The following is a 139,192-nucleotide window of genomic DNA, read 5'->3' on the forward strand; positions in this document are numbered from 1 at the left end:
CAGTGTGGCTATAGTTGCTTTTTGTTTTTTGTGTTTTTTGATGTATTTGAAAGAGGAGAACGTGCATGCATGTGGGAGGAGGGTCAGGGGGAGAGAATCTCCAACAGACTCCCCGCTGCACGTGGGGCCCAACACGGGGCTCAGTCCCACAACCCATGAGATCATGACCGAGCAGAAACCAAGAATCAGACGCTTAACCAACTGAGCCCCCCAAGGGCCCCCGGTGTGACTGTAGTTTTAACTTCCACATGGCCACACCCACCGGGGCCAATGGAAAGAGAGCTTGATGTTGGGGACTTGTCCCCCTGACTCGCTGAGCCCTGAGGCAGGAGCCCCTTGCTCCCAAGGCTGACATCTGGAAAGTAGTCTCTTTGGTCAGGTGAGTGGGTAAGAGTCCGAGGCAGCTGGACCTGGAGAAGCCAGAAGGCTGTTTACAAGCACTCCAGTGAATGAGTCATGTGTGTGGACGTTTGTCACCACACCCCAGAGTCCAAGGCAAAGGAGAAAGACAAGCAACCATTACTAGCCTCTTTCTGCTCCTCCCTTGGGACAGCACATTAGCTCATTCAGAGCACCCAGGGGTGGTTTGGTTTTTTTGTGGCAGGGGGAGGAGCAGAGGGAGAGGGACAAGCAGGCTCGCACTGAGCGTGGAGCCTGATGCAGGGGCTGAATCTCACACCCCTGAGATCATGACCTGAGCTGAAACCAAAAGTCAGAAGCTTAACTGACTGAGCCCCCCAAGTGCCCCCCCCAGAGGTGGTTTTTGAGTTAGTTCTCTTGCAGTTGGGGAGCTGGGGACAGGAGTGATTGGCAGCGGCAGGGTGGTCAACGTCTCTCCCTCCGCTGGCCCTTCCTCCCCACCCCTAGCATGGCTCTACACAATGTCTTATCCTGGGGGATTGTTCTGGTTGCTCCCAAAAGCAAACCCGCGCTGGTCCTCTAACTGCACAGCTGGGGTCTGGGAGTCCTGGCACGCTCTACTCTGCTGCTTTGGGAGGAGGACAGGTGGCTAACCTGTCCAGTCCAACCTGCCAGGCGCCTTGTCCACGTGCTCAGGGCCAACAGAAACTCCTCTTCTCTCTCAGTCAGGGCTAGAGGCGGGCCGGTGAGAGGAACGAGAAGTCAACTCGCCGCACCCTGGCTGTGGGAGGTGTTTATAAGCACTCCTGGAATGCAGTGAACCTGCGAGGGGTCAGCCACCCCAAGACTGTCTGGCCTGTGGGAGAGGGTGGAGGGATGCCCAGGTGGATTCCTCTGAGGGCAGGTAGGGAACAGGGCCGGGTGGAGCGCCAGCCCTGTCGTGGTCCTTGTCGTTGCACCTGCACCCCGCCAGCCTGGACTGTGGGGCTATAAAATTGGGAGAAGACAGACTCACTCAGGGGTGGTCAGCAAGTGAGGCTTGAGGGACAACGTGCTCTGGCTGGAGGAAGGGAGAAAACCGCCACCCGGGCATTCTAGCACCAAGTACATCCGGTGCTCTAGCTCCTGGCTTCTCTCTCCCCTGACGTATTTCCAGTTCCTGCCTCTAGTGAGCCCCCACTCCTCTGAGTTAACCCCTGCCAGCGTCCAGTGTCTGGAAGGATCTCGATCTTGATGTCCTGGTGGTGGTGGGACAGCCTTACCCTCCCCCAAACCGCCACCTCTGCTTTAACCACAGAGCCTATGTGTGTCTGACAGAAACGCAAACACATGCGGTCACAAGGTACTCATCATTTTCCCTTCCCTCTCGCCCCCCCCCCCCCCGTTGTCCTCTAATCCTTTCCATGAATGGAAGGGACGCTTGGCGTCCTACTCAGCCTGTGAGGCTGTCTGGCTAGGGTTCATTCCTTGCTATCTTTATTGTGGGGCAGCACTAACAATGTGAGTGTGGGGGCGGATGGGAGAGGAGAGCTGAAAAACTTTACTCCCAGTATCAGCGGGGACCCCAGATCTCTGACTTTGTCCAGCTGGGATGTAGTGGAGCAGTGCACAGGTAGGAAAACCCGGAGGGAAGTCAACGCCTTGTTGAATACAGGACCAACTTGGAATAGACATCAAGGTTGGGTCAGGGGCGGGGTAGAGTAGGGCCAGAGGCAGACAGGCCCCGGGTGGGCATGCAGGCATCTGGCTGTGACCCGCCATGATATTGGCTGCCGGGTGAATCCCGCTCATACCTGCCTTACAACGTGAAGCAAGCCTCATCCCACCACTGCTCAAAATCCTCTGAAGCTGGCTCGCCCTGGTCTGACGCTGTGGGATCAACTCCTAAGCCTGGCAATCATGATCTACGTGATCGGGCCCACCTGCCGTGGCGGTCTTCTCTCTACCCTCCGCCCCCAGTGCCCTCCTAAAATGTCCCACATTCCAGCCCCAATGGGGCGCTCATAACCCCTAAACATGCCATGAACTCTCCGGCCCCCATACTTGCTTAAGCTGTTCTGTTCTCTCTTCCTGAAATGCTCTTCCCCCACGTCCTCCTCTCGGCCTGTCAAATCTGGTATACGCTTTAGGGCCCAGCTCAAGGTCACTTCCTTCATAAAAAATCTACCTGCTTAGAGAAATCACTCCAACCTCAAAACCCCCAAAGCATTTTATTAGTGTAGGACTTGCTTTATAGCATTTGCCATGGTGTGCCTTGGAACGGGATCTTGTTCAGGGGGCTTTGTGCTCTCCGTAGCTCCTAGCATGGGCACCAATGAAGTTCTCAGTAAATCTTTATGGTAACGAATGGAGCCATGGGTTTGAATGACACCAACAGATGGCCAAGAAGCGGAAATGGCACCCAAACAGCAGAGTTCTATTAGGGCTTTCCCATCACTTACCTGTCTGGTCCCTCCTTTCTTTCCCTTTCTTTCACCATTACATATTTACAACATACCGAACAGGTCTTTCCCACACGGGAGGCACCCTCAGTCGCAAACCCAAGGCATCATGCATCTTCTAATTTTCTCCGTGGGAAAAAGAAACTCTACGTACTCATGGTTGGCTAGTATAACCCGCACACTCTTCAATTCCATAGCACTTCCTGAGGACCTACTGTGTACCCAGGTTTCTGCCAGGGGCTATGGAAGGGACAAGTTAAATAAGTCACCACCTGGTCCCTGCCCTGACAGGGACTACTGGGAACTTACCCATGGGGAAATACGAACAAAGTCTTACAGTCAGCAGGACTTGGGAATGAAGGGAGTCTGCCAATCGAACGGACATCTGGAACAAGGAAGTGATGATTGGAAGCCCAGAGATAAGAAGCAGGGAGAGACTGATGAGGATCCAGCCGGGGAGAGCTGGGGAACGGGGGGGGGGGGGGGGGGCGGGAGGGCACTCTGTTCTCCCGATGTCTGGTTTGGCAATCCTATTTTCAGTTCCTCCTTTATTCCCCTTCCCTAATTGAGCCTCTTAGCCTCACCTTATTTGGCGAGGGCAGGGCAAAATAGGACACTCCCACACCACCCCATGACCGCCCCCCACCCCCTTACCTTCCCCTTTTCAGGCCCTCAAATGATCCTCCTTCTTCCGCACCCACCTAGCGCCATCCCAGACGCACCGTCCTCCAGAGTAAACCACCGGCTGGTCAAAATCAAGAGCCCTGAATTTGGGATCGCGTTCATTATCACTCTCATAGCTACTCTTGATTGAGGACTCACCGTGTGCGAGGCTACATTATCTTTTTTACAGCAATACTACGAGGAGATTGTTATCTCATTTTATGGGTGAAGAAACTGAGACCAAAAGATGTTAAGTAATCTGTGCCAGCTCACACACCTGCCAGTTGGCGGTGCAAGATTGGAAATGAGGTCTGACTCTCAAGGCCGTGCCCCGGTCAGTTCCGGTAGGGCCGTGCGACCTTTGGCGGTTGGGGACCCAGAGCCTTAACCAACACCCCTCGCACCGGAATTCTCCAAGCCCCCGCCCCCGCCCCAGCCGCTCCAGCCTCCGGCGCCGGGTGCTCGCCAGCCTGAGCCGCAGGGGCGCGCGCGGCGCGGGCAGGTGGGGCGGGAGGGGCGGTGCAGGCGGGGAGAGGCGGGCCCTGGCGGGGGCGTGGCCGGAAGCCTTAAAGAGGCTGTGGCGGGGGGGGCGGGCCGCACAGCCCGCGGACCGCGGCGATCTTCTCCTCGCTTCCCAGCCGATCGCGGTGCCGTCACCATGTCCCTGGCGGCCTCGGCGGGCCGGGGCCCGGGGGCCGTGTGGTCCCCAACGCACGTGCAGGTGACGGTGCTGCAGGCGCGGGGCCTGCGGGCCAAGGGCCCCGGGGGCACGAGCGACGCGTACGCGGTGATCCAGGTGGGCAAGGAGAAGTACGCCACCTCGGTGTCGGAGCGCAGCCTGGGCGCGCCAGTGTGGCGGGAGGAGGCCACCTTCGAGCTGCCGCCGCTGCTGTCCGCCGAGGCCGCGCCTGCGGCCGCCGCCACCCTGCAGCTCACCGTGCTGCACCGCGCGCTGCTCGGCCTCGACAAATTCCTGGGCCGCGCCGAGGTGGACCTGCGGGAGCTACACCGGGACCAGGGCCGCAGGAAGACCCAGTGAGTGCGGCCGGGGAGCGGGGCAGTGCGGGTGGGGAAAATGCGGCTGGGTGCTGAGATCCTTCTAAAGCGAGAGCGGCGGTCCCCGCGCCGCTGTGTCCCAAGGGGACGGACGGAGAGAGGCCTTTGGACAGGGCTCCCCCTGGCCGATAATCATATTCTCACCTAGCTTCAACTTCTCCTTCGGCGGTCCCGCCCCAGCCCTCCCAGGGTGTGGGCTCTTTGAAGCCGGCGCTGGGGTGGGGGTGGGGGAGTACCTGGGGTGTTTTTGAATCTGCGGGACGTCTCTCAGCGCCCGGAACTTAGTAAGCACTTAATGGATTTTCAATGAATTGAAAATACATGTGGGCTGACGAATTCTTCTTCCTAGTGTGGGTAGTGTGGGTGTTTGATACGCTCATTAGCTTCTGTGGAACGCCTCCTGGGTATTTCACTGTCCTAGACTCTGAGCTGGGAAGGGCTGGGCCCGGAAGGCGGAGGGTCAAGTGGAGGGTGAACCCCACTGACACTGTCTGGCCTTAGAGGCTCACCCAGGGACAGAGCTGGGGCATTACAGTGCGGGGTGGAGGCTGCCCAGAGATGGCTATCCCTCACCCCCACCTCAGCTACTGCCTATGGGGTTGGTGAAGAGAATCCGCTTCTCCCTCTTCTCCTTTTCCTCCCCCACCCCCGCCCCCCAGCATGCTAGAACAGTTTGGTCTTCACTTTCAGACTGAGAATTATTAACCCTGTTTGCCCTGAACCCCAGGTTAGTAAGGATTTCCCAATGCTGGTTGGAGCCAGCGCCTGCCCTTGGCCCAGCTGAAGTGGGAGGTAGGCATTGTTTCTTTTTGGCACTTTGTCGGGTTCTCTCTGGTCCTACTCGGAATGGATGGCCGCTCACCTGTAACTTCTCAGTCTAGAGTTGTGTGCTAGGGTATCTCACTCCCACAGGGAAAGCTGGGCACCACCCAGGTCACTTCAAGCTGTCACCCATTTATTTATTCTCTTTCGCAGGTGTTTGTCATGGAGCGTTTGATTATGGAACATTTGATTATGCTCGAGTACTGTCCCAAAAGCTGGCCTCCTTAGCTTAATTGGTTACTTTGCTGAACTTTAAATATGCAGTCAGTCATATTACCCCAACTCCCACGGTTTGTGAAGCACATGGATTCACGTGGGGTGTTTTAGATATAAATGGTATTTTAACTTTCCCTTGTGAGGGGGACAGGAAAAACCAGAGGGTTTGAAGTTACCAGACTCCCTTTTCTGCATCGTGGGTCCAATTTCAGCTTGCATGCTTGCAAATGCAATACCTGATTCACTTATCTGGCCAAAGATGAATAGGTGTTTCTGAATTCAAATCAGATAAAAATAGAGAGCCTTGAGGTGAGGATGGGTAGGGTATCTCTTGGCATTAGCTTACAAGCCATAAGGTGAGCAGTGCCTTTGCTAAGGAGGCGCTGAAGCAATGCTAATTTTCCATTTGATTAAATGACATTTGGGGCCTTGGGTTGGCCTCCTTTCCAGCTTCAACTGGGTGCCATTTGGCCATCCCTTGTCTTGTTCCGTCCCAAGATGCTCGGGTATTATCATCTGTCTCTGCCGTCTGTTTCTTATGTGAACATTTTATTCCCTTGAAAGATCGCATGTCCCCGCCAGAGATGAGGCTTCCAGATTCCTGGGTCTGGTGCCCACTGTGGTCCTGACTCATTGTTAGGCTTTGGGCTGCTTGGTCTCTAAACACCCACATTTCCCTATTTATACATGGAGCTTCTTGCCGGGCTTAATTGATATTTGGAGGATGTTTCTGGGTTCCTGGATTACTGGGGCCTGTGTATAGACTCAAAACGTTCTGTTACTGCTTTGTGAGAAATGAAAACCTTAAGTTCCCTATTTCAGGAAGGATTCAGAAGTCTGCATCTTCATTTCTGTGCTCCTCTCCAGTGTAATCCTAAACCGAGACGGTTACTCCTGTCTCTATTGTATGAGCTGATTACCACTTAGTCACAGTATCAACCTGTAGGAAAGTGATGCTTAGTTGATGTGTTGGGTTTTTTCCCCCCCCATAATTGCAAACGAAGTCTTTTTTGCCCCCTCAGCAGTAGGTGAAATTGCAAGCTTTCCATCTCCCGCTTCCTGGGACTTTCCAAGGTGCCGGGGAACCTAGTTAAACCAAGGCTGTCTGCTGCCCTGGTACACCACTTGGGTGCTCAAGATAGCCGAGATTTGGAGGGTGAGATATATACCGAGAGGCGGAAGTTTACCAGAAAGAAACTGGTTGGGCTAGGAAAGTCATTTGAACTAGTTATTAATGGTTTGACTCCACCTTAGGTATTAAAAACCAGCAACAAAACAAAAGCTTAAATTTTGGTCTCTAGGTTTGTGTGTGTGTGTGTGTCTGTGTGTGTGTGCGCGCCCATGCATGTGTGTTAATCTTGAGCAAAGAAGAGTTGCTGTAGAGTATGACTCTTGTCGTGGGTCCAGAAACTCAAGACATCAAGAGCTAACTGTGCTAGAATTTCCTTTTGTCCTCTTGATAAGCCCTCATCTGTCATATATTTGGAGGCAAGAGAATATGCTTTTCGGGACTCACATTTTGCGGACCTTAAATTTAGCGTGATGACGCACATCTTTAAAACACCACACGGAGGCTGACCTAGAGGTAGGATAATTTGAATAGGGAGGAGTGCATGACCCCGTCGTTAAGAGGAAACTGAAATGCATTGATTTTGCTCTTATCCTTACCTGTTAAAGACCCCGGGTCATAGTGGGGCCTTGGTTAAATGGGAACCAGTTAAGTCTCATGATCATAAAACAGACATGAATCTGCGAGGCAAAAACAGGTGCAACACGTGGGATTCTCTGCTCAGCTCTCTAGTCTCATGTAGTTTGGGATCCTAGATTGGTCTAAGGAAAAAAAAACCTTTTTGGGATACTACGAGCAACAAGATGTGGGGAAGTAATCTGTTTAGGACAGATTAAAATAAACCTCCGTTCAGGTTGGCGGCCGGAAGGCCACTGAGTAACTAATATCATGAAACTTAATACTGTAATAGTCTTCCCGCCATGAAGAGAGAGTGAGTGATGGAGAGTCATTTTCTTACATCTCTTGAAGATGCAAGAGGGAATTTGGTTGCATATGGAAGGAATTGGATATTAATAAAGGTTAGAGACTTTGAAGAACTGTAGTAAGATACCGTAGTAAGTTGTCAAAGGAAATGCGGGTTATTAAAAAGAAATAAGGGCTCAATAGTTGTTTTCCTTAAGCGTCGGATGCAGACAAATGATTTAAATGAGCAGAGAGATAGGTACTAAGCAGCCGGTGCTTGTGCTTGTACTGTCAAGTCTCCTAAGTTCATTTAGGTTTTTTTGTAACAAATTGAAAAATTGGAGCAATGTTACTGATTAAGTTTTTCCTTTCTTGGGACTCCCCTTAAAGATAACATTGGGCCTTACTGGAAACGGTCCCGCCTCTCACGGGGCCACAGTTCCCTCCCACTCCTGTGAAGTAAACTGGTTGCTGGGTGCTGGAGATGCCAGGGACTGAGACTCTCAGCTCTGGAAGAAGTAACCCTAGCCTGCTTACAGCCGTGGAATGAAGTGACTAAGAAGAGGGAGGGTACTTTAGAGTCATTGTTCCACGGATGAGAGAGAAACACCCTCATGGTATTATTTGACTATGATTTCATCTGTAAGACATTCAGTTAGCTTGGGGAAAGTTTCAACTGCTTTTTTTTTTTTTTGTCTTTAAAGTCTGTACATATATGTTTTTTAAAGATTTTATTTGTTTATTTGACAGAGAGAGGCACAGTGAGGGAAGAAACACAAGCAGGGGGAGTGAGAGGGAGAAACAGGCTTCCTGCTGAGCAAGGAGCCCAATGCGGGGCTTCATCGACACCTGAGCTGAAGGCAGATGCTTAATGACTGAGCCACCCAGGTGCCCCTAAAACCTATATTTTTAGTAATTTTTTTAATTGAAGTATAGTTGACATTCAGTATTACACTAAGTTTCAGGTGAACAACATAGTGATTTTATGCTACGCCCACTGCAAGTGTCGCTACCGTGTGTCACATACAAGACTATTACAGTCCCACTGACTGCTCCCTGTGCTGTGCCTTTCATCCCCGTGACTTACTCATTCCATGCCTGGAAGCCCGTACCTCCCACTGCCTTTGACCCATTTTTGCCCATCCCCCACTTCCTCCTCCCCTGGTGATCACCCACTTTGTTCTCTGTATTGATGAGTCTGTTTCTGCTATTTGTTTTGGTTTTTTGACTCCAGATATGAGTGAAATCATATGGTATTTGTCTTTCTCTCTCTTATTACACTTGGCATAATACCCTCTAGGCCCATCCACGTTGTTGCAGATGGCAAGATCTCATTCTTATATTTTTAGTAAATATTTTTTAATACCTACTGTGTGCCAAGCACTGGGGTGTAAACAACAGTGACCAAAACAGACACGATCCTTACTTTCAGGAAGCTCAGAGCCCTGTGGGGAAGATAGACATTAAACAAATGAACACGTAAATAAATAAGCATGTATTGTGATAAGTACTGTGGAGGAAGAGAACAGGTATCATAAAGAGGATGGAGGGGGAAAGACATGACTTAAAGAAGGAGATGGCAAATAGCTTCTCTGAGGCAGAAACCTGAAGGACGAAGAGATTTTTCTGGTGAAAAGTAGAGGAACGGGACCTGAGGGAGCGGGAGCCGCCTGTGCAAAGGCCCTGAGGTGGGACTGCCTGGGAAGCTGGAAAGATTGTGTAGATTGAGGCTGAAGAGGAAGGCAGGGCTTTATTTAAGAGCAGTGGGAAGTCCCCGAGTATTAAAAGCAGAGGGGTGTTGTGATCCCCGTTTAAAAAAATCACTGTGGCTCTTGGGTGGAGAATGGATCTGAGGCAGGCCTAGCCTGGAATCAGACAGACAAAACGGGAGGCCTCCTAATCTAGGCCACCGATGGTGGTGGCTTGCTCCAGGGTGACGGCCCTGGAGGTAGACAGAGGTGGTGGATTTCAGAAATATCTTGGAGGTTCAGTTGGCCTGGTTTGTGATGGGTCGCATGTGGGTGGGGGTGAGAGAGAGGAAGTGATAAAAATGAGTTAATAAAGTAGGGAGAGCTTGCTGTTGAAAATGAACCAGGAAGTGGTGGCGCTTTCTTTCCCCAGCAGCCACCGTGATACTGGAGTGAGGTCACCATTACAAAGACAGCTTTGGGCAGTGACACCTTTGAGTCCAGAGAAACGCCACTGAAACCAGGGTGTCTGTGTGTGTGTGTCCAAGTATTTATAGTTTTAATACAGGCCGAGTCTTTGTTTTGTAATAGTGTATGTAGCTAATGAAATCTCACTGGTATGCTCAGACACAGTGGATGAAGTCACTGCTCAAGGAATACAGGACCCAGAAAAGGAGAAAATAATATATAACACTAGGAAAAATAAACCCGTAAATGAAAAATAAAACTGTGGAGGCAAGTAAGTCACCCATTTACATGCTTTTCACATTAGGGAAGGTAGGTGTACAAAGGAGTCTTGTGCCTTTCTCACTTTGCTTAAACTTCCCTTTGGTTACAAAGACCTCTATTGTATTTCTGTAACTACCGTCAGAGGGAGGTTTTTAGAAGTAGTATCTGATATGTCCTTTTAATTGTAGTGATAAATCAAAAAATGTTCTCATTACATTAAAAGCAATACATGTGCTTATTAAAATGTTGCCCACCCCAGCACGCATTTGCTGACCTTACTCTTTTCCCCCTTAACAGTAATCTCAGATATCTATTAAAATACGACAATTTTAGTTGCCATACATCCTAGAAAACTGTGCTCCGGGCTCTGTACTCTTGGAGACCTAGCTCTGGCTTAGCTCCAGAGGGATTAAGAAGCCCTAGCCTAATGGAGAAAGTGATAAGAGGTCATTTCAGGCCTTATCTTCTCCCCAGAGCAGTGCCCTGGGTGGCCTTTGATTCTGGGTCTTGTGCAGATCTCTAAGCCTCCGGGCCTTTGAATTCCAACAAAATCAACACCCAGACCCTTGTATTGGTCTTTGAAGAAAATCAGTCCCCCGCCAAGATCATTTGTTTTGGAAAAGCCTTGGCAGTGAGAACTGCTCCTCTGAAGGTGTCCTGAGTCCGATCCGGTGCCCCAGTGGGCTCAGGAGACCACGCCTGGCTTCGCCTGCTTTTCCCTTGGCCGGGACCACTTTGGTCTTGTTCTTTGCCATGTGACCCAGGGCAGGCGCTCAGAACGACTGCGTGAGTGAGTGAGTGATGATGGTGATTGGCTGAGGTCCCTGTCGGCACGGGGTGGATGTGGAGAAGGGCTTAATCTGACGGTCAGCCCAGTGGATTAAAGACCAGGGGCGTCTGAGGCGTGAAGGCAGAGCTCTGCTTCTGTCTCTCGGTTTTGGCTGTGGCTCGCTGGCCACTGCTTTTCTTAGCACTGCAGAAGCAGGTTGCCTCCTGCTAACCATGCCTTTGGCAAAGGAGCTGCTTTTAGCTCCTAATGAGATGAGAAATTCCTTTCCTGCAGGGAGAAGTCTGTGGAGAATCTGTTAGAGAAAAATCAAGGATTTTAGTCTCCAGGGTGGCCCCGAGGGACACATTTAGGAATGTGGCTGTGGAGAGAAAAAAGGCGGTGGTGATGAAGTGTCCTTTCAATGCTGGCCTTTGAATGGAGTAGAGGGGAGGCATTTATAAGAAATCCCAGAAAAATGTTTCTAGAGGTGTGGCTGCTGTGCACTTCAATTTTTAAAAACTCTGATGAGAAAGGACGCAGCTAAGCTAGGTAGACCAGTTAAGGCTTCCAGAAAGCCTGGTCTGAAAAGGCCTCTTGTGATCATGAAGAATGGGTGTCCTGTGCGAAGGGCCCCAGCGCAGGCTGCACCCCAGGATAGTTCTTCGGGGGTGTTGCCTCCTCTAGCAGCGGTCTTGTGGGGTTTTCCTTGTATGCCAGTGGCACTTCTCATTTTTACTAATCATTGGTTGTTAAAACAAGATTTAAAAATGTGGGGGTTTTTCCCCTCTCCTTCCTGAGTCTCAGCTTGATTGCAAGATAAATCATCGATACTCTGCTTCCTTGCCAGGAGCTCTCGCTGAAAGAGTGCGAATCTGTCTGTGGGGTGGGGAGTGGACTGGTAGGTCCCTTATGCTAGGGTGTGTTTGTTTTCTTTTATCCCATTCAAGAGATGGGGAACAAGGCCACTGCATTTTTGTCCCATTCGTCAAGTCTCTGCATGAGTGATAAAGGACCCCGTGATTGCTAGGAGATTGTGCTTTGACAGACCCATTGGGCAAGAGGTGAGATGCTGGATCAGATGGTAGAGTATTAGCATTTGTGGCTTTTTGAGATATGATCAAGTAAAAAAAAGGAATTGACAAGTAAATGATTATAGGAGGGGTAGACTTCCATGTTTAAAAACATGTTGATTTTTCTAATTTTTATTTATGTATTTATTTATTTTTAGAGATTCTATTTATTTGAGAGAGAGCGAGCACGCGTGTGTGCACACACAAGGGGGGGAGGGGTAGAGCGAGAGGGAGAAGCAGGCTCCCCACTGAGCAGGGAGCCTGATGATGACTTGGGGGGGCTCAATCTCAAGACCCTGGGATCATGACCTGAGCGGAAGGCAGGCACCCAACCAACCAAGCCACCCAGGCGCCCTGATTTTTCGAATTTTTAGAGAATCTTGAAATACTGATGCTTGCTCTCTCTATAGTCCTCACCTACAAGGAATTTGGCACTGAGTGATTACTTTCCACTTAAAACACAGGTCTTGGGCACCTGGGTGGCTCAGTTGGTTAAGTGTCTGCCTTTAGCTCAGGTCATGATCCCAGGGTCCTGGGATTGAGTCCCACATCGGGGAATCCTTGCTCAGGGGGGGAGTCTGCTTCTCCCTCAACCGCCCCCCCTCATGCCTGCGCTCTCTCGCAAAAATAAATTTAAAAATTTTTTTTAATTCTTAAAAAATAAAGTTTGTGAAATAAAATAAAACACAGGTCTTGATGCTGATACTTCAGTCAGTTATGCCATCCTGCCGTATCTCCACAAGGGTTTGGAAGCCCTCTGTTTCTTGTCCCTGCTATGTAGAAACACTAAAGAGTTATATCTGGGGGTCGGTAAACCTCTCAGTAAGTGACAGAAAATATACACCGATCATGGTATTTTTAAAACTCTTATATACTTCTTAATTTTAGAAATTGTGTAATACAAACTGATTTTGTAACTGAGTTTTTTCCTCCTCCCTTCACACGCAAACCATTGTTCGGATTTGATGGATAAGGTCAGGTAACTAGAAGTATAGCCCGTCAGAAATGTTAATGCCTTGAATTCCCTTCCGAGAGCTATCTGAATAGCTCACGTATAGACCGTGGTATACGTGCACTCTGCAGAGGGTCGTGCAGCCATTAGAAATGGCAGGTACGAAGACCGGAGGGCAGTAATGTGTACAACACTATAAATAAAATGGCATGTCTGCTCCGGTTACAGCTGAGTAAGGATTATAGCTGATACTTACCGAATGCTTCCTAAGTGCCAGGCACTGTTCTGAGCGCTTGACATATATCGGGTCGTTTTATCTTCATAACATCCTGATGAGGTAGGTGCTTTTAGCTCTGTTTCAGAGGAGGCTGAGCCACAGAGAGGTTAAGTAACTTGCCTAAAATCTCTCAGCTAGTGATTGTTAAAATGTACCGGAAAAAGACTTTAAGAAGATACATGAAAAGGTAATAATGGTCAGATTAGCATGCAAGTGAGTTCATTTAAAAAAAGTAAAAAAAAAGTTTTTCTTTTCTCTTTTCTTTTTTTCTTCCTTCTTTCCTCCCTTCCTTCCCTTTCTTCCTTTTTCTCTCCTCTCTTCTCCTCTTTTCTCCTCTCCTCTCCTCTCTCCTCTCCTCTCTTCTTTCTCTTTACATGGGACTGGATCTCCCAACCCTGAGATCAAAACCTGAGCTGAGATCAAGAGTCAGATACTTAATCAACTGAGCCACCCAGGTGCCCTAACAAAAAATTTCTGTAACCTGTTGTGCTGACTTTCTAAGAGAATTTCCGTAGAGCAAATAATATGGAAAGGACCCAAAGCATTTTCAACCCGATTTTTCTGTTCTCTCTCCTGTAGCATGGCACTTACCAGCTTTTAGGGTTGAGTTTGGTGTCTACAGATAGCTTTTCAGTGCTGCCAGGATGGCTGTCTTAGGGATTGGGGTTAAAAACAAAACAAAACAAAACAAAAAAAAACGAGCCATTTACTTCTCTCATGATTGACTACAAATTCTTCCAAATTGTTGACAGTGGGCAGAGAGGGCCACCTAAGGAGGCAAGTTCGGCCGATCCATCATTCTGTGTTCCGAGTTAGGTAACGATGACCAGCTACCAAGGGCAATGACAAAACTTGTTAAACTACTTCGCCTCTGCAGGGTACACACCACAACTGTTTTATAGGTCGTAAACGTTTCTGTCCCTGTTTGCTATACACTGCTTCTAGGCTACCAAGTGAAGAGTCCAGACATTTCACCCATATGGACTCACCCCTCTTCAGAACCCCTTTTAGACATTCTCAACTGCTAACCCCATGTGATTTTCAGCCTTATTTTTATTTCCTGGCGAAGCCAACTAAGGAATCGCTTTGAAAGAAAAATCCTTCGTCTGAGAAAGATTGGGAGTGTCCTCTCTGTCAAATACCATAGCAGGTGCTGTTCTGTTCTTCCTGCTTCTTCCCTCACCTGAGGCCATAATCCCCTGGGTCACAATGCTTGGTTGCCACGGAGGTGACTCGCGCTACAAGGCAGGTAGAGATTTCGTAGGGGGAGGGAAATAGGCAGTCCACCACTGACCCTGGGGTCCAACAAGACCCCCAGACAAGGACCCCTTGAAATTAACACACATGAAGATGTTGAAGTCACTTGTAGAGCTAGTGGTCTTTCTTCCCCTCCCTTTCCTGGGAGCCTCCCGTGTCTCATACAAGTATACAGTATTCGTTTTGCTGGAGCCCCTGAGTAGGTGGTTCGCATAGCCCCTTGGGATTTAATTTTGCTGAGGACCTTATTTGTGTGTGAGAGTCCTTACTTGGGATGAAACTGTATCCTTTAGCAGGCATTTCTTCCCGTGTCTAATTATTTTCTCATGCTTCAAAGTCAGAAAGAAAAGGCAGCAATGGTCCTAATGTGACACTCGGTGATGTTTGGTGAGCTTGGTCTCTTTCTCCCACCGGAGGGTACGCTTTTAAGGGCAGAATCTGGCCCTTTCATTTTGTATTTCCAGTGCGTGCTATGTAAAAATGTTTGAACTGAATCTTTGAAGCCAGCATTTCCCTGTACGTGTTTGCCCTCTGGAATGTTTTAAAGGAAAAACATGTTTGTTTCAGCTTCAGAAAGATTATTTTTGAGACATACCGGCCAGTCCTTTACAAGTATAATCCCAAAAGTCTGCATTGCTGTGAGACTTTTCATTTCCCAAGAGCAGGAACCACACGGCCCTCAACCTGTCACATTCCGAGGGAAGACCCCCTGTGATCAATTTTCCATGTGTTTGAGCTGCATAGTGAGAAATGGTGCGCTGGGAGGCAGACTGGCCCTGAGAATTGGGCATGGTTGGATAATTTAAGCTCTTCTCAAAATGACTGTTTAAAAAAAAAGCCCAGGAGATTTGACAATGCAGATCCAGGCAATAAAAGACATAAATGATTTTTTCTGTATTTTTAGCTATTGCCTTGTCTTGTGTTTGACCAAACAAAACCCCAAACCCAAAAAAACTCTAAAACAGCAGGGCAGGGGCGCCTGGGTGGCACAGCGGTTAAGCGTCTGCCTTTGGCTCAGGGCGTGATCCTGGCATTATGGGATCGAGCCCCACATCAGGCTCCTCCGCTATGAGCCTGCTTCTTCCTCTCCCACTCCCCCTGCTTGTGTTCCCTCTCTCGCTGGCTGTCTCTATCTCTGTCAAATAAATAAAATCTTTAAAAAAAAATAAAAATAAAAAATAAAACAGCAGGGCAGCCTATTTGGGTAACAGGCATTTTTGCCTATATATGCCCAGGACCATTACTTGAGTGAGGGGCGTAGAGGGGTAGGAAGATTGAAGTTTTCATTTTGTACCGTTTTGTATGATTTGCATTTTTACCTTATGCCTGTTATTACTTTAAAATATAGTTTATATAAGTCCTCTGTCACTTTCTACGTATTCAGAGATCCTTTTGATTTTTGAAGAACTGGGTTTTTAATCATAAGTTGAAATAATTATTTGATTAGAGAAGGGATTGTTTGATTTTCTTGATCGGTTGCAGGATTTTTCCAGAATATGGGCTTAAAAACAAACTCACTACCTTGGGATGATGGCTTTCTTTCTGTGCTCTGCCCTTTGGACTAGGAAAATGAACCTAGCCCTGATTTCTGAGATAATTGAAGCTTTCTGGGCCTACATGAAAGGTAATGCAGGAACACACCCGTTCTGCCAACAGAGGCTGTGTGGCTATGCTGGGACTTCATGATTGATGAACTACTTCCTCGAGGGGATGGAATTAAGTGAGGGGGGGAAAAATGCACACAACCAAGTGAATAGAAACACTTGAAATCGAATTGATGCTTGAATGTTGAAACCCACAAACATGTCTGGTTTGGGATTTCTTAGCGTGAGACATTCACAAATCCAGGCTTTCATTTATTGCTGAATTATGCATATGCCAAAAGGACCCTTGCTCAAACCGTTTGAATGTTTAATGACGCGTGTAATACTGTCAGAAGAAGCAATTCCTGTCTTCTTTTCCAGCTTTGATAAATCCAGCATGGATTTTTAAAAATTCTGAACGTTTGCATGGGACACTTCCCTGTGAGTTGGTCTGCTTTTCACATCCTTAAATAGCCCTGTGCCCGTTCTTGGCTACCTGGTGTTCGGTTTTAGGTTTGCCTGTGAAAAATACATGATAGGAACAGTTGACGAAGCGTCTATTCACACCTCCTAGTGGTTTTGGGGGTTCCCCAAACAAATCCCACTTTGGTGCTGGGGGACTGAACCTATGTATCAGGTAATAATAGGCCCCCCAGGGAGGATTCTAGAGTTGGTTGTAGCATCACTCAAAGCAAACAGGATACTTTTGGAGAGGCGGGCATGTCCCAGGAACTGTTGACAGCCTGCTTTGAAGTTCGTCTCTGCATCCCCCACGAGGCTAAGGGACTGAGATTCGGGGAAGAGCTTGGGGAGGCGGCCTGACCCACTGGCCTCCCCAGGGTGAAGAGGTGAAACTCCTTGCGGCTGGTGTGGTCATCTGAGCTCCGCAGGCAGCTTTCAGCAGCTTCCCCTTTCCAGGTGCGTGCAGTGGGTATTTACAAAAGCTAACCACCCTTCATCACCCGGGCTACCCTTGAGCCACGTTACTGGAGAGAAAACTACAAATAGTCCTCTGGACATCTAAGTGACAAATATGCCAACACTTCCGGGCTCCGTCTTGGAAAATAAATTGGAAAGACACCAGACTGGCAGGGGTGAGGTGGTGTATAAACACCTTGCATCTCCCCCCCCCCCACCTCCAGCTGCGGCCTGTGGTTTTAAAAACCATAAAAGGTTTCCCTCTAAAGGTCCAGAATCATAGCTCTCAGCATTTTCTCCGATACTGGCTTTATTTTTTTAAATCCAGTCTGAGTTCTTCTCGATGGCTTTGCAAACTGGACTTTATCTGTAATCTTACGATTTATGATGGGTGGCCAGCTATGGCGGGTTTTCCCCCTTTCTTCCGAGAACACTTTTTTTTTTTCTTACGATAGGACTTTTAAATGCAAAGCTTAAGCTGGCCTCAGAAAGAATTTAAATTTGAGCCCTCCTCTGGAGTGTTGCAGAGGGGAGGTGAATTAGGAGAGAATGCAAAGCAGGAATTTTGGTGTAAGAGAAAGAATAGGAACTTTGGAGAAATGCAGAACTGACTCAGAATCTGCCCGTGCCCTTTACCAGTTGCAAAACCTTGGACGAATCACCTCACTTGTGAGCCTCAGTGTCTTTGTAAAATGGGTGTAATGTCCACTCCGTGTCATTCTTGCGAGACTTAGATGAGGACGCCCCTAAGTGTGCACAGTGCCAGGTATGCTATCGGTGCTCTTTAAGTGTTAGGCGTCTGCTTCCCTCTGCCCCTTTGCTTTCAGTGCACAGTAAGCTGCTGTAGTGGGGCAGCCCTCTGCCCTGTGAGCAAGACCGGCTGAGGGTGAAAGAGGAAGCTGTGCTCATTTGAGCAAACCTATCATTTCCTCACCGTCCACGGCCCTCGGCTCTTAAGTAGGTCAGTACACAGAACATCCCACTGTGGTTTCTCAGCCTGTGACGGTAACCCTGGGGATGGCCGTCCGTGGACCAGGTATGCAGACTTTTCTGCTCTGGAGTGGTCGTGCCACTAATCGGGCTCACATTCTTGCAGTTCACCAGATGGAAAACGCCCACGGGAGAGTTCCTTTTTCTGACGTTTGTCCTTCAGGAGAGTTGGACGCATAGAATATTTGTCGTATCTTGAAGTAGTTTGCAAGTGACCAGTTGAAATACTTGAATAATGTTTGGAATATCCCTTTTTCAGATTATTAAGCTAGGAAAGAATGCCTTCCTTCAATTTCCAATTTTATTTTTTAGGGTGGTAAAATACACATCACAAAATTTACCATTTTCACCATTTTTTTAGTGTATAGCTCTGTGGCATTAAGTACATTCACATTTGTGCCACTGTCACCACCATCCCTGTCCAGAACGTTTTTATCTCCCCAACTGAAACTGTACCCATTAAATTGACTAATTCTTCATTCACTGCTGCCCCCGGCCCCTGGCAACGGCCGCTCCACTCTATGAATTAGATTGCGTTAGGTACCTCATAGAAGTGGAATTGTACAATGACATTTTTTAAAAAGATTTTATTTATTTATCTGACAGAGAAAGTGCACAAGCAGGGGGAGCGGCAGGCAGAGGGAGGGGCAGACTCCCTGCTGAGACAGGCGTCTGCCTGATGCTGGACCACGACCTGAGGACCTGAGCAGAAGGCAGACTTTTAACTGACTGAGCCACCCAGATGTCCCACAATGTTTGTCATTTTGTAACTGGCGTATTTCATTCTCTTTGGAAAAAAAAAATACATATGTATATTTATTCTGTCTTATATTTTCTATTATTCCCTGGCAGGGACTGTTCTACAAACTCTTGCCTTTTTTTCTGAGATGTATGTGTAAATTTGCATTCTGCCTTCTTAACTGTTTGTGTATGATCTATTTTTACCTTATTGACAGAAAATAGCAGTCACAGGAAATGATTGGATGGAATATTTGTTTGATTTATTTTATTGTTAGAAATAGCTATTGAGAACCGGGGATGTACTGTATGGTGACTAACATAATATAATAAAAAAAATAAATAAAAATAAAATTAAAATTAAAAAAAAAAAGAAATAGCTATTGAGGGGCGCCTGGGTGGTGCAGTCGTTAAGCATCTGCCTTCGGCTCAGGGCATGATCCTGGCGTTCTGGGATCGAACCCCACATCAGGCTTCTCCGCTAGGAGCCTGCTTCTTGGAGCCTGCTTCTTTCTCTCCCACTCCCCCTGCTGTGTTCCCTCTCTCGCTGGCTGTCTCTCTGTCAAATAAATAAATAAAATCTTAAAAAAAAAAAAAAAGAAATAGCTATTGAATCAAGATTTTAAGTGACTATACATTAAGTACAGAATCAGATCCTATCTTTGCCTAGTGGGTGTCTTCTCAAACACGAAACTGTAAATTCTGCCCTCATCCCCCTACCCCACCCTCTACTCCAAAGAAGAAAGCCCAGGAATGTGTTTACAGGAGAGGTTGGTGGTAGCAGAGAAGAGAGGCTGGTTAATGGGGATGGTGAACGTTGTTTTAGGCTCTTTGATTCAAAGGTAACCTCTCAGCCTTTCTCCTTGTAGGTGGTATACCTTGAAATCCAAACCAGGAAAGAAGGATAAAGAGCGAGGAGAAATTGAGGTTGACATCCAGTTTATGAGAAACAACATGACTGCTAGCATGTTTGACCTCTCCATGAAAGACAAGTCCCGGAATCCATTTGGGAAACTGAAGGACAAGATCAAGGGGAAGCACAAGGATAGCACGTCGGATACCGCTTCAGCCATCATTCCCAGCGTGACACCCTCTGCTGACAGTGATGAGGAGTCTCCTTCCAAAGACAAGAAAAAGAAATCCAAGATCAAGACCTTGTTTTCCAAGTCGAACTTGCAGAGGACGCCGCTTTCCCAGTCCATGTCCGTCCTGCCTGCTTCAAAGTCAGACCGAGTGCTGCTTAGTCCCGGGGACTTTCAGTCCCGGTGGGAGGACGACGACAATGAGAATGAGTCCTCCTCTGCGTCAGATGGTAAGTTGTCTCGTCCTCCTTCCTTGGGCTCGCTCTCTCAGCCTACTTTGGTTTAAGAGAGAAGAAGCAAGTCTTAAAGAGAAAGATTTTAATTCAGTTCCTTGGTCACCGAAATGGTGATGGTGGTGATGATTGTGACGATGGCTGTGATGGTGGTTAGAAATCTGGGTTAGAAAGGCTTCTCTATTTCTAAGTCCTCTGGTTTCTAAGACTGTATAAATTCCCTTTCTAAAATGTCTGGCTCAGGGCACCTGGGTGGCTCCGTTAAGCATCTGCCTTCGACTCAGGTCATGATCCCGGGGTCCTGGGATTGAGCCCAACGCTGGGCTCCCTGCTCAGCAGGGAGCCTGCTTCTCCCTCTCCCTCTGCCACTCTCCCTGCTTGTGCTCTCTCTCAAATAAATAAATAAAATCTTTAAAAAAAATAAAGAATAAAAAAAATAAAATGTCTGGCTCTGTAACTGATGTACATTAGAAAAGCTTTTGGAGTTAACAGAATGAATGTATCCAGGCTTTTTTTTTTTTTTTAATTAAGGGTAAAATCATAGAACCTTAGAGTAATTCCGACATTTTATGAACTCATCAGGTATTTATTGAGATTCTATTAATGCGTTTAACCCTCATGGGAATCATCCTTAATGAAAGTGGAGGAACTTCGTTCCTTTAACTGTGAATTACCTGTGCATTTGAACTTCAACTTCAATGACCACATCCTTACTGTTGGCCAGATTCTGCCTTTCTCATTGGTTTACTGCAGGGCTTCTCAACCTCGGCACTGTGGGCAGCTGGGGCCAGGTAATCCCTGTTGTGGGGGCTGCCCCGTGCCTCGTAGGGTCGTTAGCAACATCCCTGGCCTCCGCCTCTTAGATGCCAGTAACGCACCCCCACGCCTGTAACCAAAGATGCATTTAGACACGAATGAGGGTCACCCCCTTCCAGTTGTGAACCGGCCATTTAATTTCTTGTTTCCTTTTGATCTTTTTCTTCCCACAGTCATGTCTCACAAGAGAACAGAGAGTGCAGATCTTAAGCAACTGAACCAGATCAATTTCAACCTTCCCAAGAAGGAAGGACTCTTTCTTGGCGGACTTCGGTCTAAGAACGACGTCCTTTCTCGCTCTAATGTCTGTATCAACGGGAACCACGTTTACATGGAGCAGCCGGAAGCCAAGAGCGAGACCAAGGACAGCACCCCCTCCTCTTCCCCGTCCCCCCAGGGCTTCAGGAAGAAGCATTTGTTCTCCTCCACTGAGAACCTGGCTCCTCGGTCTTGGAAGGGGCCTGGGGATGGAGGGGCGGTGTCTTCCGACAGGCGGTTCTCTGAGTCTTCCCCAAAGGACTGTCCGAAGTCCATGTCGCTGCCGTCCTACCGGCCGCAGGGCAGCGGGGATGTGCGGGAGAATGTGGCTCCGGTGAGCTTGGAGGCTGTAAAGGAAACCAAAGAGAGCAAGAAGCAGGAGAACAAGAAGTCCTCTTTGCTTTCTCTGGTGACGGGAAAGAAGGATGTGGCTAAGGGCGGTGAGGGCGGAAGCCCGCCTGTCTTCCCGGGGAAGGAGAGGGAAGGCGCGCCGAGGGAGGACCAGCCGGGGCCTGACGAAGACCTAGTGAAAAGATCTGAGAAGGACACACGGCCTGTCGTCTCGGGACGGGGGACATCCCTGAATCCCTTTGAGGAAGTGCAGATCACAGAACCGGAAGCTGACCCAGAGCCCAGGTCGGAGCCTACACCACCCGCCAGCTCCGCGAGGGCGCCACAGACCAAAGCTGTCAAGCCTCGGTGAGTCCTAGCCGCCCCCGTGCGGGCCTGCACCTCGCTGTTCGGTCATAGCAAGGCCTGCCGGCGGAGCACATCTTGCATGTGGTTGCAGGGTGGTACCTGTGTGTGGCAAGCATTTAACGGCCTGAGTTATTTTTACCAGCCCATCCTGCCTGCCTGGCTGCCTGGCCGGCCCACCCTGCACAGATTACAGTGATGTGTCTCAGCCCAGAGCCGCGGCCAGCAGGCCTGCTCTGTCCATCTCAGTACGATAAGCCGCCCCCAGCGGAGCGCCCTGGTTTGCAGCAGATTCCGACTATGGCAAGTTGGGCATGCCGGGTTTTGGTTGTGGTCTGGGCAGAACATGTGTTTATTTAAAGTTCCTGTCACAGATATCCCTTTGAGGCAGATGATCTCTTTCCCCTTGCAATTTGGCGTTGGTGTGCGGGCACGGGAGACCCCTGGTCCCCTCTCACGCGTGCCTGCGACAGTGCTCTGCGTGTTCAGTGTGCCTCTCATTGCAAGAGCCTGAGTGAGCGTGGGGGGCTTTCTTCTTTCAGCCTGACCCGCATGCACACTCACAGTGTTTCTGTGGTCTGGGGTGGGGAGACTTTTTTTGAGATTCTGCTTACTTTGATTTCACACACAGACACACACACACACACAGACACACACACACAGACAGACACACACACAGACACACACAGACAGACACACACACACACACACACACACACACGGACTGTCCCTCTTCAGCACTGGTGCCTGTTGCCGTGAGGTTCATCGTCTATTGCCTCGAACCTTGTAGATGCTCTTTGTTTTTGTTTATCACCAAAAGAAACCGTGGGCTGTTGCTTTACCCGGAGCTTTCTGTTTGTGTTGCAACAGCCCCTCGCGTGGCAGATGTGTTGGTGATCAAAGTGTCCCTTTTGTACGTGAAGTACTTGATGTTCCTTCTTTAACTTCCTACGATCCTGCCCCAAATATAAAAGCGTTCTCCCCTTTGGAACAACTTTATTTGTAAGTGTTTCTCACCTCTCACGTTGCATCTGCAACTGACCTGCAGATTTTATTTTGTCCTTTTTGCAGACTGGACGTGTCTCCAGAGGCTCAACCCACAGCCAGGCTTCCTTCCTCCCCTGCCTCTCCTCTCTTTCTTTCTGCTCTTCTTTCCAGTTCTGGCCACACACCTGTCCCTGCTAAATCGGGGCATGGTGCAGAGACACCGTCCTCTGAGTCTCCCTCTGTCTTCTCTTTCTCGTCTCCCATAGCGGCTCCCATTTCCACATCCACGCCGGTTGAAAACTGGCCTTCCACAGACAAGGGCCAGGCCAGTCCTGAAGAACCATCTCTGCTCCTTAAAGCAGAATTGCCAAGGGAGAGTTTAACACAAGTTCCAAAGACTATTTCTGGTGCCTCAGGGTCACTTTCCAAAAAGCTGCCCGCTCCAGCGTGTGAAGGGATGGAAGATTCTCCAACGAGGAAGACCAGTGAGATCGGCCCAGAGAGCACCATCGGTAACGACTCAGAAAAGTCTCTCCTGCAGCAGCCTGAAACTGGGCACCGGGAAGAAGTTCTGGGGTATCCGCCCTCAGGACGAGACTACGTCCCCTCATCTCAAGAGACCCAAGAAGTAACATTCGCCCTTTCTCTCAGAAGTGGCCAGATGGAAAGCCCAGCAGGGAAGCCTCTGATGGGGGCAAACACAGCCTCGGGGAGTCTGTCTGCATCATTAGGGGAGAGCAGACTGCAGGAAGGCAGCACGACTTCTGCCACGAAGGAAGCCGGGCCCCCTCTTCAGATGGAAGAATCGTTTCCCACTCTTGGCTCCGTGACGCAGAGACACGAAGAGAATGTCGGCGAGAGTCAAAAGAAAATCAAGAAGCATGTGTCATTTTCTGAGCAGTTCTTCATGGAAGAGGAGCTGGAGAAGCCCGCCGGGTCGGTGGAAGAGGACAGAAGTCATCCCCAGGAGCTGACACGTGAAGGAGACATGTCAGACGGGGAGGCCGCCGGGTCTCTCCTCGCAGAGGACGCAGAGAGGGAGGCCGTGTCCCCACGCGGGCCTGCAGAGTATGGTGCGCCGGCCCCCGTGGCAGACCCCCGTCCCCGCTCCTCCTGCCACGAGAGCGGCTCCAAAGGCCCTGTGAGTGAAGCAAGCTCGGGGATAAACGTTCCACTCTTGAGGATCGAGCCAGACGATACACTTACGGCTCAAAATCAGAGCAAAGCCAATGATCACGAAGGTTTGCTGTCCGATCCCCTGAGTGGCCTTCACTCTACCCCAGGTGTTAACTCTCCAGTCACGGCTGAGCTGGCCTTAACCCTTCCTTCCATTCCCGAAGTGGCATCGGATGACGAGAGAGTGGATCAGGTTGAAGAGGACGGAGAGACCGCCCAGGTGGCAGCCCTGGAAGGAGGACCTCCTTCCGTGAGTGTGTCACCTGCCTGTCCTGAGGTGGAAAAGGGGCCGAGGGGCGAGGCAGACGGGTGGGCAGCGCCCGCAGAGAGCCCGCATGACCTCAGGTCAGAAGCACCCAACGCATTTGTTACAGCCTCTCCAGAGCCCGGTGCAGCTTCGGGAATTCATAACGCAGATCTTGGCAGGAGCTCACGCTTGGATAAACAGCCGCCAGGTCCTGGCGGCGGCGAGAAGGAAAAGCTGATGGGAAATGGGAGGCCAGGCCAGCCTCCTGATACGGCCCTGGATTCTCCTGTATCCAGCCCCTCCTTTTCTGCGACCTTTCCTGTTACACACTCTTTCCCCGGCCACCCACACGCTGACACTCACCACACCAGAACAGCAGAATCTCAAAAAAAAGCAACAGCAGAGGGCTCCGCTGGTAGAGTGGAAAATTCTGGCAAGAGGAAGCCGCTTCTTCAGGCCTGGGTCTCACCCTCAGAGACACATCCAGTCTCCGCTCAGCCGAGCGCGGGAACGGGGTCAGCCAAGCACAGGTGAGAGTCGGGGAAGATTGATCCGTGGGAGCGATGCCGTCCGCCCCCGCCCCCCAACCCTTTGCCTTTTGCCCGCAGAGGTGCCGGCTTTCTAACTGCACGGCTGTCCCGAAGGTCCATCCCGCGTATGTTGCTGGTAGGGCCTGTTTTCAAAGGGTCCCCCCTGTGGTGGGAGTACGTCCTCAAGACACTCCCGGGTTTCTAGGGGGAACACAGTGACGGTCTTCAGAGATAGCTTAGGAATCGCTCTGCACAGTCAGTTTTGGGGCCCTCCCGCTGCAGCGATGTCTTGTGACCCGTATCTTCCTAGAATCAGAAACCAAGCGACACGGAGTGATAGAGCATAGCGGCGTTGAAAGTTTGCTCCGAGCACTGCCCGATGTGAAGCGGGTTGTTCTGGACTCTTCTTTACTGTTGAGGAATGGGAGGCTCTGTAGGGACTCCCCCGGTGCGGGTCCTAGGCTGTAGTTGCCTCAAAAGTAAGAGGCTGACTAATGTTCTTCTGACGCCGATAATGAGACCAGGGCTCTTGTGGGAGCATCAGGACGCGGGGCTCTCAGGTGTGCTTGGTGGGCCTGCACGTGGCTGCCTCGTGCCGACTGCCCTCGTTTCCATAGGAACGCTGGCACGTGTTGGACTGGAGGTGTGAACAGAACGTATCACCACTCTGCCCTCTTGTCTGTCTCGCCGGCTGCCATCCATGAGATGGACAGTTTCTCGGTTTCGTCATTACTGAAAGGTCTAAGGATCCTATCCCCTTCTCTTTAGACTTCAGCCCGTGAAGCCAATGAACACAACAGCCACCAAGACTGCTAACTCCAGCTTGGGCACTGCCACCATCATCAGTGAGAACTTGATCAATGAAACCACGATGAAGGTAAGTCTCCTCCAGGAAGCAGGCGTGCTGGTTAGGGATCTATAAAAAACCCGTTTCTAGAGTCACCATCGCATACACCTTCTTGGGCAGCAGGTAATGCCAGGAATGACTTGACCGTACCTACAGCTGGGTCTGCAGATAATCTTTGGAAGCCTCTACACTTCTCAGGGGATTACTACTGTTCTCCTGAGGGTGACTTAGTTATTGAATTGCTTGGGTCTCACCGGTGCTGCTTTTTAGTGAGAAGAAAATGTCACCCACCATCTGGTCCATTCCAGTTGGATATTTTCATTCCCCCGTGTATCCTTTCTTATCTTTTGGCAAGAATGTAAAATTCTTGTGGGTGTCGTCATTGCCTAGATGTACTTTTTTGAAACTTCAGACTTTTCATTTCAATCTTCAAACTTCATTTCAAACTTCAAAAAAGTTGCAAGAACAGCACAAAGGACTGCTATAAACCTTTCATCCCGATTCATCAGTTGTTGACATTTTATCACATTTGCTTTATCGTTTTCACCCTTTCTCTCTCCCCTTCCCTGTCCGTTCTCTCTTTGTAGATACAAACTTTTTTTTTTTTGTCTGAACCATTGGAGGGTAAGTTGCCTACCTCATGCCCCATTGACCACTAAATACTTAAGCGTGTAATTCCTAAGAATGAGGACACTTAATCAAGGTCAAGGCATTAAAGTCAGTGTAACCCTCTTTTCCCATCTTTAGCCCCTGCTTGAGCTTCACCTGTTGTCTCACGAGCATGCTCCTTAGCTTTCCTGTTTTCTTTCCAGTCCAGGATCCAATCCAGGATCTCTCGCTGTTTTGTCGTCGTCTCTCCCTAGGCTCCTCGATCCTGGAATAGTTCCTCAGCCTTCTTGAAGTCTCTCAAGACCTTGACAGTCTCTAAGACTTTAGATCAGTTGTTTTGTAGAATTTTCCTCTGTTTGGATTTGTCTGCTATCTCCTCATGGCTCGGTTGAGGTCACGCATTCCTGGCAGGAATGAACCGTGCAAATCACGCGTCCTTCTCAGTGCATTGTAGAAGGGGGCACGTTATATCCGCTCGTCGTGGTAGTGGGAGTGTTAACTCTGATGACTGACTTTAGGTGGTGTCCAGTAGGTTCCCTAGGGTAAAGTGGCTATTTTCGGGGCACCTGGGTAGCGCAGTCGTTAAGCGTCTGCCTTCGGCTCAGGGCGTGATCCTGGCGTGATCCTGGCGTTCTGGGATCGAGCCCCACATCAGGCTCCTACGCTGGAAGCCTGCTTCTTCCTCTCCCACTCCCCCTGCTTGTGTTCCCTCTCTCACTGGCTGTCTCTGTCAAATAAATAAATAAAATCGTTGTTTAAAAAAAAAAATAAAGTTGCTATTTTCCCCCTTTACAATCAGTACGAAATTCGTGGGGAGTTAATTTCTGACTGTAAGTATCCTGTTTCTCACCGACCATTTGTTTGCAAGCTTTCTCATTCATTGGTGACTACGGCAGCGGCGAAATGGTGATTTTTCAGTTCCATCGCCCGCATGGAAACACTGTTCTATTGTCTTCTTCATTTAGTGGTAGGTCAGAAGCATTTTTTGCATGTTGCTACTTCATTATTCTTTGAAATGGTTATACCAGTATTTACTTAACTATTCCCTTGTTATCGGGTATTTGGGTTGTTTTCTGTTTTTCAATAGGAATAATGCTATAGTCAACAATATCTTGCATAGAACTGTTCCCCTTCTTAAGCTAAATTTCCAGGAAGAATAGTGCTTGATTAGAGGATCTCTTCTCTTTCAAAAGCTTGGGCTAACTTTAAAAAGAACTCCTGCCCACCAACCAAACCAAACCAACCTCCCAGATGATCTCTGCTGTGGAGCGCCTCCGTCCTGCCCTTTCTGCTTCTAAAATGAAGAGGATTTACAACTGCCTCGTTGCAAACCTCTGGTCTTTGACTCATTATCACCTGGGCTGGAGGAGAATGATTTACGGAGGGACTGGTGGGCAAGGATGTGTTGAGTTTCAAACATGTGGAGAGGAATTTCCTTACTGACTACTGGGGACTTCTGTCAGTAGAAAAAAGCTCAGCTTGGTGGGCCTCTGAGGGTGTGGAGAAGAGGCAGCACTTACCTTCCTGGAGTTAACGACATTTACCAGGAAACCAGGCGAAAGAACAGCATGAAAGGGACAGTAATGAAGACCAGGGTCACAGAGCAGCCTCCTATCCCCTCTTCCTTGTACTGTGGAATGCAGCCGGGCTCCAAAGAGAAACAAACACCTAGCCATCAGGAAGTGAGCAAGCCCCTTGGCTCCTATTTTATTTATTCTTCAAAGCTCGTTTAATCAGGGCCTTATCTCCTGGCCCTGACTGAGAGAATAACTTGCCTTAAAACAAAGGCAACTGCTGCTTATTTTGCTCATGATTTGTCTGCCCGGAGGCTGTCCCTCTGGCTGCCTGCAACAAAGCCCTTGGTCCTGGACCATACCTAGTAAATATTCGGAGCAAATATGGAAGGTTTCCTAGAGACTCCTAACAGATGCTTTGTACCAAGCCATAAATAATATTTATAAAAGTAACTACTCTTTGGAATGTTGCAAAGGACGAGAGAAGTTAGGGAAAGAAATTGCATTAGCTAAAGTTAGGAAAAGCTAGCTGAATCATTACCATAATGGGTTTTTGGGGTTTGGGTTTTGTTTTGTTTTGTTTGATTGCTATTTTTTGGCGCCCATCCCTTATAGATGATTTTTAACTTAAGAGCGTATTATTTACCCAGGTGGCTTTAACACTTCCCTTTAAAAATAATACAGCCAACTAGATCCAAAAATCATCTGTCCTGTTAATATGGAAAAAGTTAGACACAAATTTGAATTACGTCATTATTATTACAATTATGGTGGGAACATCCAATGTAAAAATCCTGGAAGGAAACATGGGACAATGGGCACTGTTTTTTCTTGAATTAATGGTTATTTTCTTTGTACCTGGCCCTGGCTGTTGCTCACTTTCTGTAATGCTGGATTCTTTTATAATTTTTTAAATCATCACATATCTAGGATTGCCTAATGATTTCCAAAGTCTTACATACTTTCCCCTTTGGATTATGAAATCCGAATTGAATAGCTGTTTCATGGTTTGTAAGGTATGAAGTGTACATGCCCTTTCAACCCTAGGCTTTTATTGTAAGGAAATATTTTAGAGATGTGATCAAAGATTTATGCTCATGCATTTTAATAAAAATGTTATATATAATTGTGAAAACTGAAAAAACCTAAATATCTAGCAATAGAGAGATAGGTAAAATATAATGACATTTTAAGCAACCATTAAAAATGATTTTTGCTAAAAAAAAAAAAAGTTGGGGGGGCGCCTGGGTGACTCAGTCCGTTAAGCATCTGCCTTCAGCTCCTGTCATGATCCCAGGGTCCTGGGATCGAGCCCCGCATCGGGCTCCCTGCTCAGCGGGGAGCCTGCTTCTTCCTCTCCTGCTCCCCATGCTTGTGTTCTCTCTCTCTGTCAAATAAATAAATAAAAACTTTAAAAAAATGAATTTTGCTAAAATTTAATGATGGGAAAATGCTCACAAAGTAATAATTTTAAAAACGCTTGAAAACCATATTCTGTATGATGCTTAAAGTTGTAAAACATACCATAAAGAAACCAAGGAAGAGATAAGAGAACCAAATGTTATGTGTTGGAGTTCCAGTTAATAATTTTTTCCTTCTTTTGTATTTGAGATTTTCCATTATGAGGAAATATTCCCTTTATAGTGAAAACAGAATTCTGTTATTTTGGGGATAAATTAATTTTTTAAAAGATTTTATTTATTTACTTGAGAGAGAGAGCACAGAGGTAGAGGGAGAAGCAGGCTCCCCACTGAGCAGAGAGCCCGACATGGGCCTCCATCCCAGGACTCTGAGATCATGACCTGAGCTGAAGGCAGACGCTTCACCAAATGAGCCACCCAGGCGCCCCTGGGGAAAATTAATTTTAATTCGTCTTCAAAGTCTAGTTGAGCTGTCACTCCCCATCTTTGCAGGTTGTCCTGATCTCCTGTGTAGCAGTGGGCTCTGGGTTGTCCAGCTCCCCCGAGTCCCTGAGCCCTGGTGTGTGAGGCACTGTAGGGACCTGTCTCTCCTCTCGGGGAGCACCTGCTGCTCCTGCCTCCAGGCGACGCCCCTTCATCTTTCTGTCTCACAAACTGTCTTGCACCGTATCTTATACGATCCACATTTTTCAATAAATAAAATCCTTGTATGACAGAGATATAATCTAAAAACCCTTGAGGACATCATTCTTGGCTATGGTTTCCAAAGAGTACTTTTTTTTCTTGATAGGCTACATCAACAGACATGCAACTCCTTTTTAAAAAATTGTGGTAAAATAAACATAACATAAAACGTTTACCATCTTAAACGCTTAAAAATTAAAAAAAAATATTTTCAATTCAAACACAATTAACATGTATTGTAATGTTAGTTTCAGGTGTACAGTTTAGTGATTTCACAATTTGATACATTACTGTGCTCATCGTAAGTGTATTTTTCATTCTCCTCACCTGTTTCACCCCCTCCCCCAACCTCCCCTGTGGTAACCATCAGTTTGTTCGCTACAGTTAAGAGTCTGTTTCTTGGTTTGTCTCTTTTTTTTTCTTTGTCCATCTGTTTTGTTTCTTAAATTCCCCATATGAATGGAATCCTGTGGTATTTGTCTTTCTCAGACTGACTTATTTTGCTTAACATAATACTCTCTAGATCCATCCACGTTGTTGCAAATGGCGAGATGTCGTTCTTTTATGGCTGAGTAATATTCCAGTGTGTGTGTGTGTGTGTGTGTGTGTACGTACCACTTCTTTATCCATTCATCAGTCGAGGGACACTTGGACTGCTTCCATAGTTCAGCTCTTATAAATAATGCAACAGGCATAGGGGTGCATGTATCTTTTCGAATTAGTGTTTTTGTATTCTTTGGGTAAATACCTAGTAGCAGGATTACTGGATCAATTCTGTTTTTAATTTTTTAAGGAGCCTCCGTACTGTTTTCCACAGTGGCTGTACCAGCTTGCATTCCCAGCAGCCGTGCACGAGGGATCATAAGCATTTTTAAGTGTCCAGATCAGTCGTGTCACGTACACTCGCCTTGTACAACCAGTCTCCGGAATCCTTTTCTAGACACTCCACTTTTTTGGTGGAAGATGGTTTTAGAATTACTAATAGGGTGATTGAGGTCCAGAGGAATGTGTGCCTTCAACAAGTTAAAGAACAAAAGCAACAAAAGGATTAAGGGAGAAGTGGTTTTTCGAAAAAGTGGTCCAACATCTCGCCTGTTCCTGTGCAGTCTGTGTTGGGTGAAAACCCGCTCCGTGCATGGAGATGGCATGTGCTTCGAAGCCGGGACTGCGAGCCCTGTGCTTTCCTTCCGAGCCAGGACAAGACGGGTGGGCTTTCTCTCTGATTTCTGGCTAGTGTACGGGCAGCTCCTTCTGTCGTGCTGTCATCGAAAGAGGGAATGACGATTCTGCTCTTGACTTAGCTTCTCCAACTGGAGACTTGGTACCATGTCGCACCATTTCCTCGGTACCATTTCTTCACGGTGTGGGCCTGGTCACTTTGCAGCTGGACCCCAGTCATCCCAGATTATAAATGCTGCTGGAGTAACTCCGTAGGGCTCCTGCTCTTGGCACGAGTGGCGCCACCCGGCCCTGGCACTGGCCGCCATGATGTCTGAGCGTGAGGACCGCGTGGTGCGCTGTGGTGGCACTTAGCTCTGACTCTGCATATTTCTTGAGTAGCACATGACTGAAAGGGGGGTCTCTGAGTGCCAGTGGAATCCTTCTGAGGGTAGCCGAGGAAGTAGCAAGTGGTCCGGGATGACAGCTGCGTGGGGTGCTGATGGGCGAGCATCGTCTCCCGCACCTTCTGTCACAGGGATTTCTTCACGGGCCACCTTCGCTTGGGGCTCTCGGCTTCGTATCGATATTTCGTTGTGCCGGCTCGTAGTGTTCAGAGACCTCCAATCATTACATTTCCCGAAACCTCAGATCCAGAGTCTAATCGAGGGGTTTGTAGCCTATGAGCCAAGGATCAAGTATGGTTTTTACATTTTTAAAAAGTCATAAAACAGAATGAACACATGAAACAACAAAGAACAGACAACACAGGCCACGTGCGGCCTGCAAAGCCTAAAATATTTACTCTCTGGTCCTTAACAGACCACTTTGTCAATAAACCGGTTTTCCCCCTGAACTGAAAACACGTTCCCAGGAGACTCCGATTGCTAATAATATTTTCCTCTTTTATATTTCTTTTCGATGTTTGCCTTCTTTGCTGACTTTACCACTTTTTCTCCCCCTTCTCTCCCCTTCTAAAGAAATACAACCCCTCGGACCCCGCCTTTGCTTACGCACAGCTAACCCACGATGAGCTGATCCAGTTGGTCCTCAAACAGAAGGAGACGATAAGCAAGAAGGAGTTTCAGGTTCGCGAACTGGAGGACTACATTGACAATCTGCTCGTCAGGGTCATGGAAGAAACCCCCAACATCCTCCGCATTCCGGCTCAGGCCGGCAAAAAGGCAGGAAAGATGTGAATCGTCAGCCTAGGAGAGAGACGATTTTGTGAGTTTGTTTCCACCTGCTCCTGAGGCCAAGGACTCCGTGTGCCCGATAACCAGCTTACAGGCTCAAACTCACCAGCTGCCTCCCTTGCGTGTTATCTGGCAGGAGTCAGTTCCACCAACTGAAGCCAGGTTAATTATTACAGTGAATCTTTTACTGTACATTCCCAGGGTTTTATTTTTAAATGCCACTGTGCCTTTAACTATATTGTAAATATTTTATGCTCTGACCAGAGATGTGGTCATAAGATCTGCTCCCGGCCCAGAGATTCAGATGGCGCAGGGCTACTCGTGTAGTTAACATTGGGATTTTCTTTCTTCGATATTGACATTTAAAACTACGTCCTCCCACCCCCACCCCACCCCATCAGTAAGGTGTGGGGTGAAATGAGAAGGACCGGGCACACCCTTGCTTGGCTTTTGAGGAGGTCAGGATGGCGTTTGGCTGCAGGTGCTAAGTTTCGATACCGTGTAAACCTTCTGGGCTTCTTGGACTTGGTCTTGTTGATTTGACCGAAGCAGGGGAGTTTAAAGAGAGCCTCCGAGTGTGCCTTGTAGATTTTGAACCAGCTGCCTTTTCTGAACCCCAGCTGCCACTAGTCTTTAGCCTTACAGTGTGCTCCTGACCGATCCGTGGGGCCTGTCTGTGGACACTGAGACGTAGAAGAGGGAGTCTGGTCCCTTTGCACTCACTCAGTGGGGGTTGGTCAAAGTCTCCCGGCAGCCGGCTTCCTGCTGGCTCGAGTGGCCTCGTCAGTGCCTTGAGAAGGGATCGGGTGGCCCAAGCATTTACTACCTTGGTTCCATCAGGTATGGAATGATCTCAGTAGGACTCCTGTGGCCTGCTCTCCTCAGTGCCTTGGCTTGGCTCCCCGATTTCCTCAGCAACACTTTCTAGCACTTCCCGCCTACCCTTGTTATAAAATTACGAACAGCAAGAAGAGAACACTTTGTTTTGGTTGGCTGTATTTTTAAATCTAGAAGAACACACCTTTTTTTTTTTTTTTTTTTAAAGCTAAGACACTTCTGAACTAATAGCCCCGGGTTGGATTCCTCAGGTAGTTTCATTGTTGGGAACCTAATACTGGAATTAGAATGTTTCTGTGTTGCTCATTTTTTTTTCCTCCTGGTTGTGACAAAACCTTATCAAACCTTGACCTCTCTCCAGGGGGGAAGAAGATCCCAGGCCAGTGCGGTGGGCAGGGCTTGAGGCCACAACAGTTAGGAGATTGGGGTCCCTTCTCTGTACGTTCTTGTTCTATGGAGGGTAAGAGGCAGGACGGTTGGCAGCAGAACCCGTTTTCAGGACCACACGTTTGCTGCAATGTTAGTTATGTTGGAGCACTTTAATCTAAAGGGTGATACTGTAACTTGATTAATCAGCTTTTGATTATCTCTAGCTGTTTTATTTAATACTCTCATACAGTAGTGGAGACCGCTGTAAACTTTCCAGACGACTTGTATTTTTGCAGTGCTGTGAGAGTTATTTACATACCTATAAAGAGAACCATATATTCACCTCAACTCTGAGAACGTACATGTATATATTCGTTCTGCAATAGGTTTTTTACTTAAAAACGTATTCTGACTGTGATAACCCAAGGGCAGGGGGGCAGGCGTGCTCTGAATGATTGCTCCTTAGACGAGCTGGTGCTTGGTCTGGAGATCCTGTCTGCGGCTAGGACCTCGGGTGCGTAACTCGGTCAGTGTTTGAGAGGGACGTCTGGGTGGAAGAGGGAATTCCTGTGCTCTGAAGTGCCACTTGGAGACTCTGGGGAATGAAGGACAATTCACTTCAAGGGTGTCTGGCTCCTACCACTGCTGGGAAAGAAAAATCCAATTTATAGCATTCCCGCAACACGTCTCGAGGTAGCTAGCCTGGGGGGTGTGAGGTCATGACTATCCTTGAGGACTCTGCCTGGGGGGAGGCTTTATCCAGGAAAAGCTTCAGTCTGCCCTGAGCCATTAGCGGGGGTTGGTGAATCAGAGCCTTGGGGCGCCTCTGCCTGGCACGTGTCGGAGGGCGCGTACCCACCTACACGAGGAGAGTTGGGACTTGCCTGCCGCTGCTCTAACTGCGAACCTGACTGAAGGACGCTGGGAGGAAGCTGTGTTCTGGGGAAGCAGGAGCAGCTCTGTCCTGGCCTTGCCTGGCTGCCTCCAGAAGGAGCAGTCAGTACTTTCGGGAAGCATCAGATTAAAACACTGAACACCTTGCAGTGAACTTCGGTTGGAGGTCAGCCTCCTGAAAAAATGTCAGTCCTTTGCCTATTTCCTATCATCTCATTCCTTGGACTTTGACAGGTTTCCTGCCCTCCATTTTATCCCTGTGTGTTAACACATCAGAATGCAGGAATGAGAAAGTCTGCCCTTTGCCATGCGGAAGAGCTGTTGACCCTGAGTGGAGGTGTGTGCACTCGAATAGGGAGCGTGTGTGTGTGTGTGTGTGTGTGTGTGTGTGTGTGTGTGGTTTCCAGCTTTGCTAACAGCGGGAGCTCAAAAGGGCAGAGAGGCAGGAGGACCCAGACCCTCAGCCACATACCGAATTGAAGGCTGGAGGCAATTTACTGTTAAACTAGGGAGGATCTTCCCTCCCTGAGTCCCTTCTCCCACTCCATCTTTTTCTTTTCTTTTTGAGAACTATGAATGAATGACCTCTCAAGGCTGACAGGTTAACTGCCTTCGGTGGAGAACTTGGTCTCCTAGTAGTCCTACCGACCTCCACTCTGTGGTTTCTCAGTGTCTGTTATATGAGCTACTAACTTGACCTCTTCCACCCTCCGACTGAAAGGTCGCCCGGCATTTTTGGATCATAAAAGGATTGCCTGTTGTGTTAGTTTGGGAGTTTTTAATTTCTTTGGTTTTGTTTTTAAGAAGTAACCTGAAATTTCTACAACACTAAATAAAATGGTACTACTTTCCAAAGATTTGTGTCTGTACTTTCATGTGGGTGCAATAAAAATGTCTTCTGTCGCCTGGAAAACCTTTCCTGGGAAGTGACCAGGAGTCACCTCATGAGCGCCTCTCACCTGGATTCCTGTGGCTGCCACCTTGCCTGGTGCCCAGAGGTCCCAATGTCCTTTCTCCTGCAGAGGATGGGGCATCTCTGATCCCTGTGACATGTCCCTCATCTTGCCCTGCAGGGACCATGGCATTTACCAGAAGAACATCAGTTGAATTTTCTGCCCCCACTGCGAAGAGCTGCCACCTTTTCCTTGGCACCGGGCACTTTTGGCTGAGCATATGAACAGGGTCCCTTCCTTGATCCCTCCACTCCCCCACCCCCACCCCCGATTTCCTAGAGAGTAAAAGTTTCACTGTGGGGACACGATTTAAATTCAGGTTGGCTTCAGACTGCCCCAGGTCTGGGAGCCAAATCCCTGGTTCAGTCAACTTTGTTTATTCATTTCTGAGTATTTAAATATTCTGAGTATATATATATACACACACCCTGAGAGGGTATTAGGGAAGCACTGAGAATCTTCTCCTGAGCTCAGCTCTCCCGGAACTCTGAGCCTTTCCTGATGAGGTGAGAGGTCTGTCTGCCTCCGAACCATAGTCCGTGCTCCAAGGGCCCCAAACTCTTGAAAGGGAGGAAACATTTTTTCTTGCTCGGTGACAAAAGTCACACTGTAGAGGGACAGAGGCAGGCAGAGCCTGTGAAGCCCCCCGGGTGGGATAGGGGAGCTCCCCTGAGGCCTCCCTGGTAACCCCAACTGGTGGTCAACAGTGGGGCCAGCATGTAAAGTGATGTGAGAGCAGCCCTCCAGATTCAGCTTAAGGAAAAGAAAAAAAAGCCCTCCCCTGGGAAATCGCCCACTCCTGTCTGGTCCCTTCAGGTTCCTGTCTTGGCTTCTCAGTCAGTGTAAAGGCCTCTCCTCGTCTGCCTCTGAAGGAGTGTGTCATCTCCTGTCCCCCTCCACTCCGTTGTCCACTCCCTTGGTCTGTAGATATTTCAAAGTAACGTCATACGTGCTTATTCTCAGGAAAAAGATTCTAAATTCCCCACTACAGTGAGGTAACTAACCATTTTTATTTTGATTCCCTGCCTGGCATGTTCCCCCCTCATGCAAACAGATACACTTAATTTTTTTTAAAGAGATTTAATTTGGATTTTTTAAAATTGAGGCGTACTTGACCTCCACTATTATATTTGTCTCAGGTGTACAACATAGTGATTCGACATTTGTATACCTTACCGAGTGATCACCACGGTCGGTCCAGTTCCCAGCTGTCTCCATCTACAGCTCCGACGGTATTCACTATACTCCCTCCGCCGCGCATCCCCATGTCTTACGTATTTAGATACATTTTAAAATGACGATGGGAACAGGCAGTGCACAGCAGGGATTGCTTTGAACATTTCTGCATGCCTTTGGATACTGTTCTGCAACAGGGACAGACAGTGATTCTGGGGGAGAAGGTGCCCCAGCCAACCAACCCCTCCCGCTGCCCCTCAGACACACACACACACACACACACACACACACACACACACACACACACACGAGCCCTGGTGGCTGCAGACACAATCCAGGTTACTTCCGGCCCCATCCCCCACCCCCCCACCCCCAGGGAAAACAGCCACAGGGTTTGGGTAGGACTCCTCAGCTGTGGCCCAAACATCACAGGGTCCCTTGGCCCTGGAATCCAGGCTCTAAGCAGATGGACCCTGTTCTCTTGGCTTCTCTTTGGGTGTCACCTTGGGGACTCTGCAGTCCTGCCCTCCTGGGAAGGCAGGAGCTTTCTCTTTGCATTCAAAACAGGCTTCCTTGGGCTCTGTGGGGCCAGCGCGCTCCAACGGCCCAAACACTGCTGAGGGACACCGTCCTCAGCCTCTCAGTGTTCGGCTATTGTACACGGAAACCTGTATCAGAGCCCTGGAAAGAGTCACCCAGGTGTCATTGGTAAGCCCTCACAGAGGTGAGAGAAAGCTGCTTCTGTCTGCGCCCAGCAAGTGAACCTCAGGCTGAGCCTTGACTGCAAAAGGAAGGCTGGTTTCCTGCATGATTACTATTCGCTAAGCACAAACAGGTACTCTTTCTAATCCTCATCAAAGTAGATAATAGCTCCATTATGCAGATGAGGAAACTGAGTCTTAGGCGTCAGAACTTTAGTTCCCCTAGGGTCACAGAGTGAGTACTTAAGAATGGATTTGAACTGCTCATCTGTCTGACCTGGACATCAAGAGCGGAGGTCAGCACGTATGGCCTGCCTCCTGGTTTTGTATGGCCCTTGAGGCAAGAATGATTTTTATTTTTTTTAAAACATCAAATCAATGAGTCTGGGGATCTAATGTATGGAATGATGACCACCTGTCAACAACACCACACTGAATACCGGCATTTTTACATTTTTAAACAGAAAAGTCAAAATAACAATATTTCATGACCCATGAAAATGACATGAAATTTGTCTCAGTGTCCACACAGTAGTTCTGGAATACAGCCATGCTCATTCGTTTACGTCATGGTCTATGGCTGGTGTAGACCTGAGTAGTTGTAACAGAGACCTTATCACCTGCCAAGCCTAAATATTTGCTGTCTGGCTCTTTACAGAAAGAGTTTGCTCACCCCTAGTCTAGGGTCACTTTGGAAGTCAAGGAGATACTGTTCTGATTCTCTTGGAATGCTAGAGGATTGGAGCAGGCAGGGAAGATGATGTGACTCAATTTCCCCTCAAGATGAGCCCAGCGAAGCCGCAGCCTCCCTGGGGAGGGAAGTTCCAGGTAAGTAAACTGGGTGGTATTCACGCTCTTAGTCTGGGCAGCCTGTGACCACCTTCTTCGAGTTATCAGATGCCTTTGTTCCTAGGGGTTCAAGAAATTGAACACATTAATCCTCAGCCCGGGAAAGGCAAAGTGGGTAGTGGGGGTGGATGAGCCACGCAAAAGGGCACAGTGGAGATGAGCCAGGGAAGTTGGCTGGTGCCAGGCTTTAGGTCATCCCAACCGTGCTCTATGCCACGGCGGTCTCACCATGAGCGGTAGAGGGGAAGGAGTATTCACCAAAGAGCTGAGGTGATGGGAAGGAAATCCAGTCAGAAGGGACTGCACGGCCTGAGCCGTGGCCTGGCTTAGTGTGACAAGGACAGAGTGTCCTCGGCGCTCCGAGTGAAACTGGTTTAGAGTGACAATGTTTCAGTCAACTGAGCTGGGAGGAGCCCAGGGGTGAGGCCAGATTAAGGACCTGTGGCGGACCAGCTCTCCCCGGTTACTTATTTTCAATCAGAATCCTCTTGCCTCTGAGAAATTTAGTCTATTTGTTGCTCCTGACAGGCACCGGGGACAGGTAGTCACGGGAGTTGACTAGCTCTTTGCTGAGGGCCAGCCCTCACTGTAGGAGGGGCTCCCCACACGGGGCCGGGAGAGCCACGTCATGCCCACAGAGACTTGCAAGTGGAGGGAGAGCCAGACAGGCGAACAACTAACTCGAGTACGCACATCTAACCGAGGGAGGATTGGTGAGAGCTTCCTTTCCATCCCACACCGTCAGTATCTTCCCTGTCCATCAGAAAACCCTTCTTCTGCTTCCCCTTCCTCTCTGCGCTTGAGGTCAGTATTTCACATCTGGACTGTGGCTGGCACAGCCTTTCCAAAAGCCTCCCCTCCCCAGGAGTTTTCAATCCCCCACATTCTGGGCACTCGGCATGCCAAAAGCCTGTGTGCCAGGCACCATGTGGGCACTGGTGATACAGAGACAAGAAACATGATTCCAGTTTCACAAGCTGGGGGGCTGGCGTGGGGGAGAGGGGTTTGAGGAACGCCTGGTAAACAGATCATCACTATCACTGAATGATGGTAATTCTTAGAAGAGTCTGTAGTGGCAGGAAGGGCACCAAGGATGTTGTGTCTGTCCTGATTTCCAGAGGAAGGCAAATCCATTTCCTAAATAAATCAATTTCTTCCTGAGAAAGTAGAGAACCCCAGACTTACAAGTCTTTTTTTTATTATTTTTTTAAAAATTTTGAGTACAATTTACCCCCCAACATGGGGCCCCAACTCACAACCCCAAGATCAAGAGTCACGTACTCTACCGACTGAGCCAGCCAGGTGACTGAGCCAACCAGGGGCCCCTCGACGTACAAGTCTTAATAGAGTGCGCCATCTTCTGGCCTGGGTCCTGCCTACCTCCCAGCCTGCATCTGAGGGCCTGGCTCTCTGATGGTATCACACACTGATGACTACAAGAGAATCCCTCCTCTCTACCCCTTAGAGGTGCTGGTTGGAGGATCATAAAGCCGCTCTTCCACTTTATAATGAGTGATGTTGGGGAAAGCAGAATTTTATGGCTTCTATCATGGGTAGAGGATTCTAATAAAATCCCACTTTTTTTTTTTAAATCGCAGTTAGGGTCAAGATCTGCACAAAATCGGGGATGAGAGGAGTCTGATGCTGTTCTGTATGATAACGTGAAGACGCACTCCCAGTGCAATTATGTTGCTTTTGGAGACATATTTCTCCACCCCAATTGGGATGTCGACGGTACTGTCTATAACTAATGGATGACTCTGACGGCTGTGTGTGTGCACTCACAAGCAGACAAGTGTGTCTCAATATTTATCTGCTAGGTAGCCGCAAGCAAATCCTTATCGCATACCTCACAGTAGTGGGCAAGTCTAGAAGAAAGGGGACTTGAGGGGCACCTGGGTGGCACAGCGGTTGGGCGTCTGCCTTCAGCTCAGGGCGTGATCCTGGCGTTATGGGATCGAGCCCCACATCGGGCTCCTCCGCTATGAGCCTGCTTCTTCCTCTCCCACTCCCCCTGCTTGTGTTCCCTCTCTCGCTGGCTGTCTCTGTCTCTGTCGAATAAATAAATAAAATCTTTAAAAAAAATTATATAAAAAAAAAAAAAGAAAGGGGACTTGGAATGCCAGTGCCCACCCAAAGCTGTTGTGCTGACGCCCCCTCGTGGGGTGGGACTAGAACGAGTAATTCAAAGGTAAGGGAATGGACTGTTGGGGATCACTGCGTCCCTTGGTTGGGGGGAGGGAGTGAATGCCCCAGTGTGATAAGTCCTGTGATAGTAGGTGGGACTTCCCTGAAAAGGAGAAGAGGTTCTATGCTCTGAGAAAGCAATCTCCTGGGGAAGGCGTGGTGTCTTTAGGTTTGGGTATCAAGGACAGAAACTGGAAAAGAAGGGGCTGACAGCTTTTGAAGGTATTTTGGTTTGGTTTGCTTGTTTTTCTTAATGCTTTCCTCTTGAACTGTGAGGAGAGTCTTATGAAATTTCCCATTTTACAAACATATTTTCATTTCTATTACAATCACCTTAAGTTCCTCAACCCTTTGGCAAGGTGCATTGATGGTCTCGTGATGCTGGTGTGGAAAACGAGAAAATGGAAATCGGGCTGCTTTGTGTTCACAGGTCAACTAACAGCTGGTCAGTGGAACAGCATCCTGCCAGCTCACTGAGGTCCGAGGTGCAGGGAATTCTGTTGTGCAGTAGGAAAGCAGGGGAGGTTTCTGGAATAGCTGTGAGCAGAGGGGAGGAACTTGTGATCCAGAGGGGCTTCTGCTGAATGGACAATTCTTGTAAGGCACAGCACCTCTTTTCCACTTTCTACTAGAGGTAAGTGACATCTGAAGCAGAGAGAGCTGATGCTTGGATTATAGACAAAATGCAATCTTTGTGTCAGAAATGCCCTGCTTCCCCACTGTGGTCCAGGGAACTCAGTCTCGTTAGGCATTCAGGGAATCCTGTGTACCTGACCACTGATTACAGCTGTTTCAAAAGCACCTACAGCCTTGTCGATCAGATCCCGTTCTTCTTGAGGCTCAAATCCTCTGAAGACTCTCTGGGTACATGGTCATTGTGTCACCTGTCTCTTCAGACTAATAAGCTCCACTTTTTATTTTGAAAATGCTCTAGAATGCATAATTTATTAGTCTTCTAAGGAAGGCAGCTGTAAACTGTATCTTATTCCTCAAGGGAGTATCCTGATTTGTTAAGGTCTGACAAAACATCCTGTTCCTCAATTCATTCTGCATAGAGCTGTCCAATCATTTTCTATTCTCAGTAGAACCTTACCTTTCCAACCTCAACCCTCCAATGTAAGGTTGAAATTGAGCCCACAACAGTTCCTAAAATCTGCTAATGCCAAGAGCCTACCTGAAATTCTTCACTTTCAGCCTGGGAAACAAATTCTCCACACACACTTTAGGCACTTGCTGACTCCCATCTGCTTTCTTGGAGTCATAAGGGACAGACTTCTGGTGGTACTTGTCAGTTAACTCAATGTTCTTGTTTTTCAGACATAGCTGATTCTAAAACTTTCAAGCATTAAAATCTTCATTCTTAATGAGTGCAGTTAGGATTTACTTAGAAAATACTCTCTTTTGGTGACTTTTAGTTTTTATTCAAACATAACATGCAGAATTTAAATGTGTAAGCTTGGTTTCTGTGATAGCATCACTGGAGGCACAATTTTGCTCAAGATTCTTTGATCTATACTGTACCGAGTTAGGAACTTTGGAGCCAGAATCTTGGAGAATCTTAAAGCTCAGCTTTTAAAAACATCTAAATCTGCTTGAAGCCTCCAGTTTGCCCAAAGCCCCACCACCCCCATATTCCTTCACTCCCACCTCCCTTAGAGAATCCTTGCCTAGTCTCTGAAAGCATTTGTGTTTGCCACTCTGGATTTTCATTCAACTCCCTCACTCTATAGTTGAGAAAAATAGACTGCAAAGAGAGGAAACAACTCGCCCGGGAAAGCCGCTCTGGAGAGTAGAACACAATTTCCTGCTCTCTCACTACAATATTCTTCCTTTTAGGCAAACTCTGTACTATGGCCAAAATCAACGTTTGTTACCTAAGAGAAATGGAGAATCTATGACTCCCCTAGCATTTCAGAAAGGAGAGTTTCGGGAACAGCAACAATTTCTCGTGTGTTACGTGTGTCCACGTAGGTAGAAATCTCACCCAAATTCAACCCCGTCAAACTGACCACAGATACCCGGGAAGACGGGGTCCGCACCCGGAACCTCCTTTCCTAGCTCATGTTTCTACCCGAGCCCAAAGAGAAACGGACCGGAAGTGACGCGCAGCAGGCCCACAGAATCACCTACGTATACCGTGGTTGCTCTGGCCGGAAGAAAAGGGTGCAGCGCTTAGAAGGCTCCCCTCCTAGTGCCTGCTTCTCCACTGTTGCTGTTGCCGACGTAGGAGTAGATACCTGAAAGCTTCCGCGGCTCTGGGTTGTGAGATGCCGGGCGGAGGCCGCTGCCCCGATTGCGGGTCCACTGAGCTCGTGGAAGACTCGCACTATTCGCAGAGCCAGCTGGTGTGCTCAGACTGTGGCTGCGTGGTCACCGAGGGGGTCCTTACTACCACCTTCAGCGACGAAGGCAACCTCCGAGGTAACTGTGCCGGCCTTTCCGGGGCCGTGGGTATAGCCTGGGGTGGTGAGGGATTGACGCCAGAGTCCTCGGATTCCTTTCGCTCCCTCTTGGCACGTATGCGGTAAACTACGGGAGAAAGTGACCGAGTGAGCTGCGGGAGGTCAGGGACTGCCATTCATTTGTTTTTCTAGCACCTAGTACGGTATCTGGCATCCATATATATATTTATATGGAGAGAGAGAAGGTATAATAAACTTTGACCAAGTGAAACAAAGAGAAAGTTCCACTCAGTTTACCTAGTCTGGATGTGACGGAAGTGTTGTGGGTCAGTTCTTTACAAATACGGCCAGATTATTAACCCCGAAGTGGTCTTTAGCACTAATTGGCAAAAACATCTTTTTCTTTGCTTCCCGAGTCCCTGGCCAGTGGAGCCCTCTAAGTCAGCAGTTAGGAGAATTGCCTGGATTGGATATACAGGGGGGAGGGCTGAAAATTTGGAACAAAGTCACTTTAGTGTATTCCTGACCTTCCTCAGTCTCTGTATTTGATAATGCTTGTGGACATAGAAAACAGGATAGACTTTTAATGTGCAAAAATGGGTACCTACTGTGAGACAGGGAGCAGAGCCTAATGAGATGAATTCTCCCCAGTTTTGTGTGGTGAGAGGCCAGGGATCTGGTGAATGAAGGCAAAACAAGCTGTTTGTTGTCCATTATCTTACAGAAGTAACTTATTCCCGAAGCACCGGGGAAAACGAACAAGTTAGTCGCAGCCAGCAACGAGGTGAGAATCAACCTTTTGTGATACGGTGACCTTAAAGAAAATTCTGTCGATGGTCCAGCCCATCCTCTTGCTTTTCCTCCTTTCAGCATTACTGTGTAAGGTAGAGCAGAAGAGGATGGTAATTAGAAGTAAAGAATGGAGGTGGTTCGAACTCAGTTTACAGTTTGGGTTTGTCGGGGTTGCGTTAGAGGTAGAACCACGCATCCCAGATCATACTTTGGCTTGGCTCTGAATCAAGCCAGCCGCCAAAGAATGGTGGGTTGAAATGTGACCGCTTTCCACAGATTTTTTTGTGCCTTTAGAATGACCTCACCAAATGCCACTCTTGTCATCGTAGAAAGGTGCATTATTCGTGCATCTGGTGTCAGGGGCAAGTTTAGCAGAAATTGCTAGGAGCTGCCCAGTAGCGCCTGTGACCCCTCTAACTCCTACTGTGGGCTTTCTCAGGTCTCCGCCGAGTGAGAGACCTCTGCCGAGTTCTGCAGCTGCCGGCGACGTTTGAGGACACGGCCGTTGCCTACTACCAGCAGGCACACCGGCACGCAGGCATCCGTGCTGCCAGGCTGCAGAAGAAGGAGGTGTTGGTTGGCTGCTGCGTCTTAGTCACGTGCCGGCAGCATAACTGGCCCCTCACCATGGGAACCGTCTGCACCCTGTTGTACGCAGATCTGGATGTGTTCGCCGGCACCTACATGCAGATAGTGAAGCTCCTGGGGCTGGATGTGCCGTCGCTGTGCTTGGCAGACCTGGTGAAGACGTACTGTAGCAGGTACCGCCCGCTGGGAACCCTGGGGTGTGGTGCGCCTTAGACCTGACTCCTTCGACCTTTGGCTGTCTCTTTTTCACCAAAGCCCCTCGAAAGGGATTGGGAGAGCAACGAATTCTCCCTCCCTTGTGCCTAGTAATCATAAGGTTAAATCCGTTTCACAGTTCTAAACTGCTGGCATTTCCAAATCCCTTTGCCCTTACTGCAGCCTAATGCCATAGCAAAGCAGGTGTTAGCCTTGGCTCAGGGCTGCTGAGTTGCGGCCCTTGCGTTGTGCGTGGCCCGCGTGGCTGTGTGCCACGGCCCTGCCTCAGCAGGGTCATCTGTGAATGCGGGTGAAAGGATGTTAGTGATGGGGCTGGAGCTAGAAGCTAAAGCTTTTTCTTTTTCTAAGTAGCTGTGTTCTTTTCTTTTTTTTCTGAAAAATAAGGTCGAAAGCAAAGGCTGTCAGTGTCCAGTGGCGCTGGGTTTGCTCAGTTACTTGCTAGCTGGATGACTCTGGGCTGGTTTTTTTTTTAACTATAAGCGCATATAATGGGGTGTAGAGGAGACGAAAGAACATTTGGGAAGCGCTCAGAATATGGCTGACCGGGGTGCTGACAAACATGAGCTTCCTTGCGCGTTCTCCTGCCCTTCACCGCACAGGTAGAAGACTCCACCGGTCTTCTCTCAGCACCTGTAGGAACGCGCTGCCCAGCGCACTTGAGTCTTCCGAGAGGAGGGAAGAGCCCTCCCGGTGCGAGGGGACTGCTTTTCCTCACTTTGCCAGAGCAGCCCCCTCCCCCAAAGGTATGGAGACCAGACCCTCATTTTGGTTCTTTCAGCTTCAAACTGTTCCAGGCCTCCCCGTCCGTGCCAGCCAAATACGTGGAAGACAAAGAGAAGTTGCTATCGCGAACACTGCAGTTGGTGGAGCTGGCAGACGAGACGTGGCTGGTGACTGGGCGGCACCCCTTGCCCGTCATCACGGCTGCCACCTTCCTGGCTTGGCAGTCGCTGCAGCCTTCGGCGCGTCTGACATGCTCCCTTGCCCGGTTTTGTAAACTGGCGGATGTGGACCTGCCCTGCCCTGCTCCATCCCGCCTGCAGGAGCTGCTGGCTGTGCTGCTGCGGATGGCGGAGCAGCTGGCATGGCTGCAGGTGCTGGGGCTTGACAGACGGTCTGTGGTGAAGCACATCGGCGACCTTCTGCAGCACCGCCGCACATTGGTCCGCAAAGCCTTTCGAGACGGAACGGCAGAGCAGGAAGCCGGGGAGAAGGAACTGCAGGGACGGGGCCAGGGGCCAGGGCAGGGAAACGAGGAGGTGGCGGCGAGTAGTTCCTTGAGGTTGCCTGAGGGCAAGCGGCCAGCCAGTCCTGCCCTTCTCCTCCCACCTTGCATGTTGAAGCCCCCAAAGCGGATCTGTCCCCCACCCCCTATCTCCACGGTCACCGGAGATGAGGACATTTCTGACAGCGAAATAGAGCAGTATTTGCGTACCCCTCAGGAAGTCCGGGACTTTCAGAAAGCTCAGGCTGCCACGGGGCTTTCTAACCCTCCCTGATGTGCCTCCAGGGAGCACTCCCACCATTCTGACAGCAGCTTGATCATAGGCCTGTCATATTCAGAGAAATAAGTGTGAGCCCTGAGGTGTTTTGTTCTGTTTTTCCTTCTTATTTAAAGGAACCAAGGGCTCTGCAGTTCATTGGACCCTGGGTCCTGGAGCAGAAGTCGGGAGTGATGCAGGGACAACGGGGTTGGAGAGAATCCCGTCCCTGAGAGGGACGGTCCCAGAGAGGAAGGTGCACACAGTCATATGAGGGATGGCTTTCCTCCTGGACTGGTTGGGGCATGTCGGGCTTGCTTCTGGTTTGGACTGGACACACTGCTGCTGCGGGCCTCATGGGCCCTCCCTGCTGGTGTGGAGCGGTTGGGTTGCCATTTCAAGTGGTATCAGCCCTCAGAGGATGGGAACTGGGCAGCTCTTGGCCCTGTGTCCATCCACAGGCGTTGGCCGGTTCTCGTGTACGGGGTCATAAAATCCTCTACCTCATAAGAAAAGGACCGTGGGTGGACTAAAGTTACATAGCTCAAAGGGCTTTGCAAAATTTTAATATATTAAAACAAGAGGCATCTGCTAGAAAACATTCTATTGTATAAAACCCGAGCTTTTAAAAACATGTTTTCTTTGGCACTTTTCATCCCCTCCCTCCCTTTTCCCCAGCGTATTGCAGAAAGCTCTCCAGTGCTAAGGCATTGGCAGGGTACGTAAACAGCAGCCAGCATTGTGGAAGAATAATACGAAGCTTTTTTTTTTTTTTTCTGGTCTAATATTGTCTGTGCAGCAAGCATAAATAACAGGATTCATCCCAAGGTGTGTGGGTTTTCTCCCCTCCCTTTTGTCTTTTGCCTTGGTGATCAGACTATGGGGACAGGGACACTGAGAGGGGACCTGGACCAGGTCTGGTTTTCCTGTTCCTCTTCACCAGGCTCAGCTTTCCCTCCACTTTTCATTGGGTCCTGTAATAAAAGGCTGGTGGTTGCTTTTTAGGTTGGGGGAAATCTGGGTGCTGGTGTTTAAAAGTAGTGAAGGCACAGGCCCCACATGAGCTGCAGGGACCCTACCTGCTGCCCTGGGGGATTCAGCTTGGCTTTTGTGAGGCAGGAAGCCGGTTCAATGTTTAGACGTTTCTCCCTAACCTGGAGCTAGAGATCAGATTCTTGTAATGGTTCTTACATATGGCCTCATGGAGGCAGGGAAGTGCTCTTGCTCAGTCCCTTCGTGTTGGTAGGTGGAGACTGGGGCCGTGGGTCTTGTAACTGAACTGTAAGTGCTTCTCCAGCACCATCTGTGGCCTTGTGGTGGCGCCTCTCTTCAGAGCACTGTTTACAGGGCCCGGTTTAGGGCATGATTGCTTCCGCTCCAAGTCTAAGCAGTCCTCACTGCTTGCCTCAGATCTCCCCTGGGTATCTGGCAGAGTCCGCTGCTTAGGTGCCGGCCCCGGCTTCGTCTCGAGCCACCACCTCGAAAGCCCTGCTGTAGGGTTTGTGTACCACTCCTGTGGGACGTGCCGTCCCTGATCGTGCACCTTTTCCCTAGAACACTATCTCCAGGGCTGCCTTTCACACTGTTCACCTTCTCTTGCATAGTTTATCTTCAAAGCAGCACCTGTGGGTCCCGGTCCCCTGGCTCATCTGCTAGACTGGCCCCTAGTTGGCTGAAAGCTGGGTAGGGGAGAGGCCCTAGGATCTAGGCACAGATGGCTGACTTCAGAGGGCAGTGAGGAGAGAACACGGTTCTCAAACTCCCATCTGTGTTTTCCTGATAAGGTGGAGGGCCACCAGTGAGGCAGGGCGCATAAGATGTGGGGAGTACCTAAGGAGGAGCCCACCTCCCACAGGCCGACAGGACCTTCCCCCACTACCCTGGACGGCACCGAGTCGACTGCCAAAACTAGCGTGGGCTCGGACGGAAATGTGTCCTGCTCGCAGTCCTGGGATCGTCGCTACCCCAGAGACGGCCCTCTTGGCAGTGGCAGGCCTCCCGCCTGTCCTTTTCCCCAGCCTCCGGGCCTAAAGCGGTGTACCCAGCGGCAGCCCCAGGCACCTCTCCCTCAAACCTGCTGACGTACCGCTGGACGTCTTTGAGGGCCCCGGAGAAGCCGGCGTGTCCCACAGCGTCGCCCGCCCCCGCCCTAGACGGTGGTCTCGCTCTTCCAGAGCCCCGTCTTCATGCAGGCGCCTCCGGCCGCGTCGGCGCCCGGCCCGCCGAGGTCGTCGTACTTGGCCCCCTTGGGCGCGCCGTTGAGACTGGCGGCGTTGAGCGGGTACGAGCGCCTCTTGCTGTCCCGCTCGGGCGCGCCGGCCCCGCCGCCCTTGAGGTTGTCGCGACTGGCGCTGTGGCGCTGGCCCGGCCGGCCGGCATCGGGGGGCGGCGCGGCGCTCGTGTCGCTGCCCTCCGACGGCGTGAGCATGGGCTCACCCTCGAGCTGCAGGCCCGGGCTGTTGCGGCTGCTGCCCGGGTAGCTGTCGGACGGGCTGTTGTGCAGGCTGCCGCTCTCGCTGGACAGCAGCTCGGGCGCCCCGGCCGCCGCGCCCGCGCGCAGTGCCTTGACCCGGTTCTTGGCGCCGGCCTCTCCCGCGCGGTGCCCCTTGGCCCGACTCTTGTGCGCTCGGCGCCCGTGGTGCAAGTTGTTGGGGTGGCGGGGAGCCAGGCTGCCCCGGGAGCCTGTGGGCTCAAGCTCCCCTTCCCCGCGGGCCACCACCCCCGCCTCGCACACCTGACTCTGGGCCAGCTGCAGGTTGGTGAGTTTGCAGGGGCCCAGGGGCGGCGCGTGGCCGCTGCTGCCGCTCGGGGACGACTTCAGGGAGGGCGGGCCCTCTCCGAATACTGGCGAAGTGTCCTCTGGGGCGGCGGGCACGGCCCGGGGTGAGGCGCGGGAGGCCGAGGCCTGGGGGCAGCAAGCACGCCAGGAGGCCCTGACGTCCCGGCGCCGGGCACAGTGGTGGGTGAAGACGAAGAGTCCCAGGGCGGAGGCCGCCGCCCCGTACAGGCAGCTGCACACCACCCGGGGCAGCCAGCGCTGGGACACGGCCAGAGCCCCACAGGCCCACATGGCCAGGTACAGGAAATGCGTGGTCACCAGCGCCCCCAGCTGGACTCCCGGAGAATAGAGGCCGTCACCATCCTCCGGGGGCCCTGGTGTCACCACCCCAGCGCTCCCAGTAGCCAGAAGGGAACCTGAGTCATTGAGGAGGGGGCCGCTGCTTCTGAGCCTGGTGGAACCCCTCAGCTCCTCCCCTGTCTCCAGGGAGACCCTGCTGGTCCCCCCCTTTGGACTCTGTGCCAGAGGACCCCGCAAGCGCAGCCCTGCACACAGGAAATAGATCCAGGTGATCAGCAGGATCAAAGCCACCGGGATGTAGAAGGCTCCCAGGCTTGGACGCCACACCAGCCAGCAGCTGAGGGGAGACACAGGCAGCGGATGAGGAGGGAGAGCATGTCAGGTGGCTGGGTGGCTGGGGAGATAGCACATGGTGCGTGGCAAGGCAGACACTGGTTTAGGCAACATGCATGGGTTTGGGCTGGGTCACGGGCGGGGTGGGCCTGCAGGTGCCCCTGCCAGTGAAGCAGAAGGCACCCTGCGTCGGGGCGGGTAGGTCTGGGGCAGGCAGGCAGCGACGCTTACTAGGGGCTGTGGTCCCGGTAGTTGTGGATGTTGACTGCAGCTGTGATGCCACAGATAATGAGTGGGATCCCTCCTGCGATCAGATAGAACCTGGAAACGAATGGGGTTTGGGGGTCAGAGAGATGGAGAACCAAGGGGGTTGGGGCCAGATGCTCAGAAACCTTGACTCGGGGTCTCTGTCCCAACCTCTTCCTCTTAAAATTCTGTCAATTTTTTGCAGGCTCAGTAGGTTCCCAGGGAACTTGGCCATGACTGACTGTTCTAAGGGACAGAGGCCAGAATTGCTCTCTCACCTGAAACAGTACAGAAGTCAGGGTGCCACGTGGGTTCCCAGGATCTCTACCCAGTGCCCCTTGGAGTCCCTCCTTTCCCTGGCCTCGTCGTCCCTGAAAAGCCCTAAGGATGCACCCACGCCATGGCCTTGGGCAACCTGGCGCCACCTGGGGCTGCGCCTCTTCTGTCTTGGGAGAGTGCTCTCCCAGCACCTTGTACCCGCCCTGCCTCCACCCTGGGAGAACAGATGGTGGGGGCCTCCACCCGCCTTGGGAGCCCTTCACCCTTGCAAAGCTGACAGCTGGAGGCAAGTACCGGAGCATGGGGCGGGGCGCGGGTGGGGCCGCGTCCCCTTCTTGGGGAGGGGGCTCTCTCCAGGTGAGCTCCTTGTGGAGGACGCGGGCCTTCACACCCATCCAGAGCAGTGTGGACAGCGAAGAGTAGTGCAGAGTGATGCCCACCTGCGGGGTCAAGCCACAGAGGCTGGGGGACCGGGCGGCTACTGCTGGAGCCACGCCAGAGCCCCAGTCCATAGTGCTACTCCCCCACCGCTCCCACAGTCCCACCCGCAGCTCTACCCTGGTCCTCCTGCTGTCACTCTCGCTCCTTCCACCCCACGCTTCTCTCCCACTCGGGAGACTTTTCGCAACCCTGCCATTGCTGTCTGCCCTGGCCCTGACCTCTCCTTCATTGCAGGTCCCCACTCTCCACTTTGAAGACCCATCTCCTGGTTTCTCTACTTCTTACCACCTGTACTTCCATGGCCCCCACCCCCAGCAGGGCTGGACTCAACAGTGAAGCTGGGGCATATTAACATGAGTCCTCCTCTTTCCCCCTGCACCTCCCAACTCTGTGCCTAGGCTGCCATCACTCATCTTGGAGTGCCCCCCACCCCCACCCCAGCCCCTTCTCCATCTTACTGCCTGGCAGACCATGTGGTAGTTGGTGAGTGTGATGCCTCCTGCAAAGACGGCGGAGGTCATGGCCATGTGGAAGCACAGGTTCAGCAGCATGTGCCAGCCCTTCCGGGACACGTGGATGGAGCTGCCCCAGAAACAGTCTTTAATTAATGGGCCACCCACCCAAGGTCAGGCCCATGGGGTCTCAAGGCCATTGGGACAGCAAAGGGGGAGGCAGATATCTGTGTGCGTGCATGTGTGTGAATGTAATAGAGGCCCCAGGGCGGGAAGGGCTTAACCCCCAAAATGTGTTTTCCAGCCCTAGGACCTTCAAATAAAATGCTAGGCAAGAGCCCGGGAACGTCATGTGGACCCCCTTGGGAAAGAAGCACGTGGCCAGTACTCAGTGAGACCCACAGCCTTCCCTCCACATCCTCGCTTCCCACAGGAGCTCCCACCTGTGGCTGAGGATGTAGGTGATGATGGTGGAGAAGAGGCAGAGCAGCAGCACGGCCGTACAGGGGTACACGACGGGGTGCAGCCCCGCCCCGGGGCCCCCCACCTCCCTGGGGAAGGCACTCAGCTCCTGGAAAGAGTAGGACAGGGGAAGTATTAGGAAGCCAGGGGTAGAGGCCGCCCCATGGAGTCCTGGCCCGTCCCTTCTTCTCAAGCCCAGACAGCTATGGTCCTTAGCTTTGGCCCCTGTCCATCCAGGTGGGCAAAGACGTAAGTGCTGAGACAGCCACTCTTAGCAAGTCAGCCCCTGGTAGTGTTAATAATCGACCGCTGGCCAGTTCCTCCCTCCTCGTCTCTTGCCCCTCTGGGGACTTTTCTCGGCCTAAATATCGGAGATGACCAAAGAGGGGGAGGTTTTTGTCTATAATCCAGCTGCAAGCCTGCTCAGGATCTGGGAAAGTGGGGTGCAAAATGTGGTGAGGGAGAGTGAACTGGACAGGAGTGAGTGACGAGGGTGACCAGAAAGGAGAACTGTTCCCAGATTTTTTTTTTCCACTTTAACAATCTGGGTCTCAGAGAGTGTAGGATGTGAAGACCAGGCTGGGTAGTTCCAGATCCATCTCTCTCCATGAGTGGAGGCAGGACCTCCCTGTCTCCTGAAAGATGAAAAGGTGTGGGGAAGACCAGAGGGGCATTTCCCCATGAAACCTACAGTCACGAGGCCCGACGAGGCTGCTCTCCTTTCTGTAGTTCTCTGTGGCCCCAGGTGGTCAGAATAGCCCCATCCTCACCCCCACCTCACCCCCGTTCCCAGCTGCCTGGTTCTCCCGAGCTCCCAGCCCCCATTCCGCTCACCATGAGCACGGCCACATTGCCCAAGTGCTGGCAGTGCAGAGAGCTGACATTGGGCTGGCTGGAGCGGAGCTGGCAGCCCTCGGAGCTCCAACCCCCGGGGCCCCCCGGCCCGTCCTGGCTCCACCAAGCTGCCACAGGTTCAGCCCCCTCAGCCCAATGCCGAAGCGAAATGGCCACTGGCTCGGTCAGGTTGCCCACACCACAGCCACCTGCAGGGGAGAGGGAAGTCCACACAGGTAGGACGAGGCCGTGGGGAGGCTCGCCCTACAGAATTAAGCAGCAGCAAGACCACAACGGCCGAGGTCCCATTAACCCCCCCCGCCCCGGGGGCACGGCATGTGCTGGGCTTCTGGAAATAGTTAGATTCCATTTCGGGCCCTGCCTTCCGGGTTGTCAGTCTCACGGGGTGACCCAAGGATGAATCAAAATAAAGCACTGGGAGGTGGCCCATTCTAAATGCCAAATGAGTGGTGGCTGGGGTCGGGGAAAGGAAGGCAGAAGGTACTATTGAGGGAGAGGAAGGTGAAGAGAGGGCTGGGGTGGTGGGGGTGGTGTTTGTAACCCTTCTGAAATTCGACAAATCTGGGGTATAAATTCCAATGTCTTCCAGAGTCTTTTCTCCAGCAGTCCCTTTCTTGGGAGGATGTCTCTGTCCCTTATCCTCCTGGGAAATGGGGAGGGGCCACTGTGCTCAGCCACCTCCCCCAGGGTTAGGGGACGCTGTGGGTGAGGGAAGGGTAGGTGGAAGGGGCACCAGGCAGACATTTGGGAGCGCTCTGTGTGGGGAGTTCAGTCCCTTACTGGTTCCTGCAAAGATGACCGGGGTGGCCACACCGCGCCTCTTGCCAGGCCCAGCGGCTCCAGGGCGGGAAGTGTTGCCGTGGCTGCGGAAGAGGCGGCCATTTCGGAAGACCAGCAGTTGCAGGGTGCAGTCTGGGGGGACAGGGGGAGCCAGGGCAGCCGGAAGGGACGAGAACAGACTGGGCGGCAGCTGGATGGACGCCAGGGCCACGCTGTTCTGGGGGGACATCGGAGTTCCTCAGAGACATCTGGGAACCCCTAGGACTCTGAGGCCTTCCGGTCCCCTCCTCCCACCTCCCCTGAACCCCTTTTCTGGATCTGCTTCCCAGCCCCACCAGTCACCTGCGTTGAGGCGCGTCTGCCCCCACGTCCCTCCCCCGGTGCCCACCTTGATGTGGAAAGACGACAGAGAAATGCTGGGTCTCCCTGTGGTACAGCGGAAGCGGAGCTGCTGATCAGTCAGGGGCTCGGGCTCCGGAGAGGGGTTCTGGCCAGGGCCCCCGGGCCGCACGCCTGCCGCTCCTGCCTCCCTTCTCTGGAAGGCTGTGCAGGTCAGCCCCACGTAGCTGTGTGGCTTGATGAGGTAGGCCTCCAGTGCCACGTTCCTCGAGTTCTAGGGACAGGGAACTTGTCACCCCCCACCTGAGTCCAGCGGCTCTCTCTTGGCCTCTCACCTGCCACTTCCCAGTCCCTCCGCAGACTGGCTCAGGCTGTGCCCCCTACACGTTAGTCCTGTCTTTTCAAGGCCTGGCAGCATATGTCTGCTGTGGAGTCTCTCCAGCCCCTGGCCACCTTCTCCTGAGACCCTTCCTCCCACTCACACCCTACCTTGTACCTTGCTCGCCTCTTAGCAGATACTAGTTCTGCCCCAACCAAGCCACAGAGCAGGGTCCTTGTCCAACCTCCTTACACTGCTCAAAGTGCCTGCAGTGGTGGTTAAGTGGTTCACAACCCACCATTGGCAATGTCACCCTCTTCTTAGGGAGGGGTCCCCATGAGTCCTCATTCCATCCCAGTGCTGTCGCCCTGCTTCCAAGCTTCCTCTTATTCATTCCTTCGACTCCTTTTGCCCTTCTTCCCTTTTATTTCTATTGGGCTAGCATTACAACTTGGTTCCCCACCATGAAGTCTTGCAGAACTTGTCCCTATCACTGGCCCCCTCCCTCTCCTTTGCACTGCCCCCGACGACTCGGAATCGGATTCCACACAACTGAGTCATGCTCGGGGTTCTCGCAAGCTGGGTGCATAGCAGGTGCATACTTGGAGGACTTGGTGGCCAAAGACAGGAGTATTTCCCTCCTGGCAAGCGAGGGCCAGCCCCAGTTGACCCTAAGGTCCCTCCCAGCTCTAGGCTCCCCAAGGAGCTCCCTCCCAGCTGATCCATATTACCACAGAGATGTGCTGGGCATGGGGGCTGAGGGCAGCCCCCCCAATGCGCTCCAGGGCACCCACAATGCCACTGCAGGCCTTGTCCTCGCGCTGGGCCAACCACAGCAGGTGCTCGTCCACCAGCATCAGGTTGCTGGCCATGTCCACCATCACCTCCACCAGCTGGGGGTGGGGGGAGGTAGGGAGTCACTGAGAGCAGGAGTGGGGTTTGGGGCCCAGCCGCTGGGGCACGAGAAGCTTGAGCAAATGGAGGGTGGTTTCCAGGGGCCCCAGAGGGTTGAATCTCACCTCTTTGATCTGGTCGACATAACCCAAAAATTTCTGGATCATCTGAGCCACATAGACAACGTCCATCATGTCCGAGAAGCTGGCTGCCTCCGCCGTGTACACGCGCAGCTGGTGAGCCAGGGTCAGCGCGTTGGAGGCGTTGATGGGCATCTGGGAGAATTGAAGGAAGAAAGATCGTCCAGTCTGCGCCTTCTCCCCTGGGCTGCCCCTAGGGGGCCCCCTCGTCTGTGCTGATGCTCAGGGCCACAGTGCCTGGGGAGAGGGGTCTAGCCCCCCAGCTGGGTCTCATCAAGACAGGAGGCACACGGAAAGAATGAACTCATCAGGACTCAAGGCCGCCCACTTCTAACACCACTGGCCTAAGGATAACGGGGCGACCTCACGTTGTCCTTGTTTTCCCCCTTCAGGCTGCCCTTGCCGAGTGTGGGAATAAAGATGCTTGGGGTGGCCCTGGAGGGGGAGGGATCTGAATGCCCTAGAAGGAGAAAAGCTAGATGAGAGGAGCAAGAGCCCCTCACTGCTCTCGCCCACAGAATGGAGGAGCAGCAGAGCCCACAGTCATGAGGGGGCTCCCCTTCCCATTCCCCGTCACCAGAGCTGATGGGATACCCCCTGCCCCTCTCCTCTCTTGGCCTCACCAGCACGAAGGTGTAGAGCACCCGGGTGATGTCGTTGGTATACAGACAGTGGGAGTAGTCCCCTGGCTCCCAGCGGCCAGCTCGGTCACACCGGCGGGAGGCTCGGGTGCCTGGGGCGCCCTCGCTGAGGGGCACCGAGGTGAAGGGGTACTGTAGGCAGGACTGGTAGGCCGTGATGCCAGCCAGAGTTCGAGGCCACCTGAGGGCAGAGGCAGGAGGCTGCTGATACCCCAGGCTCCTCAGAGCAAGGGTCCCTCCTCTGCCCTGAGAACTGTGATGCTGAACCCCTTGGGACTGGGGGAGGGATTCAGAGAGAGGCTTCAGACTGGCCTTCTAGGGGCTCCTGAGCTCCACCTTCTGAGTCCGTGTTTGTTCAGACTTGGAGCCCTGACTTCAAGCCCCTTACCCTTTCTGGGCCTGAGTGTTCTCAGCTGTCCCTGGGGAGGATAGTGCCCGCCCTTCCTCACTGAGACGCCCATGGGGATATTAAAATCTGATGCTCCTTGTGGGAGAGTTTCGTAAGCTTTAATGCAAGGAAACAAGACAAAGAAACAACCACCCAAGGGACAGTGAGGCTTGGGGCTGGGACTTGCAGCAGATGGGGAGCTCCGCCCCCCCCAACCCGTGTTCAACGACAACGAGGACGCAGGAGCGGGGGTGGGGGCGTGGGGGCGTGGGGGCGTGGCCAGGTGGTGGTTGGGCCCCGGGGCGGCCGAGGGCACCGCACCTGAAGTCCCCGCGGTTGTTGGCGACTCGCTCAGCGGGGCAGTAGGAGGCAGAGGTCTCCAGCACCACAATCTCCACCTTCTTGCTGGCGTTGCCCTGGGCCGTGGACACGGAGCACTCCCACTCCCCCGACGCCCACACGCCGATGTGAGACAGGGTCAGCTCGCTGTGGGCGGGCGGGCGGAGGGAGGGCTGGCTGGGCGAGGCGCTCTCGGCGGCCGCGCCACCCGCCCTAAGCGCCCTGGCCCCTTACACCCGCCGCGCCCTGACTTAGACCGTGTAGGGCAGGGGCTTCGGGGTTCCGTTCTCTTCAACGGAGCGAGGGATACAAGTACATACTCCTTTAATTCCGATTGGCCTTACGGTATTGTTTTCCTGAGCTTCCGTTTCCCCACCTTTATCATGGAGCTAATAATACCTCCCTTGCAAGTCTATTGGAGAGATTCAGTGCCATAACGTAGGTGAGAGTCACTACAGACATTGTTAAAGCGCTAAAGAAACGTCAGATAAAATCATTTTTCTTCTACCAGGCGTCGACTTTCCCTAGCCAGACCATCTATGACTCAGTCCTGGACTTCCATAAACACACACGTGCGCTCTCACGCACAGGAACACACGCTCCAGAACATGTCTGAGCAGGCTCCTTTGGGGGGGGGGATGGGTACTGTGGCCTCCCCCACCCCCGCGCTGGTAAGGGGCAGCAGGGCCCATACCTGGTGATGAAGGTGCAGTCATGGATGAGGCTCTCGGCCAGGAGGATGCCCGCCTGCTCGTCACCCTCCAGGGGGGCCCGGTTGTGGTACCAGCGGATGCGGGTGTCATTGCCCAGGTAGCTGGCAGAGCACTGGAAGGGCAGTCGGTCACCCTGGAACACCACTTGGCGCAGGGACGGGATGAGGTGGTGCGTGTGCAGCTCCAGGGCCCCTTCTGTGGGAGGAGACAGGGGCGGGGAGGCGTTCATGTACTGGGGTGGGAGATGCCAGCAGGGGTAGGGCCAGGCCCCCTCTGCCTGGGGGCCACTCGAGCTGGGGAAAGGGGGCGCAGGAGAAAGCCTCTGGAGATGAGAGCACAGAGGGGAACAGGCAGGCTTTGGACGGGCAGATACAAGTGCTCCTTCCCACGGCACACTTGTGACCCCAAGAATGGGACCAGATGAAAACATAAAGCAGCGGGCCCAAAGAAAGTCTAGGAAGGCTGATGGCTGCAGAAGGCCCCCGTGGATCTGAGGGAGAGGACGCATACCCTGGAGACCGCGCTCACCACCCGGAACGCTTCAGGCACGGGGAGCCTACAGCCAGAGCAGTGGCCCTAGGGCCAGGTGTGCAGGCTGAGGATGTGCTCACCGCAGCGCAGCTGGGCCTCCTGGAGGCCCCCCAGTGCCTGGGCATGTAGGGCTCTGGGGTAGACACAGAGCGTGTGCTCCGACAGCTGCAGGGAGCGATTCCGGGCCCAGGACAGCAGCCAGCGCAGGCGGCAGTCACACGTCAGGTACTCGGTGCCGAGATCCCTGCAGAATGGGGAGAGGGGGCACAGAGTAGAGCACAGGGAGTGTGGGCTCTGGGGTGGGGATGGAGCCCCGGGAGAGCCTGCGGTTGGAAGAGGCACACTTGGGGCACATGCGCACCACCAGCCTGGCAACAGTGGGAAGGCAAACACGGCGGTTTCAGCCGTTGTCCGGTCCTGCCTACTCGTAAGGCCGGCCACGGTGGTCATGATACATGGTGTGTCCTTCCCGGGCAGAGAAAGGAAGCAGGGCTCCGAGTCCTTGGGCTGGGAACAGATACTCACAGAACCTTAAGGGCTGGCAGCTCATCAAAGACCCCAGGTTGCAGACTGGAGAAGATGTTTCCAGATATGTTTCTGCAGGGGGCAGGGAACAGTGAGCCAGGATCTTAGGGTCTCCCTGGGCCAGAGGAGGGAGGAGTGAGTGAAGGGAACGCAGGGCCTAGGAGGGTCTCATGCTGCCTCCTTCCTCCCGACCCCTCCTTCGAGGTGAGCCTTCCTCCTCCCACCTACCCACTAACTGCCCCTCACTCACAGTCGGAGAAGCCTGGGGAGGCCCTGGAAGGTCTCAGACGTGAGACAGCCAATCCGGTTGTTGGAGAGATCTCTAGGGGGGACACACAACCTCAGCAAGCTGGCCACATGGTAGCACACGGATCCGCTTGTGCGGGACACACCTGTGTGGCTGGGGCTTGTGTGGGGGCAGCACGAACAAGGAGATGGGCTTGAAGTGTCTCCCCCATCTGCCCCCCCATACACTCTGTGGGGACAGGGGCGCTGTGAGTGGGGAGACAAGAAGGGATAGTTGGTCATGGGATCCAGGGGACCATCTCCAGGGACGGGGGAGGGCTGGGAGGGCTTGGGGAGCAAGACAGGCCACTCACAAGCGCTTCAGCTCCCCCAGGCCCAGGAAGGCACCAGGCTGCACCGTGCTGATGACATTGTTCCTTAGGTCCCTGTGGGAGGCAAGTGGGAGCCCTCACACCTCTCCCACTCTGGGGGCCACGTGCTCCCCTGCGGTGGGGAAGCTGCTTTTTACCAGCAGTGCTGGGAACTGGATTTTCTTCTAAATCCCCTCAGCCCTGGTGGGGAGGTTGGATGAAGGACCCCACCTCTCAGGTCCACTTGCTGCCCCCACCTCCGCCCCGGCTGCCAGCAAGGGTGCTGGTCAGAAAGATGTCAGGAAGAATACGGAAGACAAGAGATGGGATGGGGGCCCCTTGGGTGAGGAAGTAGAACCCGGTGGAAACAAGGAGTGGAGCCAGCACCGAACTAGGAGCCGGGAAGCCTCGCCCATGTTGCTCCCAATCCCAGCTGCCAAGGATCTCACAGGGGTTGCTATGAGAACCTTTTGAAAATGGGTGCTTAAGTCTTTCTGTTAAGTCTTTTGTAGATGGCTATACAAAGGTAAGGTCTTCTGGAGCCCAGCCCTGGGGGAGGTATTGCCATAGCTGTCTGTCCATGCTGCTCGCCAGCTGACAGCTGAGGAAACAGGTCTTGCGGCTAATGACTGCCTGGAGGCTGACCTGGGTCTCTGGCCCCAGGGCCGAAGTGCAAAGCCCTCAGAGGCCCCTCATTCTTCAGATGAGGAAGGCAAGGCTGAGGGGGTAAAGGCTTGCTCACCTGCCTTCCCCCCAGGGTCTCCTAGGAGCCCGCAGTGCTGAGGGGAGGTGGCGAGGGAAATGCCATGTCTGGGCTGAGCTCCGGCAGGTCCAATAGAAGAAGGTGGGGTCCCCCCAGGGCTCCAGGGGGCCCAGGGCCTCCCACCCGGAGGCGTGAAGTGCACGTGAGTCATCAGAGCAGCATCTGTCCCAGGATCTGGTTGCTCAAACGCAACCACATGACCAGACGGCAACCCTCCTTCCTTTCATCCCCCACCACCCCAGCGGTGGCGGGGGCAGAGCTGAAGGGGCAGTTCCTGCCCGTTGGGGACCCACTGGTGCCCACCGGGCCCCAGCTCAAGGCCAGACTGGCAGCCTTCTGGGACCACGAAGGACCAAGATGAGTGCTGGCCCACTGGGTGACCTCCCATCCTCTGCTTCCTGAGCACAGCCACCGGAAGAGGGGCTTAGGCCACCAGCTGGCCACTCACCCAACTACTCAAGGACCACCTGAGTCCTTCCTGAGCCCAAGCAGCACGCTTGCAGCCCCACACAGCAACGTACCAGGAAGCCTCCCTGCTCGGCCCGCCTGCCTCCCCTCCTGGCCCCTGGGACGGTGGCTGCAGCCTCCTTGCTTGCTCTCTGCTCTCCACCCAGGGGCTTAGGAGGCAGGGGGCTGGCATGGGGGATTCTTGGAATAACCAACCTGTTGGAAAGAGCCTGTACAGGAAGGAGGAGACTACAGAGATATCTGGGGTTAAACTGTTTTCCAAGGCCCTGTGACCCTCCAGCCCAGGCCAACATGCGGGGCACCTGACCCTGCCTGCCAAAGTCTCAGGGACATGTCTGGAAAATGGGCAGGAGGGGGTTAACTAGTCACTCCCAGCTCTGGGAGAGGAAATGGGTGTCCAGGATGGGGAGGTGCCATCCCACCAGGGGGCCTGTTTTTGCACAGCCAGTCCCAGCTGGGGACAAAAACACCCAGAGAGAGAGAGAGAGAGAGAGGGAGAGAAATGAAACACCCTCATACCAAGGACTTGGCCTCCATAACCCCGAGTTCCTTGAGAGAGAAGAGAAGGCTACCAGAAGGGGCCAGCTTCCTAGAGGAGGGATGGCGTCCATACCCAGGCGTGCTGGTGGTGACCCAGCAGGGAACGTGCAAGAACGCAGACACTAGATACTCATGCAGCATGGAGACTGGAGATGGACAGGAAGGTGGGGAGCGCCCCGCCTGCCCTGGGGTGCCCCTCCTGCCGGCACCCGTTTTGGTTCCCCGCTCTCCCAGCACCCCCTCTGGTGCTGTTCCAGCATGTGCCCCCTGGCCCCGGTTGGGGTCTGGCCATTCTCAGGGCTCTGCCTCCCACCCCCACGCGGGGAACGGGCAGAGGGAAACACATTCCTCATTGTGTCACTTCCCTTCATGGGCTGCCAAGGGGCTGAGGCCGCAGCCCCCCGCCCCTTCCCTCTCCGCTAGCTGTGTTTATTCTCATTTCCTCCCCGGCCCCCCTTGAGAACCCCCACCCCGCCTGCCCCACTGATGCTCTGCAGATGGGAGCAAGGCGGCCACTTGGGCCCCAGCCCCTTCCTGCCCTGGATTTCCTGCAGCCCAGAGGCCCTCAGAGAGGGGAGCTCCCACCAAGCGCTGGCATTCCTGCCCCCTTGCCTCACGCCCACAGAGTGGCTGCAGGGGTGACCCAGGCAGCCCCTCGAGTGCCCAGACAGGCCAGTCCTGGGTCTTCTCCTGAGGGGCTCGGGCCAGGGGCTGCTCACCGGGCTGAGCTCTGACAGCCCCGTAGGGTCCTGGTCCCTAAGGGAGGGGAAGCAGGTCTGGGGCTCTACCCTCCCTAGCAGCAGGAGGAAATGCCATCATAGAACTTGGATTTTCCTTTTTTTTGGACCAGTGAGGTCCCCATAGGTTGGTGCTTCTTGCTTTGCACAACCTTTGAAAATCTGATGACGGCTATGGACTCCTGCCTCGGAAAAATGCACCCTACCCAACACTGTGTCCATGATTTCAGGGGGCTTGTGGAACCCAGGTGATGAACCCCTGCCCTGATTGTCTAATCTGATCCCTTTTCTTTTCTTTTCTTTTGAGATTTTTAAATTTTTAAAAGGAATTTCCAACCCAGTGTGGGGCACGAACTCACAACCCCAAGATCAAGAGATGCACACTCCACCGACTGAGCCAGCGAGGCACCCCAAGATCCCTTCATTTCTTAGGGGAGGTCATGAGGGCGAACAGATGTTTCTATGGTGTGGAATCTCTTTTCTTCTCCCTGCTTCCATAGACCGCAGGTCTTGGAAGCCGGGAAAGGTGTGGTGTGTGAATGGAGCCTCTCCTCCCCACCAGCCCTGGCCCAGCGCAGAGCAGGCTTCCCCAACTGAAGGCATACCCCCTCCCTGTATCTATGCCAGTATGGAGGAGAAGGACTCTATGGCAGAAGTCGGGGAGGGGGGTGTTCCTGAGAGCAAATCATACCCTATACCCTTCTTGGGAAAGCTGGAGCTCAGGAAGCTGAGTGTAAGAGTGAGTGTGTGAGCATAAGCAGAAAAGAGCAGATTAGTCAAGTGGACTTAATAAAAACTTAAAACTTCTGCTCTCTGAAGGACACCATCAAGAAAGTGAAAGGCAACCCAAGGAATGAGAGAAAATGTTTGCGAATCATATATCTGATAAGGGACTCCTATCTAGAATATACAAAGAACTTGTCCAACTTAATACTAAAAAGACAAACCAGCTGGAAAAAAATGGGCGAACGATTTGCAGAGACATTTCTTCAAAGAGCAGATACAAATGACCAAATGATGCACGAAAAGATGGTTGACACCATCAGTCATTAGGGAAATGCAAGCGAAACCACCATGAGCCATTACCCCATAGGCGCCAAGACGGTGATGACAGAAAAACGGGCCACATCAAGAGTGGATGAGGGTGTGGAAAGACGGGACCCCTTATACATGACTGGTGTAAAGTGGGCAGCCACCGTGAGAACCAGTGCGGCAGAGTTAACCAAGGGAGCCGGCAACGGCACTCGGCACTCGCAGGTACATATCCAGGAGAAGCGGGGGTATGTGTGCACGAAAACCTGGGCTGGAAAGGTCACAGCCCCAAAGTGGAAACGCCCCAAGTGCCCATCACCCGCTAACGCATCTGTGCTGTAGTCACACAACAGAATGTCACCCGGCCGTAGTTTATGGCATGAGCTGCTGATCTCCGCTATCATCTGGATGGAGCCTGAACCATTATGCTAAGGGAAAGCAGCCCAGTTATAAAAGATCACATACGATATGATTCCATTTGGAGGAAATGTCCAGAATCGGCAAATGTAGAGAGGCAGCGAGATTAGTGGTTGCCTAGGGCTGGGAGCGGGAGGGGGAGTGGGGAGCGGCTAATGATGCAGGGTTGCTTTTGGAGATGATGAAAATGTTCTAAAATTAGACGGTGATGGCTGCGCAACTGTGTAAATAGACTCCGAGCCATCGGATGGCACGCTTGAAGTGGGTGAGCGTTCCGGGGTGTTCATTCTGTCTCAGGAAAGCTGTTAAGGCGTGAGCCTGAGCGCCTGAGCGGGCGGCGTGAGGGCGAGCAGTGCCCCGCGTTGGGACAGGGTGGAGTGGCCCCAAGTTGGCTCCCTCTGGCCCCCACAGACCTCCCTGCTTGTGGGTTTAGAAACCAAATTATAGGTTCAGAGGCCGCAGAGCCGCTTTCCCTGGGCCCTCCAGGACTTCCAAGGTTCTTTCGAGAAAGCGGGGCTGGCGGAGAAGCCCGCCAGACCCCCGCGCAGGTATGGAGGGTGTGTGGGGGAGGGCAGGGAGAGGATCTGGTGGGAGAAAATCTGAGAGGGTCCCACCCCGGGCTGGGCCCCTCTTGTCTCTGATATCATCCAACAGGTATTAATCCAGCATGTACACTACGCCGGCACCGGGCTATGAGAGCAGGCACGAGGGCTGTCCCCAAGCCCACAAGCCTTCCTTCCCAGCCCTCAGCTGCCCCCAGCGTCAGCAGTCTCTCTTTTGCATTCCTCCCCAGTGCAAGTGGGGATGGGAAGGGGAGGAGGACGGGCCAGGCGGCCTTGCTCGTGGCCCCGCCCACAGATTAATGGAAACCACCTGGCGGGTGAGAAGCACTCCACCCCCAGAACCCCCCTCCCCTTGCCATCATTCCCATGAGCATCTGCTTCTAATGAGTGCCCCAGCACCGCTGCATACCAGCCCCCGGGGCTCATTAATCTCATTAGGCAATGACAAATCATCCTGGGGCTGACCAGGCTCCCCTCACCAGGCCCTCTCCTCCAGGCATGCACAGGCCTCTGGGGGCATATGTCCACACAGAGCCACTGGCTCGCATGCATGCCCAGTCTGTCTCCCTTGGCCTCTTCTGGGGGCCGTCTGTCCTGCGGCCCACTTGGTCCCCAGTCTTGGGGGCTTCTCACTGTGACCGGGGCACTCTGGGAGCCTGGGAAGGTCTTCTGGTGGCCTGCTCCCTGTGGAACGCGTGGGGTGGGGGATGTGGGTGGAGATGCCAGGGACCAGAGGAGTGGGCCATCCACGAGTACTTTCGGCAAGCACGCAGTTTCAGCTCCAGGACTGCCCGCCCAAGGCTGGGGAGCTCTGGGCAAATCCCATGCAACGAGGGGCTGCCCATATAACATCTTGCTGCAACTTCAAACTCTTCCAAGGAGAAGGGATGCAACAGGCATTTACTGAAAGCCCATGCTGTCCCCACGACAGCCTGTCCAGGAGTCCCGCACTGCCCCCTTTTCCAGGGGAGAAACCCCAGGCTTGGAGAGGTACCCCGAAAGTAAATGACAGAGGCAGTATTCAATCCCAGGCCTCTTTGACTCCAGAGTGGAGTTCCGTGCTCTTCCTCACCTGCCCCGTCTCCTCCACCCCAGAAGTCTTTCCTCTGGGTAACAGACAGGCTTGTCCATGCTGGTGGGATATAGAGGGAGGGCTCAGAGACAGGGCCTCCCGCACATCTGGATGATTCTGTATCCGCCACGGACTGTCTGTGAACTTCTCTGCCAGGCCCTGTTTCAGGTTTTCTTGTCCATCCTGTTTGGCTGACAGAGCCCCACAAGGTATGTCCCCCATTCCACTCTCCCCCCAGCCTCCCTGGAGCACCTGTGCTGCCCTGAGATCATCTAGGCACATTCCATGCGGCACCCTCTCTGTAACCCCTCCCAGCCTCGAGGCCCTGCCACGCATCAGCAGGGACCAGGCAGACCTCCTCCCCCCAGACGCTTATACTTGACCCATTTGCAAAGGCCAGAGGGTCGCTCAGCACAAGGAGGCAATGCTGGCATTCTCCGCAGCCCAGACCTACCATTTCAGTTACTAGGCTAGGCCCCAAGCCTCCCACGGGACTTGTCGCTCACAGACTGTGGGATGTTAAGCTGCCATGGACTCATTGCCCAAGCCTGGATGTCGGAGCTTGACAGGACAGAGAGATCAGTGTTTCCTGGCACCAAGTGCACGCCAGGCCACAGCGTCTCGTTTGTGATGAATAGGCCCACAGTCTCGGGGTCATCTGGTCCACTGGTTCCCAACCCCGGATAAGCATGAGAATCGTCTGCATACCTTGTAAAAAATTCCCAGGCCCCTTCCGACCTGATGAATTAGCGTCTCTGGGAGCGGGGCACAGGATCTCTCCCCATCCCTGGGATAGGGGGACAGTGGTTTTGATGACTAGTTTTATGTGTCCACTTGGCCAGGCGATAGCACCTTGTAACTTAAACACTAACGGAGGTGTTGCTGTGAAGGTAATTTGCAGGTGTGGTGGACATCTACAAGCAGTTGACTTTAAATAAAGATCATCTCGGATAACATGGGTGGGCCTCATTCAAGCAGGTGAAGGGCTTAAGAGCAAAAACAGGTTTCCTGAAGAAGAAATGCTGTCTGGAGACTAGAGCATCAGCGTCTGCCTGCCTTCCCAGCCCGCTGGCCTGCCCTACAGAATGTGGGTTGGCCAGTCCCCACTATCACACGAACCATTTCCTTCAGATCAATTTCTTTATAAAGAACGAATATAAAATAATTTCTTTATATATTTATATAAAGACACACACACGCACATCTCCTATTGGTGGTCTTTCTCGGGAGAACCCGACTGATACAGTGGTGCTCTGCCAGGCTGGAGATCCCGGGCTTCTCCTGCCCCTGCCCTGCCTTTCTATCCCTGGGAAGCATCGCACCTGCTGAGCACGGCACACCCCTCTGCCCCGAGGCCTCCCTTCTTCTGGAAAGCTTGGCTGCATCCTTGGGTGCTCTGATCTTTTTCCTTCTCAAGCAGCACTTGTGGCTATCACATGCGTACACAGCCAAGGATCATAGAATTTAAAATCCATAATGTAGCTTACAAATCACCCTGTATTCCCTCCCCCACCCCCCGCTTTTTACAGATGAGGAAATGGAGATCCCAGACCTGGCCCCCACCCCGGCATCACTCTGATCTCATCTCCTACCACTTCCCATCAACAGGTCCTTCTTCCGTTCCTCAGACCCACCAGGCATATGGTGGACCCGACAGTCTTCCCCTCCAGATTCCTCTCTCCCTTAGACCTCGGGCTCAGTCACCTTGTCAGCGAGGCCTTCCTTGACCTCGCTACATAAAACGGCAGCCTCCCCTACCGCCATTGCTTTCTCGCCCCTTTACCCTGCTGTTTTTCTTGGCAGACTTATCTCCTGAGACCTTATACATTTACTTGCTATTTTTTTGGGTCCCCTCGGTAGAGGGCGAGTTCCATGAGGTCAGGCACTGGGTCTACCGTGTTCACCCCCAATGCCTAGAACAGAGCTCGGCACACAACGCGGGCTCAGTATCTCTAGAAGGAAGGCCTTGGGTGATTCCGAGCAGAGCAGGCCTCACACTCAGGATTCTGAATGCTCATCAGTCTCCCGCCCCGCGCCCCTGCCACGCCACGTGATTCAGCTTCTAGTCATTCTTCCTTGACCACCCTCTCATTTTTCTCTGATCGCTTCCCATGCTTTGAAAGCACTTGCTGCGCGGCGACCCGGGTCCCCGGTGCTGGGGAGATTCAGTACGTGGGCATGCGTGGGAAGGAAAGGGCCATCTTTTCTTCTTCCTCAGGAAGCTGACCCTCGTGAGACTAGAGGAGGAGAAGCGGGGAGCCCCAGGGGGTCTTTGGCTGAGAAAGTGCAAGGCTAAAGATGGGAAGATGTCAGTGGAGCCACGAGAGACTCAGAGCCGTGTCCCTCATAGTAAGGAGAAGGGACAGCGACTCCGGGCGGTGACGGGCTCTGGTGGGGCAGGGCACAGGGCTGGAGGCAGCTGCTGTCATCCGCCAAAAGATCCCTGGAAGGAGCGTGTGGTTCCTGCCACTCGGCCCTCGGAGCCCAAGCTTGTGCTGAGGGCAGGAACCAGAGCTCCCGCACGCTGAACTGCTCGTGGGAGAGAAAAACTCTCCCGATCTGTTGGGACCCAAGGAGACTTTAATAGCAGCACGGTGGCAGCCCTTTCTCCTCGTCTGGGCCACCCGGTCCGTGAGCGGCAGAGCAGATGGTCCAGGGACCTGGTCGCGGAGCTGTGCGCACTCACCACCGCCAACATCCCGACACCCCCTCCCACCCCAACACGCTCGGATCACAGAGAACGCGCTCTGCCTTTCCACCCCAAACATGGCTTGGCCCCTTCCCAGTGCCGCAAAGCCAGCCAGGCCACTGAGCTTCGCCTGTGAAGTGGGCTGTAATAGAGATGACCTCGTAAGACTGTTGTCGTGGTCAAAGATCTACACTCCATGTCATGGAGAGATTGCATCCCAATTACCCTCGAATTTTCCAACTTTCACTGGTCAGTGACGTCCCGCCTTTGGGCTTTACGGAAACCCCAACCTACTGAGTTCTAACACACACGGCACTGGCGGTGGAGACTAGACCACAATCGCGGGCTCTGGGAGGGCAGGCTTCCACCTTATTTTTCTGTATCCTCCATCACACTGACCCATGCCTGTCAGGCAAAATGGTAGTCGAGGGGCAAGGGTCCTGTCGAAGGATTTGGGAATGGCCCGCAGGGTGGGAGCAGAGGTAGGAGAGAGGGTGCTGGAGGCAGGGGAGAAAGCAAGGATCAGGCTCCAGGAGGGACGGAGGCCCAGGTGTCCTGTGGAGGAGATAGGACCCAGAGCTGTCGTACAGGCTGTGGTCCCTGGAGCACGCCAGATGAACAGGGAATTGAGAGAGGCTGGTTCAGTCCCCTCATTCGGCAGCTTAAGTGACTTGCCCTCGACTGAGTCAGGCCCCCAACTCTGTCCCTCCTGGCCAGCCAGGCCCTTGCAGTCCTGAGCCCAGAGCCAGCCTGCCTGAGCCCGCAGGGCAGCCCAGAGGGTACAGCTCCGAACCTGCAACCTGCCCAGGGCAGGTGGGCTGGGGGCCCTTTGGATGGGATCCACTTTCCCCACCCTCAGCCCAGGGCTCTGGCCCCTTGGGGCTTTGTTGATTTGTTTGCAGGGGAGGAGGAAAGAGGCCTCAGTCACAGGAACCCCTCCTCAGCCCTTTATGCTGGGCCCCCAGCTGGAGCCTGGGGGTGGCATCTAGCCAGCTAAGGGGCTCTGCCCTCACAGCTAATTGCTCATTAAAGAGCGTTAATGAACTTCCCTGAGCCCCATCCTTGCCTAGACCAGCGAGGTTCCCCTACTTCTCCCTGCCGTTGCTGGGGAAGGAGGTGGTCCCTCTCTCCATACCCTCTACCCTCCGTAATCAAGTCCTGAAAATGGTTCCCGTGGGTCTGACTCTGCGCCCTACTTAGCCAGCAGGCTCTGGGGTGGAGGGGTCCCTCAGCACCCAGCGGTCCTCATCCTGCCTAGACTGACTTCTTGCCCATGACCACCGGCCCCCAGCTCCCCCCACTTTGCCCCAGCACTTACAGCTTCTCCAGCAGGGACAGTCCCAAGAAGGATCCATTCCGGAGCCCGGTAATCTTGTTGTTGCTCAGGAGCCTGGAGGAACAGGGAGAACACGGACAGGAGAACGCGCTGTGACAAGCCAGAAAGTGTGGACGGAGAGGGGAGACGGGTTCCCCAGTACGACCATGTTGTTTTCTGTATCAATGGCGCCCCCTGAAGTTGTGCAAGGCAGCAGCCCCACCCTCTGCTCCAGATTATAGGAAAGAGCCAGTGAATAGTTCAGGCAGACCGGTTATGAGCCCCTAAACAGACATTTCACCTGCCCTGGGTCCCCCCATGGCCTGGATCTGACTTAGGGCACTGCAGGCAAGTGGGCTGAGCCAGGGGGTCAAGTTGCGATGCCCCCTTTACACCTTGGAACCACAGGCCTGAGCCACAGTGCCCTCCGGGGCTCTGTGTTTCCCAGGCCTTCAGTCCCATATCATGAGCAGAGTGGTAGGGAGAATGGCCCGCCTCAGGTCAGGGCTCTGGCAGGTGGAACAGGAGGCCCAGCAGGGGTGGAGGCAGGTGAGGGGAGCGGCCCTTCCTCGGGCCCCACTCTGTGAGCAACGACTTCACAGAAGGGGACTCTTCCCAGCCCTCAAAGGCCCCCGGTTCAGAGGGACTGAGCACCCTTGCCTCCCCAAGCCTGTCTGCGGCCTTGACAGAAGACTGATAGAGCCCTGGGGCCTGGTGGAGGCCCAGGCCTCAGCCTTTGCCTCTGCCCACTCGGAGGTTCTGTTTATTTATTTGTACTTAGAGGAGGAGGAAAGAGGCCCCAAGCTACTGACTAAACCCACTCTGCCCACCCACTCAGCCTTCCTCTGCCAGACTCCCCGCCCCCTCCCCCGGGAGGAGGAAGTTCCAGACCAGCCAAAGGGCTCATCCTTTGAGTTAATTGCTTATTAAAATGCTTTAATGAGCCTCGCAGCCCAAACTCTTGGCTGCTCTGGGCCGAGACAAAGGGTTTCACTTCTACTGCTCTCATTGGTGGACATGGGAAGACCAGAGGTACAGGTCTGGAAGCTTTTCTCGAGTGGGCAGTCTCTGGGATGAAGAGTAAAGGAGATCTCAGGTGGGGGATGGGGACAAGGCATGCAAGCAGCTGTCTGGATTTCTGCCCCCAAGCTTACTGGTGAATATAACATGGGGCGGGGGGGGGGCGCCTGGGGGGCTCAGTCGGTTCAGCATCTGCCTTCAGCTCAGGTCATAATCCTGGGGTCCTGGGATCAAGCCCCACATCGGGCTCCCTGCTCAGCGGGGAGTCTGCTTCTCCCTCTCCCTCTGACCCTCCTCCCTGCCGTGCTCTCTCTCTCTCTGTCTCAAATAAATAAATAAAATCTTAAAAAACAAAACAAACAAACAAGACAGGGAGTGAGAGGACCCCAGACATCTGACGTTCCAGTTAGTCCCTCTTCGGGAGGCTCACAGAGAACAGACAATAGCCAGGATGGAGGCAAGAGAGGAAGGGGGCATCCTCCCTTCTCTGCTTTCTAGAGAGACCCCTCCTCCCTTCTAGTCCCCACATAAATGTACCTCCAACCCTGACACTTCCTAGCAGCCCCTGAAGAGTGATTGTGTGAATGGGTTGGGGCGGGGGTTGCTGGGTTTCCAAATGGCACCTGCGCTCGCTCTCTCTCTCTCTCTCTCTCTCTCTCACACACACACACACACATACACACACACGCACGCAATCTTGACATTTCAAAAAGTTCATCACAGTTGTCACTGTATAACAGTTAGAACTCACATGGCCCCCGTTTATTCTCATTTTATGGATTAGGAGAATTTTAATTCGCATTCCCCATGGTGGTGGTAACCATAAGTAATCATGTCAGTTCCTAGGGCATCTAATGGTCTCATTCGGGCCCTGGGGGGGCTGCGGTGGCCCCCTCAGTGGTGACAGGCTCTGGACAGTGTGACTTTTATTTTATTTTATTTTATTTTATTTTATTTGAAGATTTTATTTATTTATGTGACAGAGAGACAGCCAGTGAGAGAGGGAACACAGCAGGGGAGTGGGAGAGGAAGAAGCAGGCTCCCAGCAGAGGAGCCCAATGTGGTACTCGATCCTAATCCCGGAACGCTGGGATCACGCCCTGAGCTGAAGGCAGACGCTTAACAACTGCGCCACCCAGGCGCCCCTGGACAGTGTGACTTTTAAATCAAAGCCCATCTCACCTCATCTCTGCTTCATCCCCTTCATATGCCTCCAGAATTTGAGGCTCCGAGTTTGCATTAAATGTCAAAGAGGGTGAGAGACCCCTCCGTACTTTCAGTAATGTCAGAGAGGGGTCCTGAAGTGTCAGGAAGGAGGGTGGAGAAAGGGCATGTGTTTCAACCTCCCCCGTTCGCCAGTCCCAAGGGTCTCTCCCAGGGACTGCCTCCTCCTGGGTTTGTGGGGCAGGGAGGCTGATGAGGCTGTGGGGCAGGGAGGCTGATGAGGCTGGGGGTACAGGGGAGGGAGGAGGTATGGAAGGAGAGGGGGACAGGGCTGCCAGATTATCACAGCCCCGTTCATGAAGGAGGAAGCCCGAGAATATTATTTCCTAAATTTGAGTAGAGACCTGTTAAAGGGAGGGAAAAAAGTATCTTATTTCCTGAGACTATGTCTGAGGATTCTAGTGTGAGAAACATTGACTTTAGAAATGAAAATCTTATGCTAGGAAAATACCTTCTAATAAATAATTATCTCAAAATTATATGCAAAAGACTTTTGTTTAAAGATCACTGAATTGAGGGGCGCCTGGGTGGCTCAATCAGTTAAGCATCTGTCTTCGGCTCAGGTCAGGATCCTGGGGTCCTGGGATGGATCCCCGCTCAGTGGGGAGTCTGCTTCTTCCTCTCCCTCTACCCTTCCCCCCTGCTCGTGTGCTAACACAAGTGCTCTTCTCTCACGCTGTCTCCCTCTCTCAAATAAATACATAAAATCTTTAAAAAAAAATCACTGAATTGAAAACAGAGAATTTTAAAAAACCCTCCAACTCTCAAACTCCTGAGATTAAAACCTGGGATCCTAACTTGAGAGTCCTGTCCAGACAGGCCTAGAACTGGTGTTGGGGTACACCCCACATTCTTCAGACTCTTCAGCCTTTAACCCTTGAACACCTTTTGCATACCCCAAATTCTTTAACCCAGAGCTGGTCAGTGGGAGTACGACGATGTGAGTGGAGTATGTAATTTCAAATGTTCTAGTAACCACATTTTTTTAAAGTTAAAACATTAATTCTAATAATGTGTTACAGTTAACCCAATGTATTAAAGTTATCATTTCCATATGTAATCAATATGCAAAATTATTAATGAGATAGCTTCCTTTTCTTTTTTTTTGTACTGAAGCTTTGGAATCTGCGTGTGTTCTACCGTTCCAGCACATCTCAGTTCGGACCAGCCATGTGACAGGAGCTCAGGAGCCACGTGTGGCCAGTGGCTTAACCCTTATCTAGTTTCCTCGTGGCCTGCGCCTCCCCAGGAGGAAGTCTGGGGTGCCTGTGAGATAGGAGGCAACCGGGGTGGGGTGGGGATGTGTGTGTGTGTGTGTGTGTGTGTGTGTGTGTGTGTGTGTGAGCGGTGTGGGTGCAGAGCACAGGATAGGATTGGCGGGCAGCCCCCACGCAGGTGAAGATGAGCTCGTGGCCCAGAACAGCGCACAGTTCATCTCTTGGTGTCCTACCCCCTCTGGCAGAGCCCCTTCCCAGGTAGCCGCTGTTTTTGGGGGTCAGCTGCAGCCCACATTTCCAGCCTGACTAGCCTGGTGCGAACACCAGTCCAGAAAGTCTTGAAACGAGAGACTTTTCCGCGGCAGGGAGCATATCCCTGATCCCCCACTCTCTATAAGCCATTCGCAAAAGCAGGGGCGCCAGGCAAATGGCCGTTTGTCCTTCTCCTCCCATGGCCCCCCTTCTGGCCTCATTTCCCGTTCTTGGACAGACTTCAGGCAGATATCTGTACGATCCGAGTCCCCAGATACCCAGAATTGGATCTTTTGGCCTTTACAACCTAGCCGTGGCTGAGGAAATACTGCTTGAGACCCAGACTGTCCAGAAAATGGCTTCAATCGTGTCTCTGGGTTCAGTGGTTCAGCTCTCAGAGCTGCCCCTTGCGGGTCTGGGGGGCAGGGAGGGCAGTGATTTGGGGTAGAAGTGCTTGGGTCTGGCGCTGTTCGGGGCAGGTAGGGAGCCGGAAGTTACTGGCAGTAGGAGAGAAACACACACAGCCTCACCCAATAGGAAGGAGAGTGTTCCCACCACGCTAGGCTGTCACATGGACGGGAGCAGGCAGGGCGGCCCCAACCACTGGGCCGGGAAGGAGGGCGCCTCGGCCCCGAGGTTCTGTCCAGCTTCATCGACACAGTGCCAGCCTGGCCCCCTCTTAACTGCCCTGCCGCCCCTATCCGACAGCTACTTCCTCAGCCTATTCCAACCCCTCGCCCTGCGACAGCACGGGGATCCTGCCAGGTGGACCTCCTTCCCGACCGCGCCAGCCCCGCCTCTCAGACCTCTGGCTCACCCAGCCCGGCATCCCCAGCTTTCTTCCCTCCCTCCCTGTCTACCGTCCAACATCAGATTTTCACAGGAAGGGGGGCCGGTCCCTGGAGTCCCCTGTTCTCTTACCCTAGAGTCTGGAATCTGGCCAAGGAGAGGGGGCACACTGAGTCCATTCCAGAACTCTCTCCCAGCTAGGGTCCTATTTTAGGGAAGAGAAGCAAGCAAGCCGAGTTACCACTAATGAGGCTGGAGGCCAAGGGAGCGAGTGGCTGGCGTCTACAGAGAGGCCCTGTGGCCTTTGGGCAGCCACAGGAACTCACCAGATCCCAGCCCCACATCAGAGATGACCCTGGAGGGGTCATGTGGGCATCACTCCGTGGGACATGGGGCCAAAACATGCCTGAACCAAACTGTTCTCTCATGTACTGGAAGACTCATACGTGTTAGCGCCCCCCCCCCCCCGCCCATAACACGCACAGATGCGAGGACCACATGCCTGGACACTTGGGGATTTAGCTTCTCCAGCGAGGCTGAGCCTGGAGCTCAGGGCACTGCCAGGCCCTCTGGGCTCAGAAGGACCTCTCTCCAACATCTGTTGCTGGCAGCTTGGCAGTGTCTTAGGGAGACCATCAGTGAGGGGGTCTCTCAGGCCCATAGCCACTCCAAGCCAGCCAGTGAAAACGGACTCCCAGCCTTTCCTGCAGGCCTAGTGCCCAAGGCCTCCAAGCATTTCCAGGACTCACAGAGATGTCCGAACCTACAAAAATAATCCCTGCCTCTGAAATATAAATGCTATAAAATTGCAATTAACGCTTAGCTAAATAACAACCAAACGTCATACTACGTCGATTAGCAAGAAGGAGGTGGGTGCATCCCGATACGCTTGATATGACCGATAGGGTCTCCCAAAGTGAAGCTGCCTCCCGTCCACGGGCCCCACCCTGACACACAGCCTCAGCCTAAAGGCTGCCCTCCTGTGGCTTCCCTTCCCTTCCAGTCTGCCCTTCATATCCATTTAGCCTAATGGCAGTCGACTTAACAGGTGGAGAGGACACACGGCACTCCCGAACTTCCTCCCCAAACCTTCCCTTGGCTGGAAGCCTGTCCACACAGCCCTGACTACCTGCTTGGAAGGACACCCCGGTAGGACCTTCCTTCCCCAGGCTGTGGGGGGTTGTGTCTGGATATGGCCTGTGACCACAGCCTTGAAGCTGAACTGTCCGGGCAGGGCCTGAGGTCAAGGTCAGGGAAGAAAATAGTCTTGGAATGGCTCCTATGCAGGGGGCCCTCTTGTCTCCTTTTCTCTAATCTACCCTCCCTACAGGGGCACCCCAGCTTGGTGGTGAGCAGGCAGGACCACGAAATTGGGCCTGAGATGGAAAGGACTACTCTGAGGGGGTTTGCAGCCTGAGCAAAGGGGCTCAGGTGTTTGTGGTGGGTGGTTGGGGCACCTCGCTGGGGATTTGGGGCCCCAGCAGCCTAGCCGGAGCACAGGGAATCAAGTCTGCTGTGATCATACCTAGGTACTCATTCAGTCTTCAAGTCTACACTGACACCCATTGTGTGCTCGGCCCCGTGTAACACAATGGCACCGCAAACATCAATGCGACGTGGGGTCTACAACCCTCCATTCATGGAAGGCGGAGGGACATGTGTCAGACCGGATGGAGTGTTCGTGTGTGATGTGTCTACTCCATCCGAGGAAGCTGGGAAGTTACTCCCAATCCCCCTTAAGTGCTTCTCCAAACATGGCCTAAAATCTCAGCCCGGGGGAGCCGTGATTTTGGGTGAAGAAAGTGGATTTCTTTTCAAATACAAATAAACCTGAAAGGATCAATTTGTTATAAGTCTGTCTTTCTTCCTTTCTTTTCTTTTTTTTTTTTTTTTTTTTTTTTTTGAGAGCGAGAGAGATCACGAGCAGGCGGAAGGGCAGAGGGAGAAGCAGACGCTTAACCGACTGAGCCACCCAGGCGCCCTGTTATCAGTCTTTTATACTCAAGTATAAATTAGTCCTTTAATCTTTCTACCCCAGAAGTTTTCCTTGGGAGGCCTGAGGCCCTGATCCTGTCTTGCTTTGTGAGCCTGTATCCAGTCTCCACGAGGAGACTGTATGGGCCCTGAGGACAGACACCAAATCTCTCCCCTCCCGGCACTGGTGCGGGGCTGGACACAGCAGGTGCTGGCTGAACGAGGGGACCGGTATCTGGAGGCACAGAGCTCCAGGCAAGGTGGCAGTGGCCGACCGACAGGGTTCCTGCTGAACCCTGGTCTTCTCAAGTCATGGAGCAGTTTCCTCCTACTTCCACTGCCCGCCCCTGCCCCCACCCGGTCAGTCTTGGGAGAGCTCAGTCCTGACAGCTTGGAGACAGCACCCATCCCTCAGCTCCACGGTACAGCCCTCCTGAGACTTCGCCTGCCTCCTGGGGGTGTAGTCCTGAAGCTGTTCCTGGTGCAAGAAGAGGGAGAGAAACACCAGGAAGGATGCTTTAGATACCGCTCACCCTGGGTCCATCTGATTTCTAATACTCTGTGCAGTGACTTGTACAGAGGTCCCCCAAGTACACAAGTGCTTATTAGGTTATCTGCCCCTTTTCGCTGGCTCATGTGTCCATACGGAGAAAGTGGATCACTATCTCCCTTGCTCTGTCCCCAGGGATGAGGTCACCATGGGCAGAGGCTGACCCGGGACCAGGAGCCCTGGGATCTGGCTAGCTGCTGTGTGATCTTGAGTAGGTCAGATCCTTTCTGGAGGTCTCTTCTCAGTAAAAGTAGGGTCTGAAGACTCCCACTCCTTATATTTGATGGCTTTTCCCATCCTGGACACCGGGTCTCCTGGAGCCTGAAGTCTCAAGTTTCTGCCTGGCCACACAGTTCCCAGCAGGCTAAGAGCCCTAGGTGGGTGGGTGGGAGGAGGGGGCAGCTCTCAGACTTTCCCTTCCCTTTCCAGCTGGGAGATGTCTGGCCCCTCAAGTTCAGGCTGCAACTCCCTCCTCCGGCCTCTCTCCGTCCTGTTCTCTGCTCCTCTGTGACAGATTGGTTCCCCTGCCCCTCACCTGGCCCCATCCATCTTGCACACCCCTTTGCCTCCCCATCCCTCCTCTCCCCTCTCCCAGGGCTCGGGAAGCTGGGTCCTGGGAGGTTGCCCAAGTCAGCGACACTCCACAGTTTCTCTGCTCCCCCACCCCCATTACCCAGTCCTAAAAGCAAAGGAATGTTCTGGAGTTTGGGAAGGATGGGGGCCCGCCAGAGGAGGGAGGAAGGGGAGGAGGCAGCTTTGTCCTGTCAGTGTCTGAGCTCTAAATAGAACAGAGCGCTGGGCTGGGGGAATGAAAATAAACAGCCCCTCCAAGCAGCCCCTTCCTAGCAGTTACCGGACTTTCCTTCGAGTTCCTCAGCCCAGGGCCATTTCCCTCCTCTCTTCTCCCCTGCTCTCTGTCAGGTCCCGGGGGGGGGGGGGGGGTCTCTGTCTCAGGGTCACAAGGGAGTGAGGAGTACTGGTCCAGGCTGTGTGGCCTTGGGGAACTCACCTCCCCTCTCTGGGCTCTGGTGAGGAGAGCCCACTGAATAGAAGGCCATGGATGGACCCAGAGGTGGTTGGAAGTTTTTCTCCTTCAGGAAAGCATTCTTATCCCAATGATTCTCTTGTGGTATAAACTTGGAAACTCTCTCCCTTTAAAAACATGACCCCCAATTTAAGGGTCAATTTATGGTCAGGTTCAAATTACGCTGGTTTGCCTGTGCCTTTGGGGGAAATTCTCAGACTCACCCCCCAGGGCTAGGGATTGCTTGCCACCCCCTTGCCCATCAAGAAAGGGTGATCCATGGTAGTCTCGGTAGTTGGTGGGAAGGGACCTCCTTGGGGATCACGAGTGGCTGGGTTCATGAACATGTTCCGAATAATTCAGGCCAAATTACCCACTCTGGGTCCCGGCACCACTGGGATGCTGAATTATAGGGGTTGTCTTTGGAGTTCAGTGCGGTGGCCTCTCCTGTCTCTTTGGCACAGTGAGGACTCAACCAGTAAACCCCAGAGGGCTCTGTTCTCTGCCCAGTGCTTGCCCTGAGATGGGACCATGGACCCTGACATCCCGCATGTGAGGGAGCCCTAAGGGTCCCCAAGAACTCTGGGAAGGAGCTGGCTGCCTCCAGCTTCTCCTGCAGGTAGTTGCGAAGTCAGAGGGGAGCCTGGATTTTTTTCTGGGCCCTCATTTCGAATAGGCAGGGTCAGGAGCCCACATGGGCGTGCTGTGGCTGAGACCCTGCATGGGGAGGGTAAGGCACTGTGCTGGAGTCTCCCAGCTTCTCCCACCTTCTCTCCCCAGCCTCTTCCCTCTTTTCTTTCCTTCTTTCTCTCTGCTCTCTCCCCCTCCCCCTCCTCTCCCTCACAAAAGCTCTCTGTACACAGCCACTTCCTCTGGCTGCTGTCTCTGAGCCCAGACCTTATGAGAACCATATGGGGGAAAGAGGTGGAAGAGAAGGGGGTGGGGAAGCTGGCAAGGACCCGCCCCTCCAGCCAGCATCTTTCCACTCCCCTCAGGCTGTGTGGAGGGCAGTTGGCACACTTTGCCCCGAACTCCCCTAACTGGAGCCTGGCAGCTGGGGTGAGGGGCGCTGAGGGGAGGGACCCGTCCAGAGTTGGAGGCTCAGAGGGAGATCTGTGTTCAAGAACCACTTTCTTGGGGCTGGAGCAAGCACAAGGGCTGTGAGGGACCTCCGCCTTCCCCCATGCTGCTTCTAAGGACCACCAAAGCCCCAGCGAAAGGATGTGGCCTCCAGTAGGTGCATCTGAACGGCAAGTGCCCCTTCTCCCCCATGTGGGCTGCTGCTGCGGGGGGCAACCCCCTGCCCCAGAAAGGGGAGGTGACGCGGACAAGAGTTTGTGGGTTCTGGGAGAATCCAGAGTGAGCGGTACCTTGCCTGCCCCCTCCCCACCCAGCCTTGGAAGGTTCCCAGGTCAAAAGGGCCTGGGTTCCGCTGGGAAGGAACTGGGTTTTTAAAAGCGGCTTTGTGTCCATTGGGTCCCAAATCCAGCCAGGTAAATAGCGAGTCCCTCACGGGAGAGAAGTGTAAGAGAACCCAACCAGCTGATCCTGGAGTCAGCTCCTCTGTGAGTGTCAGGACACCAGGCCCTCCCCTCCTGGCCTCAGTCCGCTCAGCTCTAGGATGAAGAAGAAGGGGCTGGACTGGCTGATCTGTAAGGGCCTTTTCAGTGCAGCCGGTCTAGGAATTTATGACACGGGCTGGAATCCTCTGAGGGGCTGCTCAGATGTCCTAGAAGGTCCTTGTAGGAGATTTCCTTCTGGAGTTCTCTATTATCAGTCCTTTCCTAGAATTCCTTAGTACCTCCCCCTCCCCCTTACTCTCACTCCCAGAGCTGAGAAGCAGAAGGGCAGGCCGGTCAGCTGCTGCCCAGGGATGGGTGGGGGCGCACGGGGTCTTCATCTCCCTCCCATACCCAGGCTCTCCCTGAAATTCGCCATCCCCATGAGACCTTTCCCCTCAGGGGAGAGCCATAAAGGCTCCCACACTGGACAGGAGCACGGGTGCCCACGAGCTGAGGGGTGGGACACATGGATCAGGAAGGAAGCCGAGTTCTGCTTTCCTGGAAAACTTCGAATGAAAATCCATTAGAAGGGGAAAAGGCAAAGGGTGGGGAGGGGGGCACAGAGTGTACAAAAACAGAAGGTACAAGTCAAGATAATAGGGTGGGAGGGTTCTCAGTGCGGTAAACAGGACTAGTCACGGAACTGCCTCAGAGCCGCCTGGAAGCTTTTTCTGAGCACAGACAGGAGGCTCCTTGCAGGCAGGTACCTTTTCTAGCACTTTCTTTGCCTGAAGAGTCCCACCACTGGCAGCTACGAAGGTTTCCCAAGGTGGAGCCCTGGGTCCCAGGAGGACCCGAGTGAGCAGGGTGGGCTGTGAAGGGGAATGGGACTGGGTGGCCCATTCTGGAGGAAAAGAGGGGAGGGAGGAGGAAGGAGATCAAGCCACAGGCACAAAAGTCCATCCATGAAAGTCTTGTTGCTTGCACCACGTGACGGGCAAAAAGATGGAAGGGGAAATCTGTGTGGAAACAAAAAGAAAAAGGAGGAGGAGTCTGGGAGGGTGTGGAGACGGTTCTTGGGCTCTTGGGCTCTTGGCCTCCTGTTTTGCTGCCAGGCTGAAGCCCCTTCCCAGCACTTGTCTTCCTTCTTCCCTCAAGAGGCATGCTGGGTAGGGATGGGACCGGCTGGAGGGGCTGAGCCCTGGGAAGGGAATCCCTGCCAGCAATCAGGGTCACGATTAGGTGGCGCCTGGAGGGAGAGCCTAAGAAATACGTCTGTGGCTGGGATTCAGCTACACTCCAGGCTGAGGGGCCAGAGGGCTCTCTGGAGCTTCTAGGGCCTGCCCTGTCGTCACTGTGGTGAGGTCCAGCCAGGCTCAGGGGCTGTTCCTTTGGAAGGTATCTTAAACCAGCTAGGTCAGTGGCCTGGGACAAAGAAGGGGCCCTTCCTCTGGGAGTGGTTCGGGATGGGAAGGTGAGCTGGCAGTCACGTCTGCTGCCACCTTGTCACAATATATTCTCACCAAGAGTTGGCTGCGCTCACTCCTTGGAGTGGCGTCGATGGGAATTAGCTATGGCTGGAAAGCATTATTTCCCAAATCATTCTAAGATGTACTGCAAAACCACCTTTTAATGTTTCCCCCCTCTTTTCTGCCTTTAGTATGTGTGGATTCCCTAATCCCAACAAGCAGACATACAGAGAGTCGGTGTCCCACATACGTGTGTGAGTACAGCCACAAGATCGAGTCTACACGTGCAGACATACACGCACACGCCCCTCTCTTGAGCTGAGTTATCATTGCACGGCGGGGGCTCACATAGACACCAGCCCAACCATTCCACACAGCAAGCACATTTCTCCTCCAGATCTGAGTGGGCTGGGGAATGCCCAGGCCCGCCTGGACCCTTCAACGCCAGTGGACAATCAAAGAGACCAGGAATGAGCAGCCGCGGCTGCCTTCCCAGGCCACGGCCATACCCCAGGTATGGGGTGGGACGCGGGAGACAGCGGACACATGGCCTCCACCCACCTAATGCACACACATGCACACACTCACACCCCAGCTGGGGAAAATGCAGGCCAGGCAGCCAACGTCAGAGGCTGACCAGTCGTGTCCTGTCAGGAAGCCGGCAGCCTCTGAACTCACCCAACCAGAGGCATTAGGGTATTGTTCTGGACACAATCAGGATAGACTGCGAGCCAGCCCCAAGTCTGGGCAAGGGGCGGTGGGGAAACAGTTGCCACCGGGGTCAGGAAGACAGGAAAGGGGAAGCGCTCGCAGGCTGGGTCCGGGACAGGAAAGGCACGGGCCGCCCTCGGGCCGGACCCTGCTCCCCACGGCGTGCGTGGAGCTGGGAGCACGTGGTCAGGGCAGGAAATCGCCGTGGCGGGCTGGGGCCGCGAATTCGCCTGCGGTGGTGGGGGCTCCAGACCTCCACCGAGGAGGCGTGGGGCCGGGTCGCGGCGCGACGGGCCGCGCTCGCAGGCAGCGAAGTGAGGGCTCAGTAGGGCCCTGGCTGAGAGAGGAAACGGGGTGACGGAAGGAGGCTGGCTGGCAGCCGCCTTCCCCTCGGCCGGGTTTCTTTCTTCGAAGTCTCGGAGCGAAGAAGTCAATCGATTAGCAGCCAAAGCTCGGCTTATACCCCGGGGAGGCAAAGAAGAGGGCGGGGTGCGGGGCCCGGCACACAGCTCCCTTCACAGATGCGCGCGGAGGGAGAGGGGCCCGGGACGAACCGGGACGCCGGGGTCTCATGCAGGCCAGAAGCGCCGCAATCCCAAGGACAGATTTTCCGACACCCCGCCCCCCTACGGAGACCGGCTGGCAGCGCGGCTGCCAGGCTCGGGGTGGGGGTGGGGGGGCGGATGGGGCGCCCCCCACTGGAGAAGCCAGGCCCGCGAGGTGAACCCGGGAGACTCCCGCAGTCGGGCCAGGGACGCGTCCGCGGAGGTGACGACCGCAGCCACCTCTGGGGCCGCGGGCGTCAATCTTTCCTGAGCCTTCCCCCAGCCCACCCACCTCAGATCCCCGAAGTCTGCAACACCAGCCCAGACTGGAAAGTCAAGGGGCGTCGGCGTCCCGCCAGCGCGCGTTCCCTTCACCTGTGCAGGTGAGTGGGCGCCCGCGGTGCCCCTCTCTCGGGCGCAGCCGCCCCCCGAAGCCCGTTCCTCCCTCCACACCCCGGAGCCCTAATCCTGCCCGTACTTCTCCAAGTCTCCCTGCTCGGCGCCTGGACTCAGGCCTGTCCCAGAGTCTCCGAGGTGGCGGCAACGTCCCCGTCCCCCTCCTCCCGCTCCTCTTGTCCCGTCTCCGTTCGCCCCCTCGTCGGGGCTCGGGCCGGCCGAGGAGGGTACTCACAGGGTAACGGTGCCGTTAGGCAGAAGGCCGGGCTCGGGAGGCTCCGGGAGGTCCCCGCCGCCGCACACCACTCTCCTGCGCGCCGGGTTAGGGGCACCGCCGCTCAGCCCCTTGGGCCGCTCCCCTGAGCATTTGCAGCTGCGAATGGGGACGGGGCAGCCGGGCGCGCCCCGGGTCTCGGGCGCCAGGAGCAGTAGCCACGGCAGCAGCTGCAGCAGCAGGCGCGCTGGCGCCCCCCGCATCCTGCGTCCCGCGGCGCCCATCAGCCCATCGCCCCGCGGGGACCCACAGCGCTGGGGCCCGTCTGCGCGCCGGCCAGAGGGACCTGGGCTTGCGGGAGGCGTGCTCAGAGGGGGCCCCGGGCGTCCGAGGGCGGGGCGGGGGGCCCTGGGCGGAGGCAAGCCCCGGGGTCCCCGCCGCCGCGCCCCGGGGGCATGTCCGGCGAGCGCCCCGGCGGGGAGGACGCGGGCGCGGCTGTCAGCGCGGCGCGGGCGGCCCCCGGCGGCGCGGCCCGAGTCTCTGCGCCGTGCTCCCGGGCCGCCTGAGGCGGGGCCCCTCCGCGTCGCCTGCTCGCTCGGCGCTGGACTGGGACCTAGCGGATCGCGCCGGGCCCCTGCTGCCGCCGCCGCCGCCGCTCCGTGCCATGGATGGAGGCAGCTCGGCGCTGCGCCGCTCCCGCCGCCGCCAGCCCCCGCCCGCGCTCCCGAGAGGGCGCCCTCCCCTCGCCAGCTCGCCCGTCCGCGAGGCCCTAGCGCCTCCCGCTACGCAGCCAGGCCGCTGCCCTCCTCGGAGCGAGCGCGGGCCAGGCGGCTCGAGGCCCCGCGTGTCCCCGAACCCGCCCTGAGCCTAGACTCCTTCTTCCTCCCCGCCCCCCTTCCCCGGGCCTGCACTCTTCCTCTCCCATCTCAGTCGTCAAAGCCAACCACCATCACTTTCCCCAAAACCTTCCCTCGCTCTTGCTCATCCAGCCCGCACCTCCATGTCTGGGTCTTTCAGTGACCTGCGGGTTTGGTCAGAGATGTCTGGTGCTCCCTGTATGGGGTTGGGATTGAACTTTGTTCACCGCCCTGGCGTTGCCGACACTTGGCTTCCCTTGGCCCCTGACCTGATGGGCCAGTCTGGAAGGCGACCCTCCCTCCCGCAGCCCTGCTCTAGCCACTGCAGGATACAAACCAGAGACTTAGGAAGGCTCAGACCCTCCTCTGCTGCCAGTGACCTCACCCAGCGGGGGGTGCATGTCGCTCTGCCACGGAGGGGTCAAAGGCCAAGGCAACAGGCTAGATCTGGCCTCCTACCTTTTCCATATCCCAGTGCGTGTGTGTGCGTGTGTGTGTGTGTGTGTGTGTGTGTGTGTGTGTGTGTGTGTGTTTGGGAGGCAGTGGGAATGAGGGAAATGGGAAGAGGAAAAGCAGGGATCTGGGTGAGGGTGTGGAAAGAGCACTGCACCGTGAGTCAGGAGAGCCTCATTCTAGATGTCTCTGTTTGACTTTGGACACAGCCTCTAACGTCCTGGAGTATCTAATCTCTGGGGTCAACATGGGGCTCTGCATGCCTCCTAGTTTATGAATGTCAGTTGTGGCATTTGAATGAGCGAGTGAAAGAGAGAGGGCACTCAGTTTCCATAGGCAGAGGGCTAGTGGCTTTGGGTAGTGTCGGACCTTGACAAAGGGGAATAGGAATGAAAGTTGCCTGAGGGTCCTAGATGGACTGTGATGCAAGCTGGGAATAGGGCTGGGGAAGAGGGAAACGAAGTGTGGCCCAGTATGTCTGCTCCCTCAGTTTCCCCCCAAAGTCTGCCTTTTCTGACACTTAATAGACCCTTCACTGCTGAGGGTCAGGCTGCCTGGGTTGGGGGATCCCTGGGTAGAACTCCTCTTCCTCATCTTTCACGGTATCGCCAAAGAAGTTTGCTAACTGCCACCTCCTTTCTGTGGTCTTGGCCCTGCTGGTGCATGTGACACCTTTTCCAGCACTGTGGCCTTTCAGTCCAGTCTCCCATCCCCCTTTGCAGGGAACCACCTTCTCTCCCTGGCCCGTCAAAGGCAGACACTGGGCCCAGACACTGGCTACTTCACTTTCCCTCTCTGGCTCCACCAGTCTCTCCGAGCTGCAGGCTCTGGTTCCTTCAACTTCCAAAGATAAATAAATAGTGCTTGCAAATGGAGTAAGAGAGAAGGGGAATGGACTTCCCAGCAGGAGCCCTCCGCAGGCGGAGGGCAGGCTAGGACTGCATTCCTTTGGAAGGGTCTGAGATGGAGCTGGCCACAGGCAGTGTCTGCCGTTCAACTCTTCTGCTCCTAGGTAGGGGAAAATTCTCAGAGAGGAGGAGCAGAGGCCTCTGGCCTAGGTCACACAGGCTTTTGGCAATTCTTTTTGCTAAATGAAGACACTCCAAAGTCTGGAAAGGAATTGCACTGGGACGTACACTCCGCGAGGCTGTGCAGAGGCCAAATGACATTCAGTGAGGCAGAGCTTCCCCACAGTGGGAATGAGGTGCTGCCTGGAGACATTTATGAAACACTGTCCTGCGGCATCTGGGTGGCTCAGTCGGTTAAGCGTCTGCCTTCAGCTCAGGTCATGGTCTCAGGGTCCTGGGATGGAGCCCTGGGATTGAGCCCCCCCCCCCCCCACCGCTCGCATGGGGCTCCCTGCTAGGCGGGGAGCCTGCTTCGTCCTCTCCCTCTGCCGCTCCCCCTTGCTTGTGCTCTGTCAATAAATAAATAAAACTCTTAAAAAAAAAAAAAGAATAAAATGCTGTCCTGTCTTGTATGTCATCACATTGGGCGTCTCTACCCACCCGGAGAGGTGAATGGGACAGGAGTTACTTTCCCATTTTACAAGTGTGGATGAGGAAACTCGGGCGTGAGCAGTAAAGAGCCAGGGGTGGGAATTTACCCTTTGGTTGCTTTTCGAGTGCTCTTTCCTCTGAGCCACTCAACGCTTTTCCTGCAGGAAGCTCCCTGGCTTATCTGTCCTCAGAGGCGCAGGGTGGGATGGGTAAGTGGCCCACAGGAACGCCTTTTTGATCTGAAGCTTGTTTGAGTCAGAAGGAGAACTCCAACTTAGTCCCAATCTCAAGAAACCTGGCTAGGGAGTTTGGCCAATTACATACACCCTGATAGTGTGATAAGCTCTTTAATGGGCTAGGGATAAGGTACCTAGAGAGGAGGCTGGACTGATCCTATTGAAGCAAGAGAGAGGGGGCTTACCAAAAGTTTTAGTCCAGTTTAGGGCAGAAGTGTAGCCCACCTGACTCTACTGACCCATCGCTATTCCCTTCAGTATCTGCGGCTCACGTCCGCTCTGCCTCTCTCAAGAGAAGTTTGCCTTTGCTAGGTTCTAGCTGTTGGCCAACCTCTCTCTGCGCCCAGCTTCAGTCCTGGTCCAGTGCTCCTTGTCAAGGAGGAGCTGGGGCCTCTTACCCCATGGTAGACTAGCCTTTCCACTAGCAGCAGCTGAGAGTGGAGGGTCGGGTAATGGTCGGTCCCTCTCCCTCCAAGCCTGGAGCAGAGCAGAGCTCCCGCGGGAGGACGTTCACATGTGAGCTAACATCTCCTGGGTGCTTATTACGTGCCAGGCATTTGTTGATGAGTTTGCTCATGGAGTCCTCCCAACAGGGTGAGGACGACTGTTTTAGCAGACAGGGAACCGAGGCGTGAAGAAGCACCTTCGAAATCCAAGGATACAAACTGGTAAGTAATAGAACCAGGATTTGAACCCAGGCACTCTGAGCTCTAGCGTCCAAATTTTTAACCACCATGCTCTGTAATTTGCAGGGAGGAGAAGGGCTCTCAACAATTCCCCCCAAATTTTATTTCTCCTTGAGGTTTTCTCATTTTGATTCCATGGCCCTTTCTGAGCTGAACCTCTCCAGACATCCACTCCCAAACCATAGCTGGTAGTAGAACCAGGACCCCGTCCCCTAGTCTAATAGAATCAAGGAGGGCAGAAACTTTCCAAAGGAGCCTCGCTGCTCAGCTAGAAGATAGGAGGGGTGACGAAACACTGTAACCTGTGTAGACTCAGACAGCAGGAGTTAGCATTTCTCAGCACCACGTGCTACGCTGTCCCCCCAGCTGTCTGGTGGCCCCATCCTGGATGGTCACCTTTGAATTCTTAGGTTTTCTTTTCTTTTCCTTTTTTTTTTTTTTTTTTTTTTTTTTTTTAGATTTCGTTTATTTATTTGAGATAGAGAGGGAGCGAGAGAGAGCATGAGCGAGGGGAAGGGCAATGGGAGAGGGAGAAGCAGGCTTCCCACTGAGCAGCGAGCCCGATGCGGGGCTCATCCCAGGACCCTGGGATCACGACCTGAGCCGAAGGCCAACTGAGCCACCCAACGCCCCATGAATTCTTGGGTTTTCTAACTCCCTCTGTGCCTTGTTGCGTTTCAGAAGCAGGATTCTAACACAGACCCAGGACCACAGCAGAGGAGATAATGGCCCATAACTGCGTTGGTAATGCAAATATGATGTTTCTCCAGGTCTCCGTTAGCTTAGACAGAGGCACAGAGCCTGTGACCCCCCCCGCCCCATTTTCCCCTCCCTCCCAGGATGGCTGTGCTGGTCAGTCCTCTGGGCTCTCTGTCCTCTTCCCTGTCCTGTACCTTCCTCTGGGGACGGTGCTGAGCTGCCTGTCCTGTTGGCACATTCACACTGGGTATTCATGAGGGAGAAATGCTCTGGAGCCTCAGCCCGAAGGAATGAATAAGAATTGTGAGAAGCTGGGGCGCCTGGGTGGCTCAGCAGGCCGCTCCCCCTGCTTGTGCACTCTCTCTTTCAAATAAATAAAATCTTAAAAAAAAAAAAAAAAGAATTGTGAGAAACTACCCAGATAAATATTTGGGCCAGATTTTACCACACGGTAAGTACCTGGGTATAATTTAGGCACTCCCACAGGAAGTGGTCATGATCTCTGTGTCTATTAAAATTAAAATTGGACTCACCCTTAAGGTGAGATCTACTCGCATTCCCTCATTTGATGGACTGCCTCCCGCACTTCGAGTTCAGTGACTAAGGGCATGGACTCTGCCGCTCGATTCAAATCCTGGCTCTCTAGGGTATGGATCATGGGACTTTGGGCAAATCACTTCCTTTACCAGAGTCTCAGTTTTCTCACCTGTCAAATGGGGGATAAAAAAATAGTATTTACTTCAGAGAATTGTGCCGATGATGTCAGTTGTATAAAAATGATGCCTGTGTGGTAGAAAACGAAAATACACTTGGCCTTTGTCCTGGTCCCTGACCCGGAGCCCCTCACACCCTTGGCATTGCCTGACTGCTGGGAGCGTCTTTTGTTGATCGAAAGGAGCCTCTTTGATCACCCCTGAGTTTATGCTCCTGACTGACGTGGGACTCTTAGGTAGCCTCAGGATGGGGCTGGTCACCAGAACGACCTCGTGACTGGGGTGGGGGTTGGAATATTCGTCACCACTGGCCTCTGCCTCTGGCAAAGCGTTAGGGGCACCAGAGACTGAGGTCTACAAAAGCTCCAACAGTGAGATTCAGAGCGCTTCCAGGTTGGTGAGCACAACAAGGTACTGAGAGGGCCACACACCTGACGAGGGCACGGAAGCTCTGTCTCCCCTCTCCATACCTTGTCCTATGCTTCTCTTCCATTTGGCTCTTCCTGAGTTGAATCCTTAAAAATAAACCCGCTAATGTAAGTAAAGTGTTTTCTTGAGTCCTATGAACCATACTAGCAAGTTACCGAAACCGAAGAAGGGATCATGGGAAGCTTGGAATGACAGCCAGTCAGTCAGAAGTATGGGTGGCCCAAAACTCCCAACTCACATCTGAAGTGGGGGGACTGAGCACTTAACCTGTGGGGTTTACACTGCCTCTGAGAGGAATTGAATTGTAGGCACTCAGTGGAGAATTGATTGGTGTCAGAGACCACCCCAGCCTGGCACACACACGTATTCAGTACATTTTAGCTAGGCTCCTCCTTGCTGTTTTCCTTATTGGTACTGTTGAAAAGAAACAACAGATCCAAAATGGAGTCACTTGTGCTAAGCCCCACATCAGCAAACCAAGACTTAATAGCTAGCCTAATTTTAGTTCAGCCCTCCCAGAAATCTGACCTTTAACCAGTCAATCTGGAATTACCTTGTCAGCACTAGCGAGATAATCTGCCTGATAGACCCCAGCCTTTTCTCAAAGAAAGGAGATCTTGCCTGAACCAATCCACTGTTTGCTAGGAACTTCCTTTTCCCACCCTCTTCTGCCTATCAAAGCCTTCAGTTTTGCACAGCTTCAAGGAGCCTGTTCTACTTGCTAGATGACATGCTGCCTGATTCACGAATCAGTGAATAAAGCCAATGAGATCCTCAAGTGTAGTCAGTTGAATTTCATTTTTTTTTTCACAGTACCTACCTAGTTCTGTCCTCTCTTAGAGTTCACTGTTTACATATTTGACTCCTCCATTAGCGCATAAGGTCCCAGAGGAGGGAATTTTTTTCTTTATTTCTATGATTTCCAGCCTGTTCTAGTGCCCAACAAATAGAAGAGACATTTATTCAATTTGTTCAACAACGTGTTACTGAAATCTTAGTCATTCATTTAAGCAACGTTTATGGAGCACATAGTACGTGCCAGATACTGTTTCTGACATTCGAGATACAGCGATGAAACCAAAAGAAAGTCTGTGGCTCCATGACACGAATGTTATAGCAGAGGGAGACAGATACTATGTACATAAGCAAATGTGTATAATCGAGTAGGTGGGGACAAGAGCAGTGAAGCCAAATGAAGCCGGTTAAGGGAATAAAGTGTAATGAGGAAGACCTCTCCGGCTAGGTGATCTTTGAGCAGAGCTCAGGAGGGAGCAGGTCACATGGATTTGGGGGGACAGAGCATTTCATGCAGAGGGGACAGCAGAGGCAGCAAGGTAGGAGAGCACTGTCTGTGCTCACTCAAGGAAGAGTTGGGGACCATGCGGCTGGAGCAGAGTGACAGGTGTGGTCACAGTGCCCTTGGACCTCCTGTCCCCATCACCAGGGTACTGAAGACCCTGGGAAGGACTTTGAATTTTATTCTGAATGTGAGGAGAAGCCTAGAGGGTTTGAAAAAAGAGGTGTTATATCATCTGAATCAGACTTTCAAATCTCCTGTCTATCTGGAGCATGGAGGATGCCAGGCAGGGGGGCAGGAGGCCAGTTAGGGGGCCCGTCCAGTGGAGACGCCGTGGCACCTTGGACAAAGGGGGTGGTGAAGGAGGCGGAAAGAGGTTGGATCCTGGGTGTGGGAAGAAAGCGAGTCCAATGGGATTCCCTGACACACTGAAAGTGGGGTGTGAGAAAAATTTGTCAAGAATGACCCCTAGCACTGTAATGTAAAACTAATAATAGCATTTTGTGTCAACTATATTCAATTAAAGGAAGAAAAATTTGGCCCCCCTAGGTGTTAGGCTTCAGCTTTGAGAAGAATGGAGTCACCATTTGCAAAGCTGGAGAAGACTCCGGAAGGCTTAAACTGGGGGAGAAAATCAAGAGTTCGGCCCATCACTGTGGGCCTCTGTGCTGGGTATACAATGGTTAAACAAACAAACAAAAAGCCATGGTTGCCGCCCTCAGGGAGTTGAGAGTCTAATGAGGAGGCTGTGATTGAACAAAGAAGGGCACAGATGACTATAATTACAAACCGTGATGTGGGTGATGCATGTGAAGGCAAGGGGGCTGTTAGATAGAATAATGGGGAACAGAGAGCCTGTAGTTTCCACTGCCGACCAGGAAAGGCCTCTCGGAGGAAGAGCGGCCTAAGCAACCCGGAGGATCAACAGGCATCGGCCAAGCCAAGAGGAGGCCAGGAGCTTCCGTCACCCCGGGCAGGGAGAAGCTCAGTGCCTTAGACAGAGGGGAGACCTCTGTTGTGTGAGGAGTGAAGGGGGCTGGTGGCGGAGGGGTGAGGGCTCTCCTCCCCCCTCTTTCCTCTCCCTGGCGGGCCCTGAGGCACCTCACAGGTAGGCTCCTAGGCTCCTCAGAGCCCAGGGGATAGACTGTGTCTCTCCTGCCCAGGGTCCTACAGATGCGTCAGGACTCAGGAAGCCTCTCGATTCACAGCCTTATTAGGTCGCAGAGGGAAGGCCTTTTCTGGTGGACTGAGGTAGCCCAGCCCCTCAGGGCCTAGCTTCCCGCCCGTTTCTTCTAGGCACCCCTCAAGGAACTGCTCCATGCATTGTCTTTTCTCCCGAGTCAGTAGAGAGGATGAGACCAGTGACAGGGTGACGCCCCTCTCTCCCTGAGCCGTGCTGGGGTCGGACTATCCTGGAAGGAGGACAGGCAACACAGGCCGGAAGAGCGTGTGTGTGTGTGTGTGTGTGTGTGTGTGTGTGTGTGAGTGTGTGTGCCAGTGGGGGGTGGGATGGGCGGCACATGGGGCACAGCTGAGGCTGACCCGCAGCCTGGCCGGGTTGGATTTGTAATCCGCGTGGAAGCCTGGTCCCCGGAGCGGCCGTCCTCTTGATGCCTAGCTGGCCATGGGGGGGTTCTGGGCCGGCCCTTTGGCCTTTGTCTCTCTTATCTCCCTCTGCTTCTTTCCATCTCTCTGTCCTTTCTTTCTCCTTTCCTCTCCTGTGCACTTTGTGTGCCCTAACCAACCCCCCCAACAACAACCTCACCGGAAGCGCAAGGTCAGACTTCTGGGGAGAAGGCTGGGCTCTGTTCCCTAAGACCTGGCCGGCTGCCTTGGTGGTCGTGGACCTGCAGGTTGGGAGAAATGCAGAAGGAGGGGCCCCCTCCCTGGGCCTCCCTCCTGGGGACTCCACTCAGGGACTTTGGGCGTGTCACCAGCGTCTCAACGCCCAGGGGCTGTGAGCCAGACTATCTAGTTTTGCTTTCACTCTGGGCTGATTTCGCTGTTTTTGTGCCCCGCTCCCTGGCTAGGTCTTTCGTGAAAAGCTGTGGGGACAGGAGAGGAAGGTTTGGGCGTCTGTATTTGGGCAGCACGTTAAGGGGCAGGGGGACCTTTCCACCTCTCTGCGTCCAGCCCCGTTAGGTGCTCAGTGAGATGCCCGGGAGGAGAGCTTGCCGTGGGCACTCAGGGCCTTCGCTGCCTCTCCGAGGGCCACCCTCCCTCCTCAGCCTTAGAGGATCATGTTTCATTTATGAAGGAAGGCCACAGCTTTCCCGACAGCCCTTATCTGCTCAGTCCATCGGAGCTCCACCCCGTTTCTCCACGGAGACTCCAGCGGCCTGCAAAGCCCAACCAGGCTGGGCCCGGCGCAGGGCACCGACGTTTACTGAACTTTTATCGTGTGCCAGGTTCTCGCCACACAACTTTACCTGCTTTGTCACATTAAAAGAAAATATGTCCTCGATTTGTAATGTTTAGGTCATCTCTACACGCCACGTGGGGCTCGAACTCGCGAGCCTGAGATCAAGAGTCTTGGTCTCTCATCGACTGAGCCGGCTAGGGGCCACTGCACTTAACGCATTTAAAACTTCGCAACAACACCGGGAGGCAGACGCTCTTCATAGCCCCCCTATTTACAGATGAGGAAACTGAGGCACCAAGAAGCTTAAGTCTTTGGCCCAAGGTGATTTGACTGGTGAGGAACAGATGTGAAGAGTCAAACCCAGACAGATTGGTGCCCTCGTCTTGGAGCACGCATTTTGGCTGTGTGTGTGTGTGTGTGTGTGTGTGCACGGACGCATGTGTGCACGTGTGCGTGCCTGCCCTCTGGAGCAGCTCCCCAGCCCTAGTGTGGGCCATCGGCTCTTACTGCCACAGCTCCTCTCCCTGCAAGCGTGTTCCCAAACTGGCTGCATAAAGTCCTTTTGATGCCTGGGCTCCTGGAACTGACACAGCGAGAGCCTGTTCCTCCCTCCCGCAACCCTCCCCCATGCTCTGGGCCCCACTTCAGAGTTCCCAGGGGCACAGTGGCTGCCCAAGTGGGCCTGAGCCTCACAGGTGAGCGGAGCCAACTGGGGACAGTGGACAGCATGGCCCAGGGCCACGCCCCAGAGACCCCCACCCAGGCAGGGGAAGAAAGTGGCTCTCAGCCCCAGCTCTGGAAGAGAGCATGCCCAGGCAGAGGGGCTGCAGTCTGTGCAGCAGAGTCCTGCTCCTGATGGGTCAAGCAGGACAGCAAAGCGGGGACGCTGAGATCTCAGCTCCGAGGTTCTTCCTGGCCCCTGTGGTTTGTGGGGGAAGGTTCATGAGCGGGCTCAGAGGGAAAGGTGGCTAGAAAGAGGATACAGGGAGGGAAAAAGGAAGAGAGGGAGATGGCTGGGCTCCCCCAGAGGCCCCCAGATGGAGGGACACCCCTGCCCTTTCCGCATGGAGGAGACATCCCTCTCTGGAAGCCAGCGGGAGGCAGGGAGGCCGGGCTGACTGTGTGAGGAGGGAGCCCCGGGGCATCAGCAGCAGCTCCGGAGCCTGAGGCCGGGCTGGTAATCCCCTCCCCAGAGGCCCGCCGCCCCAGCCGAGGGAAGCTGCTGGCAGGGGCTGCCTCGACCCATCCTGGCTGCATCTTCCCCACACATTGAAACCATCAGGCCCGGCCCCGCGACTGCAGCCCGCCTGGCTCTGTCAGCTAGAGACACTGCGCTTTCATCCAAACCAGGCCTGCCCTCCTCCAGGTCCCCTCGCGGGAAGGGGGGTGGTGAGCACAGCCGCACTCGCGCCCCCCTGGAGCCAATCTCTGAACTTCTTAACTTTTGTGCCCTATTTTGCTCTCCTCTCCGAAATGTTTGGGAGGCCACCTCCCACGCGGGGCCCCTTGCTCCGTCCTCATCCTCCAAAGGCGATTTTAGTCATGCTGCAGAAAGTGGGAGTTCTGCCGCCCCCACCACCACCACCACCGAGCTGCTCCCTGAAAGCAGCGAGCACTCTTCAGCTGCATGTTCTGGGGAAGCCAAATCAGAGGCAAACCCTGAATTCCTCTTGCTCACGGCCAATAAAAACCTTGCTTCGGTGCCTGCTTCCTCTGCTGAAATCAGATATCCTAGTAATAAACAAGTCCGAAAGGCAGGGAAAAGCTCTTGCTTCTTTCTTCTGATTAGTTTTTCTTCCTTTAAAAAAAGTTTTCTCCTCTAACAGGACGCCTGCCCCAGAAACTTGAGCCCAGAGCTGTGCCCTCTCCCGCCCTGTATCCCGTGTCCCCCACTCCCTAGTCCTTAACCCCTGGGCTCCTGCAGACAAGGGGGGCGGGGCGCCTGCTTTCCCCAACCCCAGGAGGCTTGGCTCAAAGGCAGGTCAAAGGGTCTCGGGGAGAAGGGTCTTTGCTGCCTGGGGAGCTGGCTGCCAGCTTCCAGGGAGAGCTAGGTCCTCGGCCTTCTGCTGCTGCTGGGGGCCGGTCAGCAAAGGGACGGTGAGGCAGGACAGGGCACCACTTTTTTTCCCCAAGACAGTCCTTCTGAACCCCTTTTGGGACAACCACCAGGCTGTAAAGAGCCAGCCCGGTGGGTTTTGGTGTTGAGTGCACAGGTGAGAAAGCCAGACAAAGCGCGCCTCTGCTGTGAAGGGGCTTTTAGGGCGGAGGACTTGGGAGCTTCCCTTCCTGGGGCTGTCTTCACCTGGGCTCCCTGGCCTCCTGTCCTTGTCCTTGTCCCATCCCAGGGTAAGTGCGTCTCCACACGTGGCCCACTGTGCAGGGCCTTCCCCCGCCTGACATCTCTTTTCTCCCCTCCCTCCCCCAGATAGGTTTTTAAGTGACTTTGCTGTCAGAGATGCTATTCTGTTTGTTTTTCCTTCTGACACTATCTCTCTGGAGAGTATCTGGTCAAGAGAATTATGTCGAGGCTGCAGATTGCAAGAGAATTGCGCCTAATGGGGAACAGACAGACAAGACACCTTTCAAGTCCAGCCAAGTTATCCCCCCTCTTTCTCTCTCTCTCTCTCCCAACTTCTCATCTTCCCTTCTTGGCTTCAAAGTTGGCCCTGGTTTCTGCTAGTTGCTTCGGTACAGCTGGTGAGTAAGGTCACACATTGATTTTATTTGGGAGATTGGCAGCTGGGTCAGGCTTTGCTCTGGAGCCCGAGAGCAGGGGAGCTGGGCTGGGGCACGGGTGTGGCAGGCGCTGGCAGGGAGTGTGTGGGGAGCCCCCGGAGCCCCAGCTTGGAGAAGACACTTCGGCCCCCATGGGGTGGCTTCTGCTCCTTTGCGAGCTGGGAAAACGTCTTTTAAATACAAGAAAGGTGCCAAAAGCCCCCTCCCCTTTGTCCCTAGCATTTTTCATTTCAGCTCGTCCATGTTGGACTTCGAAGGGAAGAGAGGGTTAGCTCTGAGGTCCCTTGGGCCCTTGAAGGGATTTTAGGAGAGGAGCTGAAGGTTAGGGGCTCCCCAACCCTGTGACCAGCCACCCAACCGCACGCTGCCAGAGCGGATGCCCGGCGAGGCAGACTGCGTGGAAAGGAAGCCCTTTTCTTTACCTATGTGCTTCTTGAGGGGAGAGGGCAGATTAGTAAAGCTTCTTGGTGGACAGTTTGGATTCTTTTGCCCTTAGTCATGAGGCTGATGTAATAGCATTCGACTGATTTCATGGTAAAGACGGTCACAGTTCCCAGAGCAAAGCGGGTCCAATTGCACCGCTGGCGACGCCCACCCTTATCGCAGCCCCTGGAGTCGGTGGGCGAGCCCTTCCTGTCCGCAGCTTCGGTGGAGAGCGCAGCGCCGCTTCCCTTCAGAGAGACGGAGGTGTCTGGGCTTTTAAGAATGTCCCATTTGACCTCATTTCTCCCATGTAGCTGTGGGGAACAGAATCGTCTGCCAGTCTGGCTCTAGGGGGAAAAGGGCACAGCTCTGCATGATGGGGCCTCGCAGCCCGTGGGAGAGTTTGAATCTGGGGGAGGAATGTGTGTGTGAGGGAAACAGGATGACAGAAGGGGGACGCTGATTCCACTCGGGCTGGGTTTAATTCTCTCCTCCCTGCTCTGCTCATCCCCACTGCTTGCGGTTTCAAAGCTTGTTCTGCATTAAAGATGTGTCAGTTCTCAACAATTACAATAGACTAAAAACATACATTTCTCTTATGGTAATACGCTTCTCTTCACTTAAACCTATAAATCTAAGAATATGCCACTTACTAATTATTGTAAGCCCGAGACGACAGAAGATAGTGCTGTAGTGAGGCTCTGGGAAGGAAGAGCCTTGAGCTTAGGTCTCGTTCTGCCACCAACCCACTGGGACCTCAGAAAAGGAGCACAGAACCCTCTCTGGGACTCCGTGCCCTGTCCCCACAGGGAGGCACCATGTCGCCGAAATGATCCCGCCAACTTTCATGAGGGCAAAATGAGAGAATATAGGGGAGGGTGCTTTATGGGCCAGGAATGTTTAAAAAAGGGAGGGGGGAGAGTTGAGTTATTAAGAGAGGCAATGGTTGGAATCTCTGAGGAAGTTTGCAGGGACAAAGCCTGGTGGGATTATCAGGAGCCTTTGAGCATCTGAACCTTCTGGGGTGGGCACCAGGCAGACAAGGGCCCGGGCTGCTGATGGCAGACAGAGAATGCTAGGCCACATGCTGGGTCTGTCCCAGAAGAGCACGCCGTTGTGACTCAGGGAACTTGCTGTGGGTGCTAGCACTGATCTGACGAAAATCTGGGAGGATTCGGACCTGCTGCCTGTCATGTGTTCCTAAATCAAAGTCACTATTTTGCTCACTTTTTTCTCTGCCAAAGGTCCTGGCCTGCTGTGGGTACAGGACAGACTTACTTTGGTTTCCTTTCCTTATCTGGGTTTGACTCAGCCTCCCCTGGCTTTGCCTCCTTCATTGTTCTCAATCTAGAGGCACAATCCAGAGAGTTCTTAATTAAAAAGTTTAGACCAGTTCACCTCTCTCAAAGTGTTCCACAACCACGCGTGGACCCCTAGTCCAGTTAGCAAAGAAACGAAATATCTGGAAGAACCTAGTGGCTTTGCAAGAGTCATTCCTATCACTTGGAAAAATCATGTTCTCTTTGGCCTCCTTTCCTGCCCTCTGAAGGGGTGAGACTCCGGGTGAGGGGCCCCTCCCAGTAAATTTGCTGACGGTGGAGTCCCAGTGCTTGCCCCACAGGTTAGCCAATGTCGCCACCTAGAGGCCACTTAAAATAGAGGTTCTTGCGGCAAGAGGTAAACCTCTTTCCTTTCTTAATTCTGAAATGCAGACATTTCATTTTCTTGCCTTTAGAGGTTCAGAATTCCTCTCTCATCCACAGCCTGGCTTTGGCTGCACATCTGACCCAGAGCAAGTCCTCCTCTAAAGCTGGGCTGGCACGGTGTCCAGTGATGGGCACAGCTGCTACCTGTTGGCTCCGACACCCCGCTCCTGTTACACTCACTCATTACACCAGGTCTTAAAAAATAAATCTTTTAATTGCTTTGTAATCGGCACCGATGGTATAATTCAAACTCACATTTTTATTTAACACGCTCTGAAACATCATGTTATAGCTCTGATTCAAAGAATATAGGAATCATAATGGTTTTAAGTTTTACAAAATTACATTCAGCAGCAGCGACAGGTTCTGAAAGTTACTTCATGAAAGACCAGGGCTTGAATAAATAAGGAAAAAATATCCAGAAAATCAACAAGGCAGACAGAAGTCATCTGTTATGAATATCTGAGAATTGTGCTTTCTGGTTTTTAAAGATCTGCCACTTTATTAACAACCAAGAAGTTGCAAATTTCTGGCTTATCTGTATAGCAGGGGAGCGGAGGGGAGGGTAGGGGAGGGGATGGTACAGATGTGCCTGGAAAATGCTCTGCAGGGGCGGGAACCTCAAAGCCAGGCCTTGTTGAAACTGTGAGCCTGAACTGGCTTTGAAGGAATTTCTAGGAAGTGATGAGAGTCACTGGTCTTTCATAAGAAATCACAGCATTGAATTCTCCTCACTGGAGAGCCCAGGGGGAAAAGCTCAAAGCCCTGTCTCTTCAGGAGGATGTTAGAAAGGCCCAAACCCATTTGTTCCCTCTGTCATTTTCAGGGTCAACCCCACAAGGTGGCCAATGCCAGAAACTCTCATGAGCAAGGCCTTGGGTTTGGAGCACTACCGTGAGCCCGTTCCGGAAGTCACCTGTTCTGCCATTCCAGCAGAGAGACATATTTACTGCGTGGGGTGGAAACTGGGGGCAGCAGTCACTCTGCTCCAGAGCAGCCAAGACAGTTACTCACCAGGGGTTTGTACGAAGAGAATTTCCTATGCACGGGGATGACAAATGTGAATCCCTCTCACTTCGGTGATCGGAGGCACCAGTGGCCACGTTTTCACCTGGGGAAGGCATTCACGGGTTGGTTGCTACTCCTGGGCAGGATTCGAAACTGAACTCGGTTCCCGGCTACTGACTTGATATCTGTTCTGCAGAAATGTCTGGATTTCTCAAATCCAACCCAAAGCTGCTACCTGAAGTGAACTTCTCAGGTCAGGTACTAAGTACAGATGGTTTCCGCCGACGCACGTCATCATCGGTGTGCTCTCTGCAGGTCCCGAGGAGCGCACGGCGGTGCCGCAACGCTGGGACTGTCAAGACGGAAATCCGGGTGAGTGCAGAGCTCGCCTTCCCGGCTGGGCCGGCCTCAGGGTGCCTGCGCCACCCCCACCGGCGCCTTTAGCTCTGCTGCCGACGTGTCCGGGGCGGGTGTCTTGGAGTAATCTCGCTCTCCAAAAATGGTGCTTCCTACTCGGACATTCGTAGATCCTACTTCGATCTGTGGGAAAGAAGAGAAAGTCCCGGGGCCCGAGTTTAAAAGAAGGCAGCCAGCACCGAAGCCGTGCCTGTCGCTGTGGCTCTCGAGCGGCCGCTACGAAGAACGATGACGCGGCAGCTGCAGAGGGCTACGGGGCAGTGGGGAACCTTGGGGTGATCCTACTTCTAGGGCGTGCGTGAGAAATCAGGAAGCACTTCCTTGGCTGTCACCGTGACGAGGGGAGACGACGGCCGTTTATTTGGGGCTGGGGATGTGAGAGGTCACACTGTGCGACTGAGATGCGGTGGCACAGTGGAGAGGTCTCACAGCCCACAGCCCTTCCGGATGCTCCATGATTACGTAGATGGGAAAACCTCCTCCTGGGCCACCTGGGGGGCTCAGTCAGTGAAGCGTCTGCCTTCAGCTCACGTCATGATCCCGGGGTCCTGGGATCGAGCCCCGCATCGGGCTCCCTGCTCAGCGGGGAGCCTGCATCTCCCCCTGCCTGCCGCCCCCGCCGCTTGTGCTCTCTCTCTCTGACAAATAAATATATAAAATCTTTATTAAAAAAAAAAAAAGAAAGAAAGAAAACTAACCCGAACCCTCCTCCTGATTGTTTGAGCACAGGATCGAATTCTGTCGTACTTATCAACACAAAGTATTTTTGTACTGTTTTGATTTTCCAAGAATGCAACTACTGGATGCAGAGTGAAGTTTAAACTTTGATTTTTAGCCCTTTATCAAGTTATTTACTATTCCGGAAAAGCATACATAATAAATAAACTTAAAAAAATTATAGTTTAATTTCTTTTTTTGTAAGTAATCTCTACACGCCCCATGGGGCTTGACCTCACGGCCCCGAGATCAAGAGTCGCGTGCTCTACGGACTGGGCCAGCCAGGCGCTGCTTCTTAGTTCTTCAGAATCCGCTTAGGGAATTATATGGAGTTTATTTTATTTTATGTTTTTTAAAGATTTTATTTATTTATTCGACAGAGAGAGAGACAGCCAGTGAGAGAGGGAACACAGCAGGTGGAGTGGGAGAGGAAGAAGCAGGCTCCCAGCGGAGGAGCCTGATGTGGGGCTCGATCCCAGGACTCTGGGATCACGCCCTGAGCCGAAGGCAGACGCTTAATGACTGAGCCACCCAGGCGCCCCAATTATATGGAGTTTAAAAAAGTTATGTGTCAAGCTCTAGTTTCTATACATTTAATTTCAAAAAAGAAGGGGGTGAGGGATGCTGGAACGGTTGGTTGAGAGCCACTGCTCTTTGGAGCTCCCCTACTACGATGAGGCGTTTTCAAAGGTTTCTCTGGCAAAAACCGCTTCCTGCTGTGGCCTTTAGGACCCTCCCCTGGAGGCGGGTAAGGGCCCCCAGGAGGACACTCACCGCGTGCTGGAAGTCCGCGGACATGCCCATGCTCAGCTCCACCTGCTCAGTGGGGACGTTCAGCTTCGCACACAGCTCCTCTCGGAGGGACAGCAACACCTGACAGGAAGACAAGAGTGGCATTTATTTTATCCCTGCCTTCTCTAAGGATGCCTGAAAGCGGCAGAATCTGAACATCTCTGCCAAAGGTTATTGATTCCTCGTGGTTTCAAGGCCTGTCACAATTTTCAGAAGTTACCCAGTTTTTTTCGGCAAATGCTCTTACTTTAAAAAAAACTGATCAGCCACTGGAAAAGGAAGGAAAGAACTCGTTTTCTCTGAAGACCGTGTTTTAGCCACGTTCATGTAGGGTTGAAAAAGGTCTGTGGGGTTTTGGAAACCTATTTTCTCCTTTCCGACAGGTAATATCTGGGATGTCTCTGAAGTTTGTTATGACGGCCAGTCCTGCAACAGCATTTTGCTAGGACGCTTCCTTGGCGCACGAGCCATCCCCCCATCCTTGGCCCCCAGTACCTGGAAGTCCGGATTTGGTCCTTGACTAAGATCATGGCCGAAGCTTCCTATGGTCATGAGCCCCACGAATTCCAGGCTGAGGCACTTGGTATTTATGTGTTCCACCACGGCTACTGTCTCGGAAGGTAGAAGGCCGTGTTTACCTTCACAAAAAGGAACAGAAGATACCTGGACCAACGTGTTTGAAGTAGCCAGCGGAAGGCTTCATTTTCACCCCTTCCTTATAACAAAGGAGGTGACTTTCGGTCTAGCGGACTTCTTGAAAAAAACAAAACCAAAAACATATCCTCAAGTCCCAAAGAGTAACCTTATTTTTGAGGTCTTTGTCTATGTTGCTTCCCTCTGGTCAGGAATGGAGTAATAATCGTCTGAATCTCAGTGATCTGAGCTGAGAACAGTTAGAGCAGAGGGAAGAGGAAAAAAACACTGCTCTTCCTAGGACACCAAGAAGACTCACATTGCCAAAATGCCAGATTCACTGGAGAATTCTTTTCCTAGCTCTGGTATTTCTATAATTTCATTGATTTATTAGAACTGTAAACATTTTAAAATAAAGTGTATATCACCGTTTTCACTCTGTATCTGCAGAATTTATGGGAACTTGCTAATTAACAACTGGAGAAGGACTCTGCAGCGAATGGTTACTTGTTCTGCAGTTACAAGGAATACGGATAATCCCTCTCTCTCGTTTATCAAATGGAGATGCCGTGAATGTTCACTTTCATCTTCAGTTACAGCAAATTATAGCTAATCATCAAGAAATGATGTCATAGACTTGCCCCGGAGCCAATTTCAGATGTACCTACGTTGATAACGTAATCTATAATCTAGGCGCGGGCAGAAGTAATAATAGTTACAATTCATAGAACACTTACGTGTCAGGCACATGCCAAGTGCTAAGAGCTTTTCACTTAATACGCTAACCATGCAGTAAGTACTCTTACTCTCTCCACTCTAGAAATGAGGAAACTGAGGCTCAGTACCTTGTCCAAGGTCACACGACTGGAAACTACGCAGCTGGGATTTAAACCCAGGACGCCTGGCCTGAGGACCTATCTGGAAAACAGCCTGCACTGTGTTAATTCATGTTCTGGTTTGGTGACTACTGGGGCTCTGCTGGTCGTAAGCAATGACTGGTCTGTGAACACTTCTGCTTATCAAGCGCTAACAAGCAAGATGTGTGGGGTTCGGTTCTCTGCCAACAGCTCTGCCACATGACCACTTTCAGTGCTCACAACGTCCCCTGACGTAGGCACCATTATGATTATCACTGTGTGCTGAGGAAACTGAGGTACAGAGAGGTTAGGTGACTTGCCCGAGGTTACAATGCTGGAAAGTGTGGGGGCTCCAACCCAAGGTCTGATTTCAAAGCTCCTGCCCCGTTCACTAGGTTACAATGTTACCCCAAGCCCCTTAAAGATATTCATTACCTGGTGCTCACTTTCTTCTATTCTCTCCCAATGTAACACTGAGTAATTTTTTTTAACACCTGAATGTTATACATGTAACTATGCCATCTCTTTCAGGAGTGATGGACTTTTAGGAATTTTCAGATCAAAATTACAGTCTCCTTCCCAACTCGTCCTATTCTGGGCCACCAAAAAATTAAGAATTAACAAACCACAATGTATGAAAGAATTATACATGGGCTGGCTTAGATGTCACTGTGCCATCTAGATTGTACGGAAAACAGCTTACATAAAGACCTGTGATTTCATTCTAGAACCTTAGCTATCCGTTACTTAGGACTGCCATTCTTCCTGACCGTCAACCATCCTAGGGAAGAAAAATCTACAATTCAGGTCCGGTCACTTACTCTCCTCTCCACTGGTGTTAACTTGGACCATAACCTTTAACCTTTCAGGAGAACCTTTTTTCTGCCACGAACTGTTCACTTTGTCTGCCAACTTCACAGAATCCACTGTTTCCAGCATGAACAGATTGGGAACAGCTGTAACGACAAAGAGGCAGGGTAATTCTTCACTCAACCTACCGCAGTAAGCAACATACAACCAATCTTTCTGACTTGGCGGATGGAAGAACTATTTCCCAGCGGAGTCTCAGTCCTGCTCAGACTTACGTGACGGTTTTACTAGATGTCAGTCTGAATGTCGGCCCGCTGCTATCTCATCATTTGAAAGGACCAATCAGGGAAACTGACCTACTGCAATCAGGCGGCACACGCATTTGAGAGGGCTGGCAACTGTGCAGATTCCCAAGAGCAGGCTCGATGGGACTGCATCTCGGCTCACACTGCAAGAACTGGGTCAAGATGACAATAAAGTAAGGATAACTACGGAGGCCAAAGTACTTCCCTGGCATGATAATGCCACGTTCTTAAACTGTGGGATGGGGGTGCTCTGATTCAACAAGGATGTCAGAATGACAGCTAAGGGAGACGCCGAGGTCATTGAAACCATCTCCTTTTCCAAAGATGCATGTGACATGAAGTATCACCATCCCTCTTGCCTCAGACACATAACAACGAAGACAGAAGCAGCAACACCAGCAGCTTGCTCTAGTCAAACAGGCGATTTGCTAACCAGTGTAAATGCGTTACTGCTTTTTAATCTCTACCATGGTTCATGAAGCACTATTATTACCCTCCACCTTACAGATGGGGAAGCTGAGGCTCAGAAAGGATCATTATTCAAGTAACAAAACTAACAAATACTATAGCTGTGCTTTAAATGATGGCAGACTCCATTTTTTAAAAAAAGATTTTATTTATTTGAGAGAGAGAGTTGGTGGGGAGGGGGAGGGGTGAGGGAGAAGTAGACTCCCTGCTGAGCAGAGTGCCCGACATGGGGCTTCATCCCAGGACCTTGAGATCAGAACCTGAGCTGAAGGCAGATGCTTAATCAACTGAGCCACCCAGGTGTCCCATGACTCCATATTCTTAATGCTGAATTTGAGCTCAGGCTATTTCACTTTAAAAAATATGTATTTACAGCAACTTCTTCCTAGACACATTGCCAAAGGCAAGGGAAGCAAGGGCAAAAATGAACTATTGGGACTTCATCAAGATAAAAAGCTTTTGCATAGCAAAGGGAACAGTCAACAAAACCAAAAGACAACCAACAGAATGGGAGAAGATATTTGCAAATGACATATCAGATAAAGGGCTAGTATCCAAAATCTATAAAGAACTTACCAAACTCAACACCCAAAGAACAAATAATCCAATCAAAAAATGGGCAGAAGACATGAACAGACATTTCTGCAAAGACATCCAAACGGCCAACAGACACATGAAAAAGTGTTCCACATCACTCGGCATCAGGGAAATACAAATCAAAGCCACAAAGAGATACCACCTCATACCAGTCAGAATGGCTAAAATTAACAAGTCAGGAAACGACAGATATTGACGAGTATGCACAGAAACGGGAACCTTCCTACACTATTGGTGGGAAGGCAAGCTGGTGCAGCCACTCTGGAAACAGCATGGAGGTTCCTCAAAAAGTTGAAAATAGAGATATCCTACAACCGAGCAATTGCACTAGTGGGTATTTACCCCAAAGATACAAATGTAACGATCTGAAGGGGCACCTGCACCCCAATGTTTATAGCAGCAATGTCCACAATAGCCAAACTATGGAAAGAGCCTAGATGTCCACCAACAGATGAATGGATAAAGAAGATGTGGTGTGTATATATATATACACACACACACACAATGGAATATTATGCAGCCATCAAAAGATGAAATCTTGCCATTTGCAACAGTGTGGATGGAACTAGAGGGTATTATGCTAAACGAAATAAGTCAATCAGAGAAAGACAATTATCATATGATCTCACTAATATGTGGAATTTGAGAAACAAGGCAGAGGACCATAGAAAAAGAGAGGAAAAAATGAAACAGACAAAACCAAAGAGGGAGATAAACCTTAACAGACTCTTAATCTCAGGAAAACAAACTGAGGGTTGCTGGAATAGAGGGGGTGGGAGGGATGAGGGATGGGGTGGCTGGGTGATGGATATTATGGAGGGTATGTACTATGGTGAGCGCTATGAATTGTATAAGACTGATGAATCACAGACCTGTACTCCTGAAACAAATAATACATTGTTAATTAAAAAAAAAAAAGTCGGGGCGCCTGGGTGGCACAGCGGTTAAGCGTCTGCCTTCGGCTCAGGGCGTGATCCCGGCGTTATGGGATCGAACCCCACATCAGGCTCTTCCTCTATGAGCCTGCTTCTTCCTCTCCCACTCCCCCTGCTTGTGTTCCCTCTCTCACTGGCTGTCTCTCTCTGTCGAATAAATAAATAAAAAAATCTTTAAAAAAATTTTTTTCAAAAAAAAAAAAGTCAAAAATATGTATTTAAAAAGAGACCAAAAGTAGACATGCTTGATGTAAAAAAAAAAAAAAAAGGCAATATATAAGTACATGCAGTAAAAACTCAAAGCCTCTTACTCTAGAAACTATCACTATTACTGTTGGGATGAAGATTCTTCCAGATCTACTTTAGTGTATTTCTAGCCAATCAAAAACACACACACACACACACACCCCAGATGTATAATTTTCTGTTATTTTTTGAAAGAAATTACAAATTGGATCATACTAAATGTTTTTTCCCCCTAAAGATTTTATTTTTAAGTAATCTCTACACCCAATGTGGGGCTTGAACTTTTAACCCTGAGATCAAGAGTCGCATGCTCCACTGACAGCCAGCCAGGCACCCTGGGTCATAGTAAATGTTTTACGGCTTGCTTGCTTCCAGTTAGCAATACATGTTGGAGTTTTTTTTTACATCAGTACCATAAATCCACTACTTTTAACAACTGCAACATTCCACAGAACAGATGATCACAATTTACTTAACATTGTTCTTATTAATACACATTGTTTCTTTTTTACTACAAAACCAAAGCTTAGAAGCAGACCTTTGTGCACTTACACAAGTTGCTATATGACACATGAGTTCCAAGAACTGAAATTACTAGTTAGGGAGGAAGTACAATTAAAACTGTGTTAGATACTAGAAATCCAAAAAACCCCTACCATTTTAGGATCTTCCTGGCAAAATGCGGAGTGCTCATTTACTCATGCTCTCAAGACACTGGACATTAGCAGACTTTATTTTTTGTAAACCTGATCAGTGAAAAGTAGAATTTATTGTTGTATTTTCCATTTCTCTTATTGAGGGTAAGCGTTTTTCATTTGATTATTGGTCTTTCGTATATTTTATCCTTATAAATGACCTGTTGTTAGTTTTTCCCTATGTTTGCCTTATACATTAAAAAATATATACATATGGTTCTTTATGCATTATGGACATTAACCCCTTCCCCTTTTAAAAAAATATTATTTTACTACCAATCTGTGCTTCCCTTTTGCTTTGACATATAGAAAGCTTTCATTTTTGTATAAGCAAATATGCTAATTGTTTCTTTTATGGTTTCCAGATTTTATGTTTTATTTAGAAAGGCCTTTCACCAGCCTGAAAAAAAAATTTTTTTCCTATATTTTCTTCTAATACCTCATAGCTTTGATTTTCAAGTTAAGATTTTAATCTCGCTGGAATTTACACCGTGAGGAAGGGAGTCTAATTTAATTATTTCTCCAATAAAAAGCTGATTGTCTTGCTGCCATTTATTAAGTAGAAATAGGCTCCCTACTTCCCCCACACCAAAATGAAATAGCTTTAAAAAATAATATAACAGACCTGCTTCCCAGCAAAATGAAGTACAGGCATCAGACTCACCCTCCCACCTGAACATCCAAATGGACAAATACATGAAACGAATGTTTACAAGAACTGGGTATCCCACAGTGAAAGATCGTGATCTCTGAGGGATGAGAAACAAATGAAGTGAGCCCTACAACTGCCCCAGCTTACTGCCTGGAGAGTTTCTAGAATGTGGCAAGGGAAAGGGGAACACAGGAAGAGCGCAGACCCGAGTCGAGGACATGAACTGAGAATCTGCAAAGACTAAGCAACTAGAGTTCCCAGGACAGACTTCGGGAGAGGAGAGAGCTGCACACAGAGAGATCACTGGTGAGTTGTGAAGGGCCCCCCTCCAGAACTCAGCTGGGTACAGATCAGCACGTGCGTGTGAGGAAATCAGCCCTGGCTGAGGACAGAACTGTTTGAAAAGATTAGAAGAAACAGTGCCTGATGTTCACAGAGGGCATGGAACAGTGCCTATTCCCACCAGACAGGCTGGAATGCTAGGATTCATGGGGCACTGGGTCGAGTACACAGAGGGCCTTGTCTCAGTAATGGGGAATAATTAACCCTGGACTGAGCTCTGCTCTAGTCACTCTGACTAATCTTAAAAGCAAGACCTAAAAAGATCAGACTGTTCGCAACTAACTTAACTGTGTTCCAACGAAGCTCAAAAATATTTATAGGAATATGAAAATGACCAGCTCCCAACAAGAAAATTTACAATGTTCGGCTATTAAAAAAAAAAAAATCAGGCACTCAAAGAAGCAGGAAAATATGATACATGAGGGGTTAAATCAATCTGTTGAAACTGCTCCAGACTATCAAAGATGACAGAATCTGTAGATAGCACATTAAAACAGGTACTATAACTGTGTGCCATATATTAAAAAATATAGAGAGACATGGAAGATATAAAAAAAGACAAATTGAACTTCTAGTGTGAAAGCTACAATGGAGGAGATGAAAAATCCTCTGATGGGATTAATGGCAAATTAGACAACGCTAAAGAAAGGCTTAGTTTCCTTGAAGAAATTATCCAAAATGAAATGCAGAGAGGGAAAAAAAAATCATAAAAATTAAAAGAGCAAGAGTGGGCTGTGGAATCACCTCAAGCAGACTAATAGGTAACTGGAGTCAGAGAAGGGAAAGAGGGAGGCAGAAAATATATGTGAAGAAACAATAGTTGAAAAATTTCTAAACTTGATTAGAACTGTAAACCCCAGATCCAAGAGGCTCAATGAACCCCAAGCACAAGAAATGTGAAAAAAAAAATCACACCAAGGCATATCATAATCAAATTGCTCAAAGCCAGTGATAATGAGAAAATCTTGTCAGCTGCTAAAGGAAAAAAACAAACATTACATACAGAGGAACAAAGATAAGGGCGACATTATATTTCTCATTGGAAACAATGGAAGTAAAGACAGTGGAGCAACATCTTTAAAGTACTGAACAAAAAACTGTCAAGCTAGAGTTCTATAGTCTGCAAAAATCTCTCTCAAAAATAAAGGCGAAGATGCAAAAAAGTTCAATGGAAAAGAATGAAGTTGCACCTCCCTCTTCCTTAGGCTATACATAAAAATCAACTCAAAAAGACCCAAAGGTGAGAGCTAGCACTATAAAACGCTTAGAAGAAAACAGGAGCAAATCGTTGTGACCCTGGGGGCACCTGGCTGGCTCAGTTGGTAGAGCATCAGACTCTCGATCTCAGGGTTGTGAGTTCAAGCCCCACACTGGGCACAGAGATTACTCAAAAAACAAACAAACAACTTTGTGACCTTGGATTTCTTAGCTATAGTACCAAAAGCACATGCCACAAAAGAAAAAAGAGATAGACTGGAGTACATTAAAATGAAAGATTTCTGGGCTACAAATGATACCATAAAGACAGTGAAAAGACAACCTATGGAATGGGAGAAATATTTGCAAATCATATACGGCATAAAGGACTGGTGCCTAGGATATATATAAAGAACTTTTACAACTCAATAATAAAAAGATCCAATTAAAAAACACACAAAGGATTTGAATAGACATTTCTCCAAAGAAAATGTACAAATGGCCAACAGACACATGAAAAATGGCTCAACTTCATTTGCCGTTAGGGAAATGCAAATCAAACCACAATGAGATACCATTTCACATATTTATTTTTGTTAAAGATTTTATTTATTTATTTGACAGAGAGAGACAGCCAGCAAGAGAGGGAACACAAGCAGGGGGAGTGGGAGAGGAAGAAGCAGGCTCCTAGCGGGGGAGCCTGATGTGGGGCTCATAAATTCATTACTTTAGATGAAATGGGCAAACTCCTCGAAAAACATAAACAAAGCTCACCCAAGAAAAAACAGATTATGTGACTAGTCTATTAACAAAATTGAAACTATAGTTAAAAACCTTCCTACAAAGAAACTCCAGGCCTCACTGGTGAACTCTACTAAGCAGTTAAAGAAGGGACCATACCAATTCCACAAAAACTCTTTCAAAAGACTGAAGAGGTGGGAATACTTTCCAGTTCATTCTATGAGGTCAGCATTATTCTGTTATCAAACCTAAAAAAAGATATCACAAGAAAACGACAGCCCAATGTCCCTTATGAATGTAGATGCAAACATTCTAAGCAAAACTTAACAAATCGAATGCAACATTACAGTAAAAGGACAATACTGCCTGACCAAGTGAGCTTATTCCTAGGAATGTAGGGCTGGTTTAACATTTGAAAAATCAATAAACGTAATTCAACATGTTAATAAACTGAAAAAGAAAAAACTGTAGGATCATTTCAATGGATGCACTAAAGGCATTTGACAAAATCCAACACTGATTCTTGATAAAGCCTCTCAGAAAGCTAGGATTAGAAGGGTAATTCCTCCTTCTGATAAAGAACATCAAGAAAAACAAGCATGTACACTCGTAGCATTTCTATTCATTACTGTATTAGAGGTATGAGCTAGTATAATAAGGCAAGAAAAAGAAATAAAAGGCATCTGGCATCCGGACTGGAAATTGTCTGTGTTCATAGGTAACATAATTGTCTATGTAGAAAATTATATGGAATCTGCAAAAAAAAAACAAAAAAACAAAAAAACCCTACTAGAATAAGCAGAACTTAAAAAAGTACTAAGAAGCTACTAGAATAAGTAGAACTACTAGCATGAGTTTAACAAAGTGGCAGGATAGAAAATGAATATACATTGCTGGTGGGAATGTACAATGGCACAACCACTTTGGAAGACAGTTTGGCAGTTTCTTCAAAAGTTAAACATACATGATGGGTAGAGGGTTTCAGTTTTGAGAAAGGAAAAGAATTCTAGAGGATGGATAGTAGTAACAGTTGCAAACAATGTGGATGTACTTGATGCCACTGAACTGTATACTTAAAAATAGTTAAGATGATAAATTTTATGTTATGTGTATTTTATCAGAATTTAAAAAAAAGTTAAACATATATTTATCATGTGATTCAGCCATTCTATTCCTAGGTATTTATTCCAAGAGGTAAGAAAAAGTCCAGGGGTGCCTGGGTGGTTCAGTCCGTTAAGCATCTACCTCTTGATTTCAGCTCAGGTCATGATCTCAGGGTTGTGAGATCGAGTTCCACATCGGGCTCAGCATGGAGTATGATTTTCCCTCCCCCCCCACTCCCCACCGCTCACATGCTCTCTCTCTCTCAAATAAATAAATAAATAAATAAAAATCTTAAAAAAATAATTCCTACAAAGATGTTCTTAACAATTTTCCCCCTCACCTCCATAACCATTTTATTTGTCATAACCCCAAGTTAGAAGCAACCTAAATGGCCATCAACAGGTGAATGGTTAAACAAAAAGGAGTGAACTACTGATGCACAAATCAACGTGATGAACCTTAAAATAATTATGCTCAGTGGAAGAAGTCAGACCAAAAAAGTACCTACTTCATGATTCCACTTATGGAAAACTCTTAACAAGTAAACTAATCTACAGTGACAGAAAGCAGGTATGTAGTGCTGAAGGAGGGGGGCACCTGGGTGGCTCAGTCGGGTAAGTGTCTGCTTTCGGCTCAAATCATGATCCCGGGGTCCTGGGATCAAGTCCCAAATCAGGCTCCCTGCTCAGTGGGGAGTCTGCTTCTCCCTCTGCCCCTCCCCTCTGCTCATGCTCGCTATCTCTGAATGAATAAATGAATAAATGAATAAATGAATAAAATCTTAAAAAAAATAAGAGTGCGGCAGGAGGGATGGGGGAGTAACGGGAGGAAGGAGTTACAAAGGGCAAGAGGAAACTTTTTGAGGTGACGGACGTGTTTACTATCTTGACTGCTGTGATGCTGTCACAGGTACAATCATATGTTGAAACGAATCAAATCGTGCACTTTAAATATATACAATTTACTGTAGGTCAATTATACTTCAATAAAGCTGCCTAAAAAAATAAAGGTTATCTTAATTTTGACATGTTGAGAGGAATATGTATTCAGTTCCTCAAACAGACCTCCACATGTCATTAGCAGATGGTTAAATCCTTATGTAGTTAATTCTTAATTTACTTTACTGTATTTTACTGTATATTGTATTTTATCATTATGTACTGTATTTGTTTTATTATATTTTATTGTATTTTATTTACAGAGCTTTTTTTTTTTTTTTTTAAGATTTCATTCATTTATTTGACACAGAGAGAGACAGCACAAGTAGGGGGAGTAGCAAGCGGAGGGAGAAGCAGGCTCCCTGCTGAGCAAGGAGGCCGACGTGGGGCTCGATCCCAGAACCCTGGGATCACGACCTGAGCTGAAGGCAGACGCCCAACCAACTGAACCACCAAGGAACCCCTATAGCTTTACATTTAAAGGAGAAAGGACAAAAACGTCTTCCTTGTCAAGTGAAAAATTTTGTGGGCTACAATTCCTTATAATTTATTTGAAAGACCTCCAAATAATACCTAACATTTCCAAGTAGGGTAGGTTTCCAAGTATAAACAACCCAGTCAACAGTGAATTCATTCTGTTCTGCGTATGACGCTTTTTCCTTATACTAAGAATTAAGATTTCTTTTCCCAAAATACTCCAAAACACAAATGGTGAACTAGGACCATTCTAAAAGCTATTCCCTTTTCCACAGAAAGTAGTGTAAGTAATATAATGATAGATTTTTGTCATCATATTTAGAATTTTATCTTACCTATCAATTTGTTGACGTTTTGTTTCTGTAGGTGGCCAATGAAGTGCCATTTGATCTCAGGACATGAAGACAGAATCTGAAGAGAAAAAGGTAACCATGTTTGACTTAGAATTTATGAAGGCCTTGTTGGCCCAGACACCTTACACACTCCCTTCTGTCTTTTCATGTCTATGCAACAAACCATTATCACCATCTTCAGCCAGGCTAAGGATACTTAGAGAAAGACCTAAGGTTTCTACTCTGTTTCTCTTCCTTGTTCCCATCAGCTCCCTCCATCTTTTAGATATCATCCATTAAAGATGAACTGATTATGAAGCACCTGGCTGGCTCAGTCGGCAGAGCACGTGACTCTCGATCTCAGGATCATGAGTTCAAGCCACACATTGAATGTGGAGCTTACTTAAAAAACAAACCAAAAAAAGATGAACTGATTAAAGCTTTCAAATCTCAAAAGGACCCAGGATTATAGCAGGCTCCTAAATTACCACATCCAAAAAGCTGCAAAGGAGAAAACTATAGTCTTAGTTTTAATAAAGGAAGAAAATGTAGCTGAGAAATATTTGGAGCTCAAGGTGAGTGTAGACATTTCTACCGCTAGTTGATCCTCCTGTAAAACTCAACCACCAAAATGAGTCTAACTTTCAGCTGAAGGGCCAAGATTAGATACAAACTCAAGAGTTCAGATATCCACTTACTTTAGGATTTGATGCTTTTTCTAGCAGCTCTTGAACCTAAAGGGTAAAAACAGAATGAGTCAGAAGTCTGGCAATCATGACTCTTTCAAAGGCAGACTGGAAAAGGCCTCTTACATAGTTCTCCCCGAAAGTGCGCTGGCCGTGACTGTAGGCTTCCATCACCATGTCTGCAGGTTTGGTTTTGCTGACTGCTACTAGCCGGGGCTGGATGGCTGGGAGATCCTGCCAAGAGGAAAGAGCCAAATGAGTGAATGTTTAGGAATATTATCCCAATAAGTTCTATAAGATAGATCCCATCGAATCAATCGGCATAGGTCTTAACCTGACATTGGGTAAGCTCCATTATTCCAATACTGGAGGGAGACCAGTATCAAATAATGTTGATCGGATGTCGTTCAAATGTATGGCATCCAAATCTAGTGTGTTAGCTACGTTATTTTTTTTAAAGATTTTATTTATTCATTTGAAAGAGAGACAGAGAGAGCACAAGCAGGGGGAGGGGCAGAGGAAGAGGGAGAAGCAGACTCTCTGCTGAGCAGGGAGCCGGCTGTGGGGCTCGAACCTGGGACCCTGGGATCATGACCTGGGCCGAAGGCAGACACTTAACCTACTGAGCCATCCCGGCGCCCTGTGTGAGCTACTTTAATATCTAGTCTCTCTCAGGAGAACTGGGAAGGTAAGTAAAAGCAGTATTTCCTTAAACTGTGGTCTTTGACCAACTGCATCAGCATCATCTGGGTACCACTCCAGACCTACTGAATCTGAATCTCTGGGGCTAGAGTCTGAGAATCTGCCTCGTAAACAAACTCTCCAGAAGATGCTCTTGCATACCAAGGTTGGCGGTTTAAGAATCACTTCATTAAAGGAAGGCATTACCCTCTGACTAGAGCGGATGCTCCTTCTGGCTTCTGAAATTCCAAAGTTTAGTTTTGGAAACTCATTCTGATCCTAGTATATTCATTAATATTGCCCCCCCACTTTCAAAAGTGGCCTTTGTGGGGTAGCTATGTAATTTTCCATGCAATCCAATCGAGAACCAGTAGCAGGACTGAGGCAGGAACACCAAAAACTCTGGACTCAGGATTAGGCCCATATGACCCCCCTGTTACGGCCATCACATAAAACGCAGGGCTTCCCTGCATTCTGCCGCAACCAAATCTATACAAAGGCAACAAGAGATCCACCGACCCTCATATAGCTCAGTTTTCATGTACCCCATCACCCTCTGCAATTTTTACAGAATCACTGTATTTCCTTTTTTCTTTTTCTCCCCCAAAGATCTTTTTCATTCCCTGTGTATAAAACCAAGCAGAGACTCATTTTTCTGAGAGGGCAGCAATGATACACTCAGAGTGATTCAGTAGAAATGAATGAGGGACACGTCATGTCAGGCACAGTGGGTCCCCCATTCATGTGGATTACTTTGCTGCTTAGAAAGACCCATAACTGAACAGGCTTAAAACAGACATAACCTCATGTCTCTGAACATGACATCGAAGAAACCTTGAATGCTTTTTTTCGAATATGATTGTGATGGCTAATTTTATGAGAGTCACTGTATTTTCAAAGGCCCTGAAGACTCAGGTCTATTAGCAAGAAGTCTCCTCTTCCTTCTGAGGGATGCATTTAGCAGCCTCTTACGAGACTATGTCATAACTCCTATGATTCTGTTGATGAATTGATGATTTCCAGAGAGAAAAGTGAACTGGCAGCTCACCCGCCCGAGGAGTTATGCTGGGAGAACCTTCCAGAATGACATTTATTAGGGAGAATCACTGAGAATCATAGAACATCAACGCCAGCAGTGAGCTTAAAGCAATCAGAGCTTATTTCCTTGCCTATGGCAGATGAGGAAACTCCGAGCCAGAGTAGTTAAGTGACTTAGATCAAGGTAACATCTAATTTGTAGCCAAGGAAAGACTACACTAATCTACCTCTTCTGTCTCCAGGACAGCATTCTGAATTTCGACACCATAAATGCTTGATCAGAGAAACTTTGCCCTTTCTGTTCAGTTGTGTCTCACTCCACACCATTCAGCTTAAACTTACAAGGAGGGGAGCAAATATCGACCCTTGATCTTATTAAATTCCAAGAGGAGACAGAATATAAGGGGGGGGGGGGAGTCTCCCTTTAAACTGCTTGGGATTGGATGTTAGCTCCCTCCCGCCCCAAACGTCCTAGTGCAGCTCTCGTGTCTCCAGAGTCTGGCCAATTCACCTTCTCTCTCACCTACAAGTGGAGCCGACAATTACTGAGCAACTACTAGCTGTGAGACGCTGCCACACAGGTGATCTCTGGCGACCTGGCCTCCTTTGGGTGCTCTTATAGTAGACGTCTTCTCTTGCACCCTCTGGGCACAGGACTGGCGCTGCTCCCGTCCGCTAAGGCTGTTGACCCCTACACGAGGTGGGATGGGCAATGGTCGCGATGTCGGGGGGCTGGTCATTTTCTCGGGCAGTGGACACCTTCTGCTCCAAGTGAGCCAACCTCCAGAAAACCCGGCAGACTCATCGCAAGGTCGCGGAGGAAACCCTTCCCTAGCCTTTTGGGGGCTCTGCAAGCCGCGCGGAAGCCAAGGCGGCAGGACGGCTCCCGCCCCGCCGGGAGCCCCCTCTGCGTCACCGTGACGACCCATTCCCACGCAGGTGTCCCCCCTCAAAGCAGCCACCCACCGTCCCCACGCTGTCTCCTTCCTCACCCGCGGCCTCCGTGCCACCGCCTGCTGCACGCGCTCGTTCACTGCCCGCAGTGCGAACCCGATTCCCAGCTCCGCCGACATGCTGCCCGCTCTCCACATCCCCAGGGACCTACGCCGAGCCCTGACCCTCCGAACCCCCGGGCTGAGACCACTTTCCGGTCCCGCCCAGCTCGCGTCTCGTGTGGTCCAATCGCCGTTCACTACCCAGTCGTCTCACCCAATCGACACTGGGGCGGGGGCGGGACGGCGGGCGGCCCCGCCTCGCGGCGGCGGCCATGTCGAGGAGAGCCCCTGGGGCCTTGCTGGGGACAGCCTGGCCGGGCTCTGGACGCTGCGTCCGCGGTGTGGAGGCCCCAGTAAAGTGGTTCCGCTGCCGGCCGGCGAGCCTTCCACGTCCAGCTGCCTGAACCCCCGCCCCCGCCCCTGTGGGAGCTTTCTGACGAAAAAAAAATAGGCCTGTTCCTGGGTCCTCGTCCTCTTCCAAATGCCCCACAGATTTGCCTGTCCCTGGCGTTCAAAGAACTGTGAACTGAGATTTCTGCGCGAGGACCAGGACTCGAAGCTGCTAGAGCGGGAGACTTGGCTCTTAGTGCCTCAGATGAGCCTCGTGAGGAACCGTTAAGAGATAGAAATGAAAACTGTTTCTAAAGAACACGGCATGATTCAAATGTAGGGTTATTTCTTCTCGTCGTCCTTGAAACCAGTACTGTCCGATGAGAATATGCGATTCACACAAGTAATTAAAGAACTTCCAATAGGCGCGTAAAAAGTAAAACGTCTTAATGAATACGTTTAACCCAGTATCTCCAAAATAAGGTTTCACTATGTAACCAATAGGAAAACTTACTGAGGTTGTTTTTTTTTTTTTTTTAAGATTTGTTTAAAGTAATCTCCACACCCAAGTGCGGCTTGAATTTAAGAATCCGAAGATCAAGTGTCGCATGCTCTACCCATTGAGTCAGCCAGGAGCCATGAGATTTTTTTTTATTGTACTTAATTTACAAAACAGTGTGTCATTTTGATTTACAGCATGCCTCAGTTCCGGCTATCCGTGTGCTATCCGTGTTTCCGTAGCCACCTGCCGCTAGCCCTCCCTTATCGGAGAGCACAGACAGCTTAAATGGTCTAGCATGACCTCGGCACACATTCAGTCTAATTCTTGGAATATCCTATGTGTTCAGCTCTGGGCAATGTGAAGGCCATAAACGTGAGCAGGAGCCAAACAATATAAAGTCTAACACAGTAAAATGCAAAGTTTGATAGATGGTGGAAAAAGTAGGTGCTGTGGGTAGGTAGAAAGAGATGGATTGTGTAAAGGAAAGCGCTTTTGGCTGTACTGCTTAAAGATTCTCAAACATTTCAACTTAATGAAGTGGGATGCTATTATGTTGGAGAAAAGGCCAAAGTTTGTTCCTCAAGTTGTCTTGGGGTGACTTGGCTTACTTCCAATCTTCAGGAAATAAAGGGCAATATTCTTTCTTCTCTCACAATCTTCCCAAACCCCAGGAACTGAGATAAAATTGCATATGTTGTGCTCTGGGAAAATCACTTTTGAGCAGAACCTAGGGTGTTTGCCATCAAGGGCCACTTTTTGGGAAGTTTCTCTTTACCAGGTAGAGGTAACTGGGTTATCTGTAAATTTGGGTTGCCAAAGACATTAGTAGTAATTGTGCTCAAATAAAATGGCTCTGCACTTGATAATTTCTACTGATAACAATTAAATGACTAGAACAGCCTTTCATGGTGTGAATAGTTCGCTGTAGAGATAGCAAATTGAAAGGCGCTAGGCAGCAGTCAGCGGTGGGAGGAGCAAAGGGGATTACAGCGACCAGGACCATGGTGAAGAGATGTATAGAGAAAGATGGGGTGAACATGAGATACTTACAGTGACAGGGTACTTCAAACACATTCATTCATTCATTCATTCATTCATTCATTCATTCATTCATTCATTCTAGATAGAGTACACAAGCAGGGAAGGGCAGTGGGAGAGGGAGGGGGGGAGAGAATCTTTAAGCAGACTCCACACCCAGCACAGAGTCTGACTCGGGGCTCTATCCCATGACCCTAAGATCATGACCTGGACCAAAATCAAGAGTCGGACGCTTAACTGACTGAGCCGCACAGGCACCCCTGGAAAACATTTTAAAAACCATAAATACCTCAACAGATCTAAAGAATGTACATACAATCCAGGGGATAGGTTATTATGACAACAAGCAGGAATCTTCAATTAATTTCATTTAATAGGTCAGGTGTCTTCTTTGAATTTTAAGGTTATCCTCCCCCACCCCCATTCCCCATATTGTATGGGTGTGTGGCTCCCAGAAAGGCATCAGAAGAGTGACTTAAGATTTCAAGCTAAGGACAGTGGTGCCAAGACTGGGTAGTGGTGGCATAGGACTGACACACATTGAATCTTGGTTTCCTCCCTAAACTGTGATCTTGGGTAAGTTACTGAAGTACTCAATTTTTCATTTATAAAACCAAGTCAATATCTCCTTCAGAGGTGCAGTGGGGATCAATCAAGATAACATGTGTAAGACACTTAGCAGAGTGCTCCCCCAAAGCAAGTTGCAAATGTTCAACAAATGTTAGTTCCCCCACCCTGTCTATTCAGTCAATATACATAGGGGCATTTCTCTATAAAGATAACTTGGGAGGAGACCAGGATGAATAAGACAGGCTTTACTGTGGATTCACTTCTAAGATGCTTTTCACCTCTAACATTCTATAATCTTATGAAAATGAAAGTAAAGGCAGAAAGATGAAGGTGACCCTGGTCTCATCATTTCACATTTTCCAATGTCTTTACTTCTCAGCTATCCTTTTGAATGAATTTTATTCCACTTTTTTCTCCTTATTTTTTTAGTTTCTTCTCTTCCACTTCCTGGGACATCAACCATCTAATTTAATACCTCATTCTTCCCTAATCCTTGGGAATGGAGGTCCACAATCACTTCATCACCTGTAACTGTCTTCAAATTGCTCCAACAGTTTGCAAGGACAAAGAGGAAGAGGGAAAGATTAAAAAGCCAAATACCCAGAGGAACAGACTGTATAATTTTATAAAAATCTAGTATACTTATTCCCCATAGATGCCATTAAGCATTTAAAACATTCACCTCTGTTGTCTGAGGCCCTGAATTATGAGAAAAACACTCATGGATTTTAAAACTGCTTCCTTCTGAGCTTACTGTGATTCTTTTGGGGGATAAAAAAAGATAAAATAATAGAAAATTACAGTTGCTTGGTTACTTGGCTCTAAAGAGAAATGGAGAAATAATGCCCATGTCCCAGTTTAAATGAATTGAGGTAGAGAAGCCATGACAACAATCCCTCAGCAAACATGCTGTCACATTTGGCTTTTGAAATGTGAATATAGATTCTAGAACCACAGACCTGGGGAGGACCTTCAGAGATCATTTGGTCTTTCATATAGAAAGAATGACATTTAAACTATTCCAAACAGCATAGACTCTCTCCAATTTCTGAAGACCATCAGAGAAGGAAATGTTATTCATATTAATCCCTGGATTTATTTTCTATTTGTACACAACTACTTCCCCTGATTTCAAATTTTAGCCAATCTTAAGTGAAATCTTTTAAAATGCTCTATTCTGCAAACTAATTTCCTCTTCATTGGTCTCGGAGGAGCTAGAGAATACCTAGCCAACCCTTATGCAACTTTTATAAAGTGAAGTCATTAAATTCCCCTTCTGCCTTTTATGGGGTCAACCCATGGGCTTTCATTTTTTTTTTTTTCTTAATTTTTAAAAGAGTTTGAGAGAGAGCATGAGCGGGGGAGGGGGGCAGGGAGCAAAGGGAGAGGGAGAAGCAGAATCCCCCCTGAGCAGGGAGCCCACCGTCCCCCGCCTGATGCAGGGGACACAGGACTCCATCCCAGGACTCTGGGATCATGATCTAAGCCTGAGCCGAAGGCACACACTTAACCAACTGAGCCACCCGGGTGCCCCTGGCTTTATTTTTTTACTTTTTGTTTTGCTAGCCTCCTTTTAAAAGTCTTTCTTTTCAAACTGGAGCCCCAAACTGGGAATTCCTGAGGGACAAATCTGCTTATTTTGTGCATATGACATTTCTGTATATGTACGTATTCTCAATACTGTGTGCTGCATTCCAATAGTTCCCTTTTCTCTCTCTGCGCTATGCAATCTGTAATCTTATTCCGTGTTATCACATCTTTTTGATTTTCCACTTAGCGGTACCCGCTTAATAGCTGTGCACTTTTTAGCTTGTTTTCCCAGATGACTGAAAACGTTATACATAGCAGGCCCAGAGCTAACCCCTTCACACGCACGATTTCATTTAATCCACTCAACCCATTTTATAGGTGCAGAAACTGAAGAGAGTTAAATAATTTATTTAAGACCAGATACATAGGAAGTAGTCGAGCAGGGATCTGAATCATGGCAGGCTAACCCCAGGGACTACATTCTTAACTTACCTATTCACCTGTAAGTTTGTATTATTTGGTAGTGGCTCTCAGACCAATAGAGAAAGTTTGAGAGCACCATTAAAAAACCTGAGAAAGCCTGGGCTCGGGTTGCCACGTCTGGCAAATAAAAATACAGGATATTCAGTTCAATGTGTGTGTGTCATATAAATAACAAATAATTTTCTCATATGTCTCCTGCAGTATTTGAGACATACTTGTACTGCAATTTATTAGTTGTTTATATGAAATTCAAATTGAACCAAGCGTCGTGTATTTTATTTGGCAGCTTTAGGCTGGGCAGCTTTCCAGAGTAGAGACTGGGACTTTCTCACTGAATTGATATCAAAAAGTTTTGGGTCAAGTGAAAGTGTCTCTACCCTTGGGGCCAGAACTGCAGCAGTGAATGGCTTCTTTAGAATGATCGATTTCCATAGCACCTACCAAGACTCATGCCATGTTTACAAATTATTTATTGTTTCTACATTGATAATGGGGATATTCATCTGAATATATTTTTAGGGTGATCTTGCACTCCACTCGCTAGGGAGGGACGTTTTATTTCTCTATATCACCTATCCTAATATTAGCTGCTGCTAAATTTCATTTAATAAAAAAGTAAATTACAAAGAAGAATGATTTTATTTAGCAAGACTGAAAATAAAACTGAGATATAAATTCACACCTTTCATGTCGTCTAAAACAATTCCTCCAGCTATCAACCCAAGGTAATTAATCCAGCATATTTTTTATAGAGTGATTAATGTAACAAAAATCACTTCTCGTTTACAAAGGGGGTCATTAACCTGCTGGGGCTCTTTGAAAGTAGAACTGATTTTGACTGTTCAATCACCAGCTTACACAAAAGCAGAAATAAAAAGAAATGGAAATACAAACACAAACTGGTTGGCTATTACCTCTTTTCTAAGGAAGCAATAGAAATAGTGGCTCGAACCCTACTGAGCAGAACTAATGAAGTAGCCAGTTAAGTTCACAGACACAGAGCAGACACCAGCCAACACACAGGTTTATTCTCAACTGAGGATTATCTTCAACCAAACTTAAATTGGTAAGTCAGTAAAGACGACGATCTTACTTTCACTACTTACTCTCTGGAAATGGCAAAGTCATCAGTGCTGAAAGATACATAGACCCACAGTAATTACAACAGATCATTTAGAAAACAACTTTTTTTGGGATCAATATATTGCCAAAATTCTTTCAATTATGTTTTTTTCCTCCTTCAAGTTAATATGACCACAGATCCCTTCAAATTTATTTTATTTTAGTCATATAAAAATTATTAACAAACTTTGGCTTCCTTGCAAATATTCTGTCCTTATATTAAAAAAGTGATTAAAAACAGTACTAAGTATGAACCACTTCTGTAAAGTTTAATGAGAAACATTCAACCAAGGTGACTTTTCCTTGGAAAAATCCTACAAAAACTGAATTTTATAAACAGTTACTTGTTTTGATAGAAGTTCTGTTTACAAATAGCAGCCATGACTTTACTGCCTACAAAAGTGTAGGCTGTCACATTTTACGTGTTTAGAATTCAAATGTTTGAAGATCAGATTTTCTAGTGCGTGCTGAAGACACAGAGTCGCACAGATTAGTTAGTTGTCCCATGCTGAGGAAACCGCTGACTTCCATGATTTGACGACTCAGGCAGGAGCAGATAACCATGGAATTTAAACTGAGGGGGCACTATGACATTTCTGTTTTTTGTTCCAAGAGGGGGCAACATTAGCATTGAGGGAGGCAGGGGCAGTGCAATTTTACTTTATTGAGGCTCTTTGGTGGTTCGAGTGTATCTAGTGCAAGGGACAAGCCATCACAGGATGTTAGTAGTGGGCTTTCAAGCGAAGAGCCTGAGCAAACGTGCTAGTCAGAGGCGGAGACAGCGTGCTTTTTATTCTACTGAAGTAGTGTTTTCTGAGGCCCAGGCAGCAAGTCTCGGAGTACAGGGAGCAAGTACGAAAATCGGGGATGCTGGATGTCATGGGTCGTGTTCTCCTACAAGTGATTAATGGCACTGGGATGGGAGGGTGAGTGTATCTGAACAATGGATAGCCTATGTTGGCCTTGGGAGACTGACTGTCTTCTGCAAGCACTTCTGAGCACATTAAAATCCATCATGCCCATGAACGGCCGGCTGCTTGCACAAAGTGTGACCAGGACCAGTGGTTTGAGAATTCTAAGTCCCAGCAATTAGAACAGGAATGGGCAACATTTGAATTAAGAGGAGTTAACATTTTGTTTCTAACTAAGCAGGCTGGAGGCTCCCCAAACTCTCAAGAAGCCTGATGCTACTTGGGAGCAAGCTGGCCCGGATTCTGGGGCCATTCAGTAAAGCAGAAGTCTGGGCAGGGGACCCAAAAATGAGGTGGGGATCTGTGCCAGAAAGTATCGTTCATAGTATCACTGAGCGAAAAGGGGTACAATGGTAGTTTCTTTGGTGGTAGCGGTGGGGAGGGCAGCTAATTACAGGGCCAGATCCTAAGCCAGAATTTGTCATGGAAAATACCAACGTTCCTGCAAGTTAAACGGGGATAGCCTAACGATCTGGTACACAACTCACGGCCTACCTAAGCTGGACCCCCTCCTCCCACTCCAATCTCAGGATACAAGAAAACCTTTCTTTCATGTTTGTTCTCCTCTATCCCAAATCTCTCAGAGTGACACAAAATCTTCCTAATTAGAAACGAAAGAAACCCCCCAAAACATATGAACAGATTTTGATGCAGCCCTTCCGATCCAGGGACCTGGGCACGAACTCTTGACGTGTACCCCACAGCTGTCTCTGGAGAGAGAGCGTTCAGTCTGACCCCTGTGTGGCTGTCGGCACCCTAGGCTTCAGAACATATGCTACTTAGTGGGCTCCCTTTTATCTGTCAGACAGACCGCCAGCATTAAGACGAGGAGATCCTTCAGGTGACCTTCCTCCGCCCCCAGAAGAGCTCTTCGACACAGAACCTCACAGTAAGACAGACACCAGCTCTCAAGGAACATACGCAGTTTGCCAAGCAGGTACCACGGTGGCCGAGAGATGGAACGATGACCCTTCAGCAGCAGTAAGACACTTGGGTCGTTTGTTCCTATCTTCCTAATGCTGAGTGGAATCAACGAACAGATTTGAGGGGGGAAAAAAAACCCATGTCGCAGAAGAGGTGAAAAGTTTTAAGAAGAATTGTGGGCTGGTGCCCAAACCCGGACTCTGGAATGTAGTCAGAAACCACGGCTCTTTAAGCCCTGGGGCAAGGAGGGTAGGAGAGAAAAGCTCGCAAAACCTAGCACCAGTCCTTCCTCGTGAGGGCTCGGGAGAGCGCGCCTCTAAACTCATGTATGCCCACAAAAATACCAGCAGAGCCCAACGTCCTCTGCGGCTGGTGCCCCCCGGCTCTGCTGGCACACTCGCGAGCCCGCAGCTGCCCAGGTGCTGAGCCCCGACCGCAGGCACCTCCCGTCCTGGAGGCAGAGGTGAGAAGACTGGACCGCGTCGCCCCAAATCTGGGACCGCAGATCACCTGCAGGCAACACCCTCTATTGCTCCCATTCTGTGATGATCGAATCCCTACTTAAGCCAGCTTCAAAGGGCTAAAATTAGTGTCTGGAGGTCAAAGGTCAAGCCCATGGTTCACCCACCTTAACAGAAGTCACCTAACCCGCTTACCTGAATAAGACCCCAAATCATCAATCCCCGCCCTCCCTTCCCAGGAAGGGGAATAGATTTAAATCCGTTTCTTCTTTTTTCACCACAGAATGTGGAAGAGAGTCAAAGCAGGTAGTGTGGGAGGGAGGAGCATCCCGGTTCATCATTAAAAAATAAAGATCTCTTTTAAGTGTCATCCGAGGTTGTGTACAAACACCGTCAGTTCTCCTCAGGGTCTACGTCCAAGGGCTCGTCATCGAAACTCAGCTTGTCAGCCAGCCCCTCGAACTGCTTGCCCGGGCGGCCCACAGAGTCCACGAACATGTTCGGGATGTCTTTGCCAAAGTAGATCTTGCTGTTGGACGCGATGGCCTTGTATTTCATCAGCTGCAGATACTCAGGGGTCAGCTTCAGCTGCAAGAAACAGACGGCAGGAGACGAGGTGCGGCCGGCCTCGAGAAGGGCCCGGGTGGCACCCTTCACTCTTCACAGGGAGAGGGTCTCTGTCAAAGCGATGTGCCCTCTCGACTCTTCCTGGCCTCACTGCTCTCGTAGTGACAGAGCCCTAATGGACCTGCGAGGTCAGGGCTGTTTCCGTCTCTCACACAACAATTAAACTTCTGCTGGGGCTCGGCTCAGGGAAAGGGCAGCCCCTGTCCCCCACAGCACAGCGGCCATCCCTTCCGGCCAGGAGGGGCTCTGGTGGTGGTGCCGGCCATCCCACACCGGGAGCTTTGGCCCAAACCCAAATACACCCTCCCTCTCTTCCCCACGGGGCCCCGGGCTTTACCTTGTTGGCCTCGGCGAGCTTCATGGCGGTGTAGCACTCCGCGTCAGCCTTTGCCTTCTCCCGGGCCAGAAACGCAGCATCTGAGGGCAAGAGGGCAGACAGGGCAGTGCAGAGGCCACCAGGACACCGGGCCCTGGTACCTTCCCCCGACTGCCTCTGTGACCTTGGGCAGACCGCTCTTTTTCCTCTGTGCTTTGGTTTCCTCCTCCGTGAAATGCGGAAAGAGGCATTGCTTCCTATTTCACAAGTCGCCGTGAAAATCAACCATACCGAAGAGGTGCTTGCACGGCATCTCCCCGTGGTGGGGACTAACGATGAGCCATCTGTTGCCGTGCCCAGCAACACCCGTGACAGCAGTCTCGGGAAGAGCACGGCTGCCAAGAGACACTTCCTGTTCCCACGCGCTTACTCCTCTTGCCGCTTCCTGGCGGGGAAGACGCGTGGGGCCCTGTCCCACCTCCAGCTCCAGAGCTCCCCACCTCATCCCTCTTGGGCTGCACAGCAAAAGCACCAGGAGCCCAGCCGTGGCTCGGACTACAGCCGGAGGGGGCTCCACCCCAAACCGAATGCTACAAACAGAAAACAGCTCGGTCCCTCTCCAACTTCATTTCCCTTTTTATTTCCACCTGTCATTTCAAAAAAGGTACTCGTTAACAGTGGTTAAGCTGGCAGAACTCTAAATACGGGAACTACATGCCACGGTCCAGACTACCACCTGTTTGGCTGAAGACCTATTTCAACTTCCACTGTGCACGCGACACGCTGCCTTCATCCGCGTTGACTAGCTTTCTGTCAAGCTGATGCAGACTTTCTGATGCTTGCTCCCTTGCCTTGGGAATGAGGCCAGCCTCCTGTGAGTCGTATCCACAGCCCGAAGCCAGGAAGAACGGCCAGTCTGTGGTGGGTCCTTACTGCACACCCTCAGCGCAGCCCTGGGCAGAAGGAGTGTGCCGTCTGGCTGGGGTGCTGGCTGCATGCGGCCCACTCAAGTGGCCTGAGCACCTGATGACATGTTTTTTAAGAAATAAAAATGTCTTGTTTTGCTAAGAGCTCCCTAATGAGGAGCCACTGATCTGTAAAATCCTAGTTGGCTCCTCACCGGGACCCCGCAAAGCCTGGCAGGCCCCATAGTGACTACAAGTGGACACCGCACTTTGAAGCTGGCCTCGAGGTCCCATTTTTTGTCCTAGAATTTGCTTGATTTAAGGCACCGCATGAAGGAAAGGGTAGGTGGTGCGAACGAGCTGAGGCCTTAGGGGGCAGGGAACTGAAGTTGACTAACGTTCAGAAAAGCCAGCAAAGAAAACATTTTCTCCAGCTCCAGTGTTGCTGGTACTGAAAAGGTGTCCTTGTCACACCTGCCTTGGTGTCCACTACAGGGGGTGCCGAGAGCAGACTTAGAGACCACAGCTGTGGTGTTCGCGGCCATGCAAGGGGGCCAGGGAAGGCACAGGGAGGACGTGCTGTTCCGGCCTCCCCTCTTCGCTCACTTCCAAGGCTCTGAGACCCTTCCCAGACAGCAGGGACTGAAACGATTCCCTTTTTTCTTAGGCCTAACACAAGCATGCCTGGCCGCACTCCGTGGACATCCGTTGAGTGAGTGAATGCTCTCTGAAGTGGGAAACTGACACCAGCCTGGCCTGTATCTCCCCCAATCTCGACCCAAAGCACAGAGAAAAAGTGATTTTCCAAAGAAATCATCACATCTTAGAACAAAGGTGAAAGAGCAAAGAAAATGACTCTCCCACCCCTTGTCACAGGGTGGGGCATGAGGAAACCTTGGGCATTCACTTCACCTGTGCTCACCTTCAATTTCTGAAATCTTCTTCTCCGTCTCCTTCTCCATCACCTTCTGCCCATAGGTGATTTCTGCGACCTGAGCCACCTTTTCTGCCTCTACAGAAATGAAGTTGAGAAAAGGTTCAGAGTGCTGGTATTTCAAAAGCTGGGCTAACTTTCACCTTTCCTGAGTCCCTGATGCAGGCTGGTGGGTTAGCTCAGAGGGAGAGCCCCTGAGGGACACTGTGACAGGCACACGTGGACTGTATCAGTGAGCGCGGTACCATGACATCAGCACAAGACGGTAAATGGGGAGACCTGGGCCCTCCGATGAAAGCGAGGAGCAAGCCCTAACCTCTGCCCTAGGTCACAAGGGCACTTCTCCTGAAGGGAGAGTCTAAGGAATAAGATACTGTCTGAACAGTTTCTTCCTGCTGCTTCACTTTGGGAGCCAGTTAGTAGCAGTTGATAATCTGGTATAGTGGTTACGAACCAGGCTCTGGACGGAGTCCCTGGGGCTGAACCCCGTTTCCACCACTTACTTGCCGTATGACCCGGGCACGTTATTTAACCCCTCTGGTCTTCGGTTCAGGGAAATGAGGTTAACGATAGTACCTACCTCACCTCGTGGTTGTGAGGAGTGAGGTAATTCACACGTAAGTGCTTAGGAAAGTACATGGCTCATGATACCTGCTGGATAGGTATGAGCCATTATTGTTACCCATTAAGAATTAACAGGAAAGGTTCCTTTCATTTCAGAGATAAGGGGAGACTCAAAACTCATTGCCCCTGGCCACGATCTGACGACTTCAGCTTTGCTTCCGGGAGTATGAAAGGCACTCCTGTGCCTGGGTAAGGGTTTGGAGGACCGTGTGATCTAACTGGGCCCGAGGCTACCTCGCAGCTTCCCGCCAACCCCTCCAGCCCCGTCGCCCTGTAAGGGGATCGCAGAACCACATTCAGACCGATGAGGGCCTTCTTCCGCTCCGTCTCAGCTTCCTTCTCCACCACCTTCTGTTTCTGGGCTGCAATGAGAAGCTTCGTCTTCTCGCTTTCCCTGCAGGGACAAAAAAAGGAAGCAGCTGTGAGGCCGCCATGGCCAAAGCTGCCGAGGAACTTCACTGTCCCCCGGAGAAGCCGGACGTCTGCCGAGGAGAGGCACACTGAGTTCTCACTCTCTCCTGGAAGGCTGTTCGACGTCCCAAGTACAAGCAGATCTGTGGCAACAGTAACATGGCTCTCGTTCTCCAAAATAACTCATTTGTGGGAAATAAAGCATAATTTACTTTGGTAAAATGCACCTGCCTGCCCACTTAACCACCTTTCGCTCCACCTTCTTTGGTGTGAGCCATGACGCACAAACAACACCCCCTGGCCCTTCTGACAGCATCACTGCTTGCAAGGGCTTCTCCCGTGGTTCTCCATCACAGTTACAGAGCCCAGAGCGATGCGAACACTCAGGAAGGGGAAGAAGTGCCTGGCTCGGCCTCGGTTAACTCGGGGATGGGATGAGGCGGGGGTGTGGGAGAGAGTGGTGGGCACAGCTTGGGCAGAGGGAACACTCACATCAACTCGTAGTTTCTGCGGATCGCCTCAGGTATATTGGGCTTGGTCACCCGCACAGCCTGGAGAAGAATAAAAATAGCACGTGATGTGAAGGTGAGGGTGCTGAGGGGCAGAAGCAGCTCCCACTGGCCCTTGATCTTCCTGCGCAAAAAAAACGATATCCCTTGGAAGGGGGCGGGGGTGGGCCTTCCGCAGAGGTGCGCCCCCCTGTGGCAATGCTTACTTGGATGACAAGCCCGGGGGCCATGGAGGTCAGGTCCTGTTGTAAAGCCAGCTTGAGGTTTTCGTCAATCTGATCTGCAATCAAGAAAGACAGAAAACGTTGTTGTCACACTGTGTAGGCAGGGGGGAGGAAAGTATGGGGGTACAGGACAAACGGAAACACCAGCTCGAGAATGTACCTGACAGGCAAAGGGGCTAGAGTGCTCATCAGAGCCCAGAAATCCGAAGACCCCCTGGCACATCTTTCAAAGCAACGTGCCTATGCAGCCCCTCTATGCAAGCTGGATGTGAGAGTATCCTTTTCCTGTGGCCTCCAGATAAAATCACAGAGGCTGCAGAAAATAGCAACCAGTTTCCAAAAGGAAACTGAGCTTTAATAAGAAAAAGAACAAACAATTCTTGCACATTTCTCGAGTCAGGCGGCAGCCTTTCCCTAGACTACAGCAGCTAAAGAGAAGGCAGGCACCCGTTTTCAAGAGGAAGAAAGGTGGAGTGGCTGTGCTAGGTAGTTCGAAGAGAGCCAAGCCATTGAAATCTAGTCATTTTAGAAGTTTCTAAAAGAAAAACGGACTCTGACGTCCACGAAAGCCCCAACGAAGACTATTTCCATTAAGAACTCCATCAAAGAATACGGCGGGTGGGGGCTGAAAATTTATGGTCCTGGAAACGAGCCCGAGTCTTCTGATACGCCGTTTGCTTTGGCCCTGACTGCTCTTACTGGAATTCACATGGGAGCTGTTTCATGGGCCAGTGTAGGAAGAGTGCTGACTGATCCCCCCTTCTGGCTGGGATAGTGCAGTGCCCACAGCGGCCCGCTCTGGCTGGGGTCTTCGGATGCCCTCTCTCAGGGTCCTTTTTAATGAAGATTCCTGGGAAAAATCACTGTCCCGTCCTAGTATCAAGAACAGTTGTTACACTATCATTTATTTTCAGCATTGGCCACTAGAAAACTTCTGGCAGCAAGCTTAAACAGAACACTTAACCACAAAAGAGCTAGAACAATTACTGAACTGTTTCTCTTGTTGCTAAAGTCAGGCTATGTTTACTTTGACTGGTTAAAAAGGTCAAAAAGTGTGTACTTAAGCACATGGATTCTTTTACGTGTTTTCCTATTCATCTCCGTGAGTACAGGCTTAAAGAAACCAGGAACTTTAAGCAGCTACGGTCCTTGTCCCACTTCTAGAATTAAATGTGAACCCTACCGTCCTCCTCACCTTTCCCGGGGGCCCTTCATTCAGTGTGGCGGGCCGAGAAGCACTCTGAAGTGAGAGCCAGGAGAGGGAGGTTTTAGCCTCAGCTCTGCTACCAACTAGCTCTGCAACTTTCTCCTTGGGGCCTCAGTCCCCTTATCTGAAAATGAGGCTGTTGGACTAGATAATCTCTAAGGTTCTTTTAGAATGGACCCTGTCTTCATTACAGAACGCTGTTTTAGGGACAGTGGGAACGCCCTGCTTTCTAGTCCTCTGATTTGGGCCAGGAGTCCTCTAGTCCACCATGATTCCTGTGCCCAAGGCTCACTTGCTTTCACGATCTTCTGCCACTGTCATCAACATTTTCTAGAAATTTCCCTTGGGACCAGTTCCCAAGCACCGGGTTCTTTGACACTTCCTGTCCGTTGCAACCCGTCCTCCCCAACGGTAGCTCAGAAGCAGGCGGCGGGGGAAACAGTAGCTGAGCCATGCTACGGCCAGTGGTGGATTTCTTACCAAAGAGCTCAATGTAGACCTCCTGAAGCGTATGCACACTGCAGAACTGGTTTAGCTCATGGTGGATCTTGTTGAAGATGAGGGCCTTGTCGTAGTCAGCAGTGTAGTTCTTCACGATGTCATACACTGACAGGGAGGGCGGGATCGCAGAGTCAGAAAAGGCAGGCCTCCCTTTCTCAGATACAGCGGCTCTCCCTGCCTGAGGTGCTGGGACAGACTTGGGGTGGGGGGCGTGGTGGAGGGACATGCTGGGCAAGGTAAGCCAGGGGTGAAGGTCAACTGGAAAAGCGTACCTGCATTTGGGACCAAGAAGTTCACCACTTCAATTCGGTCAAAGTAGATCATCACACCACCACTGTTGGGGGAGGAATGAACAAAGTCAGCAGCTGGCTCTGGAATATAGTGCCGTCTCTAGGTGACGGCATCGGGTGTGTGACTCGGCAGGAAAGGAGCAGAGGAGTTCATGGGAGGCCAGAAGGATGACAGGTCTCCAGGTAGGAATCTGCCGAGCTCAGAGCCAGAACACAATCTCCCGAGAAACCACACCTCCTCAAAATAGCTCCATAAGGAGAAAAGTGAAACTTCTGGGTGCCGGTAAGAAAAGAATAGTTCTTATCTGGTGACTCTGCAATGCCTTTGGATTAAAGCAATCCATTGAAGGGAGAAGTCAAGTCAAGGAATTCTCAGGACTTAGAGGGCCACAGTGGGATTTTATGGTCACTGTTTCTCACTGTCTTCACCATCGCTTTGGTTCAGCACTTCCCTTTCCCCGCAAAAATTCATTATAAATAATTTTATGCATAAACATTGAAAGTATACAACTAACGTCCATACACAAACACCTAAATTTAGCAAGTGTTACCATTTTACCTTACAGATTGATCTGCTTTTTTATGCTGAACATTTCTTTTTTTTTTTTAAAGATTTTAGTTATGTATTTGACAGAGAGAGACAGCCAGTGAGAGAGGGAACACAAGCAGGGGGAGTGGGAGAGGAAGAAGCAGGCTCCCAGCGGAGGAGCCTGATGTGGGGCTCGATCCCAGAACGCCAGGATCACGCCCTGAGCCGAAGGCAGACGCTTAACGACTGTGCCACCCAGGCACCCCTAATCTTTTTTTTTTTTAAAGATTTTATTTATTTAAGAGAGAGAGACAGCCAGCGAGAGAGGGAACACAAGCAGGGGGAGTGGGAGAGGAAGAAGCAGGCTCCCAGCGGAGGAGCCTGATGTGGGGCTCGATCCCAGAACGCCGGGATCACGCCCTGAGCCGAAGGCAGACGCTTAACAATTGCGCCACCCAGGCGCCCCTATGCTGAACATTTCTGAGTAAGCTGCAGTCATGATACTCTTTCCCCCTTAACACGTTCGTGGGCAACACTCACTGATTATGACATTCTCCTATGTAGTCTAACTCCATTCCCAAACCTAAGAAAATTAGCAGTAATTTCTTAACAGCCTCTAATACCAGATCCTTATTCCAATTTCCCCCAGTTGTTCCTCTTATGGACTGCATTGTGTGCCCTCCAAAAGTCCATTTGCTAAAACTCTAAAACTCCCTTGCGACTGTGTACTGAGATAGGGCCATAAGGTGGTAATTAAGGCTCCATGAGGTCACTGGGGTGGGGGCCCAACCTGATTGGACTGGTAAAGGAAAAGAGGCAGACACTAGAGATTTTCTCCCTGCGTGCACCGAGGAAAGGCCACATGAGGACACGGCGAAGTCACCATCTGCAAGCGAGGAAAAGAGGCTTCGCCAGAAACCAACCCTGCTGGCACCTTGGACTCTGAGTTTCCACTCAGTCTGTGGCGCTCTCCTATGGCCGCCCGAGCTGACTAATCCCGTCCCCCTGTCTTTCATAGATGGTATTTTTGAACCAAGTTCTAATTAAGGCTCACCATTGCTTTGTTTATGTCTCTCAGGTCCCCTTTTCAACCCAAAGCTCCTCCTTGTGATGCAAGCAGGCCAGCTGTCCTGTGCAATGTCCTAATTCTGGATCTGCCGGAATGTTTCCTAGTGGTGCTGGTCTGTGACTCTGCTCCAGTTCAGACCTTCTTTCTTTTCAACCAGACCACTAGAGTGGTGCTCTGTCTGGATTTCCAGACCCTGAGGTCACCCCCTACCTTTATGACATTCTCCATAGCCGGTTATGCTAAACTTATTCTCCTCTATCAAGTCATTTATCTGCTGAAAGCTTTCAGTGGATCTTCACTTGGAACAGAAAAAACCCACACTCAGCACAGCATTCCAGGCCCTCCTGAAGCTGTCTACCTTCTGTCATTTTCCCTACTGCACTGCACGTCCTAGTCAAATCAGAACCTAGGTAGCGAGGAGGCAGGGAACTTGGTAAGAACCACCGAGAAGAAATGCTTCTCCTTTCACTGTCTCTACCTGCAGCCAGACAGCCCTTCCGCTGACATAGGTTTAACTGCTTCACTCCAGGCACCTTACCTAGTCCCGCAAGGCACATTCTTCACCTCATCAGTCTGCAGAGTGGTCTAGAAATAGAGGAGACATAAAATACTGTAAAATGGGCAGTGACGAGCACAGTAACTTAGTTTTGGAATCCCGAACGGCCGGTCCTTGAGGTTATCTGGGTTGAGCTTTGGCCTTGTTAAACATGAATACTCCGCCTAATTCTCCTTATTTACACAGGGTGTGAGACTCAGATGAACAAAGGTACCTACCCCAGCTTCACTGTAAGTGAATCACCATATGATCAAGTGTAGTAATAATGATTTAGTAAAAAAGACCCTGGATTGGAGTCCTAAGACCTGTCTTTACCCCTATTGTCTTCCTTTACTAGTCTTGAAACAAGAGGATTCTGTATTTAACCTGCCTCAGCCCCTTCTCGGCATTACTGTGAGACTCCTAAGATTCTGGGCACAAATGCCCTCTGAGCACCATCAAGCACAGGAAATGGCAGAAGGAATGAACAGGGAGAATGCTGAGGACGTGTCCCAGGATATCTTCCTGGGTCAGTTCGAAAGTCATCCTCTGAATCTCCTTATCCTTCTTAGCTGGACATATCTCAAAGACGGCTAGTCTATCTTAGCCAGACTTTGCATCTGCCATCACTAATCCTACTCCTCCTTTAGATGTCATTTCCCTTCACCAAGTCCAGCTTTCCTCTCCTCCCACCCCCCAAACTATGTTCACATCTATGAAGTTCAAATAAGAACTTCACAATTACCACGTTTTATTTCCATTTATCTTGGTAGCCTGTGATTGAAAACACACAGACACACACACCCTACTCTTCCTTCTATAAATTCGGAATAGATTCTTCTCTGGCTCTACCTTGAAGTGAAGAAATAATTCCCAGCTGGGGCTTATGGGCCAAGGCAATGACCCCACGCAACTATTTCAACAATCAAATAAAGCTCTAGAGTATGTGGTTCATGAAGCCTCATTCTTTATATATACATACGATACTAATACATACACACACACACGATTCTTTGAACAGGCATTATACTCATCTAATGGGAAATAATTCCAAATTATGTGTCTGCCAACACCCCAAACCTGCAGTGGCCCAAATATGCCCCACGAGCCCATTTACCTGCACAGACTTATATGATGTGATGAAAGGAAGCATGAGATGGAAACCCGGGCCGCTGGTGGAAGTCAGGAGGGCTCCCCCTCTGTAGAGGAGAGAGAGGCAGTTTAGCAAGAGGTATCAATTACAGCAATGCTAGTTGCACTGACCTTCTCTACAGCCCCATAAACATTTCATACAGATTGACATGGGCCTGAGCCATGTCCACAGACCCCCACCTCTCAGCTCAACCCTAATATTCTAGGAAGCCTGATGGCAAAACATAAAACCATTATTCATGCTTTTGTGGCAGGAAAAACAGGCACATGGGTGAAGTGGAATGGAGACAGCAGGACCCCTGGCAATCCCTAACAGAAGAGGAAGTCTATTTTACTCTGTCATACCCACTGAGTTTGTGGCAATACACGGGGTAGTTAAATCCAGTAACATATTTATCAACTAACGGCACTAATGTTGGGGTCCAGGGACATGAACAACCAAAAGACTAATTTTAAGGATGCTTTAAAAATCATTTACATACCTTTTTTGGGCAGAATTACGTTTAGAACCGTTATATGTAAAGGGTAACAAAATTAAAAGCCTTTTTTGGGGACATATGAGCAGAAGGTGGGGAGAAATAAAGGGGAGAGTGGAGCCCAATAAGGCTTCTAGAACTTGCTATTGGCAATCCAGGAATAAGCATCTTGGGCACATATTAAGGAGTTTGTAAAAGACTTAAAGAAAAAAACTTGGTCATGGAGGTGACTGCAAGAAAAGCAACCCAAGATTTATAAGTGCTTCTTTGCTTTGCATTATGAAGGAAAAAATACATTATTTTTTTTTTCAAAAAAAGAGCAGTAATATAAACAGTGACGCAATGGTGCCCTTTCTTGTAAGAATCATGACCCTACAGCTTGCCTTGATTGACAGAGATCAATCTGCAGGATTCTTCTTCTTTGCTGAAATGTTAATTTTCAAGAGCGGGTACACATTAGCAGAGCAGACCAGCTCCTCAAGTTGCCATCAAGAGCTGGTGCTCATTGGAGGTAACCTTGTGGCACCAAGATGCCCGGCAGGGATGTAGGAGAAAACAATGTTTCAGAGAGGATCTGTAAGCACCCGTTTCCTTTAGATTTTGTCTCTAAATCTCTAGATGCATTTATCGTTCACCACCCATGGCATCAACTTAAGACTTCTAAGTTTTATATTTAGATCTATATATGTGTATTAAAGAGTGTGTGTGTAGGTCTCCCTCCATGGTCACGGACACCACAGCTTGATCTAAAAAGACTCTTCTATTCAGTAGACACAGATAATCAATAGCATCTGCTAGACAGTCACTAGGAAAGAGAGTCATTTCACAGGGAGTTGCAACCTTCTGTCTCTTCCTTACCTGTAATACACCCCAATATGTCCCTCTTCTATCTTGTGCACGGCTGAGAAGAGGGATGCACAAAAGAAGCTGGTAGCCACAGCCACAACTGCTCCCAACTGAGCCATCAGCGAACCTTTATCCTAGGGAAAAAGACGCAGGAAAACGTGTGTGGTCTGACATGCAGGAGAAAAGCTATGACAGGGAGAGGACCTCACTAAGCTGAGCTCCCTGTAAGTGGCTCAGACCCAGCCTGTTGTAGGATGAACACACGGCTAGATCTACAACTCTTTTCCTCCTTGTTCTCAGGCAACATTCCCACTGCTTCCTTAGCTGTGGAATCATATTCCCTACCTCCCCGAGAAGGCAGTGGCTCCAGATACAGCCGGGCCCCAAGAGAGAACCAGTGCCAATTGGGCAGCGTTCAGAGCACAGCCTTCTCTTCCTGTGAACACGAATGTGCTGTCACTGGAGTCACTCATACTAGTAAAAGGGAAGAGAGGCAGCTGCAGTATGTTGCCCAAATTACAGAGGATGTCAAATGACAGGCAGTTGTGGCTATGTAATTCTGGTCAGAGCCTCCCAGTCCTAATTGCCTGCCATTTCAAAGGAAACCATTATTTACTCCTTTCAGATGCTGGAGTGACAGAGACAGCATGTGAGCAGAATTCCCATGGTGGGATTCTCTGGCCTTTCGTCCACCTTCCCAGTTATTCCTTTGGATCTAAACGGCAGAGGGCTCTGAATACACCCTCCCATACACTTGACTGGCACGTTGCACCTGACAGGTCCCCAAGCCCATGGCTGGAGGAGAAAGAGGGTTCCCCAGGGTGGGAAGACTGGGAACCTGGGTCCAACTGCGTTCAAGAACCAGGATGAGAAAGAGCTGGCATCTAAAGACTCGTTTCCTGATCACTGAAGGATCTAGAAAAACGATGGTAACTGACAGCAAAGTTCACAGTCAGGCGTGCCTGGGCCCACCCGCGCAGGGCGTGGATTCTGCCTCCCGGGGCTAACATAACTCAGGCTCAGACGTCTGCGAGGCGCTTATTTTACCGTAGCGGACTCCAGCTACCGATCTGCAGCTGCGTCCTTTCTGCAAATGCCCCCCCCTCCCCGCCCCCAACTCGCGCCCCTTCCCTGCCCTCTTTCGAGAGAGGGTCGCGCGTCCCAAGCTCCCTGGGGCTCGCGGGGAAGGTACGGAACAGAAAGGGGTTGCTTTCTCGCTCCTGAGGGAGAGGTGGCTGGGGCTGGGGCCCGGGAGAACGGCTGATGAGCTTCGGCCGGCAGCCGCAACTAGGCCCAGTGCGCACACTAAGGGGCGGGGGCCGCGTACCAGGCTGTCCCTCCAGGCGCTCCGTACTCGTCCGAACCCCCGTGCAACCGTAGAAACCGCCACGCCCTCCGCACGCTACTTCCTTCCGGGCCTGTCGCTTTGATGACGCCATTAGTTCACGCGAGAAGAACGCCCCTCCTTAGTTCGTCAGTCCCGCCCCGCGCTCCGAGCGGTCAGAGTCCGCGCCTGGCCGCCAGAGGGCGCCCGCGGCTCGGTCCGGCCCGGCAAGACCTCGGTTTAGGGTTTCCAGGGTGGGGACGGTGCGGAGTGCCCGGAGAGTGACGTGGGGGAGGACGCTCGTGGCCGCGGGTGCTGAGTGACTGAGGGTGTTGCTTTCCGAGGTTCTAACTTTGGAATTTGCTCTGGATTCCCTCCCCCCCCCACATTAGGTCAAGTGTGTTGTTTTTCGGAACAGGTACCAGCGAGTTGCAACCGTTCTAGCCCTGGGCTCGCGCTGGCCTATGGCGCCGCGGAACCTAGCACGTCTGTTAATGCGTGGATTAGCCCCATTTCGTCGTTCATCAACAAACAGCCCCTATTCTGAATTGCCCTTTAAACTTTTCTAGGAGCCTTGGCCTTTGAGGCCCCCACAGCTCCATCCAACAGCTGAAGAAGGAATTATTATCCCAGTTTTAGTGAACAGAATCTTGAGCTCAGCGAGGTGCGAGGGTAACAGTGGATGAAAGCCTCCTCGGCGCTTGGTTAACAGCAGGAGCTTCCCTGCCTTTGTAACACCTGCCCGCAGTCCACTGTGGGTGGTGCGTGCGCCCGTCTCGCAGACTGGACGGGAGGTTTCCTGAGGGCCGGGACTGCGTCTGCACTTCTGCACTTCGAGGTGCTCAGGTACTCAGTAAACGCAGACTGAAGGCGTAGTGGCCCCAGGAGCAGGATCTAGATCTCGTGTGTCACAGTCAAAGGGCGTCACGTGGTCCGCAGCCTTGGCTGTTCAGCAGCGGCGTCACACTGGGGCGTTTCGAATTCAGCCACTGAAGTTATTTTGTTTGCAGAAGTGAAAGAGTCCACTTAATTGCAGCGCTCAGTAAATGAAAAGCTTTTGCACAGAGAAGATGGCAAGATGGTGGTGGTAGACAGATTTAGGACACAGGGAAAGGAAAGCGTTGGTTTTCCAGGCATATCTGCTTGGAATTCGCGCTGGGTTTGCTCTGGATGAGTCTGTGCTGGCATGTTTCAGCATTGTATGGTTAAGCGCCCAAGTGGGCTGTGCAGTGCTGCCTGGGCTCTGTGTGCCCATCTCTGTCAGTGAGGGCTCCTGTCTCCTCACCTTGTCTCTACAAATCCCCCCTCCTTCCAGCTGACCAACCTCCTGATTGATCCTATCAGAACCTAAGAGCTTTTTTTCTCCATGTTCATATAATTCAGCTGGGCATGCTTCATAAGTTTATTTATAGTTGAGTGAATGAGTCAGAGAAATGGAAATATCGGGGTTTATCAGCCCAAGGAATGGGGCTTAGCCTGCAGCATAAAGGATTTGAATTAGTTGTAATTTAAGAATTTCCTGTTAAACTTTGGAATGAACTATGAGTAGAAGTTGTGGGATTCTGTTCTCAGGAAGGTTTCTGCCAGGCCTGGGTTGTTTACCTGTGGCCTTGCCCAGAGGCTGGGGAGGAACTTCAGCAGATGATCTAGAATTTCTGAAAATCACTTTCTTAAGGCCCCTGTGATGTTTTCTGACAATCTCCAGCATTATCAAGCAGGTAAGCCTGTGATGGTTTGTTTAACAAAAGTGTTTTAAACATCCATTTCTTAAAAACCTGCAGTAAAGAGTAGTGGTTAAGCGCAGATGCCCCACAGTCAGACTGCCTGGGTTTAAATCCTGCCTCTTCACCCCACCCCGCGCCTCTTATTAACTGTGTGACCTTGGAAAATGATTTAATCTGTCTGGGCCTCAGTTTCTTCATCTGTAAAATGGGGGTAATAATAGTATGAACCTTCTAGGACTGTTGCAAGCAGTAAATGACAAATCAAGGAAAGCACACACACACACACACACACACACACACACACACACACACACATTGAGATAACACCTCACACCCGTCAGAATGGCTAGACTCAAAAAGACAAGAAATAACAGGTGCTGGCCAAGATGTGATGAGAAGGGAACCCTCGTGCACTGTTGGTAGGTAAGTAAATTGGTATGACCACTGTGGAAAGCAGTATGCAGGTTTCTAAAAAATTAAAAGCAGAAATACCATATGATCCAGTAATTCCACTACTGGGTATTTACCCAAAGAAAATGAAAACACTAATTTGAAAAGATACAGGCAGCTCTATGTTTATTGAAGCATTATTTACGATAGCTAAGATATGAAAGCAGCCCAAGTGGCCATCCCTGGATGAATGGATAAAGAAGATGTGGTACATTGGAACATTGCTCAGCCATTAAAAAAGAACGAAATTTCGGGGCACCTGGGTGGCTCAGTCGGTTAAGCATCTGCCTTTGGCTCAGGTCATGATCCCAGAGTCCTGGGATCGAGCCCTACATCAGGCTCCCTGCTCAGTGGAGAGTCTGCTTCTCCCTCTGCCTTTGTTGCTCCCCCTGCTTGTGCTCTCTCTCTGTATCTCTTTCTCTCTCTGACAAATAAAATAAAATCTTAAAAAAAAAAAAAGAATGAAGTTTCGCCACTTGTGACAACACAGATGGAGCTGGTAGATATTATGGTAAGTGAAATAAGTCAGACAAAGACAAACGCCATATGATTTCACTTATATATGGAATCTGAAAAACAAAACAAATGAACAAACAAAAAACCAGACTCAAACACAGGGAACAAACTGGTACTTTCCAGAAGTGAGGTGGGTCAGGGGAAGCGAAATAGGTGAAAGGGATTAAGAGGTACGAACTTCCGGTTATAAAGTAATTAAGTCATGAAGATGAAAAGTACAGCAGAGGGAATATGGTCCATAATATTGTAATAATGTCTGGTGACAGATGGTGACTACACTGAGTAACGTATAGAATTGTCAAATCACTGTGTTATGTACCTGAAACGAACATAACATTGTAGGTCCCCTATACTTCAAGAAAAAAAGCACACACGATGTTTGGCACTTTTTAAGCGTTTGGTAACGTTCACGGTTGCTGTTTTAAATAGCAAATTCCCGTAATGTGTTCTTGTCTGTGGGTTTGGATTATAATGTGACAGAAGGTGAGAGAAGGATAAGCTTAAAGTTATGTGGTATTGAGTAATAACCAAATGAAGGCTTATCAGAGGGAGAGATAAGGGACTCTGAAATTCTGCTTCAACAGATATTTATTTACAATACACATTTCATAAAGCATTATCGAGCGCTTTCCATGTACCAGGCCCTATGCCATTCTCATTTTATATAATCTTGAGGTCAGCCCTTTGAGTTCAACTCCATTTTAAAGGAGGAAGTTGAAGCTTAGAGAAGTCAAGGGATTGCCCAAGAGCACAGAGCTGGTAAATTGCAAAGCAGAATTCAAGTGATCCCAAGATCTGTTTCTTCATTATAGTAAATGAATGAGAAAATAACGATTCAACTTAAAACATACACACACAGTTACCACATTTATCTCTCATGTAACCTTTCAGGAATGTAGACCAGTGGTCAGAAATTGCAAAACCCTTTAATCGGGCCAGTTCATTTTGCAGTTGTGGGTTGAAGCAGGATAAAAAAGTACTCCCACCCCCTCCACCCACATCTCACTATCTCTAGATTGCTGTTTGTTTGGTCCTCTTACCAAGCTTGTTGGTGGTGAGAAAGCCAGTCCAAAGGGAGAAGAAACCCCTTTTTTTTGCACAGTTAGAGCTAAATCACTAACAACCAGGTGAGCCCTAAAAGAACCAGGCCGCACTTAAAATCTTGGGCTTCACTTCATTTATATCACGAGATTGGAAGTTGCTGGGAAAAGGTTTTGATTTTTCTTCTTTGTGCCCTAAAACAGGGAATAGAGGGGTTTTTTTGAGGACATTTGATCCCAGTAAGATTTTGGTGAGCTTGGGAGAAGAGAAATAATAATGAAGGGGGTTACTTACCACACTCCCCTCTTATTTTCAGTTGGAAAAACCAGGATTGGTGCCTTTTAAGAACAAAAGGACATTTGCTTGAGGCTAATAATGTGTCTTCAAAGGAGTTTGGTAAAGGGATCAAAGAGGAATCATGAAAAAAATGGAGTTGGAAGTCGGTTGGAAGTCACCTAAAGATCATTTTGTGATGATATGTTTTTACAGCTTTATTGAGGTGTAATTGACCTACAATAAAGGGCATACAGAGTGTACAACTTGATAAGTTTTGACATATGTATACACCTGTGAAATCATTACCATACTCCAGATAATGAACACATGCCTCATGCCCCCGCCGTTCCTCCTGCCCCTTTACTGCTCTCCCTCCTACCCCTCTCCACGATCCTGCAACCCCGATTTTCCAGCAACAACTGATCTTGTCACTATAGATTAGTTCGCATTTTGTACAATTCGGTACAAATGGAATTCATACAGTGTGGACTCTTTTTGGGGGGAGGGTATGTCTGGCTTCTTTCTAAAAAAATACACTTTTTTTTTTACCCAGAATAATTAGAGATTTCTCCATGTTGTTGTATATCAACAGTTCATTCCTTTTTACTGTTATGTGCTATTACTCCATGGTCCAGCTATACGACAATTTGTTTACCCATTCATCTGTGGATGGACATACACATCGTTGCCTGTGATTTTAATACAGTCCATTTATGTCGCTCATGGAAGAACAGAAGGCAAAGGGGAGGAAGTCTTCAGGGCAAGGACTTGGTCAAGGTCCACAGTGCATTTGGGGAGCGAGAGAAAGCAGCCTGCTGCTCTGGGAAACGTCCAAGAGGCCTGGTGGTTTGAGGTGTGGGTTGGCCTCTTTTGCCGGGGATGACCATTCTTTTGATATCTCTGAATCCATAAAAATATTAGGAGTTAACAAAAAAACTGTAGGCATTTTGTCTGCACGTATTTATCTATACATCTCTTTGTTCCATTGATAGACACCTTTTTGTAGTAGACAAAGAGGTGCCTTAGAGACTTGGTATATGAATCTCAGAGGATAAGGGAATCCATGTTCCATTCTAGGCCAGTCTTTTCCCACCCGGATTTCCGCTTTCATCCCTTCTCGCTCCTCAGGGACTGAGAGCTTTCCATCATCTCCTCACTCCACCATCTCTTTGGATGTGGGATGAAGACACACCAATCACGTCGCAAACTGAACTGCTAGGTCCACTCAAGACGTACTCTCCCCACGAAAGGCGTCACCATGCACTCAATCCTGCAAACCAGACACTCAGCCCCTACCTTAATCTGCCCCATTCAAATAGTCACGAAGTTCTCATGGTTCCTTGACACTCACCCTCCTCTCTAGACATTGTCCCGGTTCAGGGCTTTATTGTTTCTCCCCTGGATTAGCGTAAGAATCTGCTGTTAATGATCTCCTTGCTCCACCCGTGGCTTCCCCTTAAATCGACACATCTTCCGCACTGTGTGAGATCTTCGTGTACCTTTTCTTTTTTCTTTTTTTTTTTTTTTAAGATTTTATTTATTCGACAGAGATAGAGACAGCCAGTGAGAGAGGGAACACAAGCAGGGGGAGTGGGAGAGGAAGAAGCAGGCTCATAGCAGAGGAGCCTGATGTGGGGCTCGATCCCATAATGCCGGGATCACGCCCTGAGCCGAAGGCAGACGCTTAACCGCTGTGCCACCCAGGCGCCCCTTTTGTGTACCTTTTCTGCTTAAAAACCCGATCATAGGGCACCTGGGTGGCTCAGTCGGTCAAGCGTCTGCCTTTGGCTCAGGTCGTGGGATTGAGTCTCCTCATCAGGCTTCCTGCTCAGCGGAGAGTCCGCTTCTCCCTCTCCCGCTCGTGTTCTCTCTGTCTCTCTCAAATAAATAAATAAAATATTTAAAAAAAACCTGGTCCTATCAAGAAAAAACTTCCCATCTCTTAGCTAGTCATATGCGATCTTCAGTGAGGTGAACCCCGACCTACACGTCCAGCTTTTGCGATATTATTCCCTGGCTTTTGTGTGTGTTTTACCAGACCAGTTCTTACTCATCCTTCAAGACCCTTGTAAATGCTTCTTCTTTGTGTTTTCACAGCCTCCGTGCATTCTTCTCCTATGGCACCCCCTCCGCTGTGCTGAAACATTCTGGTTCTGTCTGTCCATGTCACAAGGACAGGAGCTCCCAGAGGGCATGGGATTCTTTTTATTCCTCTTTGTGTGTCCCAACCCCCCGACCCTGGTGGGTCTAACAGAACTCCTCGTATATAAGCAGCGCTCAACACACGCTTGTTGAACAGAATAGTAAACATCGCATGACCCGTTGGGACTTAAAAGGCGCTTTCAGCTACAAGAGCTCATCTGAACCAAACGGTCCGCGAGGACAGAATGATGGACAGTATGACCGTGACCCCACTTCACAAACAAGGACATGCAGGTGAGTCACTTCCTCAAGTGCTTGTTGATCCAGGATTCCCCTCCCCCACATTTGTGAATTTGGAAAATGTCAATGTATCAGGACAGAAGTCTAGTTCCATTCAATACACTTTTATTAAACACCTACTAGCTGCGAGCTACAGTCCTGTGTGTTGCAAGCGTGGAGGAGTGAGAGAGGCCACCTGGGCCTGCTAAGGTCCAATGGCAGCTTTCTCAACCCTGCTGCTATTGACATTTTAAGCTGGATGGTTCTTTGGGGTTCTTTTGTGGGGGGACGGGCTATCCTGTGTATATCTGGACGTTCAGCACCATCTCTGGCCTCTGTCCCCAGATGCCACTAGCAACC

The 139,192-nt window shown here is 50.7% G+C and overlaps 5 protein-coding genes across 9 annotated transcripts; 2 read left to right on the forward strand and 3 right to left on the reverse strand.

Annotated features, from left to right (window-relative positions):
* The first annotated feature begins 4,060 nt into the window (after positions 1-4,060).
* On the forward strand, positions 4,061-34,910 carry RAB11FIP1 (RAB11 family interacting protein 1). Of its 2 annotated transcripts, XM_045779246.2 has the most exons (6): positions 4,061-4,499; positions 19,371-19,813; positions 20,806-21,589; positions 22,658-24,526; positions 25,295-25,403; positions 31,740-34,910. In XM_045779246.2, the coding sequence occupies exons 1-6, from the start codon at positions 4,123-4,125 to the stop codon at positions 31,956-31,958; spliced, it is 3,801 nt and encodes a 1,266-aa protein (XP_045635202.2). In that variant the 5' UTR covers positions 4,061-4,122; the 3' UTR covers positions 31,959-34,910. The 2 variants fall into 2 exon arrangements, with proteins under 2 accessions (XP_045635202.2, XP_045635203.2); XM_045779247.2 differs by lacking the exon at positions 22,658-24,526 and having other exon boundaries at positions 31,740-32,999.
* A 6,702-nt stretch (positions 34,911-41,612) lies between these two features.
* On the forward strand, positions 41,613-45,503 carry BRF2 (BRF2 general transcription factor IIIB subunit). Its single transcript, XM_045779244.2, has 4 exons — positions 41,613-42,342; positions 43,048-43,107; positions 43,555-43,876; positions 44,698-45,503. The coding sequence occupies exons 1-4, from the start codon at positions 42,189-42,191 to the stop codon at positions 45,416-45,418; spliced, it is 1,257 nt and encodes a 418-aa protein (XP_045635200.2). The 5' UTR covers positions 41,613-42,188; the 3' UTR covers positions 45,419-45,503.
* Positions 45,504-45,950: 447 nt separating this feature from the next.
* On the reverse strand, positions 45,951-80,957 carry ADGRA2 (adhesion G protein-coupled receptor A2). The gene is made up of 19 exons (XM_045779243.2): positions 80,257-80,957; positions 67,352-67,423; positions 57,756-57,827; positions 57,407-57,478; positions 57,157-57,228; positions 56,712-56,875; positions 56,082-56,295; positions 55,370-55,534; positions 54,643-54,841; positions 54,005-54,154; positions 53,717-53,878; positions 52,716-52,940; positions 52,328-52,544; positions 51,527-51,735; positions 50,674-50,801; positions 50,237-50,360; positions 49,632-49,777; positions 49,044-49,133; positions 45,951-48,816 (listed from the first exon to the last, which is right to left on the reverse strand). Exons 1-19 carry the CDS (start codon positions 80,517-80,519, stop codon positions 47,550-47,552), a joined length of 4,011 nt encoding a protein of 1,336 aa, XP_045635199.2. The 5' UTR covers positions 80,520-80,957; the 3' UTR covers positions 45,951-47,549.
* Positions 80,958-95,609: 14,652 nt separating this feature from the next.
* On the reverse strand, positions 95,610-112,150 carry PLPBP (pyridoxal phosphate binding protein). The gene is made up of 8 exons (XM_045779302.2): positions 111,992-112,150; positions 109,407-109,514; positions 109,293-109,328; positions 108,598-108,673; positions 99,577-99,711; positions 97,761-97,903; positions 97,248-97,346; positions 95,610-95,879 (listed from the first exon to the last, which is right to left on the reverse strand). The coding sequence occupies exons 1-8, from the start codon at positions 112,088-112,090 to the stop codon at positions 95,748-95,750; spliced, it is 828 nt and encodes a 275-aa protein (XP_045635258.1). The 5' UTR covers positions 112,091-112,150; the 3' UTR covers positions 95,610-95,747.
* A 5,303-nt stretch (positions 112,151-117,453) lies between these two features.
* ERLIN2 (ER lipid raft associated 2) lies at positions 117,454-132,497 on the reverse strand. 4 transcript variants are annotated; one of them, XM_045779297.2, is made up of 12 exons: positions 132,408-132,497; positions 131,093-131,214; positions 129,724-129,805; positions 128,610-128,656; positions 126,456-126,517; positions 126,163-126,288; positions 124,458-124,531; positions 124,235-124,293; positions 123,634-123,725; positions 122,696-122,785; positions 120,890-120,969; positions 117,454-120,513 (listed from the first exon to the last, which is right to left on the reverse strand). In XM_045779297.2, the coding sequence occupies exons 2-12, from the start codon at positions 131,197-131,199 to the stop codon at positions 120,319-120,321; spliced, it is 1,014 nt and encodes a 337-aa protein (XP_045635253.2). In that variant the 5' UTR covers positions 131,200-131,214; positions 132,408-132,497; the 3' UTR covers positions 117,454-120,318. The 4 variants fall into 4 exon arrangements, with proteins under 4 accessions (XP_045635253.2, XP_045635252.2, XP_045635255.2 ...); XM_045779296.2 differs by lacking the exon at positions 132,408-132,497 and adding an exon at positions 132,128-132,393; XM_045779299.2 differs by lacking the exon at positions 132,408-132,497 and adding an exon at positions 131,919-132,117.
* Between the last annotated feature and the right edge of the window lie 6,695 nt (positions 132,498-139,192).

This window comes from Ursus americanus, chromosome 27, assembly GCF_024610735.1.
Source record: "Ursus americanus isolate L20-20 chromosome 27, mUrsAme1.1.p, whole genome shotgun sequence".
Lineage (NCBI taxonomy): Eukaryota > Metazoa > Chordata > Mammalia > Carnivora > Ursidae > Ursus > Ursus americanus.

What these genes read in the sequence shown, in the direction of transcription:
- RAB11FIP1 (XM_045779246.2), top strand. Translation starts at nt 4,123, where the DNA reads ATGTCCCTGGCGGCCTCGGCGGGCCGGGGCCCGGGGGCCGTGTGGTCC. An exon ending in ACGGGGTCAGCCAAGCACAG is followed by an intron (nt 24,527 to 25,294) that starts GTGAGAGTCGGG and finishes CCTTCTCTTTAG; the next exon opens with ACTTCAGCCCGTGAAGCCAA. An exon ending in TCAATGAAACCACGATGAAG is followed by an intron (nt 25,404 to 31,739) that starts GTAAGTCTCCTC and finishes CCCCTTCTAAAG; the next exon opens with AAATACAACCCCTCGGACCC.
- BRF2 (XM_045779244.2), top strand. Translation starts at nt 42,189, where the DNA reads ATGCCGGGCGGAGGCCGCTGCCCCGATTGCGGGTCCACTGAGCTCGTG. An exon ending in CGACGAAGGCAACCTCCGAG is followed by an intron (nt 42,343 to 43,047) that starts GTAACTGTGCCG and finishes ATTATCTTACAG; the next exon opens with AAGTAACTTATTCCCGAAGC. An exon ending in GTGAAGACGTACTGTAGCAG is followed by an intron (nt 43,877 to 44,697) that starts GTACCGCCCGCT and finishes TGGTTCTTTCAG; the next exon opens with CTTCAAACTGTTCCAGGCCT.
- ADGRA2 (XM_045779243.2), bottom strand. Translation starts at nt 80,519, where the DNA reads ATGGGCGCCGCGGGACGCAGGATGCGGGGGGCGCCAGCGCGCCTGCTG. An exon ending in CTGGGGGAGCTGAAGCGCTT is followed by an intron (nt 57,479 to 57,755) that starts GTGAGTGGCCTG and finishes TGTCCCCCCTAG; the next exon opens with AGATCTCTCCAACAACCGGA. An exon ending in ACCACATGGTCTGCCAGGCA is followed by an intron (nt 49,778 to 50,236) that starts GTAAGATGGAGA and finishes TTGACCCCGCAG; the next exon opens with GTGGGCATCACTCTGCACTA.
- PLPBP (XM_045779302.2), bottom strand. Translation starts at nt 112,090, where the DNA reads ATGTGGAGAGCGGGCAGCATGTCGGCGGAGCTGGGAATCGGGTTCGCA. An exon ending in GCACTTTCGGGGAGAACTAT is followed by an intron (nt 109,329 to 109,406) that starts GTAAGAGGCCTT and finishes TTTACCCTTTAG; the next exon opens with GTTCAAGAGCTGCTAGAAAA. An exon ending in AAAAAGCATCAAATCCTAAA is followed by an intron (nt 108,674 to 109,292) that starts GTAAGTGGATAT and finishes TTTTCTCTTCAG; the next exon opens with ATTCTGTCTTCATGTCCTGA.
- ERLIN2 (XM_045779297.2), bottom strand. Translation starts at nt 131,199, where the DNA reads ATGGCTCAGTTGGGAGCAGTTGTGGCTGTGGCTACCAGCTTCTTTTGT. An exon ending in CATATTGGGGTGTATTACAG is followed by an intron (nt 129,806 to 131,092) that starts GTAAGGAAGAGA and finishes TCTCCTCTACAG; the next exon opens with AGGGGGAGCCCTCCTGACTT. An exon ending in CGCAGAAACTACGAGTTGAT is followed by an intron (nt 123,726 to 124,234) that starts GTGAGTGTTCCC and finishes TTGTCCCTGCAG; the next exon opens with GGAAAGCGAGAAGACGAAGC.